The sequence below is a fragment of the Notolepis coatsorum genome (genome assembly GCF_963971535.1).
Source record: "Notolepis coatsorum genome assembly, chromosome: 18".
NCBI classification, from domain to species: Eukaryota; Metazoa; Chordata; class Actinopteri; order Aulopiformes; family Paralepididae; genus Notolepis; species Notolepis coatsorum.
In genome coordinates this window covers 94,104,065-94,248,243 of record NC_140182.1, presented here as the reverse complement: position 1 = coordinate 94,248,243, position 144,179 = coordinate 94,104,065, and the positions used below count along the sequence as shown (strand labels likewise).

At 42.0% G+C, this 144,179-nt stretch overlaps 2 protein-coding genes across 2 annotated transcripts; one reads left to right on the top strand and one right to left on the bottom strand.

The window, feature by feature from the left end:
• Positions 1-54,814: 54,814 nt before the first annotated feature.
• On the top strand, positions 54,815-110,392 carry slco1c1 (solute carrier organic anion transporter family, member 1C1; the record flags this gene model as incomplete). Its single annotated transcript, XM_084335611.1, has 13 exons — positions 54,815-54,956; positions 59,438-59,570; positions 61,400-61,521; positions 65,735-65,881; positions 66,002-66,100; positions 75,067-75,315; positions 76,351-76,515; positions 82,999-83,194; positions 83,457-83,622; positions 92,243-92,430; positions 92,979-93,043; positions 93,230-93,347; positions 110,167-110,392. 13 exons carry the CDS (start codon positions 54,815-54,817, stop codon positions 110,390-110,392), a joined length of 2,016 nt encoding a protein of 671 aa, XP_084191737.1.
• A 13,789-nt stretch (positions 110,393-124,181) lies between these two features.
• Positions 124,182-130,299, bottom strand: LOC311244915 (B-cell receptor-associated protein 29-like). Its single transcript, XM_084334610.1, has 7 exons — positions 130,199-130,299; positions 129,544-129,644; positions 128,913-129,060; positions 125,900-126,035; positions 125,299-125,395; positions 125,044-125,144; positions 124,182-124,837 (listed from the first exon to the last, which is right to left on the bottom strand). The coding sequence occupies exons 1-7, from the start codon at positions 130,288-130,290 to the stop codon at positions 124,799-124,801; spliced, it is 714 nt and encodes a 237-aa protein (XP_084190736.1). The 5' UTR covers positions 130,291-130,299; the 3' UTR covers positions 124,182-124,798.
• Positions 130,300-144,179: the final 13,880 nt, after the last annotated feature.

The following is a 144,179-nucleotide window of genomic DNA, read 5'->3' as shown; positions in this document are numbered from 1 at the left end:
ACTTTTTCTCCCATTTTCTATATTTTCTCCCATCCCAATTTCGTATCATCCAATTCAACCCTCCCCTGTCACGAACGCTGTTTTTTGCCTCCCACAAGCCGGCTGCAATGTGGACTAAGTCATACATAGCACAAGTCCCCTCCGGTACTTGAGGTAACAGCAGTCGCATCTTTTCACCTGCGCAGCTCGATCTCTCAGTGGCGAGGAGTAACGCGTGGGAGGCTCACGCTGCCCCCGACACTTCCTGATTCTACTGCGCAGGCGCACCAACCGACCTGTAGGAGTCGCTGTCCACAACGCCCGATCCCCACCCATCAGTTTCCCACCCCCTAATACGGCCAATGTGTATTAGTACGGACGACCAGCTAAACTGAAAGCAAATGTGGAGCGCTGGGCTCGAACAGGCAAGCCCAGCGTCTCCAGATTCCGTGGCGAGCGCCTTGCCCACTACGCCACGTAGCCGCCTATAATTGGATTATTTCTTTTGCATTACATCAGATACAAGGTAAGAACACTATATATAAATGTGAACGTTGATCTGATATTTATTTCTACCCCGATCGATGCTGTCTGTGTGTGTGTGTGTGTGTGTGTGTGTGTGTGTGTGGCTGTGTGCCGTTGGGTGGGAGGAGGCGGCGGTGGAGCCCCGCGGTCCAGCTCTCTTTTCATTCTTGCATGAGGAAGGATAATAATGATGATCTAGCGTTGATTTCAGGAAAATTCGATAATCAGGTGAAAAATGACAACGTGTTTAGTGTATTCCACTAAAACGCTATTATCGTGTCTTTCTCTGGAATTACTCAGAAGCACCCAAACTATACTCATATTCAAAATGGTATCAAACGGAAATGTACAGATGAAAAAACTATCCGTTTTGTAGTACATGTTGACAACTCACTGATAATCGACGGGTGTATTAGACCCATAGCTATAATTTAAGATATATTTTAAGCACTCGCAAATCTCGCAGTCCCCCCATTGATTAAAGCGGTGGCGTACTAGCAGAATGAGTTAAAGGTCCCATGCATTATAAATGGCTTTTTCCAGTGTTTAGCATTGTTTTATAGCAATAGGTCTGTGACTGTCTCTAATTACCATATTGGCGGATTCCTCTAATTCAGTTAAGACAATCTCCTCCCCAGTGAATTAGGTCATTCTGATTTGAATCGCAATGCGACGTAGCAGGGAGCTGATTGAGCTGATTGTTATCTGATTGGCTCTGTGGTTGTAGTCACCGCCCACAATCAACAATTCGCTCAGAGCGAGTGGAATTCGTTCTGAGCGGAACAGAGCGAGTGGAATTTCTTCCTCAAACAGCCGACAGATAGCAGAGAACGAGCGAGCGAGAGAGAGGGAGAGATAGAGAGAGAGAGAGAGAGAGAGAGAGAGAGAGGGACCAGGAGTGTGTGTAAATGTGTGTGTAAATATGTGTGCGCGCGGGGCTGGTGTGGTTCTTCTCCCCCGCAGTCGGGAGCACTTGCATAATCACTGTCAAAATATCTTTGCGCATGCTCCCATATTCCAAATAATCACAGGGGTATATTATGTCATTTGAAACAAGTTTGTCCCGTGGGATTATGCCCCCCCCGCGGCGAAATTAATTAGTATCCCCCCTCAATCTCTCTATCTCTCTCTGTCTGCCACTCGCAGACTGTGTGGGTGACTGTCACTCAAAGCGCTTATGGGCGGAGCCCATCCAATAACATCCTGAAATCCTGAGGTAGAAAAATTATGCTTTTGAGTACTTCATTAGAAATACAAAACAATGAATTTAAAAAAGAAAGACTTTACAGATGTGTTCCATAGACTCACAGGAATTGTGTAAATTTGCCCAAATAGTGCAAGGAATAGCAATGCATGGGACCTTTAATATTATTATTGTTATTATTACTGTGTGTAGATAATTTGGCTAAATGTGTTTCCTTGTTCATGAACCTGTGTGTTTAAATAATAATGTCCTGTGAAATTAATTCCCCCTATTTTATTTGTTACCAAATAATGTAAGTCCAGTAAAATTGCTTGTTTTGACACTGAAAACAGAAATCTCAGTCAAACAGAAGTCTCTCTGAAGTCCTGTGAGGCATGTGTGTGTGAGATGTGTGTGTGTGTGTGTGTGTGTGTGTGTGTGTGTGTGTGTGTGTGTGTGTGTGTGTGTGTGTGTGTGTGTGTGTGTGTGTGTGTGTGTGTGTGTGTGTGTGTGTGTGTGTGTGGAAAACAAAGGAAAACAAAAGAAAACAGCTACTTATCAGATAAAAAAAAATCAGTATTGATGTAAATTCAGAATGGCTTAGTTCAGTGGGGGAGGTTCCTGCCTCATCTATACTGAGGAAACGGGACTGGGTAGAGATTTCACATCCAGTCAGTGTTGGTACAACCCCACATTGCTAGAAAACAATGCAAACCACTGGAAAAGGCCATTTATAAGATAGGGGACCTTTAATTTGGTGCCATTTGGCCAGATGGTGGCACTATAACAACAAACTTTTTACGCATATCTCGAGAACCATTCATCCGATCGACACACTTTATTTACAATATTGACATTGACTTTCCTGATATTTAAGCAGTCAATTTGTGCACACATTTGTGACGTGGTGTTACGTTTTCAATGAGGACTTTGCCTGCCATTGATTTTCCCGGCTGATTTCCTTCTTCCTATACTCTAATCTCTTTGGTATCCTGTTTGTCAGACAAACTTCCTCTACAACATGTGTAGGGAAAACTGACTCTTCTCGTGTGTACCACCACCTAGAGGCTCCTGATTTATTCTGTAATGAGGTTATTGATTCCCATCACTCTTTCCACTAAGTGGCAGTGATATGGAAAGCTCAGTGTACTGAATCTTGAATGAATGAGGTTTGCTGTAATGATGTGGTAGTTGTGAAAACGCATTGGCTGTACTGTGTAGATTGGAACTACCTCCTCTAGCCTTTTATTCTCGTTGACCACCCTCTAAACCACCATGTTAATTTTTAACAAGTAATGACCTCTTTTTATTTAGCCTATTCAAATCAGTCTTCGAAAGGTGCTATATTGCATATTCAGCCACTAGATGTCACTAGAGCATCTCAGACCATAACAAACAGTCTATGCCCCCCCCCCTTTGTGTTCTCAGCAAAGTAATTATTTATTGAATAAAGTTTGGAAGTATTTATAAGAAACGATTTCTTGCCTAAAATGTTGTCAGAAATCAATTTTAGTGTACCATTTAGGTGGAAAAAGAGTGTTTACTTACGAGCGAGCCGCCATGTTTTCCTGCTTGAGTGCGGAGGCGTCTGGCTCACGAAATTCAGCTCAAACCGTCAAACTAGGCATTGCAGATAAAATATAATCAAGATCCAGCAATTGCGTCTCTTATTTCCTTCCTGTCCAAAACATATTTTAGGTAAAAAAAAATATATATATATATATCATTTAAGTTGGGGTTTGGATGAAATAATTTGGCTGTACTATTTACTGAAGTACTAACTCTCTTCATGCCTAAAGCAGAGACAAGAGTCCCTAATTTTCTTGGCAATCAAAAGCCATTTTTGGCAGTCTGACCCCCTATTCCCCGTACCTGGTTCAACTAAGTCGATCAAGAGTCCCATTATCCAGATTCAGTTAACCCGATGTTTGAAGCCAGGATTTTCCTGTTCCTCGAAGGTGGATTCAGTCTCGTTAACTCGAACCAGACTTGAGACCCAGGATAAGTGCGCGCGGCCGCTTCAGTTGAAAAGCCAGCACTTATCGATAGCAGAGATCCTGATTTTCTAACGGCATTGATTGATTAATTGATTTAAAACTTTATTAACAGATTGCAGTACGGCTCAATCGCCTCGCCGACAAGTTAAATGCGTTATCTATAGGCTAATTTTAAGTCCCTCATTACCTCAATCAATCAGATTATATTTCTTTAAACTTGCCTGCTGGCAGTAGGTTTATGGATTGAATAATCAAATGAGATCTTGCTAGCGAAAATAATTAGTTAAACTGTTATACAGAATAAGGATACGGCTCTCTTACCCATTGATTGATGTATGGTAGATGTTTTACTTATCTGCACTGTGGTGTAACGGTTTCTGCTTTTGACTTTCACGCAGACGGCCCGGGTTCGAATCCTAGTCTTTTCCTTCTTTTTGCAATGTAGGAATAATTCAATTTGGTGCACGTTGAGAGCTATATAAAGAATGACATCCTCAATGCATGTAGATTTATAATATTTTAACTTAAAACTAGGCTACTTTTGCGTATAATCATTAATATTATATTCCAAAAAATTATATTGGAAACGCGGGGTTTCGAACACCGGTCGCCCGGTTGCCAGGATTGAGCACTACCGCTGCGCCACTGTGCCAGACGGGATAGATTCATTGTTTATCCAAGACCATCAATGGACAAGAGACCCGTGTTTAGAATTTTTTTCTTTTGAATGAAGTTTTATCTCTTTATTCTCAAATGCATTAATGTGACGTCAACGGCTCATTCAATTTCTCAAATCCGTCAAACAGCGCATCTCATCAGACATTTTAATCCCAGTTACAATATCACACAAAATCCACAATCCACGCATAGACACTTCAATTTTATGCTTGAATGAAACACAATCCGGGCGCTCCGTTAAGCAAATCTACAGCGGAGAATATATGAAATTAATCAGAGCCAAACGGCCGATTAGTTAAAAATATCCCAGCGGGATTCACATTTGCAATGCGCCGTTATTAAAATAACCACATGCAGCGTGTATCGCGACTCCGAGCGCCGTATATGACGTGCATTATTTTATTTAGGACAAAGTAAATCTATAGGCTCAATATGATTTATTATCAGCATTTAGTTCTATTATTATACATTTCAAAAGCCCCCTCTAGGAAAACGAAGCACAGAAACATAATTCAGAATGGTATAATGGGATCTAGACTGTGAGAATCATTTCAGGAAGCGAGCTGTCATTTATTTGCGGGGGCGTGGCCATGGTTCATCCGGCTAACTGAAGTTAACCCTGCTCTCGACCAGGCTCAAACTTTTTGATCTGTTGTCATGGTGATTTGGACAATCGCGCGTCGGGGAATGGAAAGGTCCGGCTTAAGTCCGACTAGACTGGAAATTATCCGGCTAACTCAGTTATCCAGGTACGGGGAACGGGGCCCAGCTCAGCTTTGAATGGAATTCAGCTCAGCTTCCTTCCACAGTCTCTCTCCAAAAGTTGTTTAACATCATTTTGCACCTGAAACATCAGTGGTTCTTGCATTCAGATGGGTTTGTGGTGGTCTGTGCACAGAGGATACTATGGTATTCCCCAGGCGTTCAATATGGAGTGTTGAAAGCTTTATGGACACAGATGATGTCATAGTGCTCATTCTGGTTATATCCGACAATGCCACCAACTGGGTAATTTGTGTGGCATCATGTTGTGAGTTTTAACCCCCCAATCCAGAAGCTGGTGGTAATGCACTTAAAAGGTGTTTACCAACCGCCATTAACACATCCTGCGCCAAAAACGTTGTACAACGTGATTCAAGTTCATGCTAATTCTGCCATTCCACGGCGTACAACGTTATTGAGATCATATTTAATTTTTTTGCCATGGTATTCAGAATGCCCTCACGGAGCCTGGTCTGATACAGTGGGAGCCTGCACAACTCTGCAATGCTTCAATACTGCCGCCTGGTGGACCGGAAATGGATCTCTGGAGATCTCCGTGCATCTGGCAAATGCGTCCGCCACTCACATATTGTTGCGGGACTGTAGACACACGTCCGTGTGTAGCGATCAGGGGAGGAAACTAACTTTTTGGCTTACCAGCCAACTGGCGAGTATCTGATTTTTTTTACCAGCCAAACAGATTTTTTACCAGACAAAAAAAATCGCTAATTGTGATAATTACTTCTTTGTATGTCTTCGTCTAAATAGATTTTCAATCATAGTAAAATAATCACACCGTGTCTCTACTCTTTAAAATATGTATTAGCATAAAACATTAATCTCTACTCTTCACAATATTAGCATAAAACATATTAACATGAAAGAGGTATCTATTCTGGACTGGGTTGGGCTGAACTGGGCAGTGAAAGATGCTGGGTTGGACTGGGTTGGGCAGTGAAAGAAAAAAACCGAAGTATGTTGTGAAGTGTATAGATAGATGTGAAATATATAGATGTAGCAGTAGTCTATCTGTATGTCATATGTTATGATGAATTGAAAATGCCGTACTGTATTGTACCCATTCTGCAATCTGTTAATAAAGTTTTCAATCAATCAAGTTAACTTTGAACCTCGGTTGTCAAGCCTCGTCAATGTTGTGTATGCATCTGGGTAGGCACACTGTGCCTTTAAGACAGCACGGTGGTCTTACGACAGTACCGTCAAGTGTTGTGGTAACGTCAGTTGGGTTGGTGTGCTGTTGTACACAGTGCACTGGTTGAGCTTAGCTAGCCCCTTTCGTGACTGCGATGTGCAAGCCAGGGGCTTTTGAGCATGAAATAAAATGTCTAACCTTACGTCGTAGTCCGGTGCTTTTTTGGAAACATTATAGTCATAACAGATACACCTAGCTGGCTGCTTTGAGCACACGGGGCTAACGTTAGCTAGCAAGCAGCTATCGCTAAAACTAGAAGCTAACCACTGTATACATTTCCAGTAGACTAACATTACACCTCTGTGATTTAAATGTGTCCTTAGTAACTTATACTCGAGGGTTGTACTAGGGTTGGATGCAGTTCCCCGTTGGTCAGTCTGTCTGTTTTCCATCTTCTGCTGTGTTTAACGTTATCCGTTTGCGAGTGCTCCTGATGGCTAGCCTAGTAACGCAGGACTTTTATCATTATATGTCCGCGGGTTGGCCAGTACTGCGCAAACTTTTATTAAACATTATATGTCCGCGGGTGGTCTTGTGCAGTGCTCTCGTGGCACTGTCAACTAAAGCGAGCACTCAGAAGACGCGCACCGTTTGCCAGTGCAGTGATTGCAGAATGTTTTTTTTTTTTGTATACTCGCCAGACTGGCGAGTGGTCTTCATGAATCACTCGCCAAACGTAAAAAATACTCGCATTTGGCGAGTAAAGTGGCCTAATTTCCTCCCCTGGTAGCGATCGCTGCCATAACGCAATAATCAATATGATTTGGGTGTTTATTATGATTATACAAACCGGAAAAGGATCTAGGAGATCACCGTCAAATAAGTGGAATATTTTTCCTCCAGTCTCATCGGCGAACGGTAAGAGGACGCTGACGTCATTTTCAGCGTGAGTGTTTATTATTATTCAACTGCTCTGATCAATATATCACCCATACTATATAAAGCATTTACTGACGATCACGGAATTATAAACGACCCCCCCCCCCGTTCATCCTCGCATGATCAGTCATAACGTTTAGGATCATGTACAGTTGAACATTTTAATTTATTAGTTTAGTTTATGACTATAACTAGCGTTCTAGGAATTACTGCAGAAAACGATAAAGACATATTTATATTCTAGACGGTATTTTCATATGAATCTATGAATGAAAAAGTAAAACGTTCCTACATCCTGAACGATAGATAATCGATGTTGAATGGGCCATAGTAATGTCAATTTAGCAATACAATTTAAAAAGTTATAGCCCTGCAAAGAAGGTAAACATCTCCATAGGCTTAGACTGGTGGCAGTGATCATACATTGATGGATATAAGCGTGGCAGTTAATGTGTTAAACAACAAAAGAGAAGAAGGAATGAATGAATGAATTATTTTATTTCGAATGTTTACACATACAAATAAATAAACATAAACACATTTTTCTTCAATTTTTTTCTTCTTTTTTTTACTCCAACCCCGCGATGTTGGGGGCTGTGACGTGGGTTTTTTGCTTCACGTCCGTTCCCTGGTGGCGTGCGGGATGTGTGACCGAGTAGTCGCGGGCCCTTCTAAACAAAGGTGAGTCCCGCGGTCTGCTCACCCTGTGCGTTGAGGTACTGTTCCCTCTTCGCACAGTCGGGTCCGGTCTCCCTCCCATCCCTCACTAGGGGGGGCGGGGGGGCCCGGATCCTCCCCGGTATACTGATGGTTGTAGCCAGGGGACCTCAGCGGGTACATCTGTCGGGCTCTCCGCTCTGCTCCGCTCTTGTGTTCCAATAGAGCAGAGCGTAAAGCCATATGAAATATAACAAAGGTTATCTTATAACCCTAGTTATATGAATATGGCGAGCGCTCTGCTCTGACTCACTGAGGACCCCATGTGTCTTCCGTTTCGGCGGTGAAAGACTGGGGAAGGAGCTGGTAGTATGGCCATGACCCCATGTATGTGAGCGGATGTGGGCGTGGTCAGGCAGGTGTAGGTGAGTGCACGTGGTTGAAAGTTTTCATGATAGCATATGATTAAAGGGACAGTTCCAATAGAGCAGAGCGCTCGCCATATTCATATAACTAGGGTTATTGGATAACCTTCTTTCTTGGTATATGATTCTAGGGACATCTATGGATCTCAGGGAATGTATTCCCAGTGTCGGAAATACTGTGTCTGTTACTAGGCTTGAGTAAATTGTAATGAACCAAATGAGAATATCAATTCAATTTTTTTTTTTTTTATCTTTGACTGTGAATAACACCATGCTAAAATTGACCAGACCTGAAAAATCTAAACAAATGAATAAAGGTAAGATGATTAAACAGAAGGTTTTGTTATACAGTACTGAATTCTGCCATCCGGACACATGCAATTTGAAATATGATTATAGAATATAAAATATCAGGCCTATAATGGTTATGCGATTAAAATGCGATTAATTAGATTAATCAATTACAAATCCTGTAATTAATTAGATTGATTTTTTTATCGCCTGACAGCACTAGTCCTAATAATGTCAGGGGAGAAGGTTGGTATAAGCTATTATTGTCTGGCAAGTTGTCCGAAAATGGACTGAGGTTCAGTAGGATCCACTCCAAAAAGATCAGATCCATGTACAGTATCTGTGACGATGGGGCAAATCCTCCTCTGAGTGAATTGCTCTACTACGCCAAGTACGCCATACTGTAGGTACCGCTTAGTCTTAGTAAACAGTGTAGCATGCAACATAATAAACAAGGCTCTACTTCCCGTGGGTGTCTTCCATAACCTTGTACAGCTGTGGATAGCTCTGGAATGCTATATGAATGGTAAAGGAAAAAGGTTCCTCTTCTTGTGGGCGTCTTCCGCTCTTATTGCCAGCTTACGTGATTGGCCACGTTGGTTAGATCTGAATGAGCCTGTACACACTCACATCAACGTTGAAATGGCACAGCTAGTACGGCTTCATCTGGGTATTCATTGAATGCTATGGGTTCCGAAATAGCATCTGAAAATCTGCTTCCCACTCTGGTAATGGAGTAACCCGAAGTGAAAGCTCTGCCCTCCCCTCACCTGCACTTTTTCACCTCAGTGTAGTCCCTTGTAAAGCAGGAAGCTGGAGCATGCTCAGTAGTTTAGGGCTGTATCTCTGATGATTATGTACAGAGCTGGCTGTGGGCTCATTTGACTCTGTAGTAAAGCAGAAATTAGTAGGCCACTGTTGAATCGAAACATAGTGTAATGATCAGAGGAAGGATATATGAAGCATGTGTGAGATCAGTTCTCCTGTATGGTTCAGAAACGTGGGCGATGACAAAAAGGGTGATGGTGATGTTAACTCATTCACGGCCACTAGCTTTCGCCATCTGCACTGTTTGGCGCCAGGGTTATTGACCATTTTTGCAATGTTTGCGAACCCATCATGTGTTCTGTATTATAGCTATGGCTCATTTGACCAGGTCATTTCTACATACTTTAGTTTGTGTGCTATTACACGCTAAACATCGCCCCTTTCCAAAATAATCCAGTCTTTTGTCATAGATCGTGAGATATGACGCGTTATATGCATTATGCCCAAATCGTTCGGGTTGCAATGTGACAAATAAAAACAAACTTGAACTTGTTAAACTCAAACTTTGAGTGCAAAATACATGTTGCTAAAATAATTGTCAGTACTACCTTTAGTAGTTCGTTTTAGCTAGTTAGTTTAGTTAGTTTGGGCAAAATATATTTACCAAAATAGTTTTGTTGATAAAATGAAATGGATTGTTTTCTGTAAATGTCCCGTAGTTGATACTTGAGACATTTCTGTTTCTGTTGGTCTTCACTAACCTAATGGGACTAATATGTGACACTGTGTGATACTAAACTGTTATATAGTGTGTGTCGAACAATCACTAATTATTGCCAGGCTTTTAAAAGGCATCCTTAACACATCCTGCGCCAAAAACGAGTTTACTCGTTATTGCCCGCCAATCTAATAACGCCAACAACGAGTTTACTCGTTTTTATGATTGTTATTTCCTTTATTCGCTATTGGCATTCATAATTCATCCAGGAAGGCTCCAGGAGCCAGCTGGACTCTGTCTGATATTGCAATGCCTCAATACCGCCGCCTGGTGGATTTCGGGCGAGTTGCACTCCACTCTAAACCGGATGTGGCGCTCTGTGCATCGGGGAAAAAGCTCCGGCAGAGCTATCTTGTTACGTGGATCCAGACAAACACCTCGAGTGCATTGGATTCGCCGTTTATTGCATCGTACAAACGGAAAATGGATCTAGCAGATCGAAATCAAATAATTGGAATATCTTTTCTACAGACTCATCGGCCACAGGTAAGAGGAATCTAACGTTAATTCCAGCTCGATTGTCCATTTATTTCATTGCAATCCATCCGATCAACGTATGATGTCGTACTAAAGAAAGCCGTTACTGACAATCAAGGAATCATAAACGACCCCCCCCTTTCCTTCAGGCATGATGGCGCATAATGTATAGCGATCATATGCATTTGAATTTTTTTATATAGCGTGTATAGGAACGAAACGGCAATCGATTATGTATAATATGCGTCGGGGCCTATAACTCGCGTTCTAGGAATTACTGCTCTACACTCTAAAAACATGCTTATATTCACGACGGTACTAACACGACAATGTATGAATGGAAAAATATAACGTTCCCACATCCGGAACGATAGATACCCGATGTTGAATAGGCCATAGTAATGTCGATATAGCTATAATATTAAAAACGTTATAGCCCTGCAAAGAAGGTGAGCGACTCCATAGGGTTACAGCACTGGCAGAGAGTGGTATAAGATGGGCAAACTGCGTGGCAGACAATGTGTTAAAGAGCAATTATTCATTAAATTTTTTATTATTATTATACATGCAGTTATGAATGTATATGGTTTACGGAATGAGGATGAAAAAAGCCCAGTCGCTTTACATTTAAAAAAGGCACACCACAATGTCTCGTCATCACTAAGATACCTTGGAATAGAGAGAGTGCATCTTCCAAGACGAGGGGGAGATATAGATAATCTCCTACTGAGGAGAGAAGTATGGTGGATCCATTATCTTAAAACTATGGCACCAACAGGACTCAATGAGGACTTTGACATTAGACCTTATTTATCTATTTAACTTATAGAGGGAGACAGTCAATAGACTTAGTTTTTTGTTTTTGTTTTCAGTGGCTAGGACTTGTACACACTGTTTGCCTGTTGCCTATTAATTATGTCTTAATACTGTGTTTAGTATAGATATTTCTCATAAAAAATCTCCTAAAAAAATTTCTAATGAAAAGATAAATTGTTACTTAATCATGTATCAAATGTATCAATCATGCAAGTCTTGGGACCGCCCCTGATCACCAGGTGGGGCTGATTTTTCAATCTATTTCACTTCCTGTATAAAAATATGTCATTTTGTGTTGTATGTAGGGCTGCAACGATTAGTCGACATAATCGACGACGTCGATTATAAAAAATCGCCGACAAGGAATTGTTGCGTCAATTAGTCATTTTTTGCACTACCTATCTTTGTGAAAGTGGCTTCTCAGCTCTGGTCCAGCCAGCTGAAAACTTCTTAGCTTAACATAACAGGCCGACAGTAAGTTTGGGGAACTAATGGGATAACTGGGGATGTTGTTTGGTCCTGACAAGAGTCTCAAAGCAACTCTGAGGTCATGCTCAATGTCCAATCTGTTCCTCTGCTCTGTCTTCAGCTGGACCAGAGCTGAGAAGCCACTTTCACAAAGATAGGTAGTGCAAAAAAATAAAAAATAAAAAATTATATAATTGTTTTTCGATTAGTCGACTAATCGAAAAAATAATTGACAGATTAGTCGACTACCAAAATAGTCATTAGTTGCAGCCCTAGTTGTATGCATGCTTGAGGAAGACCGGTAAGGTCAAAACGTCGCATCAACTGCATTTTTTTGTCTATTAAATCACCTTGGAACTACAAGTGAGTTGCGAGCTTCGCTTTGTTCTTATGTATTACTGTTTTTACAGTTTGGCTCAGGATGTGCGTTATTTATTTTTTCTGAATGTATATGGTTTTGGGACATTGACAGACTCATATGCATACAATATGGCCAAGGAGGGCCTTGCAGCTGGTTCATCTGTTGAAGTGTTTTCCTTAGAAATGTTCATACTAAACAATATATTCCCATGTCTGAACCCTGACCTTTGATATAACTCCCCATGCAGCAGATGTAGCCGATTATAAAAGTTCCACATTTGACATGCTTACTGACATGGCTGGTTCTTTTGTTCTTTTTCTTCATTATATACTATGTTATTCTCCTCTCCTTTGCCGCCTTGTACTTTTTTTCTGATATCTATCCCTGTCTATCTTCCATTTTTTCATTATAGTGTTTGCCTTATGTCTCTGATCTTGTTTTGAGTTTCTTTATTTGACCATGTTTACATGTATTTCGTTCATATGATTATGGACATTGGGCTTCGTTCCCTCCTAGCACTGTTTTTAAATAATGTGCTAAATAAATAAACTAAACTAAAACTAAACTAAACTGCACTGCGGCTGGCTTTATGTTCTGACCTACTCTGAGAGGAAACCTTTGCTAAAAGTCCAGCAGTACTATTGTAGAATCTGCTCCGTCTTTGTGAGCTATCCACTAAGGACATTGCACGGATGAGATACCAGGCTAGCGCAGACACGCCAATTATGTGTGGCGTTGGCTCCTGATCTGCTCCAGTGCAGTTGGCTCGTGGAGCAGTCTGCACTCCTGCCATAATTTAAATAAACTGCAGGAGGACATTACGCAGGAAATGTTTAAACTTAAAATATGGGTTGATTTCAACAAAGCAAAAACAAAGCAAAGCAGGTCCTGTATCACAAATCACTTCACAGACTACCGCCCTGTAGCTCTCACCTCCATAGCCATGAAGTGCTTTGAGAAGCTAGTAAAGGGCTACATCTGCTCCTCCCTCCCCATCAACATGGACCCCCTGCAATTTGCATACCGCCCCAACAGGTCCACGGAGGACGCCATAGCCCATGTGCTGCACACAGCAGCATCACACCTGGACAAGAGGCAGGGGAACTATGTGAGAATGCTATTCATCGACTACAGCTCGGCATTCAATACCATAGTCCCCTCCATACTCATAGCCAAGCTCAGGGACCTGGGCTTGAACTATGACCTCTGCCAGTGGGTCTTGGACTTCCTGACTGGCAGACCCCAGGTGGTGAGAGCAGGCAACTGCACCTCCTCATCCATCACCCTCAACATAGGGGCCCCCCAGGGCTGTGTTCTGAGTCCCCTCCTCTACTCCCTGTACACACACGACTGTGTGGCTCAGCGGAGTAGCAATACAATCATCAAATTTGCTGACGACACAGTGGTGGTGGGCCTGATCTCTGCCAACGACGAGAGGGCCTACCTGGAAGAGGTCAAGGTCCTGGCGGGATGGTGCCAGGAAAACAGCCTCTCCCTGAACGTCAGCAAAACAAAGGAGATGATTGTGGACTTCAGGAGGTCGGGGGTCAAGGACTACAGCCCCCTCAGCATCGACGGGGCACCGGTTGAGAGAGTCAACAGCTTTAAGTACCTCAGAGCCTACATATCCGAGGACTTGACATGGACCACACACATTGACAGTGTTGTGAAGAAGGCACGACAACGCCTCTACTTCCTCAGGCGCCTAAGGAAGTTCCAAGTCAGTCAGAAGATCCTTAAGAACTTCTACTCATGTACAATAGAGAGCATCTTGACTGGCAACATCACCTCCTGGTTTGGGAATAGCACTGCACAAGACCGAAGCAGACTACAAAGAGTGACACGTTCAGCCGAACGCACAATTGGAGGGGGGCTCCCCACCCTCCAGAACATTTACAACAAGCGCTGCAAGGGCAAGGCTAAGAGAATCATTAAAGACTCCAGTCACCCGAACAACTGCCTCTTTGAACTGCTGCGGTCAGGCAAGCGATACCGGAGTCTCAAGGCGAGCACAGAAAGACTCAGAAGAAGCTTCTATCCCCAGGCCATCAGGCTGCTAAACGAACAATGAACACTACACAACAACAACCACCAAACGCACATAGCACACACATCCACACGCACACACTCACTTTAAACAAACACACTGTAGCACCCACTCCACACACTTTATAGCACACACCCACTTTAAACAAACACACTGTAGCACCCACTCCCCACACTTTATATTTATTGATGAAGGATTGCACTACAACTCGTACACCTTACTGTAAATTGTACCTAAATTGTACCTCATCCCATTTCTGCTTTGCACTATATAGTACTGTACATTAGTACACTGCATAGTATTGTATATTATATGGTAACTCAGAACATTGTACATATCGCTGCTGTCGGGACAAAACCTCATAACTCCATTTTTTGAATTTTTTTTTATTATATAAATCAACTCCGTAGATCATCCTCCATATGTGTGTGTGGGTTTTACAAAGTTTAAACAATGGAAAAGCATTAAACCGATCATCTGTCTAAACCTCCTAACTCTATTCACCCTCAAATCTGTGTTAGTTTTTTTCATCTGCTGAAAAGTTGGGTTTTTGGAGTTATGAGGTTTTGTCCCGACAGCAGCGATATGTCTATACCGAACACTGTGACCTCATTTTCTTCTTCTAAATTACATGCTATACTATGTTATTTGATACTATCTTGTCTAGCACAGTCTCTGGAGCGTAACAGTAAGAAGCATTTTGTATGAAAGTATTCTGTACTTCTGTATGACAACTATTAAAGAAACTTGAAACTTGAAACATTCTCTACTGTTCACTAGTTTCACCATATCTAACTTACTGCGTTGAAGTCTGGGGAAATCATTATAAATGCTCATTACACCCATTAACCATCATACAGAAAATATCTGTGCGCATCATTCACAAGTAGGGATGACCCGATCACGTTTTTTGCCACCGATACCGATCACCGATCGTCGTGAGCCATATCGGCCGATACCGATCCGATACCGATCGTTTTTGATTAACATTTTTTTTTAATTATTTTATATATATTTTTTTAATAAAATATATATATTATATAATTAGACTTGTACTTGTATTATCTGCGAGACATCGCCACCACGCAACAAGCTCCACTGTCTGTGTGTACTCGAGTAGCCTCCAGCTACGGCCAGGATTCTCCGGAGCTGCAGCTGGACCCTATACTCGAGTAGCCTCGAGCTACGGCCAGGATTCTCCTGCGCTGCAGCTGGACCCTATTGGTATAATGTTACTGTGCTTTTGTCATATCACATTCAACATGCCCTCAGCTCGAATACGCATCGAATCAGTGTTATAAGACATTGATATCAGGAGCTATCTGTAGCTACTGCTAGCCGGATATATAACGTTAATATTTAGTATATTTTAGTTCAATGGGACATTTCGTTTTGAACAGTGAACTAACTTGCGCTAACGTGAGCTAATAGAGGTATCATACACGTCTCTACTAGACTATTGCTGGAGCATTTGTTGATATCAGGAGCTATCAGTAGCTAGCCGGCTAGATACCGTTCGGTTAGACAATGCCTCATCATGTATTAAACTAAAAGTGAATAGTTGACTGGGTCATTTTGTAACGGTAGCTAACGTTAGCTCAGGGAGACGCCGTCCTCCCGTCCCACTAGACTAGACTAGACGTCTAGACCCGTGTTTACATGCGTGCGGGAGGGGCTGGAGGGAGGAGCAGACGCCGCACCACCCGGTGTCTGAGACAGAACTCAACGAGTGAGATCGGTTTTGACGATCGGCGAAAATAAAGCATTATCACCGCTCACCGATCGCATATTTATACTGATTATCGGCCGATAACGATCGGTGGCCGATCGATCGGGGCATCCCTATTCACAAGGTTGCATATCTGGAACATACTCATTCACTTTTCTTAAAGTCAAAATTATTCAAATGTACTGATATTGTAATGTATCAAACTGCACAAATAGTGTACAAAGCAAAAAAATTATAAACTCCCAGGAAATATTCAAAGACTGTTCAACGTGCAATGGTGGGGGTTACAATTTAAGGGGAACATTTAATTTCAAAAGATACAGTTTTCGAACGACCATGAAGAGTCTTTGTATTTTAATATGTGGAGTAAAATTATGGAACGGTCTGATTGTGGAGTTAAAGCAATGTCAAAACATAAAACAGTTTAAAATAAAATACAGTCAAATTGTTTTACAGAGGTACAGAGATGAAGAAGGGGTTTGATAACTGGCAGTATGTATGTGTATGTATATGTATATATAAATGTATATATGTGCATATGTAGGTATATTTGTATATATGTACTGTATAAGAAATGGCTAGAGGAACTTTACAGGGTAACATACAGTTTCAAATATTAATAAGGTATTATTAAAATGTTTTATTGTTAACTAAGTTCATTTTTCAAGGAGTTTGACTTTTTTGTTTATTCTTTGCTATTTTTATTAACGGCTTAAGGCTATATATGTACTTGATGTTTGTTTGTTATGTGTGAGGTTCGCTTCTTCCCTGGACCTTTAATTCCTGTTCCCTGGACCTTTTATTCCCTGTCTCCTCACCTCACCAGCCCCCACCCTCGCGTTGTCGTTGTTTATGTATTGCATTCCCTGCCTCGCTCCGTTCCTTTAAGGTACTGTGAGGATTCTGTGTTGATTGGTCCTTGCCGAACACACACTTCTAAGTCAAGTATCAATTACCATCTCGCACCTGATGTGTGTTCTAATTAGCGCCCCAGTGGGCTTTAAATACCTCGATCTCCCCCCCAGTCCTCGTCGGGTCGTTCTCTATCTGTAAGCTCCTACGGGAGATTCCCTATCTGTATCAGTTTCTGTATTCTGTATGCTGTTTCATCTCCGGCGTGAGACGAGGTGCCAGCCTTCGCCACCTGTCGCCGTTTGCCTGGAGTGGGACACAGCCTGCGCTCTCTAATTCTCTACGGGAGGTATTCCAGTGTTCCACTCCAGACCCCGCGCAGACGCGCTCCTACAGCAGACGCGCTCCTACAGCAGACGCGCTCCACTCCAGACCCCGCGCAGACGCGCTCCTACAGCAGACGCGCTCCTACAGCAGACGCGCTCCACTCCAGACCCCGCGCAGACGCGCTCCTACAGCAGACGCGCTCCTACAGCAGACGCGCACCACTCCAGACCCCGCGCAGACGCGCTCCTACCGCAGACGCGCTCCTACAGCAGACGCGCTCCTACAGCAGACGCGCTCCACTCCAGACCCCGCGCAGACGCGCTCCTACAGCAGACGCGCTCCTACAGCAGACGCGCACCACTCCAGACCCCGCGCCGGCGCGCTCCTACAGCAGACGCGCTCCTACAGCAGACGCGCACCACTCCAGACCCCGCGCAGACGCGCTCCTACCGCAGACGCGCTCCTACAGCAGACGCGCTCCTACAGCAGACGCGCTCCACTCCAGACCCCGCGCAGACGCGCTCCTACAGCAGACGCGCTCCTACAGCAGACGCGCACCACTCCAGACCCCGCGCCGGCGCGCTACTACTCCAGACGCGCATCGCTCTCTAATTCTCTACGGGAGGATGCGTCTCTCCGAGCCGGCGCGCTCTCCGAGCCGGCGCGCTCTTCAAGCCGACGCGCACCACTCCAGACTTCTAGCCGGCGCGCTACTACTCCAGACGCACATCGCTCTCTAATTCTCTACGGGAGGATGCGTCTCTCCGAGCCGGCGCGCTCTCCGAGCCGGCGCGCTCTCCGAGCCGGCGCGCTCTTCAAGCCGACGCGCTCCACTCCAGACGTCTAGCCTGTGCGCCCCTACTCCATCCCTGTAAGCAGCTCTGGCCCTCGCCCTGTCCAAGGCCTTAACCCTGTTTTCTCTGTCCCTGTCTCCAGCCCGCCTCCCCGGGCCTCTGTCCCTGTTCCCCTCTCCAGTGCCCCTGTTCCTGCCCTGTCCTTGCCCTGGCCCTGTCCTTTAGCCTTAGCCCCTTAAAGGCACAGTGCCAATTTACCCTAATTCTTGTTTCCAGTATTTTGTGTTCTCCCTTAGCCTTCCCCTTAGCCTGCTCGCCTCTTAAAGGCCCTTTGCCCTTTTTTCCTTGTTCCAGTATTTTTGTGTTCTCCCTTAAAGGGACAGTTCCGCTTTTTTGTTGTATTCAATAAATGCCCTGTTCTTGGCTTACTCTCATACCTGTCTTGTGTTGTGCGATTGGGGTCGGTTACAAACCATAACATTATGTTGCATATTTGAAATAAACTTCAATCAAATCAAAATCAAATATTATGGTATGGTATTTCATCTCTTTAACTCATTGGACACCAGTCACGATGATAGTCGGGTTAACTCGCCATCGCTTGAGCGCCAATCACGAGTATAGTCGGGTTTTAATCGTTATTTCTTTTATTTAGTAGTAGTTTCTTTTCTGGGACAATCCAAGCCGTGCGGGCGTGGTTTAAATACTCAGCCGAGGTAACCCGTTTCAACGATACATCTGCGATGCTGCCCCCCCCCCCCCTCAATATGCAATGCTGTTGAACGTGACACGGACCTCCGCGCCCAGTAGTTCAAATGGCGATCAGATAATTGGATTATTTCTTTTGTATTACATCAGATACAAGGTAAGAACACTATATAAATTTGATCGTTGATCTGATATTTATTTCTACCCCGATCGACGCTGTGTCTGTGTGTGTGTATGGCTGTGTGCCGTTGGGTGGGAGGAGGCGGCGGCGGAGCCCCGTGGTCCAGCTCTCTTTTCATTTTTGCATGACCAAGGATAATAATGATGATCTAGCGTTGATTTCAGGAAGATTCGATAATCAGGCGAAAAATTACATTGTGTTTAATGTATTACACTAAAACGCTATTATTAAGTTATACTCATATTCAAAAGGCTATAAAACGGAAATGTACCGATGAAAAAACTATCCGTTTCGTACATGTTGACTGGATGCAACTAACTGATAATCGACGGGTGTATTAGACCCATAGCTATAATTTAAGATATATTTTAAGGACTCGCAAATCTTGCAGTCCCCCCATTGACTTACAGCGGTGGCGTACTAGCGACATCTCGTGGATTAAGCGATGGCGCAGAATGAGTTAAGACTTGTGTTCAAGATAGAGGATAGTGAGTCATGTTAAAGGAACACTCCAATATTTTGGGAAATTAGCTTATTCTGCGCCACGCCTTCCTGGATGAATTATGAATGCCAATAGCGAATAAAGGAAATAACGATCATAAAAACGAGTAAACTCGTTGTTGGCGTTATTCGATTGGCGGGCAATAACGAGTAAACTCGTTTTTGGCGCAAGATGTGTTAACATCTTCCCTCTGTGCGCACATTAGGCATCGGGAACGCCTGCACCGTTAGCCTAGCTTAGCGTCATTCGTCAAGTAGGTTACACATTTGGCCTAGCTCCCAACAGTCACGAAATACACTCCAAATACAATCAAAATACAACTCCAAAACGTTCCTGTAAACATGTTGTGACCTGTGTATTTACCACATGGAGAAATAAAAAATTATTGAATTAGACATTTCCGTTTTTTCTAAGCAGATGTACTCTGAACTAGGGATGCCCCGATCGATCGGCCACCGATCGTTATCGGCCGATAATCAGTATAAATATGCGATTCAGGGAATTCCGATAATGAGTCATATTCGCCGATCGCGGAAACTGATCAAGTGGATATCTCACTCGCTTGTCTCAGACGCACAGGACCTGCAAACTGCTCCTCCTCCCTAGCCCCGCCCGCCCCCGTGTAGAGTTTGTAAACAAAGAGGTGCGGCTCCTCTGCTCGAGTCTGTAGTGCATTCGACCTGCGCTAACGTTAGCTACCTAGCTATCGTTACTGTTTAAACAAAATTACCCAGTCAACTATTCACGTTTAGTAGGCATTGTCTAACGGTATTTAGCCGGCTAGCTACCGATAGCTCCTGATATCAACAAATGATCCAGAAAATCTAGTAGTCCATGTTCATACCTCCGGTAGCTTGCGTTAGCTGACGTTAGTTTACTGTTCAAAACGAAATGTCCCATTGAACTAAAGTTCTGTCTTAACGTCATCTAGCCGGCTAGCAGTAGCTACAGATAGCTCTTGATATCAATGTCTTATAACATTGATTTAATGCGTATTCGAGCTGAGGGCTTGCTGAATGTGAAATGACCAAAGCATAACGTTACCAATAGGGTCCCGCTGCAGCGCCGGAGAATCCTTTTTTCGAGCTGGAGGCTACTAAAGTACACACAGACAGTGGAGCTGTTTGCAGATAGCGAGCATTTTGACTTGTTGCATGGTGGCGATGTCTCGCAGATAATACAAGTACAAGTCTAATTATATAATATATATATTTTATTAAAAAAAAAAACTTTTTATATAAAATAATTTTTAATTTCTTTTTAATCAAAAACGATCGGTATCGGATCGGTATCGGCCGATATGGCTCACGACGATCTGTGATCGGTATCGGTGGCAAAAAACGTGATCGGGGCATCCCTACTCTGAACAATTTTTTGCCGAACCACTGCTGTCTGGGCGCAGTGATTTTACGTCACCAGTGCTACTTTCTACTTTCTAGACTTCTTTTTTGTGTTGATTTTGATTGCGTTTTTTACTACCGGGCAGTCCGGTAGAGAGAGAGAGAGGAGGAAATGGGAGACAGAGCAGGGGAAGACATTCGGCAAAGAACGCCGGGTCCGGGAATCGAACTCTGGTCGGCCGTGCCGCGACGCAGCGCATTACTTGGTTCGCCACTTGGGCGCCCCACTTTCTAGACTTCTGGTGGATCCTGCTGGACTTCACCCTAATCGATAAATGACTGCCAGGACAACAGCCTGCTCCTGAACATTGGTAAAACCAAGGAGCTGATCGTGGATTATAGGAGAGGACAGCAGGAGACACACACACCACTGATGATTAACGGGGCTACCGTGGACAGGGTGAGCAGCTTTAAGTACCTGGGGGTCCACATCTCAGAGGATCTGACATGGTCAACACACATAGACACAGTCGTAAAGAAGGCGAAGCAGCGCCTCTACCACCTGAGACAGTCAAGGAAGTTCAGAGTATCGGGGAAGATACTCCAGTCCTTCTACTCAGGAGCTGTAGAGAGCATCTTGACCGGAAACATCACTGCCTGGTATGGAAACAGCACGGCACAGGACAAGAAGGCCCTACAGAGAGTGGTGCGCTCAGCCGAGCGTACCACGGGTATTGCACTACCTCCCCTGCAGGTTCTATACAACAAGAGGTGCAAATCCAGAGCCTGCAGAATAATGAAAGACCCCCACCACCCCAATAACAGCCTGTTCCAGCTGCTGAGGTCAGGCAGACACCTGCGAACCCCAGCTACTAGGACAGAGAGGCTTAGGCTCAGCTTCTTCCCCCAGGCCATCAGAGCCTTGAACAATGAACATTGAGTGCCACAGAACACTGAACTATCCACACACAAGCACACATGAGCACACACATGACACGCACGCTGAGCACGCTCACACACTAGCAGCCACTTTAACACTTTAACATGAGCGGGCACACACTCATGCCGCACACAACCACACTAATGGCCAAAAGGAAAGGCCACTTTAAATTAGTATAGCAACAGAAACAGTGTATTGCACTACCAAAGCTACCTAGCATGTCCTATATGCTCTGTAAATAACTATGTACAGATACCGAGATGTCACACCATGTTACCTGTTACCTGTTATTGCACAATGTTGTTTTTATTGGATTCTATTATATGTTGTACCACTGTATTGCACATCGTTGCGGGCAAGACCACCCGCATTTCATTGTATACTTGTATGCCGTGACAAATAAAACTCTTGAATCTTGAAAACTGTTAAATAAATATTTATAAATTAATAAATTACTGTTGTGACTGTTGGGAACTAGGCTAAATGTGTAATTTACTTCCAGTGAATGACGCTAAGCTAGGCTAACGGTGCAGGCATTCCCGATGCCTAATGCACGCACATAGACGACAAAGGTATGTATCTTCTTGTCTAACTCCAGGGAAGATGTTAAATAAACTAATTTCCCAAAATGTTGGAGTGTTCTTTTAAGAGAGTTGAAATGGCTGATTATGGTGTGGAGGGTGACTAGCATGTCTTGTTGTTCATGGCATGAATGCTGATTGCTGATGCTAGATTATTATACCCGCAACGGTTTCTTACTTTGTATTTATTATGCAGCATGCGTGAGTACCTACTGTACAGGCAAATGTTCAAATTGCGCAAAAACAAAACCGTAGTATTTTATCAAAGTTAGTTAAGCAAGTCCTCAAATTTGTAACTCAAGTCATGCGACTTGATTCCCTCACCTCTGCTATCACATGTACTCAAAATAATGTTATATATTTATAGGTCTTGCCTATGTAGAAAAGACTATAAGACCTCTTAAGTTAAGACCAGAATTGCGGAACATAGATGTAACATACGCGCTCAAGATCAATGTAGCCCAATGACCTTGCACTTCAGAGGCACAGCAGTGTCTCTTGGTATATAGAGCATGTCAAGACCCCAAGAAGAGGAGGCAACATTGATAATCTATTGCTCAGTAGAGAAAGTTATTACATGTTACAATACAAACCATGTCTCAAAGTTTTGAATGAAGGACATTTCTTATGAATGTTCACTCTAGGTAAGACACGCATATATATATATATATATATATGTAATGGTTGTGACAACGTCACCTCAAACTTATATATAAATTGACAAAAGTGAGTTTACCTACCCAGCAGAAATGGAGCAAGCTCTGCATCACTTTTCAAGCCCATACGTCACGCACCACATGGCTTTCTACAGACTCCTGGAGGCACCAACAGCTTTAACCTGAATTATTATTGTTCTTTAAATAATAGAAGATATTTCTTGGCCTGCTTTACTTCAAGGTGCTTTACCTTGGACTCAACACAGTCTGACTCTAGTCTTTACCCTAAAATAAATTCAGTACAGGGTCCAGGTATTGGACACATCTCCTATCTCTCATTATAAAATCTCTCCAGATGTAACATGTCTGCCATTTCTCTCAACCACAGATCATTCCTGGGTACACACTCTCAGGGCGGGATCCACGTCGCAGCAATGCCACACTTTAAAAGATAGGAGTGTGTCACCTTGTTTGTAGAGCTATAACTATATTCTATATTATAGCTATGTACTATCCAATGTCATTGTCGATTGACAGTATGAACCTTCCATTCAATATGCCATAAAGAATTTTTTTTTCATCAATACGGAATATGAGTGTTATATCGGAATGATCTGGGATAATTCCTGCAAAGCCATTTATAAGGCGCTAAGCTAATAACGTTAAATCCATTGGCGTTTCGGCCCTACACAAGCTAGAGTTAAAAATCCAAATGCATTTGATCGGTATTATGTTCCACCATGAATGCATGAAAGGAGGGGGGGGCGGGGGAAGTCGCTTCTGATTATTGCATTAGTATTGAATGCTAAGAACTAGGGGTGGACGTAGGGCTGGGCGATATAACGATAACGATAAACTTTTTTTTTTTGTGACCTGCAACAGGGCAGTTTTAAAACCAGAGACAGTGGACAGACTTGTCTTTCTTGCCTGCAACTTCAAGTAATGGCTTTGCTTGTCCAAATGACAATACTGACCAAATTGAGATTTCTTTTTTCTCTTGACCATTTATTTTGTTTGCTTTCTAATTTAAAATACAGTTTGAAACCGTCTGTACACACAGTAGGCTATGTGTGCTAGCAGAGCTAGACTCCAGTCACGAGTCACGGTGCACATGTGCGGTGGTTTGTCCACCAAAAAAGGGCCAAAAGATAGAAAAGAAACTAGCAGAGCCAGAACTGTTCAACTCCCCTGGAGCCACAGCCAGCAGAGAAGCCGGTTTACTTTAGCTTTTAAACCAGCTGCAGCCTGAGAACTGGAGTGTGAGGGGATGTAACACTAAAGATGGCGGCAACGACAAAGAATTGCTGCAAAATAAACATACATCTGTTGTTTATAAAAAAAAATAAAATAAAAAAAATTGTTAGGTTGGAGGGTGCTCAGTTTTTTTTGAGTACCTCATCTGTTGTTACCATTTCAAGTTTGAAGTCGTCTTTGCGGACCCATAGGTTTTTGTAGTATGCTACTATGTGTTCTACCCCAAAATGCCCTGAGTGGGAGGGTAGTTTATTAACCAGTGTTGTGGCTATGTTTGTAAAGAATATGTTTAGGTATTTGGCCACATGATGAGAGTGTTTTCTGCTTTATGTTTATGTTTGTAAATCTGGTTTTTGTTTTTTTGCTGCAGCCTAGTTGGTTGTTGAGTAATTACTAATTTCCAACGTTTGCAGGGTTTGTTTTTGTTTTCCTCAGTTTTGTCATTGATGATTTTTTTTGCTGTTTTGATGTCATTTCTTAGTCTGTTTCTTTGAATTTTTTGTTCAACCACATGGGCTTGGAGTTCACTGTTTGAGCTTTTGGTACGCTTTTTTGTCTCTGGTTTTCATAGCGGTCAGTATTTCAGTGTGCATCCATGGCTCAGTGCGATGTTTAACCCTGGTGGTTCTTAGGGGTGCCATGTTGTTAAAGGGGAATTATCTTATAAATGGCCTTTTTCAGTGTTTAGCATTGTTTCCTAGCTATGTGGACTTATATTAATAGGATCTAGGCCTAACACAATTAATAGTTGGTTTCAGGTTGCCGACCGACCCTGCCGATTTAGGTGCAACCCAATATATTTTATGAGTTTAAAAAAAAAATTATATATAAAAAAAAAAAAAAAAAAAAAAAACGATTTTTATTTTAATTTTTTTTAGAATACAGTTTCATAGAAATCTTAGTCAAACATTTAGTATTATGGATATTAAACATGCTGGCAGAGTACATGCATCCATGTTGTTGTGAACATTTTAATTAAATAAAGAAATTCCCTATCCATAGTCGCCATGGGAAAGAATAAAATAAAAAAATAAAATAAAATAAATTCCCTACCTACCCATGGCCAAACTGACAACCAACCTGAAACCAACTATTAATTTTGTTAGGCCCTATGTCTCTAATTCTCATATTGGCGCATTCTTCCAATTCTCCTCTCACAATATTCACCCTCACTGAACTGAGTCATCTGAAAATGTGCATATCTGTAATGTCAGAGGTTTCTCAGCTGCATAATAATGTGGCAGTTGATGTGGCAGTTGCCACCAGGCCACACAGCGGTTGGAGCCCAGCCTCAAAACGGCTTAAGATCTTGAGGTAGAAAAATTCTGTTTTTGAGTACTTGATTAGAAATACAAAACAATGAACTTTTTTTTAAAAACACCTTACAGAGGTGTTCCATAGACTCACAGGAATTGTGTAAAAGTGCCCAAATAGTGAAAGAAATGGTCAAATAGTTCCCCTTTAAGTATTGTTGTTGTTTTGAATCCAAGCCATGTTTCTTCAACTAGTGTACCACTGAGCTCATCTGACCAGTCCATGCTCTCCAGTTCTTGGTTAAAGGCCTCTCTAGAGTAGGTTTTGAGGTCTCTAGATGTGACTGTTTTGTGACAGCCAGCCTTTTGTTTTAGCTTTTTGCGGGTACAGAATATCATGTAATGATCACTTAACCCGCATGCTATCACCCCTTTGTTGGAGATCATGGACTTGTCAGAGGTCAGAATTAGATCAATGGTAGTTTGTGTTGAATCACATACTCTTGTGGGTTGGGTGATTAGCTGGCTGAAACCATGCAGATCACAAAACCTACCGAAGGCCTTGAAGACTGATTGATTGATTGATTGATTGATTGAAAAGTTTATTAACAGATTGCAGAATGGGTACAGTACAGTACAGCTCAATACATACAATTGTTAAGGGGATGCAGACCAGAGAAAGACTTTCGTCTTGTTTACATCAGGGTCCCCCATTTTCAATTCATCATAACATATATGACACACGACATACAGATAGACAGTACTGCTACATCTATACATTTATGACATACCAGATTTGCAAACAAAAAGTGTCCAGAAAAAGAGTGTATATACATTTGACGTAGAAACTGTACATTGGAGGAGGTTGGGTAGGTGGGGTGGGGTTGGGTGGGTGGGTGGGTGGGGGGGGGGGGGCTGTACATTGGAGGTGGGGGAGGGGTTGGGGGTGGGGGACACTGTACACTGTGCATTGGAATACTGACAAAGCCATACTTGGTCATTTACTGTACAACTGGGTTAGGACATTTGTAGGGGGCCAGTTTCGAATTGCAGTCTCCCAGTAGGTGTTCTTTGAGAGTGTTTTTTAAAAGTGGGTAGTGATTCACATTCCTTTACAGCTTTGGGTAGGGGCGTTCCACATTGATGTGGCATAATTGCGAAACGTGTTTAGTCCCTTGTTTTGAGCCGAATCTGGGTTTAACATGATTTGTGGAGCTCCCTCTGGTGTTGTGATCGTGGTATTCACTGACCTTTGGGAAGTATTTTGACATGTACATGGGTACCTTGGTCGTGTAGTGTATCTTGTAGACCAGGCCCATTGCAAGTTGCTGTACTCTGTTGTCTACTCTAAGCCATCCTAGGTTGTCAAAGTGGGCATGGGTGAGGTGGGTTCTAGGAGTCAGGTCAAGCAGTAGTCTGACTAGTTAGTTTTGAGATGTGTTGTAATTTGTTTTTTAGTGCCTTTGAGGTGCTTTGGTACCATGAGGTGCAAGCATAGTCGTAGTACCCTTGAATGATTGCTCCTGCCAGAGTCTTCACTCTTCAGGGTATTCTTGTTTACCAGAGAGGAGATCCGGTACAGGAATCGAGTTCGTTGGTTGACTTTTTTTTTATTACATTGGATGCCATTTTGTCACAGGAAAGATTAGCCTCTAGGATGGAACCCAAGGTAATTTCATCTTTCCTTGTGACAATATTGTCACCCACTGTAACTGAGAAGCCGTCGGTCTTGCTGAGTTTGTTATTTGAACCGAGAGACAAACTTGAAACTTCAAGAACTAGTTTCTCTCACTGAGTTCAAAGCCTTAGTTAGGGCCATGAAAGATGAATCCATTGAAAGATGGCTCACAAACAGTGGTATGCTCTGCTTCTCTCTTTCTCTCTCTCTCTTTCTCTCTCTCTCTCTCTCTCTCTCTCTCTCTCTCTCTCTCTCTCTCTCTCTCTCCTCTCTCTCTCTCTCTCTCTCTCTCTCGTCTCTCTTCTCTCTCTCTCTCTCTCTCTCTCTCTCTCTCTCTCTCTCTCTCTCTCTCTCTCTCTCTCTACTCTGACTCTAGTCGTGGAGCTGGAAGGCTAGACCAGACTGTTGAATGGCCTGTGTGTAGTATTTATTGTAGAAGAGACTATCCATGCGGCGCTGGGGTAAACAAGATAAAGGTTTTTGTATTTATTTTCCTCTGTCATGCTTTGTATTCTACGGTCTAATCTAGAGTTACAGTACAACCTATGCTTTATTGAATTTTCTTATCTGTTGCTGAAGGGATTCTATCTGCAATGTCTTGACATAAGGTTTATGCTTGATACTGAAAATAAGGTGATACCCACACTGAGTTTGTATGGTCTTCTCTTCTATAGGAATTGCCATAAATGCTCCTTCTCTGTTCCTCTGATATATTTACTTAAAGGGAGAAAGGTGCTTATCAGCAATATTTGGATAAACATGAACAACATGCCTGATGGTTTTTTGTGTTGTGTGTGTGTGTGTGTAGTGTGAGTGTGTGTGTGTGTGTGTGTGTGTGTGTGTGTGTGTGTGTGTGTGTGTGTGTGTGTGTGTCTGTGTGTGTGGTGGTGTGTGTATTTTTCAGGCTCATAAATGGCAGCTATGATCTTGCTGGTTGTTGGAAGCTCCACCCTTCTAGGTCATTCATACGGTAATCGGTAAGGTTTAAGGTTCTGCTCTTGTTTTGAAACTCATTACAATGTTCTGCTTATCTTTGTTCTTGCCTTACTGTCTGAAGTCAACAACCCCCATGTTTATCTAATGATTTCTTCTGCCTCTGGTAATACCCATTACAGTCTGCTTGGTTGCTCTGATAACATGGCCTCATTCTCTCTCTCTCTCTCTCTTCTCTCTCTCTCTCTCATCTCTCTCTCTCTCTCCTCTCATCTTCTCTCTCTCTCTCTCTCTCTCTCTCCCCCCCGCCTCTGCTGCATGTCATGCTGTCTTCCCTGGCTCTTCTTCACTGCTTTATAGAGCCACATATGCTTTATTGTTAATATGCTGTTTCTGCCCTAGCATCATTTCCCCCACATGTGCTTGCTTTGCCACTCCTTTGATTTCTTTCGGGTGTCCCTTTAATATGATCTAGCTGGTGTCCATGCTGTGCTCCATGTGCTGTTAGGCAGGGCAGAACTGTCCCTTTAATATGATCTAGCTGGTGTCCGTGCTGTGCTCCATGTGCTGTTAGGCAGGGCAGAACTGTCCCTTTAATATGATCTAGCTGGTGTCCGTGCTGTGCTCCATGTGCTGTTAGGCAGGGCAGAATGGGCCTGTGTATTCCTTGTAGTTAGTGCAGTGGCAGCCTGTTCGGAGGTCCATAGATTCTACTCATTCACATTAACCCTTTCACTGCCACACGACCGACGGTCGTGTTTGTACCTTCTGTGTATTGTCGCAGTGAAAGGGTTAACCGTTTTCGTAGTGCGGCAGTGAAAGGGTTAAACCGGCCCAAATGAAAATTGCACGTCACTCACATCACACATAATTACAAAGTGCAATCATTGTAATCATTACGTAACCTTTGTCAAATCGTGTTTATCCTCCATGCAGGATAATCCTTCCACTGTCTCCACAGCCCCCTCTCTGTCCTTGCAGCATTTAAGTAGTTCCTCTGCCCGGATTTACATTGCGTGCCATTTGCCCTCCTCTATTTATTATGGTAGCTGTACTTTGAGGGCAAGGCCATCTTTGTTTACTGTGATAAATGGCTTCACACATAACTGTCCTGGTGGACACGAAGGGAGACCATTCTGTGGTTTGTGACTGACATCACATCACAGCTGTAGGCTGGACAAACCTCTGCTGACGTCTAAATCACCTTCTGAATTTCCCCCCGACAGGTGTGGCTGAAGTCAAACCTACCAAGTCACCTCCAGATAAACAGTCCAAAGGAGGGAAACAGGATATCTTTGTGGGAATGATGGACACAACAACCAAGGGGAGGTGGACACCAGACAAAGGCCCGTCCCAGCCCCCCTCCTCTTCCTCCTTTTGCTGCCCTAGGCTGAAGGTACTGGTAGCCCCCTCTCTAACCAAAGCATTATGGAATCATGTGAGATAAGCAGAGAGTGATTACTAAGAGGTATCTCTCACAGCGCAGACACACATTGAGCAACGTGGTTGGTGGGTCGTTTTATTGTGATATGTTGTGACATGTTGTCACCGTTGACAGGCTTTGATTGTATATTTGTAGTTGTGTTGTGGATGTTTTTTTTCTTCTCCTGTAAGTTTCTTGTTACATGAAAACTGTAGAGCACAGGGAAACTCCGAAGCATCTGATAACTTTTCTATTTAGTCGAGAATGATATGACATACCGCCCAGGGCACGAAATTAACTTTTTGACTCACCGACCAGTGGCGGGTAGATGGGACAATTCTACCCGCCAAGCATATTTCTTACCGGCCAAAAAAAATACGCATTCTTTTGTCACATATATACATTTTTTTCAGTACATTTCAAGTAGATAAGCTATTACGTTGAAGAATAGACACTTAAAGAGGCCAGAGTTAAATTTGTACTCTCTCTCTCTCTCTGAAGTGACTTCTCACTATCTGCAAACAGCTCCACTGTCTGTGTGTATACTTAGTAGCCTCCAGATGCAGCCAGGATTCTCCGGCGCTGCAGCTGGACCCTATTGGTCAAATCACATTCAGCATGCCTTGCCCTCAGCTAGAATACGCATCGAATCTATGTTATAAGTAAGGCTGTCAAATATATCGCGTTAATATCGCGTTAACTCCCGATTCTATTAATGCCACTAATTTTTTTAACTCAAGATTAACTAAAAAAAAAAAAAAAAAAAAAATTTTTACTAGACTTCACTCAGGTGTATTATTGATGCTCTCATTGATACTATGTTTGTTTCTGAAGTGTGTGTGTGTGTGTGTGTGTGTGTGTGTGTGTGTGTGTGTGTGTGTGTGTGTGTGTGTGTGTGTGTGTGTGTGTGTGTGTGTGTGTGTGTGTGTGTGTGAGATATAGAGAGAGAGGGGGGTGAGAGAGATGAGGAAGGGGCAAAAGAGAAAAAGAGCTGGGAGAGTGTGTGTGTGAGGGAGAGAGGTGGGTGTGTGATTAATCAGCCCTTGTGTGTGTGAATGTAACAAGTTCCTAACGTTTTCTTTCCCCTATTATTTCATGCACACTTTATTCATTGTTTTAAATTATTATTTTCTTTTAAGTTATTTTGTGCATCACTCTGTTTTGAATTTGATGCAAATTTGCAATGCATGAGGGTCATCCTTTTGTGTTAAATGGCTGCACAAAGCAAGCATTTGTTGACTCGCATGTTGATAAGAGTATTAAAACTTGGAACTTGAAAAAGATCTGTTTAAGGTAAAAAAAAAAAAAAAAAAACGATTAATTTGCGATTAATCGCGAGTTAACTATGGATAATCATGCGATTAATCGAGTTAAATATTTTAATCGTTTGACAGCACTAGTTATAAGACATTGATATCAGGAGCTATCTGTAGCTACTGCTAGCCGGCTATATAACGTTAAGACAACGCCTCAGTGAACTATTTAGTTTACTGGGACATATAGAGCTAACGTTGCCAACGAGCGAACGGACTTCAACGGAGGTATTATGCACTCGACTATAATTGCTGGAGCATTTGTTGATATCAGCAGCTATCAGTAGCTAGCCAGCTAGATACCGTTAGACAATGCCTCATGTCAGGGGCGGACCTTCCTACAGGCGATATAGGCGGTCGCCTAGAGCGCCACCCAGAGGGGGGCAAAAAAAAAGAAAAAAAAAAAAAAATTATTTTTTTCTTTTTTGATTTCCTTTTTTTTTCTGTGCAGTTTTGGCGCCACCCTCTATATCTGAAACCATTATTTTTACATAAAAAAAATTCTAACATAAGGGAAAATGAGCCAAAAATCTAAAACGGTCGGTCGGTCTGAGCCTCAGCTTTAGGTGTTCACAGTCAGAACATGCTAGAGCGCTGTGCATTGATGGGTATCGGTCAAGTGTTTATAGAATTGAGCGTTGAGGAAAGAAATACTAACGTTAGAGAACTATGAAGAGGCAAAGGCCATAAAAGTGGCGCAGTGGTGAATCTCGCCTAGGGCGCCAAATGTGCTAGGTCCGCCCCTGCCTCATGTATTAAAAAACTAAAAGTGAATAGCTCACGGAGGTCCGCAATAGACTAGAGCAGACTGCCTCTGTGTTGATACGAGCAGAAGCTAGCAGAGCAGAGCAGAAACGAGTCATATCCGCCCCAGGATATGACTCGTTGCCATAGGTTTTTTTCAAAATAAGAGTATCATATGAACCGAACGTTGCTAACTGCCGGAGCCATCGATATTATGACTGGAGCTGCGCTTGGGGCGGAAATGAGACCCGCACAGGATTTTCAAAATAAGAGTATCGATATGAACTACACGCCAGGTGGCGGGCAGACCTCTCATTGTTAGTCGCCAAACCTAAAATATGTCCGCCATTGGCGGGTGGCGGGCTCTAATTTCGTGCCCTGCATACCGCTCTAGCCGTTTTGGTCACGGCAGGAAAAACGTTTATTTCCAGCAAAGCATAACTGTAGATTAATAATATTCCCATAGATTATATATGGTAAAAAAAAATGCCTGTCGCACAGAATGAGACCCACTAAATACAGTGCAAGGCAGGCGGCTACGTGGCGTAGTGGGCAAGGCGCTCACCACGAATGACGGAGACGCTGGGCTTGCCTGTTCGAGCCCAGCGCTCCACATTGCTTTCAGTTTAGCTGGTCGTTCATACTAATACACATTGGCCGTATTAGAGGGTGGGAAACTGATGGGTGGGGATCGGGCGTTGTGGACAGCGACTCCTACAGGTCGGTTGGTGCGCCTGCACAGTAGAATCAGGAAGTGTCGGGGGCAGCGTGAGTCTCCCACGCGTTACTCCTCGCCACTGAGAGATCGAGCTGCGCAGGTGAAAAGATGCGACTGCTGTTACCTCAAGTACCGGAGGGGACTTGTGCTATGTATGACTTAGTCCACGTTGCAGCCGGCTTGTGGGAGGCAAGAAACAGCGTTCGTGACAGGGGAGGGTTGAATTGGATGATATGAAATTGGGATGGGAGAAAATATAGAAAATGGGAGAAAAAGTGGATAAAAAAAAATACAGTGCAAGGCAACGTCAGGTAGCCTACCTGTGTAATTGTGCGTATCATGCCTTCAAAATCAAATATTGTATAAAAATATATATATTGTATGCAGCATAGATATATGTAATCGTTTCATAGTTACAAGGTTCAGTGTATGCAGATATCTAATGGAAATAGTGGGCAGCCTTTACGTATAAAATAAATACAAAATAATATTCGGGGCGACAGTGGCTCAGGAGGTAGTCGCCTGGTAATGGGAAGGTTCCCGGTTCGATTCCCTCTCCTCCCGGACAGCTTGTCAAAGTGTCCTTGAGCAAGATACTTAACCCCTAATTGCTCCCAATGAACAAGTTGGCACCTTGCATGGTTGCCTCTGCTGTCGGTGTGTGGATGTGTGAGTGAGTGAATGGGTGAATGTGAGGAACAAAATTGTATAGCGCCTTGGATAAACGCGCTATATAAATGCACCATTTACCATTTATATTCAAATTAGCCGTTATCCGGTTAATTGAAAATAAGTGGCTAGCCACCAAACCTGTTCTCTGTGCACACCCCTAATCCATGTGTGCATAAAGTGAGGTACAATAAATGTGTCATACTGTACCTGTATACTGTATGAGTGAAGTAAGACAAGACTTTACAGCCCCTCACACTCCAGTTCTCAGGCTGCAGCTGGTTTGAAAGCTAAAGTAAACAGGCTTCTCTGCTGGCTGTGGCTCCAGGGGAGTTGAATAGTTCTGGCTCTACTCGTTTCTTTTCTATCTTTTGGCGCTTTTTTGGTGGACAAAATGTGCACCATGACTCGCGACTGGAGACTAGCTCTGCTAGAACACATAGCCTACTGTGTACAGACTGTATTTTAAATTAGAAAGCAAACAAAATAAATGGACAAGAGAAAAAGAAATCTCAATTTGGCGAGTATTGTCATTTGGACAAGCAAAGCCATTACTTTAAGTTGCAGGCAAGAAAGACAAGTCTGTCCACTGTCTCTGGTTTTAAAACTGCCCTGTTGCAGGCCACAAAAATAAAAAAATAAATTATATTTTTTTTATTATCAATCGATATCGATTATTAACCCTTTCTCTGCCACGCTTATATCCATCAATGTTTGATCACTGCCAGCTCTATTTGTCTATGGAGATGTTCACCTACTTTGCAGGGCTATAACTTTTTAAATTGTATTGCTAAATTGACATTACTATGGCCCATTCAACATCGATTAGCTATTGTTCAGGGTGTAGGAACGTTTTACTTTTTCATTCACACATTCATATAAAAATACTGTCTAGAGTATAAATATGTTTTTATCGTTTTCTGCAGTAATTCCTAGAATGTGAGATATAGCCATTTATGCATATATTACATCATCAAATGCAGTTTACTAGCGATTGACGTCAGATAAAAAATTTCAATTGTACAAGGTCCTAAACGTCATGACTCATCATCTGATGTTGACCGGGGGGGGGGGGGGGGGGGGGGTCGTTTATAATGCAATGACCGACGTTAAATGAATCATGTAGTATGGGTGATATATTGATCATAGCAGTTTGTATGGATAATAATAATCAAAAACACTGAAACTCACCGCAGCTTCCTCGTAGCGATGGGGGATGATACTGGAGCAAAAAGTTCGCTATTATGGGATGTTGATCTAGATCAGTGGTCACCAACCCGTCGATCGCGATCGACTGGTCGATCTTTGAGACCTTCCCTGTAGATCTTTCCCTGAAATCTTTCTTTTTTTATCTTTCCCTGAGAGTCCACATTACAGTTCTACTTTTGTTTTGATGTGAAAAGTGATGCTGCATAAGATTACTGCACTTAGCACTGACTGAGAAAGTACATATTACAGTTCTACTTTATAAAATGCTAATTGTAAATATGTTTGGCAATGTTAACACTTTAGTTGCCAAAGGACGAGTTTAGGCGTCCTTCCCCGCCATGCTCAAGTTGCCGAAGACGCCGTAACTCGTCTTTGATATCAATATTTCAAAAATCTGTGATCGGAATCATATTTCCTTTCCGGGGCCCTGAGACACAAGTGTGATCTCCTCTCAATCCTCTAGCGGTTCAAGACCGCCATCTGGTGGCCGATCGGCAGATCGAAAAAACGGATGTTACCTTTAACCCGGCAGGACTCACTCCATATGTGGTCCGGGCACTCGCTAATGTTAGAGAGACTCAGTCTTCACACAGTGAACATCGATCGCTGCAAATAACTAGAAAAAACAACATGATTTGGACGTGACTGAGAAAGTACACATTACAGTTCTACTTTATAAAATGCTAATTGTAAATATGTTTGTCAATGTTAATAATATGAGAAAGTCCACATTACAGTTCTACTTTTGTTTTGATGTGAAAAGTGATGCTGCATAAGATGACTGCACTGACTGAGAAAGTACATATTACAGTTCTACTTTGACGTTTTAATGTTGGACCAAAGCATTGTATGTAATTAGAATACAGGCAAATAAAAGTCATTTAGTTTAAAGTACAATCTTGGCTGACTTTTTCTCTCAACGCTTCAATAGGTAGATCTTGCCTTCACCAAAAAAAATAAGTGACCTTGACCACTGATCTAGATGAACCATTTCCGGGTTGTATAATAATATATACGTCCAAATAACGTTGTTTATTGAGTTATGGCAACCGATCGATTATCCAGTGTGTCAAGATGGAGTCCCGGGAGCGATCGCGAGTGGCGGACAGAATAGGGGGGACACCAAGCACTTCCCCCCACTTAACCCACTTCCGGTTTGGCGATCGGCCACCAGGTGGCGATATTGAACCGTTGAAGAGTTGAGTGGAGATCCCCAGCACCCGTCAAGGATCCGTCGGTGAAATATGATTACCATGACAGATTTTTGAAATATTGATCTCAAAGACGCTGTAAAACGTCATTGGCAGATTACGCATGGCGAGGAATGACGTCTTAACACGTCATTGGCGATTAAAGGGTTAAAATATATTGCGATAATTATCGTTATCGTTTTATCGCCCAGCCCTAACTCAAATCATAAAATCAAGTGCAAAATTGAAATACATTTATACATATATACTATGTGATACAAATGTTGTATTATTTGACAAATGTTTACGTTTTATAAAAGATTTAATTTTGTTCCTGAAATCCACACTAAATCCACCCTTCTGCTGGGATCAGGATAATCCAGGTATAATTTTTTTGATCAAAGGTATCCCAATCCTACTAAAAAGTTTTGAACAACACATACTGAAGGCTTGATCCAGATCAAACCCAAGACTGGAATTAAAAACTTCAGAATCCTTTTCTTTTGAACAACCCATTTTCAAGATCTGATCCAATCCGATAGCCGAAATCCGATCAGATTACTTCTGAACAACTGAGCCGATGCCTCGAGGACTTCTAACTGAACTCTGGCACGCTACCAATTATGTTCACAGTACATTTTTTATTCACCTTTTTTTTTATTAAATTTTTTATGATACTCTGAATTGAATAGGAGGATCGTCGCTGTGCAAGGCTGCAGGTTCAGTATAGCGGAGATCAAGTGAGTGACTGTGTGCTTCTGTCCAGGGAAAGGTGGTGGGAATAATACATGAATGGCTTCAGCCTCTTAAGGACAGGAGGCTTACATGCTTTAAAGTCATATGACTGGCCTAGAGGGAAGGGGCTGAAGTATCTCTCTTACTACAACGATCGTGTGTTTGTGTGTGTGTGTGTGTGTGTGTGTGTGTGTGTGTGTGTGTGTGTGTGTGTGTGTGTGTGTGTGTGTGTATGTGTGTGTGTGTGTGAGTGAGTTGTTTGCAGACCCATGTGAAGGACACAGTGTAAACGCTATGCTTGAGGCATGTGTGCTGTAGCATGACTTCAGTAATTCTCTAGCTTGGTCACGGGTCATCAAAGAATTTCTTTTACGGATCACCAGTTGAAGTTCATGTTTTAAAGTAGGATGCTGCCTTACACGTTTTCTGTTATGTACACATTGATGTACTTTAAATGCACAAACCTACATGGCAGTCTAGATCAGGGGTTCCCAAAGTTTTCAGGCTGCGACCCCCGAAATAACGGTGGCAGAGAGCCGTGACCCCCACTATTATAGGAGGTAAAAAGAATTAAGAAAAAATAATTTATTAAATATTTTTTTATTTAATTTTTTTTTTATAAATGGAAATGTATGGTTGAAACATGCAAACGTTCAAACGCACACACACACTAATAAGCATTGGAGGCTTTTAACCAGGGCCAGACTGGGGAAATCATTCAGGCCAGGAAATATAGTGCAACGTATAGCACCAGTCAGGCCACTTTTTAAGCGGGGGGTCTGGGGGTCCCCCACCAGGATTTTTTTTGTTACAAAGACTTAATTTCCTGCATTCTGGTGTAGGATTTTTTTTTATTTGTACCCTTTAAATGCCAGTGTTTGTGATGGCATCACAAATTATTGTTAAAAAACAGGCTAGCATATGTATTAGCAACAACACTGATTTGGATGGATTTTCAGTTTTTTTTTAATGTCAGATTGAAAAAAATACTCACTCTCTCTTACCATAAGGGACTAAATTGTCCTCTTCAAAAACGCCATAAAAATATTACTATATGTTGAAATACCACTTTTTCTTTCATAAATCTTTTATTCAACTTCAGCCCTGATCATAACACCACATATTCATTTTATAATTCTAACCCTTTAAATGCCAGTGTGTGTGATGGCATATATTTGCAATATATCAAATGCAAAGTAGATTTTTCTGGGGGGGATTATTACAGGCTAGCATGTGTCAATGATTAGCAACAACACTGTTTTTTGTAAGGGTCCCGCCTCCACTAATCACATGCGGCTCCCTTTGTGTGTGTGTGTGTGTGAGCAAGAGAGAGAGAGATAGTTCTCCAACTTGTGTGAGTTGCAGTGATCTCCTGGTTGTTCCCCACCTAGGTTATCTAACTATTGCGCCGCTGCAACTAGAAACACTGGCCTGGCCTGCTTCTAAGTTCAGTGACCTGACTGCATAAAAAAAAAAAAAAAAAAAAAAATGCTAGGGGTCACGACCCCCACTTTGGGAATCACTGGTCTAGATCAGTGGTTCTCAAAGTGCGGCCCAGGGACCTCCCAGGGGGTCCGCACCAAAATGAGGAATAGTTAAATCATTATAATCACTATTATTTCATTCACTAGCAGTTAGCCCAGTGAGAGACATACTTATAAGAATGGTAATTATGATCATAGGTTTGACTTCTCTCCACGTAACCTCCCTACCTACAGTAGGTGTAGACAGCAATGGAATTCTGGACTAAATCGAATTCAACTACAAAAACTCTGGGGGTCCCGGGGAGGCTGGGACATACTCAGATGGGGGTCCCTGGGTTAATGTATATAATTTTGGAGGTCCTTGAGATGAAAACCTTCAAGAACTATTTGCCTAGGTATTAGAGAAGTGGGCTTGTGTGCAACTCCTCGGAGCAGAGTGTCACTCTCCCATTTCTAAACAGCTGTTGTGGTCTTATTATATTTCTCAGCTTTCATCTATACTCCACATAACACAAAACAGTAGGACTGGAACTCACGACCACCAGCACACTCCATCCCGGAACCTACGATCCTCTGATCTAGGTCTCCTCTCCATCCCTCGCACCAGGTTACGGACTTTCGGGGACAGAGCCTCCCCCACCGAAATCCGCAACGCCCCAACCCTGGACACCTTCAAAACTGCTCCTATTTATCGTTGAATGCCACCACCCACTTCAATGATAGCGCTCTAAACGCATAATCTATGTCTTAAATTATGGCTATGTGTCTAATCTGCCCGTCGCTTATCAATGACTTGTTTGCAGTCAACATTGTCGAAACGGATTGTTTTTTAATCGGTTCATTTCCGTTTTATAGCATTTTGAAAAGCCCTAGTTTTCTTGAAAGTTTCAGGAAAAGATATAGATTCTGTGATAAACGGCATTTACTGGAATACTATTCTGGAATACACAAAAAACGTTGTAATTTTTCGGCATATTTATGAATAGTTTTCAAATAAACGCTAGATTATCGATAGTATATGTGTACTTATGCACGCTAGAGAAGCGGGCTGAAAAATATATTCTCTCATTTCCTGATCAGCACACACACACACACACACACACATGGGGCAAACGCTGATATATAGGTGAAAACAGATCCGATTACCCCAAGACTGGTCAAATAAATTGCTTACCTCAGATCAGATGTTCTCCAAAAAGATTATTCCAATTGCTGATCGCCATTCCAAATATCGATCGCGTTTATTGATTCAGCGCTGGGTACTGTAAATATGTATTCCACGTTGTTTTGCAGCTCGGCAATCACTTCGATCCTTCAGTTGGCTTGACGGAAAAGTTAAATGAGGAAACTGGGGTGCAGTACCACAGGGAGAGACAATAGGGGGCAGTATTTTCCCAATGGAGCTCAGAGAGAGTCTGCAGCACTAGCGTGAGGCTCGATTGATGAAATATGAATTCAAATCGCTAATAAAAAAATACGACAAACAAACGCTATATAGCGTTGCTGGCATTCAACTGGCGGCATGAACTAGCGACAAAAAACGTCCGTGGCACTCAAAGTGTTAAAACACACCTCTTCACCAAGGCTTTTCCCCATCAGTTAGTTTAGATTAGATTAGATCATCCCCCCCCCCCTACTTCCCTAGCCCTATTTTTTGTCCTGATTGTGAAGTGACCTTGGGTTCTATGAAAGGCGCTATAGAAATTTGATCTATTATTATTATTATTATTATTATTATTATTATTATTATTATTATTATTATTATTATTATTATTATTATTATTATTATTATTATTATTATTATTATTATTATTATTATTATTATTATTATTATTTATTATTATTATTATTATTATTATTATTATTATTATTATTATTATTATTATTATTATTATTATTATTATTATTTATTATTAGGTGTTTCAATGCAGCTATTGGTGCCCTTCGGACCAAGCATTAAAAAGCTGCGACAAATTCCTCTGACAGCGTTTGCAGAGAGAAGGTTATTTTCCCCTTTATTGGATTAAGAACCACGTTGGACAATAAATAAAAAGCTGCTTAACGAAATACTCGAGCAACATTCAGCAACAATCATTTCTGTGAATTCCAGTCATGCAGCCTTTTGGTTCATGTGTGTGTGGGGGGGGGGGGGGGGGGGGGGTGGTAATCATACACTGAACACCCCTGTGTGGTACTTTTTATATAATGCTTACTCTTTTTTTTTTTTTATTATTATTATTATTATTATTGCAAAACAAAATTATTAAAAGTCAGTACTCAACACACAATGCATAATGAAACTAACAATTAAGATGGCTAAAATGACATGCAAGCACAGAAACAGAAAGCAAAAAAAGTATATAATAATACTTTACAGTATACAGTGTATATCCAACGAAATTACCAATTATACCAATGTCTTATACAGGATATACCCCTAATACCTGTTATCTAAAACCCTACACACATATGCTCCAGCTCGAACCCCCCCCTCCCGGACCCCTCTTTGGATAGTACCTCCATTATCCCTCGCTCCTAACCAGACACTACCATTATAAGCTAGCGTTTATTCTCTCCACCACTTCTAACCACATTGACATTTTGGATTCATTGAGACCCAGAATTCTTGCTGTAGATATTTCTTGATAAATCACATCGAGATATGTAAGAAACCAAACTTTCCGGCACATTTTTTCCGGTTGAAACCAGCGTGATGCAATCAGCTTTTTAGCTACTGTGATACCCGATAAAACCAATCTCTTTAGCTGTGGATTTACTGCAAACTCAAAAACATCATTCAATAGTAATACAGAGGGGTGTACAGGTATATTCCAAGATACAAGTTTTGATAATTGTTGGGTCACATCTTTCCAGAATGCCTTAACTGGTGGGCAGTCCCAATCAGTGTTGTGCTAGTTACTGAAAAATAGTAACTCAGTTACTTTACTAGTTACTTCATTTCAAAGTAACTTCGTTACTGTACTAGTTACTTACACCCAAAAGTAATGAGTTACTGTGAAAAGTAACTATTTAGTTATTTAAAAATAAAATAAAAAAAAAGATTGCTCCCGAGTCCCATGCCCATGAAGGAACAGCCTTGATGTCGCCGGAGCGTTTCATTATAACCATTATAATTCAAGGGTACTACGATTATGCGTGCACCTCATGGTACCAAAGCACCTCAAAGGCGCTTAAAACTAAATTACAAACATCACAAAACAAACTAGTCAGACTACTACTTGACCTGAACCCCAGAACCCACCTCACCCCTGCCCACTTTGACAACCTAGGATGGCTTAGAGTAGACGACAGAGTACAGCAACTTGCAATGGGCCTGGTCTACAAGATACACTATACGACCGGGGTACCCATGTACATGTCAAAATACTTCCCAAAGGTCAGTGAATACCACAACCACTACACCAGAGGAAGCTCAACAAATCATGTAAAACCCAGATTCGGCTCAAACAAGGGACTAAACACGTTTCGCAATTATGCCACAACAATGTGGAACGCCCTACCCAAAGCTAGGGGTAACAGTACTGTATATTTGAATACCGTTTGTCACAAATGTATCAGTACTAAATACCTATATGTCCCTATGCCATAAATGTCATGTATGTTGTGTATGTCATAAATGTCTATATGAATTGAAAATGGGGGACCCTGATGGAAACAAGACAAACGTCTTTCTCAGGTCTGCATCCCCTTAACAATTGTATGTATTGAGCCGTACTGTATTGTACCCATTCTGCAATCTGTTAAATAAAGTTTTCATTCATTCATTCATTCATTCATTCATTCATTCATTCATTCATTCATTCATTCACCATCTTGCAAGTTGCAACGTTGTTTAAGATATCAATCAAAGCATTGCAACGTTAGAATAGTTAGGATATCAATTGTGCATGAAAGGACTATATTTATATTGTTTGATTAGTATTATGAGATTCCCTGGCAGATTTCGTACAGTCAAAATCCGTTGATCAACTTGAGTTTCAGTAAACACATTGCACTCACCAAAGTCTGCGGTGGTCGAGATGTAGTAGCGTTAGTCCAGTTGACTCCAGCAGCGCCTCAAACATGTTCTTTATCTCGTTTCCATGTTGTATATTAATTATCTCTCCAAGTAGTTGCTAAATGGTTTGTTAGTTCGTTTCGTTTTGTTTTGTTTACAATAGAGAGGGTCTATTTCTTTCCGTAGCCGCATTTCTGGTTTGCGCATTTCTGATTGGCCAGTGGCCACTGACTGACGCTCTCTGGTCAGAGAACGTCAGAGAACGTCAGTCAGTGGCCAATCAGAAATGCGAAAACCAGAAATGCGGCTACGGAAAGAAATAGACGCTCTCTATTGTAAACAAAACAAACTCAGGCGAAATAAGGACGCTCGCTATGAATCTACATAAAAAGAACGCAGTAACGAACTAACAAACCATTTAGTAACGGTAACAGCGTTACTGAATTTAAAAAGTAATGCGTTAGAGTACTAGAACGGCAAAAAGTTACTTCGTTGTCCCAACACTGGTCCCAATACATGTGCATAAATGTCCCTTCGTCTCCATTTGTACATTGGGAGCATTTGGAGTCTTGTTTAAGACCCATTCTGTTCAGTCTTATAGGAGTCAAGTATGTCCTGTGAATATAGTTAAGATTGATTTGTTGATGGTCCGGGTTCCTTGATGTAAGTCGGACATTTGCCCATGCTCCTTGCCAATCAAAGTCACTTTCCAGGTCTGGTATATCCCTCCTCCAGACAGAGTCTAGTTGGAGGGTTTCATATGAGGACGTTAGTAATTGATGATAAAAACCTGAAACAAAACCTCTCGATGTTTCTCTTTCATAGAAGAATTTGTGGTATCTGTGGTGTTCAATTGGTATGTCTAATGGAACACCGTGAGACTTCAAACATAGCCGTAACTGTATGTAAAAAAGCCATGTGGACTTGGTGAGATAAAATTTTGTGCATATTTCTCCATAACTACAAAAACCCTGGTTGTTAAAAACATCCCCTAATGAGTGTATGCCTTGCTCTTCCCATATAGGGAATCTTATAGGTCGTTTTTCAATTAAGAGTGCATTGTTATTGAATACGGGAGTGTGATTGTGCCATTTTTGTGGGATAAGATATTTTTTTTCCCATATCCGGATCGCATGGGTAATTATGGGGCCAAATTTCCGTTCACAGTGCTTGATTGGTAGTTTAGTGTATGCTATGTCCTTCAGTCTATGTGGGGCTACTATGTTTTCTTCCAATTTTCTCCAGGATACTAATGCTTGGGGATCAAACAATGTTGTCAATGGTCTTAATGTGTACGCCTTAAAATAGTGGAAAAAATCTGGAAATGCCATGCCACCGTCTGCTTTATTTCTCTGTGCGGTGGATCTTTTTATACGTGGTGGTTTGTTATTCCAAATAAATTTGTATGTGGAGGAGTGTAATCTTTTCCAGTAACCCTCTGGAGGGGGTAACGGTAGCATTGAACTGAAGAAGTTGATTCTAGGTAGTACATCCATCTTAACTATTGATATCCTTGCCTGTACTGAGTTTTTAAGTTTTGCCCACCTATCAAGGTCGTATTTGATTTTGTTTTGGATTTTTGTGTAATTGTGCTTCACCGTTTGTCTTATGGTGGGGAATATTTCCACTCCCAAGCATCTAAAATGTTTTACCATAGGTATCTCACCTGGGAGGGTTATATCTTTTTTTGCAGGGGTGTTAAGTGGAAGGAAAGCCGACTTCGGCCAATTTATCTTAAATCCCGATAAATCACCAAAGTTCAACTTGAGTAGATGAGGCAATGTGGTGTTGGGGCTTTGCATGAACAATATTACGTCGTCCGCATATAAACACATTTTATGTTGTGTGCCCTTGATTACGATTGGTTCTATGGATTGGGATTGTCTTATATATTGTGCTAAAGGCTCTAATGATAGATCGAATAGTTCGGGACTAAGAGGGCAACCCTGTCTGGCTGAGCGTGATACCGGAAAGATTTTGGAGATGATTGTACCTGTTGTAATCATGGCCGATGGGTCTTTGTATAATACTTTAATCATATCAATGAATCCTTTTCCTAACCCCATCCTTTCTAATACTGCCCATAGATACGACCATTCCAGCCTGTCAAAGGCTTTCATAGCATCCAGGGACAGCATCGCCTTAGGTATGGTGTCGTCCTTGTCTGCATCTAGTACGTGCAGTATTCGTCTTGTTATCAGTGATCAGGCGACCTCTTATGAAGCCAGTTTGGTCCGGATGAACTAAAGACGTCATATGCTTTTATAATCTGATGGCTAATACCTTAGAGTACAGTTTGATATCGGTTCCGAGGAGGCTTAAGGGTCTGTAACTACCGCACTCGTGGGGTCTTTGTCTTTTTTGAGAAGGACTGTTATGAGTGCAATATTGTCGTTTTTATGGAAGTTCCCCTCCTTGACTGAGTATAAGATCATATTTAGTAATAAGGGTCCAATTATGTCCCAACAAGAAAGGTACATTTCTGGTGGGATACCGTCTCTTCCAGGAGCCTTACCACTTTGCATTTCGGATATGGCCTTCTTGAGTTCCTCTAGTGTGATCAGTGTTTCTAACTGTTTAGCGTCATCCTCTGAAAGTTTAGGGATAATGCTTTATAATGCTTACTCTTGTATGTATCTTTTGGTTTGTTTGTAGCATGCATGTGTTGCTGTTAGTGTGTACAGTGGCGCTTTGTGTGTTCGTGATTAGCCTTTCGATTATAGTGGGTGTACATAGTGTATGTTGTACTGATCCCAATCAAAACTTGATTATACATTATATCTCTGTTTAACAGCATTCAAGTCAAGTCAAGTCAAGAGTTTTATTTGTCACGGCATACAAGCATACAGTGAAATGCGGGGGGTCATGCCCGCAGCGATGTGCAACACAAGTAATAAGACAGGAATGAGAATAGGACATTTGTGCAATAATACAATGTGCAATAATACAATGCAATAATACAAGTAATAATAATAACAGGTATATATATGTACATAAAGTTTACAAGAGCATGGTAAGACATGCTAAGGTCCTGCGATAGTGCAATACACAGTTAGCTACGGATGAGGCATTGGGTCTTATGTACACTACTGTTAGGGATGGGTACCGAATTCTGTACTTTTAAAGGTACTTACCGAAACACGTCGGTACTACCGAGTATCGATTCACGTGAGATACCAAAAAAATAAACAACATTTTTTTGACATTTCTTTTAGAATTTTTTTTCCCATGTCAACGTTCACACGCACAATATACGATTACCTAGGATTTGACTTAATTCAACAAAAAAGAAGTCGGGGCAATGGCAAGCCGAAAACGGTCGAAAGTGTAGTTATTTGAAGTTTGGATATTTTTTTTACGACTGAGGTAGGTAGATTACATTTTTAGAGACTAAAGTACCGAAAAAAGGTACCGTTGGGTACCGGTATCGATTCACAGGTACCGGTACCGTATCGGTTCAGATGTGAACGCTACCCATCCCTAACTACTGTACAATGCTATACTATACAATCTACAGTTTGCATTTGCAACACGTTGGCGTTTGCTTTGAGTAAGCCTGCCCTGTACTGTATTAGCAGGTTCCGTTTCCCACCTACCGTAATCACATTTGCATTCGATTTTCAGAAACAGAAGCTGTTGTTGCTCCAAGCTATTTGTATGCAGTAGAGTAGAACATCGGGGCTAAATAGAAATTGAGTAATGACGTCAGACGGTCTCATACCTCAGGCTGTTGACACATTGCCCGCCGGGCATTGTACCCATCATTGTACCCAGTCTGCCAGCGCTATAAGTCTATGGAGTGGCTCACCTTCTTTGCAGGGCTATAACTTTTTAAATTGTATTGCTACTGTATATTATCTTTACTATGGCCCATTCAACATCGATTATCTATCATTCAGGATGTGGGAACGTTATACTTTTTCATTCATACATTCATACAAAAATACCTTCTAGAATATAAGTATGTTTTTATCGTTTTCTGCAGTAATTCCTAGAACGTGAGTTATAGGCCTAGACCAGGGGTCAGCAACCTTTTTGACATGGAGTGCCTGTTTGAAATATAGTTGTAACTAGTGTGCCTCAACAATATTCCATGCATCGTAATATTTTTTTCTCATAATCAGGTCTTTTTAACACTTTGAGTGCCGGGACACGTCTTTTCACGTCTTTGCTGGCCATGCTAAAGGTGCCGGGGGACGCTGTACAGCGTCCTTATATCAATATTTCAAAAATCTGCGATCGGATTCATAATGTCCCTCCGCTGGCCTGAGATCCACCAGCAGGACCCACTGAGCTCTCTGGCGGTTCAGGAGCGCCATCTGGTGGCCGATCGGCGCAATCGCCAAAACAGGATGTTGAATAGAGGTTGTCATGACGACTGTAGTACTTCCGGGCGCTCGCTATGGTTCATGGGACTCTGGCTCGTCACGCTACACGGTGATCGATTGCCAATAACTCGATAAACAACATGATTTGGACGTATATACCATTATACAAGCTGGAGATGGACCGGGTAAAAATATATCCCATAATGATAAAATGTCTACTCGACGATGATCGCCCAACGGCGCGCGGAGACTGGGGTGAGTTTCAGCGTGTACCGTTACCGTCTTCGATAATAACTGATATTATCAACATTTGACCCACATTAGATGATTGGTATAACGCTGCCCACGGAATTATAAACGCCCCCTCGCCCATCCGGTCAACATCAGATAACGTGTAGTAACTTCTAGAAGTACGTCTAGTTGGAATTTTTTATATCGCGCTGATTGCCATCAAACTGTATTTCATCATCAATATAATGCATTTGGGGCTATATATCACGTTCTGCAGAAAGCTGCAGAAAGAGATGAAAACATACTTATACATTAGACCATACTTTACTATGAATATGTGAATGAAAAAGTTTAACGTTGCTACACAATGAACAATACATATAGGACTTTGAATGGGCCCTAATAATGGCAATGTAGCAATAGAATTTAAAAAGTTATAGCCCTGCAAAGAAGGGGACTTTCTCCATAGACAAATAGCGCTGGCAATCTATGGTATATCATTAATTTAACCTTAGGCAACCAAAGTGTTAATGATAATTTTTACATTATTACATCATTATTGTTATTGTTATTATTAACAATATTATTATGATGGTTGTATCAACCCTAAATCTGAGTTGGGGGGGGGGGGGAATGCAATGCAGACAAACAGCTGCATACAGTGCGACCATTTCACTCACATTTGCCCATTCATTTTTGGACACATCACACACCATTGGTGTGTGTACTGTACGTGTGCTGTCATAGCTCCACCTACAGGCCTAATGGAGAAGACCAGGATGTGAATGGAGGGTGAATGTGAGGTATATCGTGTAAATAAGTTTTGATTGATCGCAAGACTACACTGTAAAAAAAAATATAATAATAAGTTACCAGAACTTAAAAATATTGAGTTCAGTTACTGTGCATTAAGGTTTTCAGTTTTCAATCCATAATAAGTTAACAGAAAAATAAGTACACAACCACATTATTTCAACCTAATAAAACTATGTTTATTGTCATTGTTTTAAGAACACAAGTTGACTTGTATTGGTAATACTCACATTTTGAGTAAAATAAATGGCTTTTAACATGTGCAATGTTCAATGAAATAGAAAAATAAATAATACAATTTGTTGATTAATCCCACTGGTCACAATGGTGACCGTAATAATGTTTTTGTTATAAGGCTCTGCAAATGTTACTGAATGATGTAGCAATGTATTTCCAGCTAAATTGAAATAATAAACAAATAAAGTGTCTCAATTAAATATGTGGTAGTAAAAAGAACTTGTGGGAGGATTTCAACAAGATGAATGCGACAACAGTGCAAAATATGTCACTATAATATTTCAAAGCAAAAAAAAAAAAAAAAATATATATATATATATATATATATATATTTTTTTTTAATGCTGCCCCCTGTGCCTATGCAAATGCCCCCGCGTGCCTATGCAGGCACGCGTGCCTAGGGTTGCCGACCCCTGGCCTAGACGATATAGATTATCGATTGCCGTTTCCCCCCTATACACGCTATATTAAAAAATGTAACTGTATATGATCGGTATACGTTATGCTTCATCATGCGTGGAGGAAAGGGGGGGGGGGGGGGTCATTTATAATTCCCCGATCATCAGTAACTGCTTTATGTAGTATGGGTGGATATATTGATCAGATGGTTTGCAAACAAGGAAACTCACAATTGGGTTGAAAATAACGTTAGTGTCCTCTTACCGTGGGTCAAAGAGACTGGCGGTGAAAGATCCCAAGTATACGACGTCGATCGCCTAGGTCCATTTCCGGTTTGTATGTTGCAATAAACGCCGAAATCGTATCGATTATTAAGTTTAGAAAGCGATCCATTATGTACATTGTGTCTGTCGGGAGTCATGCAACGATATCTGACGGCCGGATGAATTTAATCGCCGCACAGCAGCCATATTCTATAAGCGAGTGTAACTCGCCCGACCATCCACCAGGCGGCGGTATTGAGCTGTCGTTGCCGTCACCTATAGGGTCCAGCTGGAGCGTCGCGGGTGTATATATGAATTATGAATGCCATGGTCTGGCGGTCAACGCATGGCGGGCAATATCGCTGTACAGCGTTTTTGGCGGGGAAAGTGTTAAGAATCCTCGCTCACTGTGATGAATAGAATTTCTGAAGCTCTTACATTAGAATTTAGAACAGTATTTAATGTTTTCATGTTTATAATTATGGAATTCACATGAAGATAGTGCTACTAAGGCGAAGACTTGAGAGAGGATAAGGCCAGGGACACACCGGTAGCGTTTGTGTTAACCAATTAGAGCTTTCATACAGGACGCGCCGTGGCCGGCTCCCGATCTTCAGTGATAGTTTCGGCATCTGGTGTATTTTCTCTGTGAGCTCCTCTACATGTAATTGAAGCATAATCTTTTGTTGACCGGCGCGGCAGAATTAGCTTCTGGTGTGAACAGCCAGGCTTGTGCGAGCCGCAGCAGTTCAGCAAGGCAGCCGTTCCGTTGGCAGTGTGTCCCCGCTGTATGGGGCAAGTGCTTAGGCCGATTGGGAGGGTTATAATACAGACTTAGGATATTGAGAGTTGAAGGTAAAATGCCAGGTGAATCTCTTGTGTTTTTCACGGTCGGGGATGATGAAGACGCGCCACTCAAGCCTCTTTTTTCTCTCTGGGTTCCTTGCTATTTGATTATAATTGTACATTCCTGTGCTAATAACTACCAGTGACAGCATACAGTATAATCTTTCCATACAGGGCAGCTTATTTTAGCTGGACTGGCAAGGGATCAAATAAAATGTACTGACAGGAAGAAGATTGCTAGAATTCCAAGCCCTCTCTTCCATCTGCACCTGAATGCACTCCAGTACATCAGCCATGCTAAGAATAGAGCTGCTGTGTTCTGCAATGTTTTGTGGGGTTACAGTAATTCACTTACTGGTACAATGTGAATCGCAGTTGTGTGTGTGTGTGTGTGTGCGTGTGCGCGTGCGTGCGGTGCTTGTGCGTGCATGTGGTGGGAACAATCTACGGTAAACTTTGAAGAGGTGCATAAGAGGATGTGCCAGACAAAGAAAACGATTCATACTATTCTCATGATGTGTTTTGCTAACCAACATGGCACTGTGCCACAGCTCATTGGCCACGGTTGTCATTTAATAATAATCACCTGCTAGTTGACCTCAATCTCTTGTTGTTAGTCGACCAAGATGTCTGCAGTGGAATACTATGAATAGATAGGTTTCCTGTTTATCAACATCGCTAGATACACAAGCGTCCAGGTGGCAATAAATAGTGTTTGAAAGTCACAGTCATGTAGAAATATGATCAGTGTGAGCAATATTTGGTTTGTAAATCGTGTTAATACTAGTGCTGTCAATCGATTAAAATATTTAATCTAATTAATCTGCAATCTTTTTTTTATTGCATTTTTTTTTTTTTTTTTTTGTATCTACCTTAACCGTTTCTGCACCAAAAACGAGTTAACTCGTTATAGCCAGCCAATCGAATTATGCCAACAACGAGTAGGCCTATACTCGTTATTATGATCGTTATTTCTTTTATTCGCTATTTCCATTCATAATTCATCCTGCTGTGCTGTGGGAATGTTTGGCACTCTGTCTGAGATCGCAACCGCCCGATACCACCGCCTGGTGGTATGCGGCCGATGTTGCACTTACTTTCTGGAGGAAGCTTGACTCTGTGTGTCAGTGAATGTCTTCCGGGCGGAGTTATCTTGTAACGTGGATCAAGATACACACTTGATTGCATTGAATCGCCTTCGGGACACCAGAATCATTATGCTTTTGGAGCTTATGGCGTGGGCCAAATGGACATACGATCTAGCAGATGGCAATCAAATAATTGGAATATTCTTTTTTCAGTCTCATTGGCCAGAGGTAAGAGCAATCTAACGTTAATTTCAGCTTGATTGTCCATTGCCATCATTGCCATCACTCTGATCAACGTATGCTGTTGTACTAACGAATGCCGTTATTGACAATCAATTAATCATAAACGACCCCCCCCCCCCCCTTTCCTGCATGCATGATGGAACATAATATATACCGATCATATGCATTTGAATTTTTTATTGTAGCGTGTATAGGGACGTTATTGTGTTAAACGGATCTTTTTCAAGTTCCAAGTTTTAATACTCTTATCAACATGAGAGTCAACAAATGCTTGCTTTATGCCATTTGACAAAAGAATGACCCTCATGCATTGCAAATTTGCATCAAATTCAAAACAGAGTGATGCACAAAATTACTTAAAAGAAAATAATAATTTAAAACAATGAATAAAATGTGCATGAAATAATAGGGGAAAGAAAACTTTAGGAACTTGTTACATTCACCCACACAAGGGCTGAGGACTCACACCCCCGCCCCCCCCCCCCTCTCTCTCTCACACACACACTTTGAGTCAGAAACAAACATAGTATCAATGAGAGTATCAATAATACACCCGAGTGAAGTCTAGTAAAAAAAAAACAATTAAAAATAAAAGTAAAAATAAATATATACAGTATATAATATTTTTTCTAAAAAGTTAATCAGGAGTTAAAAAAAATAGTGGTGTTAATAGAATCGTGCGGTAACGCGTTAATACCGCGTTAACTTTGACAGCCTTAGTTAATACACAAGTTAAAGGAAGACTCCAACATTTTGGGAAATTAGCTTATTTGCCATCTACCCTGGAGTTAGACAAGAAGATACATACCTTTTTTCTTCTCTGTGCATGCAGTAGGAGTAGGAAGACGCGCACCGTTAGCCTAGCTTAGCGTCAGTCACTGGAAGTAGGTTCCTCCATTAGCCTAGTTCCCAACGTACATTTTTCTTCTCTGTGCATGCAGTAGGACAGGGGTCTTCAATTAAGTTTGGCCGAGGGCCAAATTTTTTCCAAGCCATTGTATGGGGGGCTGGAAACAAAAACAATGGTTAATTTAATATATTGATACTGTAGTGAAAAGATTTTAACTCTGTGACTAACCACCTTATAACTAAGACATACATTTGTGGCAGAGGCAGAGAATGAACAAAATAAACTAGCTGCATAGGTGGCATAATAAACTGTAAACGACATACACATTTTCACTGAACATTATACCTTTGTCTTTTTGCCATTTTATTATAAAACCAGAGACAAGCGCTTCTCTCTTATCGGTCTATCTTACATTACGCACAACCAGCCCGTCTATCTGACAGCCCTTTCTGTGGAGCGCACTGGACTATTGAGAAATAATAGGAATCTTCCATTGGTTCTCCCAGTCCACGTGACCATTTCTAGCATTTCCATTGGCTATAGTGACAGACATAGATATATGATAAATGGATAGATACAGCGGATTAGATGCAGTCCAGAGAAAACAACCAATCTAGATATTTCAAGATTCTATGCTTTACATCTGCGCATTCTCTGAGAGATGCACACAATTTTTAGATGACAATCGATACAATAAAGCAAGTCTTTATCACAAACAAATCCAAAAATATTTAATGTTTTACAAAACATGTCTAGTGTTGCGCCCGGCTTTAGAGGGCCTAATTGTATTTTTTATTTAGTTAATAAATGTTCAGCTTTTTTTGCTCTGATTTGACTTCAGTTTAATTGCATTGTTACTGTTCACATGTGTGGTGCCATCAGTCATATAAGTAAAGATAAAGTTTGAATGACTTACTGAACTGGTGTTTTAATTTCACACCACACTGCTTGTTTGTTATTTCAGCACCAGGCGCTGTCCACCGACTTTTTTCATGTTGAGCAAGCGCTACATTGCACCTCGCTGCCTACCTGTTATTCACTCTCAACATGGATAAAACAAAGTATAATAAGCATTATTTAGGTGGTGGTAGTTTCTCTATTTGGACGTTATAGCTAACATATAGCCTAGCCTAGTTGGTCAAAATTATTATTATTATTATTATTATTATTATTTTTTTTTTTTTTTGAAAATAATCTGAGGGGCCAGATATTATTGCTGGCGAGCCAATTTCGGCCCCTGCAGTAGGAGTAGGAAGACGTGCACCGTTAGCCTAGCTTAGCGTCAGTCACTGGAAGTAGGTTCCTCCATTAGCCTAGTTCCCAACATCTTCCTACTGCATGCACAGAGAAGAAAAATGTATGTATCTTCTTGTCTAACTCCAGGGTAGATGGCAAATAAGCTAATTTCCCCAAATGTTGCAGTGTCCCTTTAAGTTAAGTTGAACCTTTATTAATGCCCATGGGGAAATCTGTCCCATGCATTTGACTACCTACAGTAGTGTGGGGACCAACTCCAGCTGTAATGCGAGTGCTTGGGTCAATGGGCAAGGGCAATGGCAGGAAACCTAGCGTGCGCGTCTTTTGGTGTGGGAGGAAACCGGAGTACCCAACTTTCTGCCCCCTGGTTACACACTGTACACATATCTGCTAAGACATCGCAGAGATCCCACCTTTGGGACGACGCCATGAGCTCCATGATCCAGGTTAAGCAGCAAGTTTGACATAAGTAAAGGTTTATTTTGTTTTCACTCAGACAGAAAATTACCCGTTTGAGAAGAAAGGATAATTATTTATATAACTTAGTCTCCCATAGCCAGAGCTTCCTGTCCACACACACATTAGCACCGTGCCAGTGCAGGAGGAACATAACACATTATTTATCATTCATAATTAGCGTCGCACATAAGGGGAAAAACATTTCTGGGATGTTTGTATTTCTCAAACTAATCCTAATTGTCTGAGAACAAAATCCAACATGCTAAATAGTGATGGGGAGAAATGTTCCTTCGTCAGCGTTTCCCATCCCATCGTGTATCTAGCTAGCTCACAGACGACCATTACATATTTGTAATGGTAAAACAAATGATAGGAAAAGGAAGTAGTCCTGTAGAACTGTCCATCTGGTGACAGTTTCCATCCGATTGGCAGGCAGAGGGGAGAGCTTGTCCAGCTTGTCCAGGATTCACCTTAATTAGCCTATTTTGCCTAGAAGTATTCTACTGAAGGAAACATCTATGCCTATTGCCTACATTCATCATATTTTCTCATCTGCCAAGTAGCTTATTATCACCATGTTAGGTGATACCCATTCAAACTATGAATATACAAGTATGTGATGTGCTGGGACAAAGTTCTGATATCAGGCTCATCTTTTGTCCTCTTCTCTCAGACAGAAATAGATAAATGGCCTGATGTGACCAGGCTCTCAATCCATGCCTCTCCCCTCTCCTCCTTCAGATCAAGGACTGATACTGTGTGTGTGTGTGTTGTGTGTTGTGTGTTGTGTGTGTGAGAGAGAGAGAGAGAGAGAGAGAGAGAGAGAGAGAGAGAGAGAGAGAGAGAGAGAGAGAGAGAGAGAGAGAGAGAGAGAGAGAGAGAGATAATGTAAGCATGTGAGCTTGCGTGTACTGTATATTAGTGAATGGCCTGATGTGACCAGACTCTCCTTCCATGTGTTTATACCCTCCGTCCCCGTTCAGACCAAGGACAGAGAGAGATCATGGTGAGAGAGAGAGATTGCATGTACCATAATGTATATTAGTGGGTTGAGATGGCCATGTAAATATTGTCATAATGACACTGAACTCACCAGGTCAGGTTATTTTTCATTCGCTAAGATTGTTTATTTCCAATGACCCTGTATGTCTGTCTTTTGGCCTGTCTATCTGTCTGTCTGGCTGTCTGTCTGAGTGTCAGAGTTCACAGGTGGTCAAGCAAAAAGTAGAAGGGAGCTCAATGCTGCAAGGGGCACACACACACACACAAACACACACACACACACACACACACACACACACACACATACACACACACACACACATCATAAATGCTTACACTTTTCAGGAATTAAGAAAAACAACCAAATGTTCAGATTGACATGGATGGAATTTTTATTGTACATTGAGTTTGAATTGGTTTTATGACAATTCGGGTGATGACACTTGCTAGTTCTTCTTCCAACATGGCTGCCTGTAACCATGGTTACCACTTTTGAAATAAAATGCATAATTTCTGTGCAGTGGTAGAGTAGGTAAAACACTGGGGAATCAGGATATTACTATTCTACTGTTACAAATTCCAGTTGTAAGACAACATATTCTCATAGCAATCATTGTTTCTTCCAATATTATGGAGGAAAGATTTGCATTCTAATCATTCTGTGAAAAGCCTCTGTAGAGTAAGGGGGGAGCACACCACTGTGAAGGAAGGGTGCACTGCATTTACAACACACAACAAAATCAGAGCAACACGGCATGCGGCACAATAATAGTTTTCATGATTGTGGGAAGCCCAAATCGTCATTGAAATTGAAACTCGCCCAGCCCTAACACACACACACACACACACACACACACACACACACACACACACACACACACACACACACACACACACACACACACACACACACACACACACACACACACACACACACACACACACACACACACACACACACACACACACACACACACACACACATACAGACACACTGTGTCTGTCTCTCTCTTTCCCATTATTTAGTTTGTCGCTAACAATCTCTTGCTCTGGTTTTGGTTCTCCTGCCAGTGTGTTTTTTGCCTATCTGCCTGCCTTGGCACATTGCCACTCTGCTTGCTCTTGAAGTTCAAGTCGTTTTTGAAAGAAAAAAAGAAAAAGAAAAATAAGGTTCTGAACATAATTCCAATTTGTATTTGCAGAGAGAACTGTTGTCGGTTGCCCCCTTTCCTCACACCCGTCTCATCTCATGTCTTCCTCTAGATGTTCGTAGCAGCCTTGTCCTTTGCCTACTTCGCCAAGGCCCTCTCCGGCAGCTACATGAAGAGCACCATCACACAGCTAGAGAGGCGATTTGATATCCCCAGTTACCTGATAGGCATTATAGATGGAAGCTTTGAAATAGGTGAGTGTCTCTGTATCTTAACATGTGTGCATCCTCCCTCTCTCCACAGGGGCCATTCATGTGTATGTTGCGAGGTATTTAGATGCTAATGCCCACCCTTGGCCGTGTAACCCATGGTAACAGTGCTCTATACATTATACCGGATCTCTGTTTGAGCCTCCAGTAGTCGCCGCGACATGCTGGTTGCACGGCAAATTGACTCTTTAATGAGCAGATAATCCTTTGAAGCTATGTGGGCTAGGGAAAGGGGGATTTTATGATGTTTTGTGTGGTTGCACGGCAGATGGGAATGAAATTGAATGAGCATAAGATGTATGTAATACCATGGGTAGCCCTACATACTCAAAGGCCCCCCCCCCCCCCCCCCCCCCCCAAGATGTGCACAGTTCTCTGCCGGTCAAGTCCCTGAGGACACGGCTCCTCTAATGTTGTACCTGCTATGGTCTAGTTGGGGGACATTGGTTATGACTTAGCCAAGGATACACAGAAGGTGCAGTGAGTGGAAGGCAAGGTGTCCGATTCCAGTCATACCAAAATAATCTGTGAAATATATCAATGTAATTTCCTAAATAAAATAAATTGCAATCTGAATATCAGAATATAAGGGAAAACATTGCTTATGTTTTTTGCTATTGATCTAAATCCTGATCAAACGAGCGGGTGGCTGATCACACCAAGTAACAGTGCACACATTGCACAGGCTCAGTTTCTGTCAGGGGGAGAGAAGTTGGCTTTCTTCCCTCAAACACTATGGTGTTCCTGAATAGAATATCCTTAGTGTCAGGGGGGGGGGGGGGGGGTGTGTAGGACACAAAAGGCAGACACACACAAAAAGTGGAATCTTAAAGTTACCCCAGAGGGGTAAGCTAAAGCTAGCAATCGCTGAGCAATGAGGGTGAGGGAAAACACAAGAATAAAATAAATAAAAATTAAAACAGTAGGAAACACAAAACACCAGTATAAAATAACTGGGTAAAAATCCCAAATAGCCACCACTGCCTAGCAGTTGAAAACAACAAGAAAAACAATAGCACTAGAGACAGAGAAAACCCTAGAAGCATGTAATGAGCTTGGGACACTCCTCTACTATTGGGGGAAAAACATGAAATGGACAAGAATCCAAACACAGTTAACCAAACCTACTTAAAGGCACTGCACACCTGACACCAATCAGGTGGCAATCAAGCCCCACACACCTGCCATGCCGCATGGCAATTAACTGCAGAGGCCAGTGATTGACAGCTGTCCCTCACAGAAAGACGAAATAGACAGCTGTCCCTCACAGAGTTAGAATAAACTAAAATAAAACCCACATAAACCGCGATCCATCACATACAGAGTATCCTTCTGGGTACAAAATATGTCCTCCTGAAATATATAGGGATGCAAAAACAATATTTCTTAGAATGTGTCTCTGACGTGAGACCCTGAAGGCACAAGGCCGTGCGTGATGAGGCCTAACAAAAATAATGGTTGGTTTCAGGTTGCCGACCGACCCTGCCGATTTAGGTGCGACCCAATATATTTTATGAGTTTAAAAAAAAAATTATATATTAAAAAAAAAAAAATCATTTTTTTTTTTTTATTTTTTTTTTTTAGAATAAAGTTTCATAGAAATCTTAGTCAAACATTTAGTATTATGGATATTAAACATGCTGGCAGAGTACATGCATCCATGTTGTTGTGAACATTTTAACCCTTTCACTGCCACACGACAGCCGGTTAACCCTTTCACTGTGACAATACAGAAGGTTAGCCCTTTACTATCACACAACCGACGGCGATGCTCCATCATTAGCATCATTAGCTCCGCATCCGCGGAGCTAATGATGCTAATGATGGAGCATCGCCGTCGGTTGTGTGATAGTAAAGGGCTAACCTTCTGTCGTGTGGCAGTGAAAGGGTTAATTAAATAAAGAAATTCCCTATCCATAGTCGCCGTGGGAAAGAATAAAAAAATAAAAAATAAAAATTCCCTACCTACCCATGGCCAAACTGACAACCAACCTGAAACCAACTATTATTTTTGTTAGGCCCCACTACTTCTGATAGCTCTCATCCTCTCCAATAGGTAAGAGGCACAGAATGTTTGTATAGCAACCTTTTTCTTTGTACATGGCAATGGAAGAGACAACGGTTGCTACTGTATGTGTTGATATATGATAAATATATGTTAGGGTGGCGTCTAGGTTTGAACCCAAGAGCAGAACACAAGGTACAGGAGAATGAGGCGGTTTAGGGTATTTAATGGGTACCAGGCTTGACAAGGTTGAATTACTGACATGTACAACAAGGGTGAGGAAGGTCACTCCATGTGACCCCAGGCAGTGTCCAGGCTGGAGACGTCCACGGGTGGGGAGTAGTCCGGGGGGGGTGATCTTACACACTCTTAGGCCTTTCACACCATTCCTGAACGTAATCTTGAACCGGCCGGCGCGTTATCACCGGGAATAATTGGTTCGGAACATGAAAAATCGGTGCTCAGTGTTTTCTTAGAGGGCCGAACTAAAGCCTCCGTCATGGTCCGAACCAATTATTCTGTGTGAACTAGGGCTGAATGATTAATCGATTTTAAATCGAAATCGCGATTTGGAATGATGCAATTAGCAAATTGAAAAGAAAAAAAATTCGCAATTTTTTATTTATTTTTTTAACCAGGAAGTCCCATTGAGATACAAGATCGGTTTGGGAGAGGGAGGTAAGGGCTTTTACATTGTGTGTTGTGAAGTTTAGACTTCAGAGAGGGAGAGTGAAGTACAGAAAAAAGGTACCGTTGGGTACCGGTATCGATTCCCAGGTAAAAAGAAACACTTTTAGGTTCGGTGTCCCGAAAAGACCCACCGCATAGGCCAGATGCAAGCCACATTTTACAATAAACCTCTGTGGGGCTGCTTAAAAGAAAATATATATAATCGCAAATTTTATCGCAATCGCAATATCTGTCAGAAAAATCGCAATTACATTATTTCCCAAAATCGTGCAGCCCTAGTGTGAACGTGCACGGAGCCCGGACGGTGCGAAAGGCCTAAGAGCAAAGTTAGAACAGGCAGGTTCAAAGACAGAGGAAGCATATAGGTTAGAGTCCTCGTACCACGGTAGTTGAAGCAACACTCGGACGGGGAGTGGCAGGGGCGCAGGCCTCATATCCAGGCTCGGTGATGACCTGATGATGAGTCTCAGGTGTGTAGGTTGACCCAGGTAGACAGCGTGGGGATGAAGAGACAGGAAGCGGCCCATATAAGGGCATGGAGACCTGCTGCAATATATGAACAAAAACTGAATAATTTGGTAATAATTTGGTATTATTCATTAGTAATTATTAATTATTACTGGATATTGTAAACAGAATATTAATATCATGCTTTCCCTGTGTTTTATCTACTCTACCACTGCACATACATTAGGCATTTTCTTTTGAAAGTGGTTACCTATGGTTACAGCCATACTGGAAACATGTTGTGCAAGCCCTCTTATAAAAAAAAGTATTTAACCAGGAAAAAGTCTCATTGAGATTAAAAGAGCGTCCTGGCCAAGATAGGCAACAGCACAGTTACAATTTCAGATGTACAGACAAAAACTATTTAAAAAACAAACATATAGCAATTAAAACAAAAACAAGGACAATTTACAGAACCATTTATAGTCAGTCAAAACATCTGCAGCCAGATGTGCTGGATTCCATATTGCTTAGAAGGGTTTTTAAAAGCAACCAGTGAGACCAGCTCATGCAAATTCAGGTGGTTTTGTAGCTGAGTCCAGGTGGAGGGAGCTGCATATCTGAACGCCCTTTTTCCCAGTTCAGTACGGACCTGAGGGACAGGTAGTAAACATAAGCCCTGGGAACGAAGACCATAACTGCCCATACTTTTTTGGAAAATGTACATCTGTAGGTAAGTTGGCAGCAGTCCAAGGATAGCCTTATAAATAAGGATATGCCAATGGTTACAGGTATCCTTGGAACATTCCTTGGAAACAAGGTGAATGTGTGGTCTGTGCTTCAACCAGCATCATAAAATGGTCCAAATTTACATTTAGTTATTTAGGTTTTGTGCAAAGCTCCTTACAAATTGTGTACAACAAGTCAGCAGGAGGGGTACACCTCTGGCTAATGAGTAAATGTAATGAGTATTGTCCACTATGTGAACTCTTTATGGCAGCAGTCACACTTGCCTCTAAGCCCGGTCAATACAATAGGCTTACCACACAAGTGGCTGTGACGTACCTAGGCGTAGAGACAGGTCTGCTGTGTAGGAGTGTGTAGGCTTACACAAAAACCCATGTTTCTATGGCAACGTTCCATAGGCAACAGCAGATCAGAAGCAGGGATTCTAAGGGATCATACCATATGTTGTCTTATACACTGTATTGTTGCTCACTGTTGTGTACAATGTTGTTGTTACAGTTCTTCCTCAAAGGAGGTCTCACGGTGTGCCCTCTCTGTGCCCTCTCTATCTCCTCTTCTCATCATTCCAACCATGTAGGGAACTTGTTGGTGATCGCCTTTGTGAGTTATTTCGGTGCCAAGCTCCACCGGCCCAAGATCATAGCGATCGGTTGCATCTTGATGTCTTTTGGGACATTTTTGATCGCCATGCCTCACTTTATTATTGGCCGGTAAGCAAAAAGTAGAGCAAAAGTATAGATTCAAACCAGAAGAAATTGTATCTCATCCCCTTGGTCGTTTTGGGATCTTGTTTCGGCGGGCAGTAGTAGTAGCAGTAGTAGTAGTAGTAGTAGTAGTAGTAGTAGTAGTAGTAGTAGTAGTATAGTAGTAGTTGTAGTAGTAGTAGTAGTAGTAGTAGTAGTAGTAGTAGTAGTAGTATAGTAGTAGTTGTAGTAGTAGTAGTAGTAGTAGTAGTAGTAGTAGTAGTAGTAGTAGTATAGTATAGTAGTAGTAGTAGTAGTAGTAGTAGTAGTAGTAGTAGTAGTAGTAGTATAGTAGTAGTAGTAGTAGTAGTAGTAGTAGTAGTAGTAGTATAGTTAGTAGTAGTAGTAGTAGTAGTAGTAGTAGTAGTAGTAGTAGTAGTAGTAGCTAGTAGTAGTAGTAGTAGTAGCAGTAGTAGTAGTAGTAGTAGTAGTAGCAGTAGTAGTAGTAGTAGTAGTAGTAGTAGTATAGTAGTAGTAGCAGTATTAGTAGTAGTAGTAGTAGTAGTAGTAGTAGTATAGTAGTAGTAGCAGTAGTAGTACAGTAGTAGTAGTATAGTTAGTTTATAGTAGTAGTAGTAGTAGTTGAGTAGTAGTAGTAGTAGTATAGTAGTAGTAGTAGTAGTAGTAGTAGTAGTATAGTAGTAGTAGTAGTAGGTAGTAGTTAGTAGTAGTAGTAGTAGTAGTAGTAGTAGTAGTAGTAGTAGTAGTAGTAGTAGTAGTAGTAGTAGTAGTAGTAGTAGTAGTAGTAGTAGTAGTAGTAGTAGTAGTAGTAGTAGTAGTAGTAGTAGTAGAGTAGTAGGTAGTAGTAGTAGTAGTAGTAGTAGTAGTAGTAGTAGTAGTAGTAGTAGTAGTAGTAGTAGTAGTAGTAGTAGTAGTAGTAGTAGTAGTAGTAGTAGTAGTAGTAGTAGTAGTAGTAGTAGTAGTAGTAGTAGTAGTAGTAGTAGTAGTAGTAGTAGTAGTAGTAGTAGTAGTAGTAGTAGTAGTAGTAGTAGTAGTAGTAGTAGTAGTAGTAGTAGTAGTAGTAGTAGTATAGTAGTAGTAGTAGTATAGTAGTAGTAGTAGTAGTAGTAGTAGTAGTAGTAGTAGTAGTAGTAGTAGTATAGTAGTAGTAGTAGTATAGTAGTAGTAGTAGTAGTAGTAGTAGTAGTAGTAGTAGTAGTAGTAGTAGTAGTAGTAGTAGTAGTAGTAGTAGTTTTATTCAATCATCATCTCACACAATACAATATGCACAATCATTTAACAATATTTGATTTGACAGTGACTGAAAAGGTACAGACTGAAGCATAATGCTTATACAAGCCTGTCCTATATTCTTAACAAAATTAAGACTCCAAAACAGTATTCTAAAAGAAATTAACAAAACAAAACAAAAAGTATTATTCACCTTTTTGTAGTTTTAAAAAATAGCTTTACAGCCGACTTTTCACTACTGTTTGTTATTTCAGTCTGGATGACAATGTCTGTTTTGTGCATGGCCAGTATTTCTAACAATTCAATAAAAAAACTTTAATTGTAACAGGGAGGCACCAGTGCTGATACTGATTAGCAATCCAATGCATTACTTTTATGATTGAGATATGATGATTTCTGACATGTTACACAAGGCTCTTGGTATTTTGGTATAACATCTTGGTATTTCTACTATAAATCCCCTGCTCTAGCCTGGTATTATCCATATAGTAGGTGTATCTTGTTCTATGTGTTGTGAATGTATGGATCACACTGTATGTATCTAATGACACTTGATGCTTTCTCCTCTCCCTTGTTTAACAGTCACATTGGTATTTTGTACGCAGCTATAAGTTCGAAACATCAGTTAGATCTTCAGTGAATTCAACCAATAACCTCTCTCCATGTCCAGCAAGCTCACCTGAGTCCATCAGTGCAGGTGACAGGCCCTTTATACTGCCCTCTGGAGGTAAGACCTGGACTAGCTTCAAATCTTGAACTCTGTTTAATCTGATAGCCAATTGTAAATGGTCTCCTTTGCATTTTCACAGCGGTGACCGCACCATGCATTGCATTTTCACTATGAAAGTTTGAATTTAGTTGACCTACCGGCATGCTACTGCAAAATGTAGTTAAACTGTTTAATTACATGTAGTGAAACTACTCCCCAACACTGAGGGTGGGCCGTCAAAGCAAAACACATTTGCTGGTCCAATCAGAGATCTCTGAAAGCTAGCAAGCTCATATAATGCCTGCAAGCTGATATGAGAAGGCCCAAGTCAGGAATCATATAATTATTATTTATATATATATAATTATATATATAAACACAGGAAACATAGTTAAATAACGATCAGACTGAGAAAGATATTGCAACAGAATGCTTATTGTGAAGGACTATCTAACAGTTTTCAAGTGGAAGTTGTTTTTCAATATTGAATTGCTTCTTCTGAAGGTAGGAAACAAACTACGCTGACTGTACAGACACATCATGAATAATGTGAAGGAGAGGAGAGGGTTAACTACAGACACCACCATGAATAATGTGAAGGAGAGGGTTAACTACAGACACCATGAATAATGTAAAGGAGAGGGTTAACTACAGACACCATGAATAATGTAAAGGAGAGGGTTAACTACAGACACCATGAATAATGTAAAGGAGAGGGTTAACTACAGACACCACCATGAATAATGTGAAGGAGAGGGTTAACTACAGACACCACCATGAATAATGTGAAGGAGAGGGTTAACTACTGACACCATGAATAATGTAAAGGAGAGGGTTAACTACAGACACCACCATGAATAATGTAAAGGAGAGGGTTAACTACAGACACCATGAATAATGTGAAGGAGAGGGTTAACTACAGACACCACCATGGATAATGTAAAGGAGAGGGTTAACTACAGACACCACCATGGATAATGTAAAGGAGAGGGTTAACTACAGACACCATGAATAATGTGAAGGAGAGGGTTAACTACAGACACCATGAATAATGTGAAGGAGAGGGTTAACTACAGACACCATGAATAATGTAAAGGAGAGGGTTAACTACAGACACCACCATGGATAATGTAAAGGAGAGGGTTAACTACAGACACCACCATGAATAATGTAAAGGAGAGGGTTAACTACAGACACCATGAATAATGTAAAGGAGAGGGTTAACTACTGACACCATGAATAATGTAAAGGAGAGGGTTAACTACAGACACCACCATGAATAATGTGAAGGAGAGGGTTAACTACAGACACCACCATGAATAATGTGAAGGAGAGGGTTAACTACAGACACCAACATGAATAATGTAAAGGAGAGGGTTAACTACAGACACCACCATGAATAATGTGAAGGAGAGGGTTAACTACAGACACCATGAATAATGTAAAGGAGAGGGTTAACTACAGACACCACCATGAATAATGTGAAGGAGAGGGTTAACTACAGACACCATGAATAATGTAAATGAGAGGGTTAACTACAGACACCACCATGAATAATGTAAAGGAGAGGGTTAACTACAGACACCATGGATAATGTAAAGGAGAGGGTTAACTACAGACACCACCATGAATAATGTGAAGGAGAGGGTTAACTACAGACACCATGGATAATGTGAAGGAGAGGGTTAACTACAGACACCATGGATAATGTAAAGGAGAGGGTTAACTACAGACACCATGAATAATGTGAAGGAGAGGGTTAACTACAGACACCATGGATAATGTAAAGGAGAGGGTTAACTACAGACACCATGGATAATGTAAAGGAGAGGGTTAACTACAGACACCACCATGAATAATGTGAAGGAGAGGGTTAACTACAGACACCATGGATAATGTAAAGGAGAGGGTTAACTACAGACACCATGAATAATGTGAAGGAGAGGGTTAACTACAGACACCATGAATAATGTAAAGGAGAGGGTTAACTACAGACACCATGAATAATGTGAAGGAGAGGGTTAACTACAGACACCATGGATAATGTGAAGGAGAGGGTTAACTACAGACACCATGGATAATGTAAAGGAGAGGGTTAACTACAGACACCATGAATAATGTGAAGGAGAGGGTTAACTACAGACACCACCATGAATAATGTGAAGGAGAGGGTTAACTACAGACACCACCATGAATAATGTGAAGGAGAGGGTTAACTACAGACACCACCATGAATAATGTAAAGGAGAGGGTTAACTACAGACACCACCATGAATAATGTGAAGGAGAGGGTTAACTACAGACACCATGGATAATGTAAAGGAGAGGGTTAACTACAGACACCACCATGAATAATGTAAAGGAGAGGGTTAACTACAGACACCACCATGAATAATGTAAAGGAGAGGGTTAACTACAGACACCACCATGAATAATGTAAATGAGAGGGTTAACTACAGACACCACCATGAATAATGTGAAGGAGAGGGTTAACTACAGACACCATGAATAATGTGAAGGAGAGGGTTAACTACAGACACCACCATGAATAATGTAAAGGAGAGGGTTAACTACAGACACCATGAATAATGTAAAGGAGAGGGTTAACTACAGACACCACCATGAATAATGTGAAGGAGAGGGTTAACTACAGACACCACCATGAATAATGTAAAGGAGAGGGTTAACTACAGACACCACCATGAATAATGTGAAGGAGAGGGTTAACTACAGACACCACCATGAATAATGTGAAGGAGAGGGTTAACTACAGACACCACCATGAATAATGTAAAGGAGAGGGTTAACTGCAGACACCATGAATAATGTGAAGGAGAGGGTTAACTACAGACACCACCATGAATAATGTAAAGGAGGGGGTTAACTACAGACACCACCATGAATAATGTGAAGGAGAGGGTTAACTACAGACACCACCATGAATAATGTAAAGGAGAGGGTTAACTACAGACACCACCATGAATAATGTGAAGGAGAGGGTTAACTACAGACACCATGAATAATGTAAAGGAGAGGGTTAACTACTGACACCATGAATAATGTGAAGGAGAGGGTTAACTACAGACACCACCATGAATAATGTGAAGGAGAGGGTTAACTACTGACACCATGAATAATGTGAAGGAGAGGGTTAACTACAGACACCACCATGAATAATGTAAAGGAGAGGGTTAACTACAGACACCATGAATAATGTGAAGGAGAGGGTTAACTACAGACACCACCATGAATAATGTGAAGGAGAGGGTTAACTACAGACACCACCATGAATAATGTGAAGGAGAGGGTTAACTACAGACACCACCATGAATAATGTGAAGGAGAGGGTTAACTACAGACACCACCATGAATAATGTGAAGGAGAGGGTTAACTACAGACACCACCATGAATAATGTGAAGGAGAGGGTTAACTACAGACACCACCATGAATAATGTAAAGGAGAGGGTTAACTACAGACACCACCATGAATAATGTGAAGGAGAGGGTTAACTACAGACACCACCATGAATAATGTGAAGGAGAGGGTTAACTACAGACACCATGAATAATGTGAAGGAGAGGGTTAACTACAGACACCACCATGAATAATGTGAAGGAGAGGGTTAACTGCTGCATTTACAGTAGATTCACTTTTTACAATAATCTTAAATTGTATTTAACACTGTAAAGTATTTTTTTTTCTGTGCTTGCATGTAATTTTAGCCATCTTAATTGTTAGTTTCATTATGCATTCTGTGTTGAGTACTGCATTTTAATTATTTTGTTGTGCAATAATAATAGTTTTTGTATGTTTTTTTTGTGTCTGCCGTCTGCTCATACCGTTGCTGTAGCACTAGGCCAGCCATACAGTACATCTCACCATGACTGAGTGAAGTGATACATCTAGATTTAGATTAATAGAAAAACAGAGAAAAACACAGACCCCATTCTCACTCGTATGCAGTAGTAGTAGTTTAGTTTCTGAATAGTACCATAACTTGTATTTTACTGTAAATTATTATTACCTTCCAATGATGGAAATGAGGGAACAGGAAATTCTATTTTTTTATAAAAATTTTCCCATTCAACCTTTATTTAAACTCGAGTAATCACAGCATGTTTTGCAGTTGTGTTGTCTACACATAAAAACAATCTGTGCACAATAGGCAAAACAGAAGTATATATACTTTTGAGTGTTGATGCTAGCATTTTACTTTCATGATCTCTAGGCTGTGAACGAGAATCCAGTGTCTCCATGTGGATGTACGTGTTCCTGGGGAACGTCTTGCGCGGTATCGGAGAGACACCCGTCCAGCCTTTGGGGATCTCCTACATAGACGACTATGCACAGTCTGAGAATGCCGCCCTCTATATCGGTAATGCAATGTCATTTTGTAATGTTTATCTGTCATTGTTTGCATGCCACCTTTTGAACTATAGATAGTGTATTTGTCTAAATAAAGACTATGCTTTCTTCTCTCGTCGCCGTGTTTCAGGTTGTGTCCAGACTATCTCTATCATAGGACCAGTGTTTGGGTATTTACTGGGATCGCTGTGTGCCAAGATCTACGTTGACATAGGATATGTGGATATGGGTGAGTGGGTTCAGACATATATGTGTGCGTGAGTTCAGACATATGAGTGGGTTCAGACATATATGTGTGCGTGAGTTCAGACATATGAGTTGGTTCAGACATATATGTGTGCGTGAGTTCAGACATATGAGTGGGTTCAGACATATATGTGTGCGTGAGTTCAGACATATGAGTTGGTTCAGACATATATGTGTGAGTGAGTTCAGACATATGAGTTGGTTCAGACATATATGTGTGAGTGAGTTCAGACATATGAGTTGGTTCAGACATATATGTGTGCGTGAGTTCAGACATATGAGTTGGTTCAGACATATATGTGTGCGTGAGTTCAGACATATGAGTTGGTTCAGACATATATGTGTGCGTGAGTTCAGACATATGAGTTGGTTCAGACATATATGAGTGAGTGAGTTCAGACATATAATGTGTGAGTTGGTTCAGAGATATATGAGTGAGTGGGTTCAGATATGAGTGAGTGAGTGAGTTCAGACATATGTGTGAGTGGGTTCCGACATGTGTGAGTGGGTTCAGAGATACTGTATATGGGTGAGTGGGTTCAGACATGTGTGAGTGGGTTCAGAGATACTGTATATGGGTGAGTGGGTTGAGACATGTGTGAGTGGGTTCAGAGATACTGTATATGGGTGAGTGGGTTCAGACATGTGTGAGTGGGTTCAGAGATACTGTATATGGGTGAGTGGGTTCAGACATGTGTGAGTGAGTTCAGAGATACTGTATATGGGTGAGTGGGTTCAGACATGTGTGAGTGGGTTCAGAGATACTGTATATGGGTGAGTGGGTTGAGACATGTGTGAGTGGGTTCAGAGATACTGTATATGGGTGAGTGGGTTCAGACATGTGTGAGTGGGTTCAGAGATACTGTATATGGGTGAGTGGGTTCAGACATGTGTGAGTGGGTTCAGAGATACTGTATGGGTGAGTGGTTTCAGACATATTATATGTGAGTGGGTTCAGAGATACTGTACCAACACTCTCGTTCACTAGAGGAGACCACTGCCCAACTCCGCGCTCTCACGCTCAGCTCTGCCGAGCGTGCGAGACAAACAATGTAACCGTTTTGATGCATACATCTCTGCCCAGCCTACCCCACCTGTTGCGCCCCCGCACAGAGAGCCCCATGTCCCTGCACTATGCTGAATGCTACGACGGGGACGTCTCTAAATGTCGTGCCTTTATTTTTCAATGTTCACTAGTATTCGGACAACAGCCGCACACTTCCAAAGTGATACATCTAAAATCGCTTACCTTACCTGTCGGTCTGCTCAAGACTCCTGCGTTAGAATGGGCGACAGGCAGCTCTCCACTTCAGTCAGTCCTCCCTCTGCAATTCGTTCCCCGCATACAACATCGCAGACATGCAAAAGGTCTTCGACCACCCTCCCGGGGGCTCGGATAGTTCTGCTGGCTTGTTCGCCATCCACCAGGGAAACCGCAGATATATTCCTTTACTGCGAATTGTCTGAGCGTCCCAAAAACTATTCCAGGCCGCTATTTTTTTACCAACGGATTTCCAGTTCCGCGTTGACGCTTACAGGCTGCGTCTATTCGAATCCCAACTGGTTCATGCGTCGGCTACACGCTGCTTTAATAACACTGCATTATCGAGACAGCGCCCCTATGAGGATCTGGCAATGAATTCCAAGAGTAGGGTAAATCTGCAGTGCCGCTCCGCTCTGTGACATTGAGTAGCCTCGGTATTACAATGGAATAAAAGCCAAAACAACCTTGCAGGTGCAGTTACACTCCCCGCCAGCAGGGGGTGCTGGCGCACCCGCCGCACCCCCACTTCCCGCGTCCCTGGTGTGAGTGGGTTCAGAGATACTGTATATGTGAGTGGGTTCAGAGATACTGTATATGTGAGTGGGTTCAGAGATACTGTATATGTGTGAGTGGGTTCAGAGATACTGTATATGTGAGTGGGTTCAGAGATACTGTATATGTGTGAGTGGGTTCAGAGATACTGTATATGTGAGTGGGTTCAGAGATACTGTATATGTGAGTGGGTTCAGAGATACTGTATATGTGAGTGGGTTCAGAGATACTGTATATGTGTGAGTGGGTTCAGAGATACTGTATATGTGTGAGTGGGTTCAGATATACTGTATATATGTGAGTGGGTTCAGATATACTGTATATGTGAGTGGGTTCAGAGATACTGTATATGGGTGAGTGGGTTCAGAGATACTGTATATGTGAGTGGGTTCAGAGATACTGTATATGGGTGAGTGGTTTCAGACATATGTGTGAGTGGGTTCATAAATGCAGTCCATATGGGTGAGTGGGTTCAGACATATGGTAACTGTCATGTGGCTGATGAAGTGTGTACAGCTGGGAGAGGCGTTAACTTTATCATGTCATCTCGTGTTATTTTCTCCCACACCAAGGGCGCCGCTCCATACCGTCTGCTCACCTCGCCATACCAAAGTGTCACAGCTTGTAGTTGAATAATTTGAGTAGTAAATAGAAATAATAGAATTTGAAATTAATATATATATATATATATATATATATATATATATATATATATATATATATATATATATATATATATATATATATATATATATATATATATACTAATGGAGTGTCATGCTTTTCCTACCAATGTGCCGCAATGACATGGACTCAGCTCATTGTCCACGGTTGTCATATAATGATGATCGCATGTTATTGATTTACAATCACTTGTCTACCAAGATGTCTGTGGTGGTGGTGATGAGGATGTAATTGACTACTATGAATGGACAATCTAAAATAATTGTACTGTGTTGACATGGTACCTTGGGCTGGGCGTTAATTCAATATGATAATTCATCATATCTTTCAATGGGATCATATTGTGATGAAATCATGATATTGACATAATGATAAACAATTCCCCTCTCTCTCTCTACCCCCACCACCATTCTACCTACTCCAGAACTCTGTTAAACTCTGAACTCTGTTTCCTATTCTCAAGGCTCTGTTGCTATACTCAACCTATACCGTATGAACTCTGAACCCTGTACTCAACCTATACCGTATGAACTCTGAACCCTGTACTCAACCTATACCGTATGAACTCTGAACCCTGTACTCAACCTCCCGGGTCTGATGTGCAATACCTGAATGACTTATGTGTGTTAATTGACAGAGTTACAGATGTGAATGGTGATATTTCTTTACTTGGGGATATGAACATAGACTGGTTTGCGAATCAATGTCCAATGAAACAAAAGATTGTATCATTAGTCGATGCTTGTAATCTGTCTCAGATGATCTCTCAACCAACCAGAGTCTTCACTAACAGTGCTGGCCATACTTCTGCCACTTGCATAGACCATATTTACACAAATATTCCTGAATGCTGCATTAAACCAGTGTCTCGATCTGTGGGCTTTAGTGACCATAATATTATAGCAATTACCAGGAAAACTAAAATTCCTAAATGCAAGGTCAATATAATACATAGAAGGATGTTCAAGAAATTCATTCCTGACAGTTTTTTGGCAGATGTTGGTGATATTGACTGGGCTGATGTGTATACTGCTGAGGAGCCTGAGGCCTCCTTAAATATCTTTATGGAACGCTTCATGAAGATTGTTGATAAGCATGCCCCTATGAGAAAGTGTATTGTAAAGGTTAGACCAGCTCCATGGCTGAATGAGACTCTAAAGAGCCTCATGAAGGAAAGAGATGAAGCCAAATCTACATGAGTAATGTCTGGATTAGTGGAGGACAGATTAATGTACTGTCAACTGAGAAACCAGGTTACAAAACTGAATAGATCAATGAAAAAATAATATTACATGCAAAGAATAAATGCTGTAAAGCAAGATAGTAAAGAGCTCTGGAAAACCCTTAATGAAATAATGGGGAGAAGGACAACTGGTGGCGTTTCCTTTGTGGAATCCGAAGGCATGTTTCTGACAAAACCATCTGATATAGCAAATTATTTTAATGATTTCTTCATAAATAAGGTCTATGCACTAAGGCAGGATATGGACAATATTGATTATGATTATCTAAAGCTCATAAAAAATAATGTGATGTTAGACAAGAGTTGCACTTTTCAGTTTAATTGTGTAGATGAGCGGGAAGTAAGGAAGCTGTTTAAGTCCCTTCCTGAACATAGCTCAGTAGGTACTGATATGCTAGACAGTAAGGTACTTGGTCTGGCAGCTGACTTTATGGTCCGATATGTCATATTAAATGCATGCTTAACCCTTTCACTGCCGCACTACGACCGTCGGTTGTGTGATAGTAAAGGGTTAACCTTCTATCATGTGGCAGTGAAAGGGTTAATGAAAGGTGTTTATCCCACTGTCTGGAAAGATGGTAAAATTATTCCCTTACATAAAGATGGCAGACTAGCACTCACTGGGAAGAACAGTAGACCTATCGCTATTCTCCCAGTTCTCAGTAAACTGATGGAGAATAGTCCAGTCACAAATACAGGATTACTTTGACTGTAACGGCTTGAACACAAGTTTTCAACATGCTTACAAACCTAACCATTCAACTTGTTCCGCCCTTACAGTAATGACAGATGACTGGCTCAAAGAAATTGATAACTCAATTTCTTAATTTTTTAAATAGTTGTTTCCTATTGTTCACTGCTGTTTTAATTTGTTTATGTATTTCACTTATGCAGGATAACACTCTTTGTAGGCCTACTCATGCTATACTCATGTTATTATATTCATCCTGTATATACCTGTGATATATTTACATTTAACATGTTAATTAACACATTGGTCGCCAAGAACGACTTACGGCGTAAATAGTTTTTGGGATCAATATTATTTTTTTTTCACCATGGCATTCATAATTCATCCAGTCTCTCTACCGGACTGCAGCGGCAACCCTGTATGAGATTGCAACGTCTCAATACCGCCGCCTGGTGGATGGTCGGGCGAGTTACACTCTCGCCAAAACCGGAAGTGGCGCTGGTGCATCGAGGAAATCCCTCCGGCAGTAATATCTTGTTACGTGGATCCAGACAAACACTATAGTGCATTTGGATCGCTTTCTAAACTCAATAATCGATATGATTTCGGCGTTTATTGCGCCATACAAACCGGAAATGGATCTTGAAGATCGGCGTCAAATAATTGGGATCTTTTTCCTCCAGTCTTATCGGCGAACGGTAAGAGGACACTAACGTTATTTTCAGCCCGATTGTTTATTAATTTCACTGCAAACCATCTGATCAATGTATCAACCCATAGTAAATAAAGCCGTTACTGACGATCAAGGAATTATAAACGCCCCCCCCCCCCCCCTTTCCTTCACGCATGATGAAGCATAATGTATACCAATCATATACATTTGAATTTTTTAATATAGCGTGTATATGTATAGGAAAGAAACGCCAATCGATAATCTATCATATGCGTCAGGGCCTATAACTCGTTTTTGGAATTACAGCAGAAAACCTTAAAAACATACTTATATTCTAGACGGAATTAACACAACAATGTATGAATGAAAAAATATAACGTTCCCACATCCTGAACGATAGATAATCGATGTTGAATGGGCCATAGTAATGTCAATATAGCAATACAATTTAAAAAGTTATAGCCCTGCAAAGAAGGTAAACATCTCCATAGGCTTTCAACTGTGGCAGACTGGGTACAATGATGGGCACTACCCCCGGCGCCCAATGTGTTAAAGGAAAAAAAATCAAATGTATATATGATTAAAAAAAGTATTAAGTATTATCATTTTAATAATTGTAAAATGTTGTCAAATTATCATTGAATGAAACATTTAAACTTTAGTATGTTCTGGACAGGTTTAGAATCAAGGAAGCCAGTGTAGACAATGTATGCACTTCAGTATCACATTACAAGAGAGATCACAGGTTACATGTAGGCTACCTCTTAACTATAGCCATAGGACTCGGGAACCTCTTAAAGGAAAACTCCAACATTTTGGGAAATTTGCTTATTTAACATCTTCCCTGGAGTTAGACAAGAAGATACATACCTTTTTTGTCTCTGTGCATGCATTAGGCTTAGGGAACAGCCGCTCCGTTAGCGTAGCTTAGCTTCATCACTGGAAGTGGGTCAGATTTGTACCCTGACGTTCCCTACAGTGCCCTACAGTCACGAAATACACTCCAAATACAACTCCAAAACGTTCCTGTAAACATGTTGTGGCCTGTGTATTTATCACGTGGAGAAATACAAAATAATTGAATTCGACAATTACGTTTTCTACGCAAATATACTCTGATTTTTTTTTTGTTTGAAGTTTATGGATACCATGACTTAAAATCCTCTTACCTTGACGATTAAAAGCCTCCCCAATTTAGAAAACAGTATTCCAATGGCTGGTCTTGATAGGCTGCTAGCTAACGGAGCTAACCAACAAACACAGAACCGGGCGGACACTAAAGCAAATAATGAGAGCAATGACTTCCTTTCTGGGGGGTTTCAAAATAAAAGAGCGACGTCTATAGCAGCGGAATACGTTTATTTTGTACATTATCTAACGTTAACACGAACCTAAACTAACTTTATGTTAGTTGTAACGTTAGTTTAGGTTCGTGTTAACGTTAGATAATGTACAAAATAAACGTATTCCGCTGCTATAGACGTCGCTCTTTTATTTTGAAACCCCCCAGAAAGGAAGTCATTGCTCTCGTTATTTGCTTTAGTGTCCGCTCGGTTCTGTGTTTGTTGGTTAGCTCCGTTAGCTAGCAGCCTATCAAGACCAGCCATTGGAATACTGTTTTCTAAATTGGGGAGGCTTTTAATTGTCAAGGTAAGAGGATTTTAAGTCATAGTATCCATAAACTTCAATCGGTTCGGATCCTTTGAATGAATGAGAATGTCAACAAACACTGACTGCGCCCAGAGAGGAGTGGTTAGGCAAAAAAAAAATCCGAGTATATTTGCTTAGAAAACGTAATTGTCGAATTCAATTATTTTTTATTTCTCCACGTGGTAAATACACAGGTCACAACATGTTTACAGGAACGTTTTGGAATTGTATTTGGAGTGTATTTCGTGACTGTAGGGCACTGTAGGGAACGTCAGGGTACAAATCTGACCCACTTCCAGTGATGAAGCTAAGCTACGCTAACGGAGCGGCTGTTCGCTAAGCCTAATGCATGCACAGAGACAAAAAAGGTATGTATCTTCTTGTCTAACTCCAGGGAAGATGTTAAATAAGCTAATTTCCCAAAATGTTGGAGTTTTCCCTTAACAGCATGTTGGATTGCATGGTATGGTCTTCTATATAATTATGAGTATAATAAGCAATTAAGACGCAACAATATTGTGTAGGGATGTCCGATATTATCGGCCTACCGATATTGGCATTACAATGTGATATCCGAAAATATCTGTATCGGTTTTCTATAATCTTTATTTACCCAGGCAAGCAAGTAAGAACAAATTCTGATTTTATTTATTGTCAAAAGTATGCATAATGTTATGTTAATTCAATAACAAGACATATGTAATGTTAATTACCTGAAATTATTACGTTTTTTGGGGGGGGGGGGACCCTGCATATATCGGTATCGGTAATTAAGAGTTGGACAATATCGGTATATCGGTATCGGTAAAAAAGCCAATATCGAGCATCCCTAATATTGTGTTTTTAATACATTAACACATTGGGCGCCATGCATTGTGCCCATCATTGTGCCTTCTCTGCCACCGCTGTAAGCCTATAGAGATGTTTACCTTCTTTGCAGGGCTATAACTTTTTAAATATTATAGCTATATCTGCATTACTATGGCCCATTCAACATCGGGTATCTATCGTTCCAGATGTGGGAACGTTATATTTTTTCATTCATACATTGTTGTGTTAATACCGTCGAGAATATAAGTATGTTTTTAAGCTTTTCTGCTGTAATTCCAAAAAACGCTAGTTATAGGCCCTGAAGCATATGATAGATTATCGATTGGTGTTTCTTTCCTATACACGCTATATAAAAAAATTCAAATGTATATGATCGGTATACATTATGCTTCATTATGCGTGAAGGAAAGGGGGGGGGGGGTCATTTATAATTCCTTTATCGTCAGTAATGGCTTTATTTAGTATGGGTTGCTATATTGATCAGACTGATTGCAAACAAAGAAATGGACAATCAAGCTGAAAGTAACGTTAGTTTCCTCTTACCGTTCGCCGATGAGACTGGAGGAAAAATATCCCAATTATTTGACGTCGATCTGCTAGATCCATTTCCGGTTTGTATGACGCAATAAACGCCGAAATCATATCAATTATTGCGTTTAGAAAGTGATCCAAATGCATTCGAGTGTGTATATTGATCCATGCCACAATATATCTCCCTGGCGGAGGAATTTCCTCGATGCACCGATTGCCACTTCCGGTTTGGCGTGAGTGTAACTCGCCCGACCATCCACCAGGTGGCGGTATTGAGGCGTTGCAATATCAGAACAGGGTCCGGCTGCGATCCGGATCTGGATGAATTATGAATGCCATGGCGAAAAAATTAAATATTAATCCCAAACACGTGATACGCCGTTGTTGGCGTTCAACGCATGGCGGGCAATAATGATTTACGCCGTTCTTGGCGCACAATGTGTTAAATGCTTATATTTTGATAAAAATTATGAATACATTATGTAAACATGATTCTTGCATATGTATTCATTACTGTCCCGCAATTTCAACAAATGTCCCGCAAAATCGACATGCTGTCCTGCATTTAGATCATACGGATTTGGTCACCCTAATACCTACTCATATTAGTTAAACCACTGAGTAGACTGGTTTATTACCATAGTGTATTCATACATGTACCACTGTATATAAAAATACTGTACATACATTTGATCTGAAATATTTGAGGGAATTCTAAAATAGTTTTGGTTACCTCGCGGTTCAATGAGATTAATCGTAATGATAATCGTGATGTTGATTTTTTCCACATCGCCCAGCCCTAATGCTAATGGTACACCATTTCTCCCCAGAGAGTGTGACCATCACCCCGGGCGATGCCCGCTGGGTTGGGGCCTGGTGGCTGGGCTACCTCATCGCTGGTGCCATCACCCTCATGTCTGCTGTCCCCTTCTGGTTCCTGCCCAAATCCCTCCCCATGCCCGTGGACAAGCATGATGCCACCTGCACCCCAGAGCAGACCAGGTTCATCAAGGACTCCCCGGCTATGGAGCATAAGTTCAGACCTGAGGAACCTGCCAACTTCCATGAGATGGCTAAAGGTAGGATATGGACTGTTCTCTCAGCCACTGCCAGCTACTGTATGATGTTGGGGGAATTCACAGTTACCTTAATTCATATTGAATGTTAATGTTTTGGCATACTGTATTCACTGAAGTTGAATTTTCATGAATGGTAAAGTTTCCATCTAACGTAATTTTTCACCTGGAACTCTACTGCTATTTTCCTAATGTTAGGGACCAGGGATAAATAGAACAACAACCAGATGTGACGTTGTCGTATAGTCCATTGCGTGAGTACTCTCACTAGTGCCACCAAGTCAAATATGAACACCCATTTCCAAAAGTATTTAGCTGTTGAAAAAGGCAATTGAAGACGAGGCAATTATCTGCACGAAAAGCAGAACTTTTATCGCGCACATTGAATAATACAGTAACAATAATAATACAACAATATATAAATAGATTTGTTTTAAAACAAGAGTGATAATGGTGTACAGTAGGCAGCCGGTAATCAGCAGTGACACCCACTGACAACCACAAATCCAGTGAGTTTTGTGTCTTAATCTATTTTATAAAAATATTTACTTGTTGTGTAAGGAACAATAGGTAGGCTATTGCGAGGTGAAAATGGAGATTCAGGTTATAAAAGTATATAGTGTATGAACTGATTATTTTTTTTAGCTTGTTCCACTTAAAGGGAAGGTTAAGGATTATTAGAATATCTCGTAAGTCTACGGGCAGCTGGCTCTTCTCCAGGGTTATGTGCAGGCTACTGTTGTCTGTGGTGTGAAAGGCAGGAATTATGGAGTGAATCCCACATCAGCCCCCTACCGTGTCCTGACCTCAAGACAAGTCCTTTGTCAATTATACATTTTTCTTTGTCTCTTGTCTATGATTCTGGTAGCAGGTAAATAGCTCTGATTAATGCACTGTACCTGTCAATCCTAGCATAAAGAGAAATGAGAGATGGATATGGGCCTTTAACAAGTATGTGTCATTTTCAGTACATCTGTACTGGGGGCTTGGAATGAATATTGAGGACACTGAAGGATCATGTCAACATTTCCTCCACAGAATTCGTGCCAACACTGAAAAGTCTCCTTGGAAATCCTGTGTACATCATCTATTTATGTGTGACGATCATTCAGTTCAACTCTCTCATCGGTATGGTCACCTACAAGCCCAAATACATTGAGCAGCACTATGGGCAGTCAGCATCAAAAGCCAACTTTCTTATGGGTAAGCAGATTTTCCTTTTTGATAAATTATTTAATATTAATGTTTCTTTTTTGTCTGGTCATATTATCTTTACAGACTTAATATCTGTGAATATTTTAAACAATTTCAGGGCTGATTCTATAATTGTGGGATATTTTGCATTTAGAAATTATATTTTACTCTTCAGTCAATTGAAGAGGAATGCCACCCATTTTAAGAATTCATGTGTGTTCTTCCTGTGCCCCAGGACAGTTCAGTCGGTGTGTTCTTCCTGTGCCCCAGGACAGTTCAGTCGGTGTGTTCTTCCTGTGCCCCAGGACAGTTCAGTCGGTATTTGTGATCATGCTCAACTCTCTCCTAAAGCTAGGAGTCAGAAAAATAACCCTCCAATCGGTGATGTAACTGAGATAGAGAATAAATTAGACTTTGACTTTATGAGGCCATAAAATGGTTGTGTGAACTTTTACACACAAATGGTAAATAGACTGTATTAGATATATCGCTTTTATCCAAAGCGCTTTACAACTTGTGCCCCACATTCACCCATTCACTCACACATTCACACACCAACGGCAGAGGCGACCAGAGGCGACCATGCAAGGTGGGGGGGGGGGGGGGGGACTTCAACATGCTGCAGGGAGGAGTTGGAATCGAACTGGGAACCTTCTGATTACAAGACAACTGCTCTACCTCCTGAGCCTTCAGACCTTCACAAGCAACCAGTTATCTTTAATTAATCAATTAGCTGCGCTTTGGAACACTGCCTCTAAAACTTCCCAGTTTGTAAAAGTGTTTTACTCTTGACTACTCTTGGTAGTCAGGCAGAGTAGGAAATAATTAATACAAATGTTGGTGTGGTGCTACACCCACCATAAACAGCGTGTTCTATACAAGGGAAGACATTAGATACAGGATGTGTCTCTGCAGCAGACAGCGCTCACACCCACGCCCACTGCCTGTTCCTAGATTTAAGTTCTACTTTTAAGTTCAACTTGTTAAGTTGGCGGACGGCACTATACCCTGATCGGCCTCATCTCAGACAGCCATGGGTCCAGATACCAGGAGGAGGTGGGTCAGCTGTTGTCATGGTGAGTCCAGACAGGAGGAGGTGGGTCAGCTGTTGTCATGGTGAGTCCAGACAGGAGGCGGTGGGTCAGCTGTTGTCATGGTGAGTCCAGACAGGAGGAGGTGGGTCAGCTGTTGTCATGGTGAGTCCAGACAGGAGGAGGTGGGTCAGCTGTTGTCATGGTGAGTCCAGACAGGAGGAGGTGGGTCAGCTGTTGTCATGGTGAGTCCAGACAGGAGGAGGTGGGTCAGCTGTTGTCATGGTGAGTCCAGACAGGAGGAGGTGGGTCAGCTGTTGTCATGGTGAGTCCAGACAGGCTGTTGTCATGGTGAGTCCAGACAGGAGGAGGTGGGTCAGCTGTTGTCATGGTGAGTCCAGACAGGCTGTTGTCATGGTGAGTCCAGACAGGAGGAGGTGGGTCAGCTGTTGTCATGGTGAGTCCAGACAGGCTGTTGTCATGGTGAGTCCAGACAGGAGGAGGTGGGTCAGCTGTTGTCATGGTGAGTCCAGACAGGAGGAGGTGGGTCAGCTGTTGTCATGGTGAGTCCAGACAGGAGGAGGTGGGTCAGCTGTTGTCATGGTGAGTCCAGACAGGAGGAGGTGGGTCAGCTGTTGTCATGGTGAGTCCAGACAGGAGGAGGTAGGTCAGCTGTTGTCATGGTGAGTCCAGACAGGAGGAGGTGGGTCAGCTGTTGTCATGGTGAGTCCAGACAGGAGGAGGTGGGTCAGCTGTTGTCATGGTGAGTCCAGACAGGAGGAGGTGGGTCAGCTGTTGTCATGGTGAGTCCAGACAGGAGGAGGTGGGTCAGCTGTTGTCATGGTGAGTCCAGACAGGAGGAGGTGGGTCAGCTGTTGTCATGGTGTGGAGCCAACAACCTGGAGCTGAACACACAAAAGACTGTGGAGATGGTCATTGACTTCAGGAGGAAGCCCACCCCACTTCCTTGGGAATATGCAGCACCATGGTCATACAAATTCCATAGGTACCATCATCCAATAGGACCTCAAATGGAACAGGGATATCACTACGGTAACCAAGATGACCCAGCAGCACCCAGCATGTATTTCCTGCAACAGCTTAAGAAATTCAGGCTGTCTCAAGCTCTGCTGGACCAATTCTACACAGAGTCAGTCATCACATCCTCCATCTCTGTGTGGTTTCGCCCTGCATCATCCCACTCTAAGTGGAAACGACAGTGCATAGTGCTGTGTGCAGAGGAAATCATCCTTCACAGATCTTTACTCCACCAGGATGAGGACGAGAGCAGGGAAGGTCGTGGCTGACCCCTCACATCCCGGCCACTCACTTCCAGTGCTTCCCCTCTCAGCGGAGAGCGAGAGAGCCAAGAACGCAAATAACGGACTGTTCTTGCTACTCATTCATGGAAGGTCGCAGAATCACACAATTGTGCAATACCCCCAGCACAGAGGCCATCTGCAGTTCTTCAAAATAACAGCCAGGCTTCATCACCCAAAGCCTCCCCTAAGCTCAGCTGATTACTCCACAAGTGTACATTAACAATGTAATGGCTATTTATAATAATAAAGCAATGACAGTCCCCTTTCATACTGCTTCTGTTGTTTATAAAAGAAAATCCCCAAAGTGCTTCACAAGCCAAGAATTTTCTGTACATCACGAGTCAACAGTGGGGGAAAGGCCCTGGTAAAAGATATTGTTTGTGGTTCACGTTTGATTTAAGGAAGAATGAAGGTAAAATTTGATATTGATATTAAGATCAAAGATGGACTGGACAATGTTAGCAGCTACTGTTGTGTAACTTTACTTTACGGAGAAGCAGAAGAGGAGGCTGCTGAGCTTAGGAGGCGACTGCAAGTGAGAAGAGCCAGGATGAGGAGGAGGATGCAACAGCATTGTGCTATCTTAGCGTTCGTCTCTTATGTTATCTTATAAAGTTGACCTAAAGCAGCGCTTAACTTGAATAATAATAGAAAATAAACAATAAATAGTGATACAGTAGATCGAAATGTTAGCGATTTAAATATAATTTAGAAATATTTTATACTACTGTCTATACTAGTGTTGATATGTTCATACTATACAATACTGTATATACACTTAGCTTCTTCTTATCTTCCATATTATATATATACTCACTATTTAAACTACTGGCGTAACAAGGAGTAACGCGTGGGAGGCTCACGCTGCCCCCGCTATTTCCTGCTTCCGCCGCACCGGCGTCACCAAACCGACCTGTAGGAGTCGCTGTCCAAAACGTCAAATCCCCACCCGCCGGCTTTCCCACCCTCTAACACTTGCCAATTGTGTTAGTATACTATGAACGACCGGCCAGCCGGTAGCAACGCCGAGAGCTGGGCTCAAACCCAGCATCTCCTGCGTTAGTGGCGAGCGCCTTGCCCACTGCGCCATCAGCCGCCCAAAAAAAACATCATAGTCTTAATGAGAATACATGCAGGATAAAATATACAGTTCCTAACACATCTTTTAGTGGAGAAACATGAATGATGCCACCGGTGATTTGCAATTGAAACTGTCCTATCGTAATTAGCATACGTATCGCTGGTTGAGGACTGAGGTAAGTTCAAGTTTCTTTAATAGTTGTCATACAGAAGTACAGAATACTTTTATACAAAATGCTTCTTTCTGTTACGCTCCAGAGACTGTGCTAGACAAAAGATAAGTATGAAATAAAATACTATAGCATGTAAAAATAGAAGTCACGTACGTAGACACAGTGTTCAGTATATACATATGTACAATGTTCGATGCAGAATAGAAGTAACTGAGTTACCATACAATATACAATATACTATGCAATATACTAATATACAATATACTATATAGTGCAAAGCAGAAATGGGATGAGGTACAATTTAGGTACAATTTACAGTAAAGTGTACTGAGCTATGGGTTGTAGTGCAAATCCTTTACCAATAAATATAAAGTGTGTTTAGGTGTTCTAAAGTGTGGAGAGTGGGTGCTGCAGTGTGTTGTTTGTTTAAAGTGAGTGTGTGTGGATGTGTGTGTTGTGAGTGCATTTGATGGTTGTTGCATAGTGTTATTGTTCGTTGAGCAACCTGATGGCCTGGGGATAGAAGCTTCTTCTGAGTCTTTCTGTGCTTGCCATGAGACTCCGGTATCGCTTGCCTGACCGCAGCAGTTCAAAGAGGCAGTTGTTTGGGTGGCTGGAGTCCTTGATAATTCTCTTAGCCTTACCCCTGCACCGCTTGTTGTAAATGTTCTGGAGAGTGGGAAGCCCCCCTCCAATCGTGCGTTCGGCTGAACGTGCCACTCTCTGTAGTCTGCTACGGTCTTGTGCGGTGCTATTCCCAAACCAGGAGGTGATATTGCCAGTCAGGATGCTCTCTATTGTACATGAGTAGACATTCTTAAGGATCTTCTGACTGACTTGGAACTTCCTTAGGCGCCTGAGGACGTAGAGGCGTTGTTGTGCCTTCTTCACAACACTGTCAATGTGTGTGGTCCATGTCAAGTCCTCGGATATGTGGGCTCCGAGGTACTTAAAACTGTTCACTCTCTCAACCGGTGCCCCGTCGATGCTGAGGGGGCTGTAGTCCCTGACCCCCGACCTCCTAAAGTCCACAATCATCTCCTTTGTTTTGCTGACGTTCAGGGAGAGGCTGTTCTCCTGGCACCATCCCGCCAGGACCTTGACCTCTTCCAGGTAGGCCCTCTTGTCGTTTGCAGAGATCAGGCCCACCACTACTGTGTCGTCAGCTAATTTGATGATCGTGTTGTTGTTCCGCTGAGCCACACAGTCATGTGTGTACAGGGAGTAGAGGAGGGGACTCAGAACACAGCCCTGGGGGGCCCCTATGTTGAGGGTGATGGATGAGGAGGTGCAGTTGCCTGCTCTCACCACCTGGGCTCTGCCCCGTCAGGAAGTCCAAGACCCACTGGCAGAGGTCATAGTTCAAGCCCAGGTCCCTGAGCTTGGCTATGAGTTTGGAGGGGATTATGGTATTGAATGCTGAGCTGTAGTCGATGAATAGCATTCTCACATAGTTCCCCTGCCTCTTGTCCAGGTGTGATGCTGCTGTGTGCAGCACATTGGCTATGGCGTCCTCCGTGGACCTGTTGGGGCGGTATGCAAATTGCAGGGGGTCCAGGTTAATGGGGAGGGAGGAGCAGATGTAGCCCTTTACTAGCTTCTCAAAGCACTTCATGGCTATGGAGGTGAGAGCTACAGGGCGGTAGTCGTTGAGGCAAGCAGGCTTGGATTTTTTAGGTACAGGGATGATAGTGGACTTCTTCAGGCAGGTGGGGATGACAGCCTGTTCTAAGGACAGGTTAAATATGTCAGTGAATACCGGGGCCAGTTGGTCGGCACAGACTTTTAGGACACGGCCGGGGATGCCGTCCGGTCCTGCTGCCTTCCTGATATTCACTTTTTTAAAGGTCCTCCTCACCTCATGCTCTGTTACCCTGAACACTGAGTCTCCATCAGCAGACCCCCCCCCCATTGCCGTGGCTTGTAGGCTGGTGTTGTTATTCCCAGCCTCAAACCTCGCATAGAAACTTTTCTCAGATTTGCGCTATTGAAATCGCCCACAACTACAATGGCATCGTCGATATTCGCTGTTTGGATTCTATTAACCTCGTCGTGTAGCCTGGAGAGCGCGTCGCCTGTGTTAGCGTGTGGTGGAATATACACTCCGATCAAGATTATCGACGTTAACTCTCTCGGGAGAAGGAAGGGCAGACACTTGATGGATATATACTCCAAGTTGGGTGAGCAGTGGTTCGAAAGCTCTTTCACGTTGGCTGGATCGCTCCAATTGTTGTTCACCATTATCTCTGTTTTGCTGTACTGAAAGGAAGGTATTGAAGGATGGTAAATGTGCATATATAGTGCTTTTATCCAAAGCGCTTTACAATTTGCTCCTCACTTTTTTACCCATTCACTCACACACATTCACACACCGACGGCGGAGGCAACCATGCAAGGTGCCAACCTGCTCATCAAGAGCAATTAGGGGTTAGGTGTCTTGCTCAAGGACATTTAGCCCGGGAGGAGCAGGAATCGAACCGGGAACCTCTGGATTAAAGTGAAGTGGTGTGAGCTAGTTGGGTCATCATGAGTGTGAAAATCAATTAACAAGACTTTATTAATGGTCCAGCCTCATAACCTTTCAAGATGATGTTCCCATGTTCTCTTCCAAATAAGGTGATTGAGTAAGATTCTCTCAATAATCAAACAGCATTTTCATCTCTCATGACATGACGTAACTTCACTTTACATGAAATATGGATGAGGTTACTTTGATATGAATGAGTGGTTCGACTTTGATCCCTTTTTTTGGGAGCAATCCTGCTGCTGCTATACAATACATGTGCCTGTGTTCAAGCTAGTCCCTGTTCCCCCTAATCTTATTGTACTGTATCTCTCCCAAGAAACTATTGTGTTGTGTTGTGTTCTGTGGTCTCTTGGCTATAGGCATGATCAACATCCCAGCTGTGGCTCTGGGGATGTTCTCCGGAGGTGTGGTCATGAAGAAGTTCAAACTGGGCATCATGGGAGCGGCCAAATTCGCCTTCGGGACCTCGCTGTTGGGCTACTTCCTCTCGCTCTTCTTCTTGGCCATGGGCTGTGAGAATGCCAAAGTGGCAGGCGTCACGGTGTCATATAGTGGGTACGTGTGCTGAGTAGATGCTGGCATATCTACTGCATTCCACTCATGTGGGAGTAGGCTGTGGTTACATCGTGGAGCTAGGATTATGGTTCTATAACTCTCACAGCAGCTAAGATGGCTCCCAGTGTAAACTATCTTGTCTCTGAGTATCTCTCGTGTATTCTCATATTTCATGCACATGAATTTGGATTGTGGTTTTGTATTTGATCAATTATTTAGACAAGTAGTAATCCATGCATATTCTACATATGTACACATGCAGGGTGGAGGGGCCGTCGTACCAGGAGCGCTCTCTCTTCTCCGATTGCAACTCGGACTGCCTGTGCTCGGGGAGAGACTGGGACCCTGTGTGTGGAGAGAACGGGATCACCTATGTGTCCCCCTGCCTGGCCGGCTGCACCTCCTCCTCTGGCTCCGGCAGAAACACGGTCAGACACCACCCCTTGACACCCACGACGACATTGTTTTGAATTATGCAATAATAACACAATATGATTACAGTGATGGTGGTTTGAATGGAAATGATGTCCCATTGCTCAACTGAACCCTTGCACTGAAGAACCATAGGACTTGTGAAATCAATCCAAATCACTTGGGAGTGTGAATGTGATATATCACCAAGATAAGTACTCAACTTCTACTGTCCTTAACTATGAATGAACACAATTCTAACACTCTAACTTACCATCTTTAAATTGAACCAGAATGGTTTTATATTTCCATTTTAGTCATTTAGCTGACACTTTTATCCAAGCAACTTACAAATTGTGTCAGCAGGAGGGGTACACCTCTGGCGGCTAAGGGTGAGTGAGTGGTATTGTTCATCGAGTAGTGTGGAACATACTGTAGTAGTAGACATAATTTAGCAGAGTAGGTAGTAGTATAGGTATAGTAGATAGTAATATAGACATAGTAGTATAGTATATAATAGTAAGAAATGGTAAGACGGTAAGAAATAGCAGAGAATAGCCTGGTTCGTTTCGATGACCCCCCAGGAGCCGGAATAGGAATGGGTCTCAGGCGGCCAGAAGATGCAGAGCATCGGGATCTGAGGAGGAGAGAGCCGTTCCCCTTGCTGCACGGAATGACAGGTCAAGAACCTTGAAGTGGATTTGTATGGCAATGGGAAGCCAGTGCAGGTGACTTTGATACGTTAGAGATCAGGCGGGCCGCTGCGTTCTGTATGAGTTGAAGCGCCTTAGTGGCACAAGCCGGTAAGCCAGCTAGCAGAGCATTACAATAGTTGAGGCAAGACATGACTGAGGAGTTATTTTCTTTTTTGTTTATTTACACATATAAAAACAATTACGTATGGGGGAGCTCCAGTAGCTCACCACGTACCGCGAGTGCTATTTCAGCGCCGTGGACAACCGCGCTCGCGCAGATCTGGGGCTGAGTGCGTTCGAATCCCGGACGGCAACCGTGCCTTTCCCAGAGTGTCTTCCCCCCCATCTGAACCCTTTCAGCCTGCTTCTGTCGGTCGAACTTGACCAAGTATGAATGCGAAGAAAAGCGATAAACGCTAAAAGAACCAGGTGACTGGTCAAAGTTTAAAAAAAAAAAAAACAATTACGTATAATGCAATATAATCCACAAAGAGATGTGAAGGAGAATTGCCTAAAAACCCTCTAGAGTCTAGGGGCTTGTATGTGGCATTCTCCAAGAAGCAGAATTATAGTCAAATGATAGCCATGACTGGAGGAGTTGGGTGGCTTCTCTATATAGACTCAACAACCAGGTTTTGATTGATTGGTTGATTGAAAATTGTATTAACAGATTGCAGAATGGGTACAATACAGTACGGCTCAATACACACGTTAAGGGGATGCAGACCAGAGAAAGACTTTCGTTGTTTACATCAGGGTCCCCCATTTTTTATTCATTATGACATACACAACATACAGATATACAGATATGTATCATGACATTTATGACATACATGACATACAAATATACAGTACTGTTTTACAGAGATCCTAACAGAAAATATATACATTCAAGGGGGAGGAAACTGTACATTAGGAGGGGGTTGGGTGGGTGGGTGGTTGGGTTGGGACATTTACGGGGGCCAGTTTCGAATTGCAGTCTCCCGTAGGTGTTCCTTGAGAGTGGTTTTGAAGGTGGGTAGGGCGTTCCACATTGTTGTGGCATAATTGCGAAACGTGTTTAGTCCCTTATTTGAGCAGAATCTGCAGGTTCTGGTTGTTGAGTCGATGTGAGCAGAGATGTCCAGCCGGTCATCAAGGACTACATCTAGGTTCTTGGCGGTCGGGGATGGAGCCACAGCTACGTTCTCCACTGATTTAAAGATCGTTCAGTGGGGAGGATTTAGCCGGCGAGTGAAGTAGCTCCATTTTGAGTGTCATCAGCATAGCAGTGGTATGAGAGGTATGGTATGATAATTGATAATGTTAACCAGAGATTTGGTGTAGCGAGAGAAGAGGAGGGGTCCAAGTACTGAGCCCTGGGGAACACCCGTCTGTAGGGGGCGTGGGACAATATGGTGCCTCCATCATATTTGGTAGGAGTGGTCATCGAAGTAGGATGACAGCCATGCCAGCGCAGAACCTACAGCTCCCATTTCAGCAAGAAATGTGAGGAGGATCTGATGGTTGATTGCGTTGAAGGCTGCTGACAGGTCCAGGAGAATCAGGAGGACAGAGGAGAGGCTTTTCGCTCTCTTAGTGAAGAGCCTCTGTGACTGCTATGAGGGCCATCTCTGTGGAGTGACCAGTCTTGAAGCCTGACTGATTTGGGTTTAGGAGGTCTAGAGAGACAGTGTGATAGTTATCTATGATGGTGGGATTCAGGGTTGTTTTTTTGATGAGCGGTGTGAATCTTGCACTTGTTTTAGAGAGGTGGGAACCACCCCAGAGTTGAGAGAGGAGTCGATGGATGTCTGGTGCGATGGTCTGGAATAGTGGGGAGGGTATTGGGTCCAGCTGGCAGCTGGCATGGGGGGGCGGTTTGATATTACCAGTGTCAGATCATCAGCATCTGTAAGGGAAGAGAAGGATGTGCGAGTGAAAGATGAGGTTCCTGTTTCAGCACTTCGGAGTGTGTTGAGGCTTGAGGGGAGAGGTTGGTAGAAGCAGCTGCGGATGTTTTCTATCTTTTTCGCAAAGAAGGTGGCAAAGTCCTCTGCAGAGAGAGTGGAGGGAGTAGGGGGAGGGAGGATACAGTGGTGTGCAGTTTGGAGGTTCTTAGCCGAGGTCTCAATCTTATGGTTAAAGAAAGAGACTTTGGCAGTAGCAATGTTTTTGGAGAACGCTGACAAGAGGTTATGACAAGTAGTGATGTTACCAGTGAGGTGGGTCTTTTTGCACTTCCTCTCTGCAGCTCTCAGGCTCTGTCTTTCTTCTCTAACTGCATGCGTCAGCCATGGTCTGGGTCAGGAACGGCTGGCGGGCTTCTTGGCGAGGGATCATCCCTATGTTCCCCGGGTCCTATGTTCCCCGGGTTCTATGTTCCCCGCTTTGATTGATTAATAGATTGAACATTTTATAAATTTTTATTATTTTATTAATTATTAATGTCCGCCTTGTTTCGAACGGTTAAGCTTAGGCCCTCGTTCGAACTGGTTAAGGTTAGAGTTTGGAATCAGGGCTGGTGGTCTAAAATTTTCTATCTATCAATCAATCAAAGCGGGGAACATAGAACCCGGGGAACATAGGACCCGGGGAACATAGACATGCTCCCCTTGGCGAGGCGACAGAGCTTGTCGAAGGAGGTTGAGAGGGCTGAGAGGAGGATGGAGTTTGCCTGAAGGTAGAGCAGAGGAAGTCTCACTCAAGGGTAGAGCTGACAGGATGTCAGAGGAGAGGGTAGAGGGGGACAGGGAGTGTAGGTTGCGAATGAGACAGTGGGTGGTTGGGGGTTTAGCATTCAAGTTAGTGAAAAGGACACAAAGAAGTTGTCTGATAAATGAAGAAAATAATAAGTAATTAAGGATCTACTTTGCCGTCTGTAAGGTAATTTCTCTGGTCAGGCTGGCCTTCCTCTGAGAACTCCTGCAGGAAAACTCCCTTGTCTTTGTTCAGATTTAATTACTAATGTCAGACACCTGTGGTCAACTGCTGGAATTTGGGGGAGGGAATGAAAGGCAGCAATTGAGGCCATAGTCAAATACTAGTATACTGTTCACTGCTCAAGCTATAGTATCAATTTTCAAATACTAGATGGACTCTAGTGAAATATTACTCTACTCTGCCGGTAGAATGTCACCTTTGTGGCTAGTTGGTACACAATGATTATTTACAACACAGGCCAGGTTAACAGCTGTGGCCTGTGTGAAAATGGTAGATATAGCCATTGTCAGCATTGTAGATACCTTTAGTTTAGACTCTAGAGCAAAGTATGCATATACTGCATTATAGCAGATATCAAATGCAATGCCAAGCTACTGGCCAATCAACAATAATACCAATTTGGTTACAGATGCCCCTTGTTCCAATAGAGGCTTTGTATAGAATGTCAGTAGGTGTCTTTCTTCTAACGTGGCTCCCTGTAACCATTGATGACCACTTTCAATGGCTTCGTGTTGTGGTATAGTTGGTAAAACACTGGAAAAGCATGATTATATTGTTCCACTGTGATAGAATAGCCCTGTTTTTCAATGTGTACATAATGTAAATATTTGTAGATGACAGCATTTACTCTGACACTCAGGCTTTATGCTAGGGAGCAGACTGGGGATTTGTTAATTGTTAATTTAGTTTGTATTTACTTTTCTAGTTTAAGTTGATTCAATTAAAGAAATTGTATCAATACATTTAAAACATTGTTTGTTTTTCAACCATATCTGTTGACAATATAGGCAACATCCTGCTACCTTTTTCAGCTTCTCTATTTCAAGGCAAAAAAAAAAAAAAAAAAATGTGCCAAAAAAACTGTGCATGCGCGCGTGGAGCGTTTGACCTACTGTCAATTTACCACTGCACCACTGCTGGGGAAGCCACAGACAGGCAGAGCAGATGAGGATTTGGGCTGTGCGCCAAGGTCGTCAGCCAAGTTCTTAACATCAACAAAGATAACAGGCCGCAGAGAGAGAGCCTAATTGAATCATAGCAGCATTAATGTTGCCGTTGCCATGGCATCGTGTCACTTAGTAACGAGAGAAGGGGCGTGCTTATGGGGAGGGCCCCCGGTTGCTAGGGGAAAGATGTTAATAGCTGTGAGTGCTTCTGGTTTGAGCCAGACTAAGGAACGAAGTGTGGACACGTATACAGAGACCTCAGGAGCTAGAGGGTGGGGGAGGGAAGCTGACGCATGGCCCCACCGCGTGAACACTTAAGGTAACTAACTTGCGTTCAGCGTTTATCAGATTTTTCTCTGATTGGCCACGACGCCCACGTGACCGCGCGCTAGCACGCCCCCTTATCCACGCCTGCCGCTCTCGCTCTGTGTGTTGTGTTGCAGCGCGCGGCAGAGCGGCAGAGGTCCCTGCCTTCCTCAATTTATACGCATGGAAGTATTGACTACGCCGTAACGAATCATTAAAAAAATATACCGTTAACTGGAATATGTTGTGCCTTTACACATATGTTGGATTATGTAATTGGTTTGTCATGACAAACCAATAAAATATCGCATCGCCGGCTGTCTCTGGCTTGCTCCAGCGGACACCAGAGCTCAGCGATGCCGCTCGCGGCAGCATATTCTCCCCGCTGGCTGAACAAACCAATTACATAATCCAACATATGTGTAAAGGCACAACATATTCCAGTTAACGGTATCTTTTTTTAATGATTCGTTACGGCGCAATCAATACTTCCAAGCATTCGGGACCTCCATGTTTTGGGGGTATTCATCAGACAAATCGGATCCGGGATTCGGCTCCCATCAGTCGGGCAAGAACTGCGGGTTTTCAGCCTCTCTCCTCTCTCCTGGAGCTTAAGGGGGAGCTTAGTATTCCTGCTTCTGAGGAGGTGGCTACAACTGTGTGTTGTTGTAGCCACCGGGTAAATCGCGATTTTTTTATTTGTTTGTCATGACAAACCAATTACATAATCCAACATATGTGTAAAGGCACAACATATTCCAGTTAACGGTATATTTTTGTAATGATTCGTTACGGCGTAGTCAATACTTCCATGCGTATAAATTAGGGATGCACCGAATGGGAAATTCTTGGCCGAAACCGATACCGAAAATAGGAAACAGTTGGCCGAAAACCGAAAGCCGAAAGGCCGAAAATGATTCATAGAATAGAATTTTTTTTTACCAATGTTGTTCAGCTACCTGATTATGGAAAAATATATGATTATGGCTAAACTTAACTTAAATAATAAATAATCACTATTATGGGTATTTTTGTATCACAAACAGTACTGTATTTGCAAATCTGGTATGTCATAAATGTATAGATGTAGCAGTACTGAAACCCTTCAACTAGACACTGTCTGGAGGAGGGATATACCAGACCTGGAAAATGACTTTGATTGGCAAGGAGCCTGGGCAAATGTCCGACTCACATCAAGGAACCCGGATCATCAACAAATCAATCTGAACTACATTCACAGGACATACTTGACTCCTATAAGACTGTGCAGAATGGGGCTTAAACAAGACTCCAAATGCTCCCAATGTACAAATGGGGACGAAGGAACATTTATGCACATGTATTGGGACTGCCCACCAGTTAAGGCATTCTGGAAAGATGTGTCCCAACAGTTATCAAAACTCGTATCTTGGAATATACCTGTACACCCCTCGGTATTACTATTGAATGATGTTTTTGAGTTTGCAGTGAATCCACAGCTAAAGAGATTGGTTTTATCGGGTATCACAGTAGCTAAAAAGCTGATCGCATCACGCTGGTTTCAACCGGAAAAAATTTGCCGGAAAGTTTGGTTTCTTACATATCTCGATGTGATATATCAAGAAATATCTACAGCAAGAATTCTGGGTCTCAATGAATCCAAAATGTCAATGTGGGTAGAAGTGATGGAGAGAATAAAAGCTAGCTTATAATGGTAGTGTCTGGTTAGGAGTGAGGGATAATGGAGGTACTATCCAAGGGGGGGTCCGGGAGGGGGGGGTTCGAGCTGGAGCATATGTGTGTAGGGTTTTAGAAAATAGGTATTAGGGGTATATTCTATACTAACATTTATATAATTGTAATTTCGCTGGATATACACTGTATACGGTCAAAATGTTATTATGGACTATTTTTGTTTTATCTTGTTTCTGTACTTGCATGTAATTTTAACCACCTTGACTGAAAGTTTCATTATGCATTATGTGTTGAGTACTGACTTTTAATAATTTTTGTTCTGCAATAATAATAAAAAATATAAAAAAAAAAAAAAAAGATGTAGCAGTACTGTCTATCTGTATGTCATGTATGTCATATATGTCCTGATGAATTGAAAATGGGGGACCCTGATGTAAACAAGACGAAAGTCTTTCTCTGGTCTGCATCCCCTTAACAATTGTGTGTATTGAGCTGTACTGTATTGTACCCATTCTGCAATCTGTTAATAAAGTTTTCAATCAATCAATCAATCAGAGAGAGAGAGAAAGAGAGAGAGAGAGAGGCGGACATCTGTGCTCTACTGAGCACACCTTTCTAGTCCCCAGATGACTTTGGCACAGTAGACAGCGTCAATGTGAGAGAAACAATCCCTCCCCCTCTCGCTCTGAATAATATGCATATTAGATCACTCAGTGATATATATAGTAAATAAGGATAAAGTATGTTAAAGACGCATTTATTGGACTCGTTGCGCGCAGAGTTTACATACTGTAGAAACAGCGCGACTCCCGAGGAGATGCATTGCTCCCGAGTCCCAAGAGGAGTATCACGCAGGACAGACAGCGTCAATGTGAGAGAAACAATCCCTCCCCCTCTCGCTCTGAATAATATGCATATTAGATCACTCAGTGATATATATAGTAAATAAGGATAAAGTATGTTAAAGACGCATTTATTGGACTCGTTGCGCGCGGAGTTTACATAGAAACAGCGCGACTCCCGAGGAGATGCATTGCTCCTGAGTCCCAAGAGGAGTATCACGCAGGACTGAAGAGCTCACAGCGCGCATGTAATGAATCCGCGTTTTGATGACATCATCACAACAACACGCGTTAGGTTGCTTCATTTTCGGTGAAAAAACTCTTTCGGCCGAAAACTTTCGGTGGCCGAATTTTCGGTGCACCCCTAGTATAAATTGAGGAAGGCAGGGACCTCTGCCGCTCTGCCACGCGCTGCAACGCAACACACAGAGCGGCAGGCATGGAAAAGGGGGCGTGAGAGAAACACTGAACGCAAGTTAGTTACCTTAAGTGTTCACGCGGCCCCACCCTCCGGTTGCCACGAGCTAGCTTCGGCTAGCAGGGAAGGCTTTTTGGATAACAGGCCGCGACAACCACCATCGGACTAATAGCAGAAGAGACGGTAGAATAATGAATTAAGACTTTTTCAAGGACCTTTCAGAACAGTTTTTCCATCTTGTACAGAGTATGTTTATGAGAATAAACATAACAATCAGGAGAGGTATCCTGTTTCCAGTGTCTCGTTAATTATTTTTGAGACGAATGTATCAACGGGGCAGGAGGGAGAGTATCAGTCAGTACGATAAGAAAGAGATAAACACAATGCAGAAACTACACGGAACCACAGGTGACAGGTGATTACTGGCTGATATCGAGAAATCCAACAACTGTGACTTGTTTACAAGATCCAATAATAAAACGTACAATTATAAAAATGCTGTTGATACATTTGTCACATATCAACACATAGAAACTTGTTTTGTACATAGCAGCTGTTGTCTCTTCCATCATGGAGGAAGATACTATTGTTATGACTTTTTTTTGTCTACCTAGAGTTGGAAAAAGCGAAAGTATTTCACTTCACGATGTTGGTGCTGCCATGTTAAGCCACTCGTGTCCATAGAGACGATGATGAATGCAGAGCTCATTCAGGTTGTGTGATGTGCACATGTAACCATCAAGCTCTGTGGTGATGCCTCCTCTACTGTACAGTATGTTCCTCTGTACAACACTGTCCCTCTGATCTCCTCATGTCCCTTTTCTCCCTGTCAGGTGTTTGATCAATGCAGGTGTGCGGCGTTGGCCGCCGGTCTCCAGCCGGGCAATCTGACAGCTTCTCTGGGCCAGTGTCCACGCGGAGACAGCTGTGGCAGAGTCTTCCCCTACTTCCTGGCTCTGTCTGTCGTCAGCTCCTTCATCATCTCCCTGGGAGGAACACCAGGCTTCGTTTTGCTCATCAGGTCAGTCTTTGTCGCCTTCTGTGGGACCTACTAGAATCACTTGGATCATTTCATCATGTAATCCTTTTTACATATTTGTAGATACTATATCTATATCGGTACATATTCCTTACCTACCCCATAGACCTACTCTTACTAGTAACGCTGCTGGCCAGTACGACTTACTACCATAGTGTCTTTATACCTGTATCACTGTACATATTGATACTACAACTCTGTACATACATTAGCACTATTACCCAGTAGTACTAATTTGTATATTTTATATCCAGTTTAGTCACCTGTGCATTGTATATTATTATTGAACTTTACTGTTACATGTGTACTCTGGTTGGGTGGCAAACTTATTTCCACTGTACTGTACTTGTGCTGTATAGTGACAATACATTAGAATCTAATCTAATCTACAGTAATCTAATCTAATACCATGACAATGTTGTGCTCATTTGTAGCCTGTGGCAAAAAATGTCAATGCAAAAACATATTTTTACAACATATGCAATGAACTGACCTACCTCTTCCCAATGTCCTCCATCTTCCTTCTATAGGTGCACTAAGCCAGAGCTGAAAGCCCTTGCTCTTGGAATCCACACGTTAGCCACTCGAACGCTTGGTGAGAAATTTCATTTGTATTCTGTGCATCGTCTCATCTCTGTGGTCCTTCGCTCCAGATTAGCCTGAATGTCAGCCCCGTAGACGCCTCCCTTAGGGATGACATTCAGGCTATGCTGAGCCGCTGAGCTCTGTCCTCGTCAGTGACTACCCATAACATGAACTGTTTTACCCTGACTCCTCCCAGCCGGAATACCTGCCCCCATCTACTTTGGAGCCATCATCGACACCACCTGTCTCAAATGGGGATACAAGAAGTGTGGAGGCAGAGGAGCCTGCAGAATCTATAACACATCAGCCTACAGGTAGCTACTTGTATCCATGATGTGACACCTTCTATAACTTTTATTACATGCTCTATAATTTATATAATACATACTGTCATTTCTATACTATACGTTCTATACTTTTTACGACATGTTCTGTCATTTATATGACACATTCTATAATTTGTACGACACATTCCAGAATTTTCCGTCAGTCGGTTAGATGGCTCATCATGTGCTTATTTATTTACATTCAAATGGATTTCAGATTCTGGCCCCTCCTTCAAAGTTGCAACTCTGGAATAAGTAAAGTATTGTGTGTGTGTGTGTGTGTGTGTGTGTGTGTGTGTGTGTGTGTGTGTGTGTGTGTGTGTGTGTGTGTGTGTGTGTGTGTGTGTGTGTGTGTGTGTGTGTGTGTGTGTGTGTGTGTGTGTGTGTGTGTGTGTGTGTGTGTGTGTGTGTGTGTGTGTGTGTGTGTGTGTGTGTGTGTGTGTGTGTACACTTTAAATAGTTAGTATGACTGTAACACTTTATAATAGCCTTATTCCACACTTGATATTCAACAGAACATACAGTAGCTTGCTTCATATTAGATGTGGAGTCATAATTCAAAAGTGAGAGGGAGAGATGCTATTCTCCTCTTTCCAGCAGTATATAATATAAATCTATGTGTTTATGTCTGAGGGCCAATGTATCTAAAGATGATGCCTATAACAGTGACATGTGGATTACAAAGCCAACCAGTCACTTTCACTCTTTTTACCAGTCAAATTGAATTATCCAAACTATTGCCAAAGTACAATATAACTTTCCTGGCAGGCTTAACTAATACAAGTCACAGCACTTGGCTTCTGTATGTTCTACTGAACCACTGATTCTTCCAGCTCCACAATGTCAATGACCTCCCTCTCTCTCTCTACGAAGTAGCTTCTAATCGTGTTGACCATACACTGCTGCCATTTTGCTCTCATGTCATGTTCAGGTTCAGATTCCTTTCCGAATCAGCATTGTACTGCTATTCTAGGAAGTGGGGGAACGCACCTACTGACTGTGATTATATAGTGCAGACAGAGTACATACGGTCTGATAAGATTAGATAAGATATTCCTTTATTGATCTTGTGAGGGAAATGAACCCGGTCAATGATTGTAGATAGTCAAAGATAGACTTGATAAACACAGGTTTATTTGTCAGAGTATATAGCTGAATGACCCAACCTGGGTTCCATCCTAGAGGGAAATCTTTCCTGTGACAAAATGGCAACCAATGGGCGGTCAGGTGGCGTAGCAGAGATTGCGTTCGTCACCAACGCCGGAGAAGCTGGATTCGCCTGTTCGAATCCAGCTCCCGGCGTTGCTATCAGCTTGGCTGGCCGCTCACACTAATACAATTGGCAGTATTAGAGGGTGGGAAAGCTGAAGGGTGGGTCCTGGGCGTTGTGGACAGCGACCCCTACAGTTCGGTTGGGGCGCCTGCTCAGCAAGGGTAGGATCTAGGGAGAGATAGTGCGGCCTCCCACACGCTACACTCTCCCCGGTGAGAATCTGCGCGGCCAGGCTGGCCTGCCGGCAGGCTGCACATGCGTCGGAGGAAAGCATGTGACAGTCTCCGGTCTCCCGGACCAACAGTAGGGGAAAAGTGCAACCAGGAAGGGTGGGATGGGAGAAAAATCAGGAAAAAGAGGGGAAGAAAGATAATAAAAAAATAAAAATAGAAATGGCAACCAATGTAATCAAAAAAGTCAACCAACGAACAAGATTCTTATACCGGATCTCCTCTCTGGTAAACAAGAATACCCTGAAGACTCTAACAGGAGCACTCATTCAAGGGTACTACGACTATGCGTGCACCTCATGGTACCAAAGCACCTCAAAGACACTAAAACATTACAAACATCACAAAACAAACTGGTCAGACTACTGCTTGAACTTACTCCTAAAACCCACCTCACCCCTGCCCACTTTGACAACCTAGGATGGCTTAGAGTAGACGACAGAGTACAGCAACTTGCAATGGGCCTGGTCTACAAGATACACTACACCACTAAGGTACCCATGTACATGTCAAAATACTTCCCAAGGGTCAGTGAATACCACGACCACAACACCAGAGGGAGTTCCACAAATCATGTTCAAACCAGATTCGGCTCAAACACGGGAGGCTGCAATTCGAAACTGGCCCCTGTAAATGTCCAAACCCCCCTCCCACCCACCCACCCCCTCCTAATGTAGTTTCCTCCCCCTCGTATGTATATATTTTCTGTTAGGATCTCTGTTTAACAGTACTGTATATTTGCTTATCTTGTATATCACAAATGTAACAGTACTGTATACCTGTATGTCATGTATTGTCATACATGTCATGATATATATCTGTATATCTGTATGGCCCCCGTAAATGTCCAAACCCCCCCTCCCGCACCCACCCACCCCCTCCCATTGTACAGTTTCCTCCCCCTCGTATGTATATATTTTCTGTTAGGATCTCTGTTTAACAGTACTGTATATTTGCTTATCTTGTATATCACAAATGTAACAGTACTGTATACCTGTTGTATAGTCATGTATGTCAGAAATGTCATGATATATATCTGTATGTTGCGTATGTCATTAATGTCATTATGAATTGAAAATGGGGGACCCTGATGTAAACAAGATGAAAGTATTTCTCTGGTCTGCATCCCCTTAACAATTGTGTGTATTGAGCCGTACTGTATTGTACCCATTCTGCAATCTGTTAATAAGGTTTTCAATCAATCAATCAATCAATCAATTGAAAATGGGGGACCCTGATGTAAACAAGACGAAAGTCTTTCTCTGGTCTGCATCCCCTTAACAATTGTGTGTATTGAGCCGTACTGTATTGTACCCATTCTGCAATCTGTTAATAAGGTTTTCAATCAATCAATCAATCAATCAATCAATTGAAAATGGGGGACCCTGATGTAAACAAGACGAAAGTCTTTCTCTGGTCTGCATCCCCTTAACAATTGTGTGTATTGAGCCGTACTGTATTGTACTAATTCTGAAATCTTTCAATACAGTTTTCAATCAATCAATCAATCCCCAGGTGAGCTCCAGAGTCCACGGCTCTTTATAGGGGAGAGAGAGGGGAATTCTGGGTAGAGTGGCCCAGAAGGTTGTGAGTTGGGGGAAGGAGGAGGAGGGGGTAGAGACGTGGGCACATGGTTTGGGGCCTGGAGGGGGGTTGAAGGTGGGAGACAAAAGGTGAATGGTAATGGGGATGGGGTTGAAGATCTGTATGCCCTATATCAGGGGTGGCCAACCTTTTTTGAACCAAGATCTACTTTTTTATTTACCACCTAGCCCGGGAGCTACCAGCCAAAATTGTATATTGTAAGCCGTCATTTGAGGCTTTATAAAAGCAGCATAATGAACACAAATCTGTCAGTGCCGAGTCCGACCTCATCTTAAATAACAAACAGCATTGCTTGTTGTAGTTCACAAGGAGAGGAAGAGTTGATTTAGCAAAAAAAAAAAAAAAAAAAATCAAATTTTATTAATCAAGATCTACTTGAAATCAGCCCGCGATCTACCTGTCGATCGCGATCGACTGGTTGGGCACCACTGCCCTATATTATATGTTACTCTCAATAAATACAGTGACATGCCATGATCAAATTAAATAGTACATTATGAGGTTTATGCATTATATTCTACCTCCCCCAGAATCACAATAGGAAGCCAACGAAAATGTAATATTTTAGGCAAATTTGCTCATCAGCCAAACTTGCCACAATTAGACCATGGATATTTCCATGACTTGGTTTATGACAAGGTTTCTTCTATAAGGTGATATAAGGTGAAAGATTTAAGTCAGTGAACATCTTTCTGTGTTGGTGTTCAAGCATTTATATCGTGCATCATTTATCCACATTGGCACAGTGTGCACATTTGCTTTGTCAATCCAGGGTGCGTTTGCTTCGTCAATCCGGGGCCCTGCTAGCGGGCGGGCCCGTTTCGATTGAAACGGGTGAAACATAGCTAAGGCCGCCTATGGTGGGAGGGGTTCTCCAGGATAGCAGCCAGGTTCCTTTTGAACCTCCTCTCTGCCACCATGACTAGGAGTGTAGACAGAGAACCTACTGTCTGACTGTGATTATATGGTGTAGACAGAGCACCTACTGTCTGACTGTGATTATATAGTGTAGCCAGAGCACCTACTGTCTGACTGTGATTATATAGTGTAGAGACAGAGCACCTACTGTCTGACTGTGATTATATAGTGTAGAGACAGAGCACCTACTGTCTGACTGTGATTATAGAGTGTAGACAGCACCTACTGTCTGACTGTGATTATATAGTGTAGACAGAGCACCTACTGTCTGACTGTGATTATATAGTGTAGACAGAGCACATACTGTCTGACTGTGATTATATAGTGTAGACAGAGCACCTACTGTCTGACTGTGATTATATAGTGTAGACAGCACCTACTGTCTGACTGTGATTATATAGTGTAGCCAGAGCACCTACTGTCTGACTGTGATTATATAGTGTAGACAGAGCACCTACTGTCTGACTGTGATTATATAGTGTAGCCAGAGCACCTACTGTCTGATTGTGATTATATAGTGTAGCCAGAGCACCTACTGTCTGACTGTGATTATAGAGTGTAGACAGCACCTACTGTCTGACTGTGATTATAGAGTGTAGACAGCACCTACTGTCTGACTGTGATTATATAGTGTAGACAGCACCTACTGTCTGACTGTGATTATAGAGTGTAGCCAGAGCACCTACTGTCTGACTGTGATTATATAGTGTAGAGACAGAGCACCTACTGTCTGACTGTGATTATATAGTGTAGACAGAGCACCTACTGTCTGACTGTGATTATAGAGTGTAGACAGCACCTACTGTCTGACTGTGATTATATAGTGTAGACAGCACCTACTGTCTGACTGTGATTATATAGTGTAGACAGAGCACCTACTGTCTGACTGTGATTATATAGTGTAGCCAGAGCACCTACTGTCTGACTGTGATTATATAGTGTAGACAGAGCACCTACTGTCTGACTGTGATTATAGAGTGTAGACAGAGCACCTACTGTCTGACTGTGATTATATAGTGTAGACAGAGCACCTACTGTCTGACTGTGATTATATAGTGTAGACAGAGCACCTACTGTCTGACTGTGATTATAGAGTGTAGACAGAGCACCTACTGTCTGACTGTGATTATATAGTGTAGAGACAGAGCACCTACTGTCTGACTGTGATTATATAGTGTAGACAGCACCTACTGTCTGACTGTGATTATATAGTGTAGACAGAGCACCTACTGTCTGACTGTGATTATAGAGTGTAGACAGAGCACCTACTGTCTGACTGTGATTATATAGTGTAGACAGAGCACCTACTGTCTGACTGTGATTATATAGTGTAGCCAGAGCACCTACTGTCTGACTGTGATTATATAGTGTAGACAGAGCACCTACTGTCTGACTGTGATTATATAGTGTAGACAGAGCACCTACTGTCTGACTGTGATTATAGAGTGTAGCCAGAGCACCTACTGTCTGACTGTGATTATATAGTGTAGCCAGAGCACCTACTGTCTGACTGTGATTATAGAGTGTAGACAGAGCACCTACTGTCTGACTGTGATTATAGAGTGTAGACAGCACCTACTGTCTGACTGTGATTATAGAGTGTAGACAGCACCTACTGTCTGACTGTGATTATAGAGTGTAGACAGCACCTACTGTCTGACTGTGATTATATAGTGTAGACAGCACCTACTGTCTGACTGTGATTATAGAGTGTAGCCAGAGCACCTACTGTCTGACTGTGATTATAGAGTGTAGCCAGAGCACCTACTGTCTGACTGTGATTATATAGTGTAGCCAGAGCACCTACTGTCTGACTGTGATTATAGAGTGTAGCCAGAGCACCTACTGTCTGACTGTGATTATATAGTGTAGACAGAGCACCTACTGTCTGACTGTGATTATATAGTGTAGACAGAGCACCTACTGTCTGACTGTGATTATAGAGTGTAGCCAGAGCACCTACTGTCTGACTGTGATTATAGAGTGTAGACAGAGCACATACTGTCTGACTGTGATTATATAGTGTAGCCAGAGCACCTACTGTCTGACTGTGATTATATAGTGTAGCCAGAGCACCTACTGTCTGACTGTGATTATATAGTGTAGCCAGAGCACCTACTGTCTGACTGTGATTATAGAGTGTAGACAGCACATACTGTCTGACTGTGATTATATAGTGTAGACAGCACCTACTGTCTGACTGTGATTATATAGTGTAGCCAGAGCACCTACTGTCTGACTGTGATTATATAGTGTAGACAGAGCACCTACTGTCTGACTGTGATTATATAGTGTAGACAGAGCACCTACTGTCTGACTGTGATTATAGAGTGTAGCCAGAGCACCTACTGTCTGACTGTGATTATATAGTGTAGACAGCACCTACTGTCTGACTGTGATTATATAGTGTAGACAGAGCACATACTGTCTGACTGTGATTATATAGTGTAGACAGAGCACCTACTGTCTGACTGTGATTATATAGTGTAGCCAGAGCACCTACTGTCTGACTGTGATTATATAGTGTAGACAGAGCACATACTGTCTGACTGTGATTATATAGTGTAGACAGAGCACCTACTGTCTGACTGTGATTATATAGTGTAGCCAGAGCACCTACTGTCTGACTGTGATTATATAGTGTAGACAGAGCACCTACTGTCTGACTGTGATTATATAGTGTAGCCAGAGCACATACTGTCTGACTGTGATTATATAGTGTAGACAGAGCACCTACTGTCTGACTGTGATTATATAGTGTAGCCAGAGCACATACTGTCTGACTGTGATTATATAGTGTAGACAGAGCACCTACTGTCTGACTGTGATTATATAGTGTAGACAGAGCACCTACTGTCTGACTGTGATTATATAGTGTAGCCAGAGCACCTACTGTCTGACTGTGATTATATAGTGTAGCCAGAGCACCTACTGTCTGACTGTGATTATATAGTGTAGAGACAGAGCACCTACTGTCTGACTGTGATTATAGAGTGTAGAGACAGAGCACCTACTGTCTGACTGTGATTATATAGTGTAGACAGAGCACCTACTGTCTGACTGTGATTATATAGTGTAGCCAGAGCACCTACTGTCTGACTGTGATTATAGAGTGTAGACAGCACCTACTGTCTGACTGTGATTATATAGTGTAGCCAGAGCACCTACTGTCTGACTGTGATTATAGAGTGTAGACAGAGCACCTACTGTCTGACTGTGATTATATAGTGTAGAGACAGAGCACCTACTGTCTGACTGTGATTATATAGTGTAGCCAGAGCACATACTGTCTGACTGTGATTATATAGTGTAGACAGAGCACCTACTGTCTGACTGTGATTATATAGTGTAGACAGAGCACCTACTGTCTGACTGTGATTATATAGTGTAGCCAGAGCACCTACTGTCTGACTGTGATTATATAGTGTAGCCAGAGCACCTACTGTCTGACTGTGATTATATAGTGTAGAGACAGAGCACCTACTGTCTGACTGTGATTATAGAGTGTAGAGACAGAGCACCTACTGTCTGACTGTGATTATATAGTGTAGACAGAGCACCTACTGTCTGACTGTGATTATATAGTGTAGCCAGAGCACCTACTGTCTGACTGTGATTATAGAGTGTAGACAGCACCTACTGTCTGACTGTGATTATATAGTGTAGCCAGAGCACCTACTGTCTGACTGTGATTATAGAGTGTAGACAGAGCACCTACTGTCTGACTGTGATTATATAGTGTAGAGACAGAGCACCTACTGTCTGACTGTGATTATAGAGTGTAGACAGAGCACCTACTGTCTGACTGTGATTATATAGTGTAGCCAGAGCACCTACTGTCTGACTGTGATTATATAGTGTAGACAGAGCACCTACTGTCTGACTGTGATTATATAGTGTAGACAGAGCACCTACTGTCTGACTGTGATTATATAGTGTAGACAGAGCACCTACTGTCTGACTGTGATTATATAGTGTAGACAGAGCACCTACTGTCTGACTGTGATTATATAGTGTAGACAGCACCTACTGTCTGACTGTGATTATAGAGTGTAGACAGAGCACCTACTGTCTGACTGTGATTATATAGTGTAGCCAGAGCACCTACTGTCTGACTGTGATTATATAGTGTAGCCAGAGCACCTACTGTCTGACTGTGATTATATAGTGTAGACAGAGCACCTACTGTCTGACTGTGATTATAGAGTGTAGACAGCACCTACTGTCTGTGATTATATAGTGTAGCCAGAGCACCTACTGTCTGACTGTGATTATATAGTGTAGACAGAGCACCTACTGTCTGACTGTGATTATATAGTGTAGACAGAGCACCTACTGTCTGACTGTGATTATAGAGTGTAGACAGCACCTACTGTCTGACTGTGATTATATAGTGTAGCCAGAGCACCTACTGTCTGACTGTGATTATAGAGTGTAGACAGAGCACCTACTGTCTGACTGTGATTATATAGTGTAGACAGAGCACCTACTGTCTGACTGTGATTATATAGTGTAGACAGCACCTACTGTCTGACTGTGATTATATAGTGTAGACAGAGCACCTACTGTCTGACTGTGATTATAGAGTGTAGACAGAGCACCTACTGTCTGACTGTGATTATATAGTGTAGACAGAGCACCTACTGTCTGACTGTGATTATATAGTGTAGCCAGAGCACCTACTGTCTGACTGTGATTATATAGTGTAGACAGAGCACCTACTGTCTGACTGTGATTATATAGTGTAGACAGAGCACCTACTGTCTGACTGTGATTATATAGTGTAGAGACAGAGCACCTACTGTCTGACTGTGATTATATAGTGTAGCCAGAGCACCTACTGTCTGACTGTGATTATATAGTGTAGCCAGAGCACCTACTGTCTGACTGTGATTATATAGTGTAGACAGAGCACCTACTGTCTGACTGTGATTATATAGTGTAGACAGAGCACCTACTGTCTGACTGTGATTATATAGTGTAGAGACAGAGCACCTACTGTCTGACTGTGATTATAGAGTGTAGACAGAGCACCTACTGTCTGACTGTGATTATATAGTGTAGCCAGAGCACCTACTGTCTGACTGTGATTATATAGTGTAGCCAGAGCACCTACTGTCTGACTGTGATTATATAGTGTAGCCAGAGCACCTACTGTCTGACTGTGATTATATAGTGTAGCCAGAGCACCTACTGTCTGACTGTGATTATATAGTGTAGACAGAGCACCTACTGTCTGACTGTGATTATATAGTGTAGACAGAGCACCTACTGTCTGACTGTGATTATATAGTGTAGACAGAGCACCTACTGTCTGACTGTGATTATATAGTGTAGACAGAGCACCTACTGTCTGACTGTGATTATATAGTGTAGACAGAGCACCTACTGTCTGACTGTGATTATATAGTGTAGACAGAGCACCTACTGTCTGACTGTGATTATATAGTGTAGACAGCACCTACTGTCTGACTGTGATTATATAGTGTAGACAGAGCACCTACTGTCTGACTGTGATTATATAGTGTAGACAGAGCACCTACTGTCTGACTGTGATTATATAGTGTAGACAGAGCACCTACTGTCTGACTGTGATTATATAGTGTAGACAGAGCACCTACTGTCTGACTGTGATTATATAGTGTAGACAGAGCACCTACTGTCTGACTGTGATTATATAGTGTAGCCAGAGCACCTACTGTCTGACTGTGATTATATAGTGTAGACAGAGCACCTACTGTCTGACTGTGATTATATAGTGTAGACAGCACCTACTGTCTGACTGTGATTATATAGTGTAGACAGAGCACCTACTGTCTGACTGTGATTATATAGTGTAGACAGAGCACCTACTGTCTGACTGTGATTATATAGTGTAGACAGAGCACCTACTGTCTGACTGTGATTATATAGTGTAGACAGAGCACCTACTGTCTGACTGTGATTATAGAGTGTAGACAGAGCACCTACTGTCTGACTGTGATTATATAGTGTAGACAGAGCACCTACTGTCTGACTGTGATTATATAGTGTAGCCAGAGCACCTACTGTCTGACTGTGATTATATAGTGTAGCCAGAGCACCTACTGTCTGACTGTGATTATAGAGTGTAGCCAGAGCACCTACTGTCTGACTGTGATTATATAGTGTAGCCAGAGCACCTACTGTCTGACTGTGATTATATAGTGTAGCCAGAGCACCTACTGTCTGACTGTGATTATATAGTGTAGACAGAGCACCTACTGTCTGACTGTGATTATATAGTGTAGACAGAGCACCTACTGTCTGACTGTGATTATATAGTGTAGACAGAGCACCTACTGTCTGACTGTGATTATATAGTGTAGCCAGAGCACCTACTGTCTGACTGTGATTATAAGTGTAGACAGAGCACCTACTGTCTGACTGTGATTATATAGTGTAGAGACAGAGCACCTACTGTCTGAACTGCTGACTGTGATTATAGAGTGTAGCCAGAGCACCTACTGTCTGACTGTGATTATATAGTGTAGAGAGAGCACCTACTGTCTGACTGTGATTATATAGTGTAGACAGAGCACCTACTGTCTGACTGTGATTATATAGTGTAGACAGAGCACCTACTGTCTGACTGTGATTATATAGTGTAGAGACAGAGCACCTACTGTCTGACTGTGATTATATAGTGTAGACAGAGCACCTACTGTCTGACTGTGATTATATAGTGTAGCCAGCACCTACTGTCTGACTGTGATTATATAGTGTAGCCAGAGCACCTACTGTCTGACTGTGATTATATAGTGTAGCCAGAGCACCTACTGTCTGACTGTGATTATATAGTGTAGCCAGCACCTACTGTCTGACTGTGATTATATAGTGTAGCCAGAGCACCTACTGTCTGACTGTGATTATATAGTGTAGCCAGAGCACCTACTGTCTGACTGTGATTATATAGTGTAGACAGAGCACCTACTGTCTGACTGTGATTATATAGTGTAGACAGCACCTACTGTCTGACTGTGATTATAGAGTGTAGACAGAGCACCTACTGTCTGACTGTGATTATATAGTGTAGAGACAGAGCACCTACTGTCTGACTGTGATTATATAGTGTAGCCAGAGCACCTACTGTCTGACTGTGATTATAGAGTGTAGACAGAGCACCTACTGTCTGACTGTGATTATATAGTGTAGAGACAGAGCACCTACTGTCTGACTGTGATTATATAGTGTAGCCAGAGCACCTACTGTCTGACTGTGATTATATAGTGTAGACAGAGCACCTACTGTCTGACTGTGATTATATAGTGTAGACAGCACCTACTGTCTGACTGTGATTATAGAGTGTAGAGACAGAGCACCTACTGTCTGACTGTGATTATATAGTGTAGCCAGCACCTACTGTCTGACTGTGATTATATAGTGTAGAGACAGAGCACCTACTGTCTGACTGTGATTATATAGTGTAGACAGAGCACCTACTGTCTGACTGTGATTATATAGTGTAGCCAGCACCTACTGTCTGACTGTGATTATATAGTGTAGACAGCACCTACTGTCTGACTGTGATTATAGAGTGTAGCCAGCACCTACTGTCTGACTGTGATTATATAGTGTAGACAGAGCACCTACTGTCTGACTGTGATTATATAGTGTAGACAGAGCACCTACTGTCTGACTGTGATTATATAGTGTAGACAGAGCACCTACTGTCTGACTGTGATTATAGAGTGTAGACAGAGCACCTACTGTCTGACTGTGATTATATAGTGTAGAGACAGAGCACCTACTGTCTGACTGTGATTATATAGTGTAGAGACAGAGCACCTACTGTCTGACTGTGATTATAGAGTGTAGACAGCACCTACTGTCTGACTGTGATTATATAGTGTAGACAGCACCTACTGTCTGACTGTGATTATATAGTGTAGCCAGAGCACCTACTGTCTGACTGTGATTATAGAGTGTAGACAGCACCTACTGTCTGACTGTGATTATATAGTGTAGACAGCACCTACTGTCTGACTGTGATTATATAGTGTAGCCAGAGCACATACTGTCTGACTGTGATTATATAGTGTAGCCAGAGCACCTACTGTCTGACTGTGATTATAGAGTGTAGACAGAGCACCTACTGTCTGACTGTGATTATAGAGTGTAGACAGAGCACCTACTGTCTGACTGTGATTATATAGTGTAGACAGAGCACCTACTGTCTGACTGTGATTATATAGTGTAGCCAGAGCACCTACTGTCTGACTGTGATTATATAGTGTAGCCAGAGCACCTACTGTCTGACTGTGATTATATAGTGTAGCCAGAGCACATACTGTCTGACTGTGATTATATAGTGTAGACAGAGCACCTACTGTCTGACTGTGATTATATAGTGTAGCCAGAGAACCTACTGTCTGACTGTGATTATAGAGTGTAGCCAGAGAACCTACTGTCTGACTGTGATTATATAGTGTAGACAGAGAACCTACTGTCTGACTGTGATTATAGAGTGTAGCCAGAGCACCTACTGTCTGACTGTGATTATATAGTGTAGCCAGAGCACCTACTGTCTGACTGTGATTATATAGTGTAGCCAGAGCACCTACTGTCTGACTGTGATTATATAGTGTAGACAGAGCACCTACTGTCTGACTGTGATTATAGAGTGTAGACAGAGAACCTACTGTCTGACTGTGATTATAGAGTGTAGACAGCACCTACTGTCTGACTGTGATTATATAGTGTAGAGACAGAGCACCTACTGTCTGACTGTGATTATATAGTGTAGACAGAGCACCTACTGTCTGACTGTGATTATATAGTGTAGCCAGAGCACCTACTGTCTGACTGTGATTATATAGTGTAGAGACAGAGCACCTACTGTCTGACTGTGATTATATAGTGTAGACAGAGCACCTACTGTCTGACTGTGATTATATAGTGTAGACAGAGCACCTACTGTCTGACTGTGATTATATAGTGTAGCCAGAGCACCTACTGTCTGACTGTGATTATAGAGTGTAGAGACAGAGCACCTACTGTCTGACTGTGATTATATAGTGTAGCCAGAGCACCTACTGTCTGACTGTGATTATATAGTGTAGACAGAGAACCTACTGTCTGACTGTGATTATAGAGTGTAGCCAGAGCACCTACTGTCTGACTGTGATTATATAGTGTAGACAGAGCACCTACTGTCTGACTGTGATTATATAGTGTAGACAGAGCACCTACTGTCTGACTGTGATTATATAGTGTAGACAGAGCACCTACTGTCTGACTGTGATTATATAGTGTAGAGACAGAGCACCTACTGTCTGACTGTGATTATATAGTGTAGCCAGAGCACCTACTGTCTGACTGTGATTATAGAGTGTAGACAGCACCTACTGTCTGACTGTGATTATATAGTGTAGACAGCACCTACTGTCTGACTGTGATTATATAGTGTAGACAGAGAACCTACTGTCTGACTGTGATTATATAGTGTAGACAGAGCACCTACTGTCTGACTGTGATTATATAGTGTAGACAGAGCACCTACTGTCTGACTGTGATTATATAGTGTAGACAGAGCACCTACTGTCTGACTGTGATTATATAGTGTAGCCAGAGAACCTACTGTCTGACTGTGATTATATAGTGTAGCCAGAGCACATACTGTCTGACTGTGATTATATAGTGTAGACAGAGCACCTACTGTCTGACTGTGATTATAGAGTGTAGACAGAGCACCTACTGTCTGACTGTGATTATATAGTGTAGACAGAGCACCTACTGTCTGACTGTGATTATATAGTGTAGACAGAGCACCTACTGTCTGACTGTGATTATATAGTGTAGACAGAGCACCTACTGTCTGACTGTGATTATAGAGTGTAGACAGCACCTACTGTCTGACTGTGATTATATAGTGTAGACAGAGCACCTACTGTCTGACTGTGATTATATAGTGTAGACAGAGCACCTACTGTCTGACTGTGATTATAGAGTGTAGACAGCACCTACTGTCTGACTGTGATTATATAGTGTAGCCAGAGCACCTACTGTCTGACTGTGATTATAGAGTGTAGACAGAGCACCTACTGTCTGACTGTGATTATATAGTGTAGACAGAGCACCTACTGTCTGACTGTGATTATATAGTGTAGAGACAGAGCACCTACTGTCTGACTGTGATTATATAGTGTAGCCAGAGCACCTACTGTCTGACTGTGATTATAGAGTGTAGCCAGAGCACCTACTGTCTGACTGTGATTATATAGTGTAGAGACAGAGCACCTACTGTCTGACTGTGATTATATAGTGTAGACAGAGAACCTACTGTCTGACTGTGATTATAGAGTGTAGAGACAGAGCACCTACTGTCTGACTGTGATTATATAGTGTAGACAGCACCTACTGTCTGACTGTGATTATATAGTGTAGCCAGAGCACCTACTGTCTGACTGTGATTATATAGTGTAGACAGAGCACCTACTGTCTGACTGTGATTATAGAGTGTAGACAGAGCACCTACTGTCTGACTGTGATTATATAGTGTAGCCAGAGCACCTACTGTCTGACTGTGATTATATAGTGTAGACAGAGCACCTACTGTCTGACTGTGATTATATAGTGTAGCCAGAGCACCTACTGTCTGACTGTGATTATATAGTGTAGACAGAGCACCTACTGTCTGACTGTGATTATAGAGTGTAGACAGAGCACCTACTGTCTGACTGTGATTATATAGTGTAGCCAGAGCACCTACTGTCTGACTGTGATTATATAGTGTAGACAGAGCACCTACTGTCTGACTGTGATTATATAGTGTAGCCAGAGCACCTACTGTCTGACTGTGATTATATAGTGTAGCCAGAGCACCTACTGTCTGACTGTGATTATAGAGTGTAGCCAGAGCACCTACTGTCTGACTGTGATTATATAGTGTAGCCAGAGCACCTACTGTCTGACTGTGATTATATAGTGTAGCCAGAGCACCTACTGTCTGACTGTGATTATATAGTGTAGAGACAGAGCACCTACTGTCTGACTGTGATTATATAGTGTAGCCAGAGCACCTACTGTCTGACTGTGATTATATAGTGTAGACAGAGCACATACTGTCTGACTGTGATTATATAGTGTAGCCAGAGCACCTACTGTCTGACTGTGATTATATAGTGTAGACAGAGCACATACTGTCTGACTGTGATTATATAGTGTAGACAGAGCACCTACTGTCTGACTGTGATTATATAGTGTAGCCAGAGCACCTACTGTCTGACTGTGATTATATAGTGTAGACAGAGCACCTACTGTCTGACTGTGATTATAGAGTGTAGAGAGAGCACCTACTGTCTGACTGTGATTATATAGTGTAGACAGAGCACCTACTGTCTGACTGTGATTATATAGTGTAGCCAGAGCACCTACTGTCTGACTGTGATTATATAGTGTAGCCAGCACCTACTGTCTGACTGTGATTATATAGTGTAGACAGCACCTACTGTCTGACTGTGATTATATAGTGTAGACAGAGCACCTACTGTCTGACTGTGATTATATAGTGTAGCCAGAGCACCTACTGTCTGACTGTGATTATATAGTGTAGACAGAGCACCTACTGTCTGACTGTGATTATATAGTGTAGACAGCACCTACTGTCTGACTGTGATTATAGAGTGTAGACAGCACCTACTGTCTGACTGTGATTATAGAGTGTAGACAGCACCTACTGTCTGACTGTGATTATATAGTGTAGACAGAGCACCTACTGTCTGACTGTGATTATATAGTGTAGCCAGAGCACCTACTGTCTGACTGTGATTATATAGTGTAGCCAGAGCACCTACTGTCTGACTGTGATTATATAGTGTAGAGACAGAGCACCTACTGTCTGACTGTGATTATATAGTGTAGCCAGAGCACCTACTGTCTGACTGTGATTATATAGTGTAGACAGAGCACCTACTGTCTGACTGTGATTATAGAGTGTAGCCAGAGCACCTACTGTCTGACTGTGATTATATAGTGTAGACAGAGCACCTACTGTCTGACTGTGATTATATAGTGTAGACAGAGCACCTACTGTCTGACTGTGATTATAGAGTGTAGCCAGAGCACATACTGTCTGACTGTGATTATATAGTGTAGACAGCACCTACTGTCTGACTGTGATTATATAGTGTAGACAGCACCTACTGTCTGACTGTGATTATATAGTGTAGAGACAGAGCACCTACTGTCTGACTGTGATTATATAGTGTAGCCAGAGCACCTACTGTCTGACTGTGATTATAGAGTGTAGACAGAGCACCTACTGTCTGACTGTGATTATAGAGTGTAGACAGCACCTACTGTCTGACTGTGATTATATAGTGTAGACAGAGCACCTACTGTCTGACTGTGATTATATAGTGTAGACAGCACCTACTGTCTGACTGTGATTATATAGTGTAGACAGAGCACCTACTGTCTGACTGTGATTATAGAGTGTAGACAGAGCACCTACTGTCTGACTGTGATTATATAGTGTAGCCAGAGCACATACTGTCTGACTGTGATTATATAGTGTAGACAGCACCTACTGTCTGACTGTGATTATATAGTGTAGAGACAGAGCACCTACTGTCTGACTGTGATTATATAGTGTAGCCAGAGCACCTACTGTCTGACTGTGATTATAGAGTGTAGACAGAGCACCTACTGTCTGACTGTGATTATAGAGTGTAGACAGCACCTACTGTCTGTGATTATAATGTAGACAGTGCCTACATTTGACAATGATGGTAACACTGTTCTGTGTGTTCTTTGGTTGCAGGATAGTATACCTGGGCCTGACACTGAGCCTGAGGACAGTCTCCTTCTTCCTGTGTCTTCTCGGCTTTGCTCTGCTCAAGAAACACATCAAGCAAGAGGACAAAAATGCCCTGACAAATGGGAACGCAGAGATGGAATCTCTGAGGAAAGAAGACAACAACTCAATACATTGTGAGCAGTTCGTACGAACCCTGGACTGTAACCCAGACAGAGAGACTCGCCTGTGAGCCTTAATTGGTACAACCTCTCCTCTTCCCCTCGGAGCTCTGGATTCAGATTCAGGGAAGAAGAAAACCACTTGTGGACATTTTCATAGCACACAAAGTGTATATACATAGTGTGCGTATGTATGTACGGGACTTGAGAGATACAGTATGTGAAATATGAGTCATTTTTAATAAACAAGATCCTATTTCTTGAATATGTACAAAATCTTACGTTTGTGTTTTACATGAATGGAACAGTCTTTGTAGAAAGAAAAAAACTAATGTAATTGTGCTGTATGTTTTATGTTGGCCTTTTTGTTTTTATGATTCATCCTATTGAAGTCTATTTTCGATGGTTCATGTACATAGCAGGACTCCCTGGAAGAAGAGATATTGTATCTCAATGGGACCTTCTTGGCTAAATAAAGGATAACTAACCTTCTGCTTTTGGCTAAAGAGATAAAAACAGGTCAATATATTGTTTCCATTCCAACCCTATAGTACAGTATAGGACAGTGAATGAGTCTGCTACTGTAACAGCAACAGAGAAGCAATACTGTAGGTCTCTGAAATCAAGAGGACCAACTGTCACATCCTCCTGTCTACCAGGATCCTTCAGCCCAGCACATGCTTGTACATTGTTGTACTGTCAATCAAAATGCATTCATTCCTGTTTATGAATTTGATATAAATCCAACTGTATAGTCTACTGTACATACATAGTCACAATTGACTTTTATACACATGAATACATATGAAATATGAAGTGTACTCTTTAGTAAAATGTTCATCTTATCTCTGCTCATTTCTTTTGGTTAGATGATTATGAGAGACTCAAGCTGTGTTTCAGGAAAGGTACTTTCTTTGTGAAGCATGGGAGAAAAGACGAGAACCCAATGAATGTGTGAAATGTTTATGTACTGGTTTATATTTTTATGTTGTACACCATTGCATTGTATGTACTGTATATGTAGTGTCTTGTAGGTCCATGTGTGCTAGGCACCTTGGGTGCATGGCAGTGGCACTAATAATATAATATAACACTAATCAATCAATCATATATACCAGACATTTGGTAAATGACTGTCAGTGAAGCTGCCCAGTATACATGTGTTGGGCAGAATGATCGCAAGAGAAAGTTACAGGGTGTTGTGAATAATATAGATTACTGTATGTTTTAGCTTTTGACACTAAGGCCAGTTACAAAGCCCCAACACATTTACCTGATTGTACCTTGTACAATATATGAACCGGTAGGTAGTCAGGGTGCATCTCATCCTTATAACTTTAAGAGTTTGTTTATATGTACAGGTAGTCACGGTGCACCTCTTTTATGTACCAGTCTGTAGTCATGGTGCGCCTCGTCCTTATAACTTTAATAGTTTGTTTATATGTACCAGGTGGTAGTCATGGTGTGTCTCATTCTTATAACTTTAATACAGTTTGTTTATATGTACCAGTCTGTAGTCATGGTGTGTCTCATTCTTATAACTTTAATACAGTTTGTTTATATGTACCAGTCTGTAGTCATGGTGTGTCTCGTTCTTATAACTTTAATACAGTTAGTTTATATGTACCAGTCTGTAGTCATGGTGCGCCTCGTTCTTATAACTTTAATAGTTTGTTTATATGTACCAGTCTGTAGTCATGGTGTGTCTCATTCTTATAACTTTAATAGTTTGTTTATATGTACCAGTCTGTAGTCATGGTGCGCCTCGTTCTTATAACTTTAATAGTTTGTTTATATGTACCAGTCTGTAGTCATGGTGTGTCTCATTCTTATAACTTTAATACAGTTTGTTTATATGTACCAGTCTGTAGTCATGGTGTGTCTCATTCTTATAACTTTAATGCAGTTTGTTTATATGTACCAGTCTGTAGTCATGGTGTGTCTCATTCTTATAACTTTAATACAGTTTGTTTATATGTACCAGTCTGTAGTCATGGTGTGTCTCATTCTTATAACTTTAATAGTTTGTTTATATGTACCAGTCTGTAGTCATGGTGTGTCTCATTCTTATAACTTTAATACAGTTTGTTTATATGTACCAGTCTGTAGTCATGGTGTGTCTCATTCTTATAACTTTAATACAGTTTGTTTATATGTACCAGTCTGTAGTCATGGTGTGTCTCATTCTTATAACTTTAATACAGTTTGTTTATATGTACCAGTCTGTAGTCATGGTGTGTCTCATTCTTATAACTTTAATAGTTTGTTTATATGTACCAGTCTGTAGTCATGGTGTGTCTCATTCTTATAACTTTAATACAGTTTGTTTATATGTACCAGTCTGTAGTCATGGTGTGTCTCATTCTTATAACTTTAATACAGTTTGTTTATATGTACCAGTCTGTAGTCATGGTGTGTCTCATTCTTATAACTTTAATAGTTTGTTTATATGTACCAGTCTGTAGTCATGGTGTGTCTCATTCTTTTTTTTTTTTTTTATTATTGCAAAACAAAAATTATTAAAAGTCAGTACTCAACACATAATGCATAATGAAACTAACAGTCAAGGTGGTTAAAATTACATGCAAGTACAGAAACAGACAAAAAAAAGTCTATAATAACATTTTAACCGTATACAGTGTATATCCAGCGAAATTAACAATTATATAAATGTTTATATAGGACATACCCCTAATACCTATTTTCTAAAACCCTACACACATATGCTCCAGCTCGAACCCCCCCCTCCCGGACCCCTCCTTGGATAGTACCTCCATTATCCCTCACTCCTAACCAGACACTACCATTATAAGCTAGCTTTTATTCTCTCCACCACTTCTACCCACATTGACATTTTGGATTCGTTGAGACCCAGAATTCTTGCTGTAGATATTTCTTGATATATCACATCGAGATATGTAAGAGACCAAACTTTCCGGCAAATTTTTTCCGGTTGAAACCAGCGTGATGCGATCAGTTTTTTAGCTACTGTGATACCCGATAAGACCAATCTCTTTAGCTGTGGATTTACTGCAAACTCAAAAACATCATTTAAAAGCAATACAGAGGGGTGTACTGGTATATTCCAAGATACGAGTTTTGATAATTGATGGGTCACATCTTTCCAGAATGCCTTAACTGGTGGGCAGTCCCAATACATGTGCATAAATGTCCCTTCGTCTCCATTTGTACATTGGGAGCATTTTGAGTCCTGTTTCAGGCCCATTCTGTTCAGTCTTATAGGAGTCAAGTATGTCCTGTGAATATAGTTAAGATTGATTTGTTGATGGTCCGGGTTCCTTGATGTAAGACGGACATTTGCCCATGCTTCTTGCCAATCAAAGTCACTTTCCAGGTCTGGAATATCCCTCCTCCAGACAGTGTCTAGTTGAAGGGTTTCATACGAGGACGTTAGTAATTGATAATAAAAACCTGATACAAAACCTCCCAATGTTTCTCTTTCATAGAAAAATTTGTGGTATCTGTGGTGTTCAATTGGTATGTGTAATGGAACACCGTGAGACTTCAAACATAGGCGTAACTGTATGTAAAAAAGCCATGTGGACTCTGTGAGGTTAAACTTTGTGCATATTTCTCCATAACTACAGAAGCCCTGGTTATTAAAAATATCCCCTAATGAGTGTATGCCTTGCTCTTCCCATATAGGGAATCTTATAGGACGTTTTCCCATTAAGAGTGCATTGTTATTGAATATGGGAGTGTGATTATGCCATTTTTGAGGGTTAGGATATTTTTTTTGTGTTTCCCGCCATGTTCTGATTGCATGGGTAATTATGGGGCCAAATTTCCGCTCGCAGTGCTTGATTGAAAGTTTAGTGTGTGCTATGTCCTTCAGTCTCTGTGGGGCTACTATGTTTTCTTCCAATTCTCTCCAAGATACCAAAGTCTGGGGATCAAACCATATTGTCAATGGTCTTAATGTGAAAGCCTTAAAATATTGTAAAAAAATCTGGAACTGCCATGCCACCGTCTGCTTTATTTCTCTGTGCGGTGGATCTTTTTATGCGAGGTGGTTTGTTATTCCAAATAAATTTGTATGTGGAGGAGTGTAATCTTTTCCAGTAGCCCTCTGGAGGGGGTAACGGTAGCATTGAGCTGATGAAGTTGATTCTTGGTAATACATCCATCTTAACTATTGATACCCTTGCCTGTACTGAGTTTTTAAGTTTTGCCCACCTGTCCAGGTCGTCTTTGATTTTGTTCTGTATTTTTGTGTAATTGTGCTTCACCGTTTGTCTTATGGTGGGAAATATTTCCACACCCAAGCATCTAAAATGTTTTACCATGGGTATCGCACCTGGGAGGGTTGTGTCTTTTTTTGCATGGATGTTAAGTGGAAGGAAAGCCGACTTCGGCCAATTTATTTTAAATCCCGATAAATCACCAAAGTTCTCTATCGACTTGAGTAGATGCGGCAATGTGGTGTTGGGGTTTTGCATGAACAATATTACGTCGTCCGCATATAAACTAATTTTATGTTGTGTGCCCTTGATTACGATTGGTTCTATGTATTGGGATTGTCTTATATATTGTGCTAAAGGCTCTAATGATAGATCGAATAGTCCGGGACTAAGAGGGCAACCCTGTCTGGCTGAGCGTGATACCGGAAAGATTTCGGAGATGAATGTGCCTGTTGTAATCATGGCCGATGGGTCCTCGTATAATACTTTAATCATATCAATGAATCCTTTTCCTAACCCCATCCTTTCTAATACTGCCCATAGAAACGACCATTCCAGCCTGTCAAATGCTTTCATAGCATCAAGGGATAGCATCACCTTAGGTGTGGTGTCCTCCTTGTCTGCATCTAGTACGTGCAGTATTCGTCTTATGTTATCATTGATCAGGCGACCTCTTATGAAGCCAGTTTGGTCCGGATGAACTAAAGACGTCATATGCTTTTGCAATCTGATGGCTAATACCTTAGAGTACAGTTTGACATCGGTTCCGAGGAGGCTTAAAGGTCTGTAACTACCGCACTCGGTGGGGTCTTTGTCTTTTTTGAGAAGGACTGAAATGAGTGCGATATTGTGGTGTTTATGGAAGCTCCCCTCCTTGACTGAGTATAAGATCATATTTAGTAATAAGGGTCCAAATATGTCCCAACAAGAAAGGTACATTTCTGATGGGATACCGTCTCTTCCCGGAGCCTTACCATTTTTCATTCCGGATATGGCCTTCTTGAGTTCTTCTAATGTGATCGGTGCTTCTAACTGTTTAGCGTCGTCCTCCGAAAGTTTAGGGAGAATAATTTGATTAAGATATGTGTCCAATTTGTTTTGATCAAAGGTCGTTTCTGAATTATACAAGTCGGAGTAGAATTCTTTGAATGTATCGTTTATTATTTTGGGGTCTGTTACAAGTACTTGTTGTTTTCTAATGGCAGTTATATCTGCAAATTTTGCATTAATTCTTAATCGTATGGCTAATAGGTGACTAGGTTTAGAACCTTGGAAATACTGCTGTTGTCTTGTGCTGCGTATTTGCATTTCCGATTTTTGTCTGTATATTGCATTGATCTCTGTTTTTAGAATGTTAACTTGATTTTCTAGTCTAGTTGAGTTGTTGTATTTTAAAGAATTAAATAACGTTGAGTAAAGCGTTTCCATTTCAGACAGTTTTGTGCATTGATTTTTGCGCAATATGGAGGAAAATCTATCCGTGAAATCCTTGATCATACCCTTTACCGACATCCATATTATTCTGGGGTCTTGCACCGCGTTTGCATTATCCCGTAGGAATACTGTGAGAGCTTCTTTGAGTTGTGTAATGAATTCCTTGTTGTTAAGCAGCATAGTATTAAAACGCCATCTTGGGGCCCGGGAAGATAGTATACCAAATGTTGCTTTTAGGATTAAATAACAGTGATCTGAAAGCGCATTGGGTATCATTTCCACTTCATATTTATCAAATAGTCTCGGGGATGCAAAGACGTAATCAATTCTGGATAATGTGTTGTGTCTCGCCGATCGACAGGAGTACTTTCGGGTCGTGGGATTAAGTGAACGCCATAAATCAATTACCCCTGTAGTCTTTGACCAATCTTTTAATGCTTTAGATGAATTTTTTTGTTCGCTGGAAAAGGCAAGGTAAGATTTGTCCATCCTTGGATTCCAAATGGCATTAAAATCCGCACCTATTATAAATGAGTACTCGGGATGGTTTAACATTTCATCGGTTAGTGAAGTGAAGAAACCCACTTCGTACAAATTTGGGGCATATACCGCTGCCAACGCTATTTTCCTGTTATTATGTACAATCCTAGCTATAGTTATACGCCCCTCAGCATCCGACCATACCCCTTTTAATTCGATATTTAATTTACGTCTGACGACTATGGCTACACCTCGAATTCTCGTACCAAAAGAAGAGTGACTAATATTATGGTATATGTTACGCTAACGTATCTATGTCTTCCTCTAAAATGTGCGTTTCGCTTAGTAGTGCCACGTCCACATGTTCTTTTTTCATCAGTGTGAGCACGCTTTTGCGTTTGTGTTGTTTGTTTATCCCACCGGTGTTCCATATCATTATATTCAAACTAGCCATAATCTATGCATGTTTTTGTGTAGTTTTTGGTAATGCTTCTGGAGTGCGAAGCTACAATAGATGTACATCCAATTAATGAGGTCCCGTTGAGAGCCGAGCTTAAAAACATATATATATACAAATAAAAATCCCCTATTTTCCCCTCGCCCAGAGAGTCGTACAGGCCTGTGTTCCAAAAACACATCCTCCGCGTATGACTTTCTCCCTTAGTCCACCGGATTGCCCAAACTGAGCATTGTAATCCTAATCTTCCTATGCTAATTGCCATAGGATCTAACATTTTCATTCTAATACAATAGAATGTCGCTTTTGGTCTTGCACCTTCCCTTACTGTAATGAAATATTGTAAAAAATGAAGAAAAAAAAAGAGAATAAACTTTCATCGACATATTCATTTGAACCCTCTACTAACATATAGGAAAGTCAGGAAAAAGGAAAAGATTGTAGAGAAATATTGACACCTTAATGTGAAGAACAATGGAAAAGAACAATGTAAGTTAAAAGAAAGAGAGAAAAAAAAGAATAATAAAAAAAAAAGATAAAGATAAGGAGTGAGAGATATAATAATACTCAACGTGGAGAAGCCACTAGAACCGAATTAAGTGATTAGATAAAATAGAAAAACAGAGCCTTTTAGAGCTTCAATGTGCCAGTCTCTTCATCAGTGGAGTGATTACTTAAATTGTTAGAATAACCTTGTTGTGTTCATACGTTTAGGTGTGGTTGATTTTTAAAGTATTATTAAGGACTGATTGAACTTCAGTCAATTGATTATATGCTATGTTATATACACACCGGATGTTTAATGTTAGAGTTGCAGGCCTTCGTTGTCATGGTGCATTATATTCTAGAAGGTTGTAGAATACACTAGTACTAATAGACTGTTGTTGTGTTCCAGAATGATCTAAGAGACCCAGGGCAGTCGAGCGATAAACCCAGAATATTCCAGATTGATCTTATTGCCAATGATATGTTCTTGTCTCCCCGGAGACCAGAGGTCTGAAATTATAATGTATTACGAATCGTATTATACACAATACGCATTGGTATAGACGGCCTGCATATCATCTGCTACTTTGATGAACACAATAAAAGTCATTCTAATACTGATATACACAGAGAAAGAGGGAGATGAATCGGCTTATCTGTTTTCAGACAATGTCGTTCTGACTTGGGGTATCTGCTCCATATCGATTCCAATAATCCTCAGCCTCTTTAGGTGTGTGTAATCCAATCCTGCGGCCGTCCCTGCCCACGATCGATAACAGCGCCGGGTATGTTAGAATGTGTCTCATTCTTATAACTTTAATACGGTTTGTTTATATGTACCAGTCTGTAGTCATGGTGTGTCTCATTCTTATAACTTTAATACAGTTTGTTTATATGTACCAATCTGTAGTCATGGTGCGCCTCGTTCTTATAACTTTAATAGTTTGTTTATATGTACCAGTCTGTAGTCATGGTGCGCCTCGTTCTTATAACTTTAATACAGTTTGTTTATATGTACCAGTCTGTAGTCATGGTGGGCCTCGTTCTTATAACTTTAATAGTTTGTTTATACGTACCAGTCTGTAGTCATGGTGTGTCTCGTTCTTATAACTTTAATACAGTTTGTTTATATGTACCAGTCTGTAGTCATGGTGCATCTCATTCTTATAACTTTAATAGTTTGTTTATATGTACCAGTCTGTAGTCATGGTGTGTCTCGTTCTTATAACTTTAATACAGTTTGTTTATATGTACCAGTCTGTAGTCATGGTGTGTCTCATTCTTATAACTTTAATAGTTTGTTTATATGTACCAGTCGGTAGTCATGGTGTGTCTCGTTCTTATAACTTTAATACAGTTTGTTTATATGTACCAGTCTGTAGTCATGGTGTGTCTCATTCTTATAACTTTAATAGTTTGTTTATATGTACCAGTCGGTAGTCATGGTGTGCTATGTCCTCTCATAACTTTAATACAGTTTGTTTATACAGTATGTACCGGTAGTCATGGTGTGCTATGTCCTCTCATAACTTTAATACAGTTTGTTTATACAGTATGTACCGGTAGTCATGGTGTGCTATGTCCTCTCATAACTTTAATACAGTTTGTTTATACAGTATGTACCGGTAGTCATAGTGTACCTCGTCCTCATAACTTTAATAGTTTGTTTTGAACTTGTAGCCTATGTCTTGGTCTCTCAGTTTATTGTTGATTATTTGTTTTAAGTATGCTGATAATAATCCCACTATGGCATGTCTATTTTTTTTTTTTTTTTTTTATCCACTTTTTCTCCCATTTTTCTATATTTTCTCCCATCCCAATTTCGTATCATCCAATTCAACCCTCCCCTGTCACGAACGCTGTTTCTTGCCTCCCACAAGCCGGCTGCAATGTGGACTAAGTCATACATAGCACAAGTCCCCTCCGGTACTTGAGGTAACAGCAGTCGCATCTTTTCACCTGCGCAGCTCGATCTCTCAGTGTCGAGGAGTAACGCGTGGGAGGCTCACGCTGCCCCCGACACTTCCTGATTCTACTGCGCAGGCGCACCAACCGACTTGTAGGAGTCGCTTGTTCACAACGTTCGATCCCCACCCTTCAGTTTTCCCTCCCCGTAATACGGCCAATGTGTATTACTGCGGACGACCAGCTAAACTGAAAACAATGTGGAGAGCTGGATTCGAACACGCGAATCCTAGCGTCTCCACACTGGTGGCGAGTGCCTTGCCCACTACACCACCTAGCCGCCCGGCATGTCTATTTATTTTATGGGGGGGGTTTGAGAGTGTGTGGGTCCCTGATAATATATCAATCATAAAATTGTACCCCCCCCCCCCTAATCAGATATTGGTTAATTGCCTCAGGGCAACAGTGTGCTATGAGGGTACTAAGAACTGTTTTAGTATAAAAATAAAAACATTTAAACAGTCAGATATGTTTCTTCACATATTCATGCACAATCACATATTTCAGCTACCAAGTGATATTTATCTTACCCTTTGTTGGCACTCAACTTCCTGAACGGACTGCTCCACCCCCAGACAAAAGCCCATACCCATTTCAACCCCTGATTGTATTGGACATAGACATGTGTGGTAATATAAAAAGAGATATATATTTTTTTACTTTGAACAGTGCCTATATGTTCACCTCATAGGGACTATACTGTACATTGTGCCATTTCAAAGGGGATGGGGTTTGTTTACTTTGGCAGAGCCTGCAATTAGTGTACAAGACATATTTACTATACATGCATATATACATTTTGGAATTCTTCAATCTTGTGTCATCATAAATCAAAACCAAATCACTTTGAGGCACTGTGAACCAAACGTAAGATCAGAATGTTTGTAAACACAATCGCGGGCCTTGCCATTGTAAACACCAGTGAAACCTTCTATAGCTTCAGACAGTGTTCCGCGGGACACAGCTCTCCTCTGAAGACAGTTTGTGTATTTAGTTATGAATGAGATGGTCAATGGGAGCTAGTGGGTGATTCTACAGTAGGCCTATATTATGGAGTTTTCCGTTAAAGCTGCAGTAGGCAACTTTGGAGAACGTTTTTTGAGTTTACCTGCCCAGCGGAAATAGAGCAAGCTCTATTACACAGGTTTTACAGACTCAGCAGCTTTAAGCTGAATAATAATAATAAATAATATTTCCCAGCCTCTGATCAACAAGTGTTTTTGCACATTGTGTGTACCTTTTGACGAGGAATGTGATGGTGGTCTTAGTTATCTGGGAGTCTGTGGAAAGCCTTTGTTGCACGTGTATGGGCACAAAGCTCTTCTTTCTCTGAAGTTGCCTACTGCAATCACAAGCTCTATTGAAGGGGCAGAATTCCCCCAAAACAAGGAGGTGGCATTCCTTTTTACATCTTTGATAGATACAATTGTGAGCTATAAGACAACCTCTGAAAATTCAACCCTACCTCTCACAGACAGTGTACAACAAACGCAATTGTTATATCTTCCATAGCCTATCGTCTGATAATTTGGTCCCTCACTACAAAAGATGCTCTTGACATACAGCAAGACTTAATACAAAAATGAAAATAAAAGATATATATATATATATATATATATATATATATATATAGAATATAAATATTCTCCTCTTGGACCCACCACGGCCTAGCATTTCGAAACACACTCTCTTAATTTTGACAATTAGGCTACCGTACTGTTAGCCATGAAATGATCTAGTCAAATTCAAGATTGCTTACTGCCAACAACAATCTGTAGTCTACTGCCCACATATTCTTATAAGAGAAAATGGAGAACAACTAGACCCATAATTACACATCAGCACAATCAGGTTTCAAGTTTCATCGTTTTTTCATCACTTTACACTCATCTGGAACAATATGCCCCAGGCCCTTAGAACACTATACCAACATGACATACATTTAAACACCAACTAACACACACACACCTATTACCTAATCAGTCATGTAGTCATTAATATGAATCCATTTTGTTTCTCTTATTTCTCTTCTCTGCTGTTTTCTTCTTCCTCTGCTCACCACTTATTTTTACAAATCGTCTTATTTTCTCTGTAGGACAGGAGCCCATTGGAAATCTGAATTGGGCCGTTTTTTAAATGAAATGTACTGAAAATATTAGCCTATATTAGATACTGATTAAAGGTCGACATTAAAAAAAAAGAATTTAAACATGAGACAATAATGTTCAAAAGTTTATTTTCCCTAAGGACTACGTTATTCATTGTTGGCGGTTATACAGAGGCATTTGAACCAAAGTCAGTCTAAATCTCATAAATTCACTCTTTTGGACATCTGTGGAAAAACTTCTTCAACAAAGAATTCTTTCTGTCCCTGCCTCAAGGTTTGGAGAAAACAAAAAGATGCACACCCTCCCTTAAACCAATCAGGTGGAGGCCTCGTTTTGATTTTGAAATAAATAGGAGGTTCAAATTAAAGGGACAAGGGGAGGTCGAGTGGCGTAGCGGAGATTGCGCTCGTCACCAATGCAAGAGACTGCGGTCTCCACTCCCGGAGTCAGCATTGCCTGCGGCTTGGGCCGATCGTCATACTAACTCGTTTGGCTGAGTTAGTGGAAGGGAAGTCATGGGTGGTAATCTGGCGTTGTGGACAGCGACACCTACAGGTCAGGTCTGGGCGCCTGCTCAGCGAAAGGCAGGAAGTGGTGAAGGCAGCGTGACCTCCCACGCGTTACACTTCACCAATGAGAGTCCTCGCTGCCAGGTGAAAAGAGAGCCGCTGGCTGTCTCTGCATGTGTCGGAGGAAGGATGTGGTAGACTTCAGGGTTCCCTTGTACCGACCAGTAGGGGGAACATGTGCACAACGACCAGGTAGGGGAGGGGGGGAATTGGCATAACGACTAAATTGGGATGGGAGGAAAAGCATAGAAAATCAGGCGGAGGGAAAAGAGGATAACAAAAAAATATAATTAAAGGGGAACTATTTTACTATTTCTTTCACTATTTGGGCACTTTTACACAATTCCTGTGAGTTTATGGAACACCTCTGTAATTATATATATTTTTTAATTCATTGTTTTGTATTTCTAATCAAGTCCTCAAAAACAGCATTTTTCTACCTCAAGATCTCGAGCTGTTTTGAGCCTGGGCTCCTAAACCACTGCGCCGCGGCGCCGGCGCCTGTACATTATCGTGCAGCGGTGTCTTTCTGACATCACAAATCATCACATTTTCAGATGACTCAGTTCAGTAAGGGTGAATATTGTGAGAGGAGAATTGGAAGAATGCGCCAATATGAGAATTAGAGACATAGATCATATTAATATAAGTCCACATAGCTAGGAAACAATGCTAAACACTGAAAAAGGCCATTTATAAGATAGTTCCCCTTTAAAGGGACAAGCTACACCTTTCCAACTATACCTACTGTAACATTCGCCGATTGGAGCCACAGTGACTGAATACAAGCAATTTGCATGACAACAACGCCCCTCCCAAGCGTCTACGCCGATTTAGCGCTAGGAAGGTACTCATGACAAACGAAAATGAATGCGAGCTGCCTGCGAAGCCGACACGCACTCATGTTGGTCAAAGCAAGGAGTTAAGGTTCCGCCGTGTCTCCAAAAAGCAGAGACAGCTTAACAGCAACATAATACAGATGGCAGATGTATGTATGTCATTATCTATGCTTATACAGACATGCAATACGGTTGGATTAGGTCCAGGTTTTATACTTTTGCTGCCCCAAATAGTCGAATAAAGGAGGGAATTATCTCTTCACAATACAACAACGCAGCCCTGCAGTATAATCACACTTGTTTCCAAACAGCATGGACATGGTTCACATGACATTTGATGCTGCAGTAAGGCTTGAGTGATTCTACTGGTATTAAAAAATGGGAACTATGCCCATTTTCAGACTACATAGTATGTGTTGTTCCTACGGTTTAAGACAGTCCAAAATGGCTGTGAACATAAACAACTTTCCAATGCAAATCCCAGAAGATCAGTAGAAATAAAACTCTTGACTTGACTTGAGATTTGTGATGTCATCAGGTATTAAATCTGAAGATGCTCCATTGACAACGACTTGGTGGTAAAGGTAAGACTGAGCACACTCTGGGAAATGTTCTGAGTATATGGGTACATTTTTCTGTTTCAGAACTGAGAACATAAAACATAGAATAAAGTTCATTAATTTATAAAATATACAAAAAAGTCTACCGTTCATTGTCAACGGAGCAGCTCTAGACTTTATACTTGATGACAAGTTTGAGTCTTACTTCTCTGGTTTCTGCTTTGGGAGAGTAGCTCATTGATTGAACTCTCCTAGACCATGGAAGTAACATTGAAATTCTTAGTTTTTGTGTGTCGTTCCTCATCTCATGTAATTCACTGCATTGGCAATGGCAACACACAAATCCCTGAGGAAAGAATTAAGACATTCAGTTATTGACTAACAGTGGATCTTATAAAAGTACATTTAGCTGATTGTAATGTATATTTTCTGGAGTAGCATGCAGAAACAGCAGTCCATATTCTAACCGTGCACTCTTATTGCTCTGCATCGCAGGGTTCTCAGTGTTTGAGGGCAGCGGAACGGATCAGCTGCCATACCAGTAGGGGTTAATCCCATCTATAAACACGTATTCTCTGGCTGACCTGCCAATGATGTCAGTAATGCACAGGGTTGCAGGCTGTATTTACTATATCATAATACAGATAGAAACATAAACCTTTTACCATCATAAGCACTAAGCAGACATAATTGCAAACCTTTCTAACAGACATTTTAAAGAAAATAACTTTACTTTTGAGTTTAAAGGGACAAACAAAAACAAGGCTAATTTATTTAGTACATAATCTCACACATTATACCAGAACTGTAAACAGTTTCACGTTCATTTAATCTGATGGTTATTGAGAGTTAATGAGTTTGAATGTCATCAGAGGTGCCCTGACTGATTAACTGTCAAACTAAATTAATGTGTGCAAAATGGTTGAGTTTTGCAATATGTATGACATTATGTGCAAAATAAATCTGCACTGAAATCATTCTGAATAGTTATATGTAGCTAGTTATAAATGACATTGTACATGTATGACTGATAGATTATATGAATGATATGGAGATGTTCTATTTTTGTCCATCTATTTCCCTGTGGTCTACACCCAACTACTCTCCATGACTTCACACTGTCAAAGTGGAAACAGGTAAATAAAGATGATGCCAACTTTTGTTTTGCCAAAGAAGAGAGAAAAAAAAAGAACATTTCCAGAAATGTACCGCCCCTTTGCAACCCTAGTAATGCGTAACACAAATATGGACCATGCAAGCTATTACTGTATAACACATAATTTACTCTTATTATAATTATTATTAATGAGAAGTTGCTGTGCAGAGGTTATCCATTTATGACCAGATCTGAAATCGACTGTCAATGCAACCCAGTGGTTACTGGCCCTTTGTGTCTCCAGCAGCATTCTGTAGACTCTGTGGAAAGAGTGAAGGATCTTACTGAGCAAAACCAAAACAGGAGTAGAATTAAACACATAATGATGTGTTAGAGGTGTAAGTGTGTGTGTGTGTGTGTGTGTGTGTGTGTGTGTGTGTGTGTGTGCGTGCGTGTTTGTACGTATGTGTGTGTGTGTGCGTGTTTGTACGTGTGCGTGTTTGTACATGTGTGTGTGCGTGTGTACCTGGAGTTGCTGGTGTTCCTTCATCAGTCTATCATACTCCAGCGTCAGACCCTTGGCCTGCTTCTTCATGGCCTCCACCTCAACCTGAGACCTGCGTACAGCTGCAGAGAGAGAGAGAGAGAGGAACGCAATCTCACATCTAAGTTCTACTCTGGTGGCATTGACCATCCTGTACGTATCATACAATAGCCAAATCGAATGATCCAGAATCTTGCATGCTTTTGAAAAGGCTTTGGTGATGATTATTACACCCACCATCTTGAGCAGTCTTCATTTCCCCAGCCTGCTTCTCAGCCTCTTTCTTACACTGCTGGTTTGTTACTGATGCAGCTTTTTCCTCATCCAGTAGAGCCTGAGATCACACAGAATTATCTTTAATTGCCAAGATCAATTATGTGAAGTGGTACAGTTTGGTGGAAAGACTATTCACAAACCCAAGTTACACAACCGACATCAGTAGCAACAAATCTGCCAAACAAAAACGGGAAAACATGCAACGTGTAATAATATCCACAGAGAATGTTTGTAAGCCTTAACCCAGAATTAAATCACTTACAGTATATGCCTAATTGCCTATAAAAAAATTGAAATGAAATGTGATGTTGCTTTTCAGTGAAATGTCTTGTGACAGGACTGGTTACATCATTCCCCTTAACGGAGCTCCTACTGTATGTTCAGTGATGCGCTCTTTAAGGGAAACTGGCCAGAAGGTAGACACGTGAAAGAATGCATACACGTTTTGGTAAGTGAAGTTTTCTCGTTCAGATCATGTGTAATGTGTATCAATGTGGGGGCTAGTCCTTAGTCAGACTGCAGTGGCTGATCCAGGAACATCTGTGACATCTGTGTGTCTCACTTGTCTGAGCAGCAGGTTGTCCTCCTGGTACTTCTTGGCTGCCTGGTTGTACCCGTCTGCCTGAGTCTGCAGACCGGTACCGGCGTCTATGCTGACGGCCAACAGGTTTAGCAGCGTGACCACACGACGCATGATACTGTAGATGAGACCAATAACAGGAGGAGACAGAACAAAAGACATCAGAGGACGAATGACAGGAATGAACAATATGTGCAAAATATCATATTGCGATTATTTAGGCAGATATTTCAATGGTGTGATATACATAACTTGCAATATCATTTTGGATCAGCTAGCCTAGCCGTTGGCCAAAAACACCTCTCCTGGAGTTTTAAGCTAGGCTAGCTGATCCGTATCCATTTCCATTAATTTGTGATAAGCTAGGCTAACTTGCAGCCGGATAGCTTTCTACTGAACGCACAGAGAGGAAATTGGTATCTATCTTCTTGTCTGAGTGGAGAGGACGTAGTAGTAGTAGTAGTAGTAGTAGTAGTAGTAGTAGTAGTAGTAGTAGTAGTAGTAGTAGTAGTAGTAGTAGTAGTAGTAGTAGTAGTAGTAGTTTTATTCAGTCATCACACACAATATTATGCACTCATTCAACAATATTTGATTTGGCAGTGACTGAAAAGGTACAGGCTGAAGCATAATGCTTATACAAGCCTGTCCTATATTCTTAACAAATTAAGAAAAAAGAAAAAAAATAATTATTCGCATTTGTAATCTTCAAAAGAAAATTGGAAAACCAAAAGTGAATTACTCACTTTTTTTTTTATCCACTTTTTCTCCCATTTTCTATTTTTCTCCCATCCCAATTTCGTATCATCCAATTCAACCCTCCCCTGTCTCGAACGCTGTTTCTTGCCTCCCACAAGCCGGCTGCAATGTGGACTAAGTCATACATAGCACGAGTCCCCTCCGATACTCGAGGTAACAGCAGTCGCATCTTTTCACCTGCGCGGCGCGATCTTTCAGCGTCAGGGGTCTGCGCTTTGGAGGGGCGCCGCCCCCATCGCTTCCTGATTCTACTGCGCAGGCGCACCAACCGACCTGTAGGAGTCGCTGTCCACAACTCCCGATCCCCACCCATCAGTTTCCCACCCCTTAATACTGCCAATGTGTATTAGTACGGACGACCAGCTAAACTGAAAGCAATGTGGAGCGCTGGGCTCGAACAGGCGAACCCAGCGTCTCCAGTATTCATGGTGAGCGCCTTGCCCACTGCACCACATAGCCGCCCTGAATTACTCATTCTTAAATGTATATCAGCATTGTTCCACAAGTTAACCCCAACAATATCCTTTTAATCCCTTTCTTAGCTTTTTGAACAGTAAATTTACAAACGTCTCTCAAATCACATATTCTTTCATGTATTGAAAAAAACCTTTGCACACCGTCCAGGAGTAACTTTGCTTTAGCTCTGTACATTATTTGCATAATTTTATAATAAACCAAATCATCAAATTTCATGATCCCCCTTTGAACGGCCCTTCTAAGGTTTCTCTCCTCCACGTTGCCTGTGGTGTTTTTTTCCTATTGCTAGGAGTTTTTCCTTACCATCGCTGGGGTATGTCTGGGAGTGTTGCATATTTGGATTTTATGGTGGATTTGGTTCTTGATTTATTGTGATGTTTCTTCTTGACTTGTTTAAAGAAGTCTTGTCCAGCCCATGGGGGCATTACCTTGTGATTTCGGGCTTTACAAATACATTTGATTTGAGATCAAATTTCATAACATGAGACTTTATAAACAGTGGATTTGTGTGGTCATAGTAACCAGCCTTATAACGACTCCGAATGGCCCACTTTTGCAGTAAGACTATTTGATTTACAGTCTTTTTAAATATCAACCCCCATACTTCCACACAGTAAGATATGTAAGGAAGTATAAGTGAGCAGTAAATTATGTACAAGGCCTTATAGTTTAATTATAATTACATTTATACAAGATTGCTACCTCCTTGAATATAGTTAATATGTTGTTTCCATGTTAATTTCTTATCAATAACTATCCCTATAAATGTTATCTCAGAAACTCTTTAAATTTTTACATCACAGATTATTTACTTGATATCCCCTCTATTTATTTTTGATTACCAAAAACCATACATTTTGTTTTCTTAATATTGAGAGACAATTTATTAACATCAAACCAAGTTTTTAGAATTTCCACACATTGCCGTCTGTTTTCCGAGTATCTCTTCAGCCAAGAGTTAGCTATACCTCATATCACATACAATTTTCTCACTAATATGCTGTGATCTATTGTATCAAATGTCTTCTGCAGGTCAATATAAATACCAACAGAACACGCGTCATTTTCAACTGCCTTTGTTATTTCTTCTACCATCTCCATCACTGCATATGTAGTAGTTCTATTTTCCCTAAACCCATACTTGTGTTCACTCAATATTTTATATTTGTCAATGAAAAGATACTAATATTTTTTCTAATATTTTTGAAAATGTAGGAAGTAGAGACACCGGTCTATAATTGTCCATTTGATGCTTATCTCAATTTTTTTTTAATATTGGAATTACCTTTGTTGATTTCATATTATTATGAAAAACACCTCTTTAAAAAGACAGATTGCATATATATATATATATATATATATATATATATATATATATATATATATATATATATAGGTCAAAGGTTTTTACAATATAATCAATTACTTCTTTAATAATTACCAGTAAGCGCATCCGAATCTACATTTATTTGTCATGTAGTTTAAAACTCTTTCAGTAACATATTGTGGGACTATATTATGTATGAGGAACAGCATGGATTGTGCTGAGAAAGTATTCTAGCAATCAACAACATCATTGGTGAGTAAGAAATAGGGCTAGAGTTCCAAATACCAGAACTATCCCTTTAACCAATAAGTGAACGATAATTTAATATTAACATAGAGTTCCTCATTAGTTCCCAGGTACCTCATCATTATTTGTGCCCCCTAAGGTTAAGGGTCACCAGGTGAGTTAAGTTAGTGCAGAGAGCTCCATACTGACACCCAGAGGAAGAGGGAGAAGCCAGAGATGTAGAGGTTCCTCTGGGACCTGAACAGCTTCATGTGCAGGTGGTCGAACAGGTTGGGGTTCACCTTAGCGTCACGCATCGCGTCGGTCGCCGAGTACTTGAGCACCTCACGGAGAGCGTCTGAGAGACAGGAGAAACATGGCTGAATGCAGACAAACCACTCTAGAGGATGCTCTCCCTGCTGACACACTCCCTGAAGCAGTGGTTCTCCACCAGGGGTCCTTGATCCATAGGGTCCCCAGACTAATCATGGGTTAACTCCCATGTATAAACAGTTGTGGAATTCTGAACTAAGCCACACAGTATCTACCGGTAACAACAAATATCTTCTCAGATGGGGACCCTGAGACTAAATGTAATAAAATGGGGGTCCTAATGTGTATCAATGTGGGGGTCCTTGACATGAAATGGGTTGAGACTTGAGAACCACTGCAAAGCATTCCGATCATAAGATAAGATAAGATAATAACTGTATTGTCACCAAGGGAAATGTGTCGTTGTCCACAGCATAACACAGCAATGAATAGGTCAGAAATATAGGAAAAGATTTAGGCTGTACATGATGATTATGTAATGTCCCTTTACTCACAGCAGCTTGCTTACCAAGGAAAAGAACGATGAGGATGAAGATCATAGTAAAGAAGAATTTGTTCCAGTATGGAGATATCCAATTCCATATACTGAAGTTGAACACAGATCGCCATCTACAAAATAGACAAGACAGGCACCATAGAGCTAGGGCAGGACAGAGGTAAGACACACACCATACTGCATGCCTCTGTCTCACAGTGAGTATGATCTGGGAAGAATGTCGTCGCCCTCTGCTGGTGATTTCCATGAACTCATTAGTCATTAGTCACCCTCTTGTCAAAGTAGCTTGACGTTCAAACTATAGCATTTGAGAATGGACTGCAGGGACAGAGACCTTGCACTGATGTTTGTGCAGTTCTCTGTCTTCCAATATGGCTGCCTCTAACATAGCAACCATTGTTTTGTACATAGCAATGGAAGAATGAGTTAACACAATAATTAGGTGTCTTAATACTGAATATTGTAAACAATAAAAGAAATTGATAAAAAAAAAAAAAAAAAAATTCACAGTAGAACAGTAATGTCATTATGTTCCACCCTACCACTGCACAGACATGAGGCATTTTGTTTTGAAAGTGGTTACCAATGGTTACAGGCAGCCATACTGGAAGAAACTGCACAAACATTCCATGCAAGGCCTCTATAGATTGCTGTTGTTTGGGCCTACCTCTGAGCTGATATGAAGGGTATACACAGGAGGAGGATGGCAGCTAACTCCACATAGAGGAAGATAGCCACAACAGTCCACTGTAGGGTCATTCTGACTGGCAGCCCTTTGGGGGAATTCCACGTATTTCATTAGCTTTGTGTGTCAAGAAGACAACGTTTTGACAATCTAAGCAGAATAAAGTTATTTACTTTGGTTCATTCAAGGAACTGGCTAACTAATGAGTAGTAGGTTATTATAGTCAAGAGCATGCAATTATGACTTAGCCCCGTATTAGTCTAATTAATAATAATAATAATAATAATAATATAATAATAATAATAATAATAATAATAATAATAATAATAATAATAATATAATAATAATAATAATAATAATAATAATAATAATAATAATAATAATAATAATAATAATAATAATAATAATAATAATGACTTGGATTTATATAGCGCTCTTCACTGACCCAGAGCGCTTCACAGAACCATTATTCATTCATACACAGTCATACCGGTGGTGGTAAGCTACAATTGCAGCCAGAGCTGCCCTGAGGCAGACCAATGATCTAATTCTGATTATATTCAAGTGGAAGGTCCATCGTTTAGACTATGTTAGTCCACTATAGGCTATTGAGTCACATTCAAACATGTAAATGAATTGTGATTAGCCTAATCTAACTGTATTCATAGAAAACATTTAAACGTTAGCAGCACGTTCGTTTCATACGAGTATGTCCGGTGACTGGTGGGCATTACGTTTATATATAACTTCTAAAACTGCTCTAAACACTTCACACACAGTCATTATGTTATTGTCGCCCGTCATTATCACATTGGTTTTAAGCGTGGGGGGGCGTCGCGACCACACGCCTAAACAAGCAAATAGAGTTATTATAAGCTTACCCGTCAAAGTTGTACGATAGGGAAAGTGGGGTTGATCGAACACACCCCCCGAGCGACCCCCGCAACAGCTGCTGGGGGGCGACCTCTGACGTCAGAGTGCACGTTCAACGGGACATGTCGCGGCGGCCATAAATAAAGCTATGATGACGCGTTGGTTTTGATTGATTGATTGATTGATTGAAAACTTTATTAACAGATTGCAGAATGGGTACAATACAGTACAGCTCAATACACACAATTGTTAAGGGGATGCAGACCAGAGAAAGACTTTCGTCTTGTTTACATCAGGGTCGAGGCCGGTCCCCCATTTTCAATTCATCAGGACATATATAACATACAGATAGACAGTACTGCTACATCTATACATTTATGACATACCAGATTTGCCAATACAGTACTGTTTGTGATACAAAAAGAGTCCAGAAAAGGGAGTATATACATTTGATGTAAAAACTGTACATTGGAGGAGGTTGGGTGGGGTTGTGTGTGTGTGTGTGTGGGGGGGGGGGGGGGGTACATTGGGATATTGACAACCATACTGGGTAATTTCCATTGGAGGGGGTTGGGGGGGGGAGAGACACTGTACAAACAAGCAAAACTGTACATTGGGGGGGGGGGGGGCACTGTACAAACAAGCAATACTGTACATTGGAACTGTTTCATTTATTTATTTATTGCAGGGTAAGTGAAAATGTGTAACTGTATACAAAAATATATTTCCAAAACAGTTTCTTCATTTTGCGGTTTTGTCCAAACATGTTGTGTGTCTCTGCAAACGTACACAAAGAGTTGCACTACATCCATACCTCATTTAGCATTATTTTAAGTTTGCATTTTGTACTTCATTGTTTGCATTTTGTACTTAATTTTGTACTTTAGGTTGTACTTTAGTTTGTATATTGTATACTATTGCATATTGTATAGTGTTTGAACTTTATTCTTTTAACTGTTTTACTGTATGAAGCACATTCTCTGGGCATACAGAACCAAGCATTTCACTGTAATGTACATGTACTTTACTGTATGTTATGTGACAAATAAAACAAAACTTAACTTGAACTGCTCCACGGGCAAAATGTCGGCCCCCCTCTCCCATTACACAGTTTAGTCCACACGGAGCCTCGGTCTAAAAATAGGGATGAACCACCTGAACAAGACCCGTGTTATGTAAGCCATGTCATTATTTTTGTAACGTTTTTATTCAAAGTTAACATGCTTTCCCCTCGAGATGCATTAAATATACATTAAAATCAAACTTTGAATGTGTAGCGTTGATTTCCTTGGTTGTATTGAATATATCAAATTTTATGAATTCACTATCACAAGACAAACGTCTTTCTCTGGTCTGCATCCCCTTAACAATTGTGTGTATTGAGCCGTACTGTATTGTACCCATTCTGCAATCTGTTAAATAAAGTTTTCATTCATTCATTCATTCATTCATTCATTCATTCATTCATTCATTCATACATCCATTCATCCATTCATCCATTCATCCATCCATCCATCCATCCATCCATTCATTCATTCATTCATTCATTCATTCATTCATTCATTCATTCATTCATTCATTCATTCATTCATTCCATTCTCAATTCCTTGGGTCAAAATCTTTGGTTTTTACGTCGACGGTTCACCGCAGCTCCACTGGGGGGTGCTCTTACATAAAATGATTGAAAGAGTTTCAGCAGTTGTGTCAAATCCTTCTCTGCACTCCCGCCGTTCTAAATTGCACACACATTTCCGATGGGCCTATAAATGGCAGATATGATACGTTTATAGAAAGTGTGTGGATCTGTTTCATGCCTAGTGCTACCCAGGAGACATGCGGAAGAACACTGCAGGACACGTAATTATGTAGCAGCCCTGACACAATGACAAAAAAACCATTTTACATAATGAAAGATAATAGTCACTGAGAGACAGAGGAAAAGCACACTCACTTGTATAATACATTTTTTAAAGTGTTTAAACAAATGAGTTAAAGAGATAGTTCGGATTTAGTTGTATGAAATACTTGCCAGTATAGTGTAGTGCAGTGGTTCTCAAACTGTGGTACGCGTACCACTAGTGGTACTTGGTGGTACTGCTGGTGGTACTTGAAAACATTTACAAAAAAGCTATTTTTTTTTTTACATTTTTTTTTTCTTTTTTTTTTTTTTTTTTAACATAACATCAAATTAGACACACAAGCATTAACAGTAAACATCCAGTAAAAAATTTGTTTGCAGTCAGGCCACTGAAATTAGAAGCAGGCCAGGCCAGTGTTTCTGGTTGCGGTGGCGCGATAGTTAGATAACCTAAGTGGGGAACAACCAGGAGATCACTGTGACAGAGAGTAATGCAGTCTAAACAGTCATAAATCTTTAATTCAACTTCAGCCCTGATCATAACCATTTATTTTTAGATTTTTTGTAATGTCAGATAAAAAATCTGACATTACAAAAAATCCATCAAAATCTGTGTTGCTGCTAATCATTGACACATGCCTAGCCTGTAACAATCCCCCCCAGAAAAATGTACTTTGCATTTGATATATTGAAAATATTTTACTTTGTGTGTTTTTTTTAACAATAATTTGTGATGCCATCACACAAATTGGCATTTAAAGGGTAAACATAAAATTTTTTTATTGAATATGTGTTTTCTTTTCTTTTTTACAATAATTTGTGATGCCCATCACAAACACTGGCATTTAAAGGGTAAACATTTTAAAATGCCTGCACCAGAATGCAGGAAATTAAGTTTTTGTAACAAGATAATTGTGTGTGTGTGTGTGTGTGTGTGTGTGTGTGTGTGTGTGTGTGTGTGTGTGTGTGTGTGTGTGTGTGTGTGTGTGTGTGTGTGTGTGTGTGTGTGTGTGTGTGTGTGTGTGTGTGTGTGTGTGTGTGTGTGTGTGAGAGAATGATGGACAATCGCTTGCTGTGTGAGAGAGAGAGAGAGAGAGAGAGAGACAGACAGACAGACAGACAGACAGACAGACAGACAGACAGACAGACAGACAGACAGACAGACAGACAGACAGACAGACAGACAGACAGACAGACAGACAGACAGAGAGAGAGAGATAGAGAGAATTAAGTACATTTGCTGAAATACAGTTGTTCTTAATTTTCTCACTTGCTATGTGAGAATGTTAGTTATTATGTTCTCAATGCCCCTTGCATTGTATGAGTTGTGTGGAGGCGTTTGCTAGTTCTAGTGCTATCCCTTTGTACATTGTGGCTGTGTCTGACAAAAGTTAACAATACATAATGGTATTAGGAATACATTTGCCTCCTGCGTGAACTGCGCATAGCTGAATAGACTGTATTTTAACGCCGGTCATATGGTGGTACTTGGAGAGCCAGCTACGTTCTCAGGTGGTACTTGGTGTAAAAAGTTTGAGAACCACTGGTGTAGTGGGTGCGAACTTACTTACTCTTATTCCTGGTTGGGAAATGAGATTTGACGATTCTACGCCATTCAGCCCTTTAGCTACTCTGTACCTTGCTGTCCCATGTAAGGGAGTGTTCACACCAGCCTTGTTTAGTCCAGTTGAATTGAACCCTGGAGCGTTTATCCCCGTGGTGCGGTTGTTTGGGCTGGTGTGAATCAGTAATCAAACTCAGGTCTGCACCAAACAACCACACTGGTCTGCCTGTTGGAGGTGGTGTCGGTCTGTCTCCAAGTGAACCCTGACGCTGTTTGTTTGAGGTGTGAATGCAATGGGTGTTGACATTTCCAGTATATTTTCAAATATGTGATTTTTCATTGATTGATTGATTGATTGATTGATTGATTGATTGATTGATTGATTGAAAATGTTATTAACAGATTGCAGAATGGGTACAATACAGTACAGCTCAATACACACAATTGTTAAGGGGATGCAGACCAGAGAAATACTTTCATCTTGTTTACATCAGGGTCCCCCATTTTCAATTCATATATGACATACATGACATACAGATAGACAGTACTGCTACATCAATACATTTATGACATACCAGCTTTACAAATACAGTACTGTTTTTGATACAAGAAGAGTCTAAAAAAGAGAGTATATACATTTGACAAAGAAACTGTACATTGGAGGAGGTTGGTAGAAGGTTGGTGGGGTGGAGGGGGGGGGGGGGTTGGGTAGGTGGGGTGGGTTGGGGGGGAAACTGTACATTGTAGGTGGTGGGGTGGGGGGTAACTGTACATTGGATTATCGACTAAACCTTACTTGGTCCCAAGAAGAGGGTCTCGTGTATTATTGGGTTTAATAGGACATTTATTGTACATTGGAGGGGGTTACGTTAGGACATTTACAGGGGCCAGTTTCGAATTGCAGTCTCTCGTAGGTGCTCTTTGAGAGTGGTTTTGAAAGTGGGCAGTGATTCACATTCTTTTACAGCTGTGGGTAGGGCGTTCCACATTGATGTGGAACGTGTTTAGTCCCTTGTTTGAGCCAAATCTGGGTTTAACATGATTTGTGGAGCTCCCTCTGGTGTTGTGATCGTGGTATTCACTGACCTCTGGGAAGTATTTTGACATGTACAAGGGTACCTTAGTCGTGTAGTGTATCTTGTAGACCAGGCCCATTGCAAGTTGCTGTACTCTGTCGTCTACTCTAAGCCATCCTAAGTTGTCAAAGTGGGCAGGGGTGAGGTGGGTTCTAGGAGTAAGGTCAAGCAGTAGTCTGACCAGTTTGTTTTGAGATGTTTGTGATTTTGTTTTTAGCGCCTTTGAGGTGCTTTGGTACCATGAGGTGCAAGCATAGTCGTAGTACCCTTGAATGAGTGCTCCTGCCAGAGTCTTCAGGGTATTCTTGTTTACCAGAGAGGAGATCCGGTACAAGAATCAAGTTCGTTGGTTGACTTTTTTTATTACATTGGATGCCATTTTGTCACAGGAAAGATTTTCCTCTATATGTAATTTCATCTTTCCTCGTGACATCATAATCATAACGTTATTATTTTCGCAGCTTGTATTGTTCAAAATAGCCAAATAATGCTGTGATACGAAACAAATACCTTGCATGTGTAGCAGCCTGAAAATATTGTATATTATTCAGAACTGCTGACTTGTGTTTTATATCCCCTTTGTACACAAAGACATCATTGATATTCCCACAAGCAATGATATGAGTTTCTCTTCCTTCTATCGACTGAAGTATGGACCATACACAGTATCGCTGGACCATAATCAACATCCTTCCCTGTGTGACTAGTAGGCGGACCAGCAGGGGCGGTGTCTGACAGAGAGTGTTGGAGAGAGATGGAATGTGATATATGGGAGCGGAAGACGGAAAGAGAACCTCTTCGGCAGTGAACTTGAACACGAACAGTCGCAACGGACGGGGGCTCCGGAGAGCCCTGTTGCAGAAGTTATGTCAGAGGGCCCCGTGGGATAGCAACGGGTGATAGGAAGTACTTGCTAGTGGACACGATATCCTAGCAGTACCAGCGATAGTGTATGAACAATTAGTGCAGAGCCAGGCACTAACAATCGGGTTATAATAGTTACTGTGTGCGGTATAAGTAACGTGCGGCTAACAACGTATCAAAGTCCTTAACAATCGAGTTATAGTAGCTACTGTGTGCGGTATAGAGTGCGAGCCCCGAGACGAGCGTGGGCCAACAACCGGTCTGCTCCGGCTGCCTTCAATCAGATCTGCACCCGGCTGCCTGCAATCAGTCTGCTCCGGCTGCCTTCAATCAGATCTGCACCCGGCTGCCTGCAGCCTACGGGAGTTCGTCCCGTCCAGCAGGGGACTTCGAGAGCCATTGCCAGAAGTTGGACCTGGTGTTTGGACGACTGCGGGAACATGGGCTCAAACTCAAGCCCCGAAAGTGCTTCCTTCTGAAGACCGAGGTCAAATTCCTGGGACACGTTGTCTCCGCAGCCGGCATACAGGTTGACACCGACAAGGTGAAGGCGTTGGAGGACTGGCCGGCGCCACGCTCAGCGAAGGAGGTGAGACAGGTTATCGGGTTCCTGTCCTATTATCGGCGGTTCGTGCCCCGCTTCGCCCAAGTGGCCCAGCCCCTGCATGCCCTGATGGGAAAAGAAAAGAAGGGGTTCGCTAAAGGCCGGCACGAGGCCTTCAGGTGGACTCCGCAGTGTCAGACGGCCTTCGATCATCTGCGGGAGTGCCTCTTGACGCCTCCGGTGCTGGCCTACCCCGACCTCCAACTCCCCTTCATAGTGACCACGGACGGGAGCTATTTGGGACTGGGAGCGGTACTAAGCCAGAAGCAAGAGGGCATGGAGCGAGTCATCGCCTTTGCGAGCCGAGGTCTGCGTGGGTGTTATGTACCATGAGCCTGATCATTCCTGTGTCACTGGGCATGCAGGTGAGGGCTACTAATTAGCTAATTAGTGCTGATTGGTTACCTGCTGGCATGGTTAAAACCAGGCCTTCAGACACACATGCAGGTCTGTCTGTGGTTAGAGGGAGAGTTGTCACATTCTTCCTATCCTTGTACCTTAGTTTATACCAGTAATTCCTTGTTAGAGTAGCATTTTGAGTTTGAGCACGGGTTTTGGTGTTGGTTTGCACATAGGTTGCGTGCCTTTGAGCCAGGGTCGTAACAGTTGGGCGCTCGTCCAGGATATTTACCCCTAGAAATTGTTTGGTGTTTTTTTTTTTGTGTGTGTTGCATGGTGTGTCATGGTGCTATGGTTTGGGTGGTGTTCGTAACATATTGTGTAACGTGGGGGCTTGAGCCGTTTCATCAAACAGGTGAGTATGCCTTATTTGTTTGTAATTTGATGTGACTACTTATGCTGTTAAAATATATAGTTTAGTGGGCACCACATGTAGATAGGGACATTATTTTCTGGTTGTTGGTTAGCTTCCTGTGCACCACATACTCCTGGGGCAGTCAGGGAAGTGATTAGCACCATCTACTTGTCTGGTACCATACCATGTACTGGACGGGTGGATGGTCAAATATGATCTTTGGCTGGTAGCAGGTGTGGTTTAAGATGGTTAGGTCTACAGGGCATTAGCTTAAGGGTAGGTAGATTAGGGGGCCAGAAAACACAGGTAGTGTGGTAGGGCCTGATTTAGTGTTTCTTAGGGTAGACATGTGGTGGGCCGGTTTTGACTGCAGTTTAGTTGTAGAAGCGTAAGTAGTCATATCAGGTTAGAAGGCGCACCTGTTTGGATTTGTTTGTTGTATTTATTTTGTTTGTTTTGGGTGTTTGGTTAGCATACCTGTTAGCACCTGACCTCCTGCGTGTATGACACGTCTATTTATTTCAGGGTGGTTGTTTTCTATTTTATTTTTTGCAAATTAGAAAGGTGCGCTCAGTAGAGCACACATTTCCACCGCGTCCCTTTATGGTTATTAGTATTGGCATTAGCATTCTTTATGGTTCTTCAGTGGTTCTTCAGTGGTTCTGTAGTGTGTCTTCAGTGGTTCTTTAGTGGTTCTTCAGTGGTGCTTCGTGGTTCTTCGTGGTTCTTCAGTGTTTCTTTAGTGGCTCTTTGGTGGTTCTTTAGGTAGATTGTGTGTGTGCTAGGGTGCTTTTGGCCGTTTTTTTGGTGACTCTAAGGTGGGCAGGGTGTGGCGCTGGTGCAGTAAAGATGGCTTCCATCAAGGACTTTGTTGATCACCCGTCTCATGACATGTTGGAGAGGTTTTCCAAGGAACAACTTCTAGAACTTGCTGTACACTACAGGGTAGAGCTTACTGCAAGTGAGAAGCGTTTGAAGCCAACTGCCTTGAGTGCTTTGAGGGTGTTACTCATTAGAGAGCAGGTGCTTGTGGCGAGGGTGGAGGAGCCTCCTTTGTCTGACGTGTCTCCGCTATTATCTGGTGCAGAGGGTGAGTGGAGGATTAGAGAGTTGGAGTTTAAGGAAAGACAGCTACTACAGGAGCGTGAGGAGAGGAGAGAGGAGCGTGAGCATGAGCGTGAGCTTAAGGAGAGAGAGAGGAGAGAGGAGCGTGAGCGTGAGCTTAAGGAGCGTGAGCTTAAGGAGAGGAGAGAGGAGCGTGAGCATGAGTGTGAGCTTAAGGAGAGAGAGAGGAGAGAGGAGCGTGAGCTTAAAGAGAGGCAAGAGGAGCGGGAGCTTAAGGAGAAACAAATGTTGCTGGAGCACGAGCGTGCGCAGTAGGAGCTTGAGTATAAGCATGCTGCCTTGCAGGCGGGTGCTCTGCATTCAGAGTCGCGTTCCGGTTTTGATGTAGGCAGAAATATTAGGATGGTGCCTCCTTTTGTTGAGAAAGAGGTGGAAAGATATTTTCCCCTTTTTGAACGGGTGGCAACCACATTGAAGTGGCCTGATACAGCCTGGACACTGCTGCTGCAATGTGTTCTTGTTGGTAGGGCACAAGAGGCCTATACTGCTCTGTCCCTTGAACAAAGCGCTGACTATGAGCTTGTTAAAGCTTCCATATTTAGGGCTTATGAGTTGGTCCCTGAGGCCTATTGTCAGCGTTTTAGAGCCTATCGCAGGTCGGAAGGACAGTCTTATGTTGAATTTGGAAGAGAGAAGGAGAACCTGTTTGACAGGTGGTGCACTTCTCAGAAAGCAGGGTCAAGAGAACAGCTTAGACAGTTGATTCTCCTAGAGGAATTTAAAAGATGTGTTCCTGATACCGTTTCCACTCATCTAAACGAGCGTAGGGTATCGAAGATAGGCGACGCCGCTGTCTTCGCTGATGAGTTTGTGTTGACACACAAGTCCGTTTTTTTGGAGGACTACCATGTTGAGTCCAGGGATAGGCGTCCTGTTCAGGGGGGCCGTTTCCCAAAACCTGTGTCTGCTGGTCAGGTAACTTCACCTCCTAGGCGGGGTGGTTCTGCTGGTGCATTCCCTGAAGGGATTATCTGTTTCTACTGTAAGGAACCTGGTCATATCGTTGCTGGGTGCCCGGTGCTTGAACTGAAAAATGTCAGAACGGTGGCTCTGGTAGAAACCATATGCAGAACACCTATGCCAACGTTAGATGGTGATGGGGGAAGTATCGAACGTGTGGACAAAGAGCTTGAGGGTTCCTCAAGATTTATGATGGATGGATTTGTTTCCCTGACTAATGCACTAGAGTCCAAACAGGCTGTAACAATTTGGAGAGATACCGGTGCTTTTCAGTCCCTCATTCTGGAGGGGATTTTGCCGTTTTCAGAAAACTCTTCTTTGCATTCCGGTGTCGTTGTTCGGGGCTTTGGGGGTGGATTTGTGGATGCACCTTTGCATGAGGTCACGCTCAATTCTCCCTTAGTATCGGGCAATGTTGTTGTGGGGGTATGTTCTCACATTCCCATAAGGGGGGTGTCCTTCATTCTAAGGAATGATTTGGCTGGTGACAAAGTGTTGGCTACTCCAGTTGTAACTCCCATTCCTGTGGTTTCTGAGGTCCCTAATGAGCTGGCACAGAAACATCCAGGAGTGTTCCCTGTGTGTGCTGTGACACGGGCAATGTCAAAGGACAAAAGTGATGTTGTTGATACTTCGACTTGGGACATTACACTTAGTGACACATTCTTTGTTGAATTGAAAAGTGTACCTGTTGAGAATTTTGGAAAGCACACTGTGGATGTACCTTTGTATTATATATGTGACCCGGTACAATGGTAGCATATTAATCACACTGGATACGCTGTTTACAGGGACTACAGACTATGGCTGTAGCTGTCTTTATTGCCATAACAACGAACCCGGAAGCGGGCTGAGCTGTCACCTTAAGAAGTGCTCGCCCTCCCCCTAGAGGGCAGGAATAGGAATGGTGAGGTCGTAACACACCAACAGCCACATACATCACACTCCTCCCCACTTAATCGTATCGCTGTCCCCACTTCCAAACCCAGTACCTAATATAGTGACAAAGTGCCCCTGAATGACCCCTCCTAATATAACACCAAAAAACAATAGTGCAATAACCCCCATAGTCCAACTGAGACTGTCAGAACGTCCCGCTCAATATGTGAGACGATCAGGAGGCCTAGTTACCCTCACCGGGTACCTCCTACTAGTCTCTGTAGATGTTCTGGTTGGCTCTAAGTCAGCTGCCTCAGTGTGAGTGACTGAGGGACCGGTTAGGGAGGACTCCTGTCCGCCCGCTGGGGAAACGGTCACTGGATCTGGCATAAGGACTGTCGTAGTTTGTGCCAATGGGGCTGGTGGTATAGGCTCCCCTGCAGTGAGTAGCATCGGGTCACAGGCCCGCATCTGTTCTGTGTGGCGTTTCCAATGCCCCGAGCCTACCCCGACTGTGTAGGACACTGGCCCCTCCTGGGAGACCACCACCCCTGGCATCCACTTATCCTCCCCCCGTCTATAATCACGGACCAGCACCGGGTCTCCCGATGCAAAGTCCTTGTCTCTGGCGAACTGGGCTCTGCGATCCTGCTGGACTGTCTGAGCTTGATCCACCACCGCTGCCACACTGGGTTTGAGAAGGTCAAGGCGGGAGCGGAGTCGGCGGCGAAGGAAAAGCACCGCCGGAGACTCATTAGTCGTGGCGTGGGGAGCATTTCTGTAGCTGAGCAGAAACGAATCCAGTCTGTGCTGCACTGTCGTCGCTCCTCGGGACGCTTTCAATGAGCGTTTTAGTGTCTGTACAAAGCGCTCCGCTTGACCGTTCGTGGCCGGGTGAAAAGGAGCAGAGCGCATGTGCTTCACTCCATTTCCCTTGAGGAAAGACGCAAACTCATATGAAGTAAACTGCGGCCCATTGTCGCTCACCAGAACTTCTGGCAATCCATGGCGACTAAACAACCCCCGCAGTACTTGAATAGTCTTAGCGGTTGTGGTGGAGCCCATCAGCTTCACTTCTGGCCACTTGGAGTGAGCATCCACCACCACCATAAACATATGACCCTCAAAGGGCCCTGCAAAGTCCACATGTATCCTCTGCCACGGAGTGCCTGGCCACGGCCAGGAGTGAAGTGGGGAGAGACCGGGAGATTTCTGGTTGCGCTGACACGACTGACACACTCTGGCCTGTTGTTCTATTTGAGCGTCAATCCCCGGCCACCAGATGTAACTACGAGCCACACCTTTCATTTTAACTACTCCCGGGTGGCCTGCATGCAGCTCCTGTAGTAATTGGGGTCTCAATTTTGGAGGCACAATCACCCGATTTCCCCACAACAAACACCCCTGTACCACTGAGAGTTCATCTTTTCTTGTGTAATAGGGAGTCAGTGCACTGTCCTGCCCTTGCGCCACAGGGAAGTGTCCTGACAAACACATGTCCATCACCTGAGCGAGCACTGGATCATACCTCGTTTCCTTACGAATGTCAGTGCTGCATATTGGCAGCGATTCAAGGTGATGTATCAGTACCGTATCCACTGAACCTGGTTTGTCCTTATGCTGAACCGGCAGTGGCAGGCGTGAGAGGCCGTCCGCATTGCCATGGTCCGCCGCCCCCCTGTACTGAATCGTGTAGTTGTGAGCAGCTAATATTAGGGCCCATCGCTGCAGTCTAGCAGCCGCCATCGATGGGATAGCTTTACTGGGGCTCAATATTGTAGTCAGGGGCCTGTGGTCTGTGAGTAGGGTAAAATGGCGCCCGTACAGATAGGCGTGGAACTTGCGCACGCCAAATATGATCCCCAGGGCCTCCCTCTCAATCTGAGCATAATTTTGCTCCGCTTTACTCAATGTCCTGGAGGCAAACGCTATGGGCCTCTCTTGACCTCCCGGCATCACATGCGAAATCACCGCGCCCACGCCATAGGGCGAGGCGTCACACGCCAGTATGATTGGCAGTTGGGGATTGTAATGTGTCAACACCCTCTCCGAGAGCAGTTGATCCTTAGCTGAGCAGAAAGCCTTCCCACACTCCTGTGACCATTTCCATGGTGTCCCCTTATGTAGTAACGCGTGAAGGGGGCTGAGTGTCGTTGCCATGTCCTGAACAAACCGACCATAATAATGAATTAATCCCAGGAAGGAGCGCAGCTGGCCCACATTTGTCGGGGCTGGGGCCTCAGCAATCACCCTGAGCTTTTCTGGGGATTTATGAAGGCCCGTGGCGTCAATATAATGTCCCAGGTATTCCAGTGAGTCCTTGAAAAACTCACATTTCCCTCGCTGCGCCCTGAGACCAAACTTCTCCAATCGACCCAGCACCCCCTCCAGATTCTTCAGGTGCTCTGCATCATTACACCCAGTTACCAATATGTCATCCAAAAAGCAGTGCACATTGGGAAGCCCCTGGAGGACTTGATCCATAATACGCTGAAAGATAGAGGGCGCTGACGTTATGCCGAAAGGCAGTCGGTTATAGCAGAACATCCCCTTGTGCGTTGTGATGGTGAGATATTTGCGTGAACTCTCCTGCACCGGCACCTGCAAGTATGCGTGAGCCAGATCCAGCTTGCTGAACCGCTGCCCCCCCGCTAGCGAAGCAAACATATCCTCTATCCGGGGTATTGGATAATGTTCAGCACAGAGGGCCGGGTTCACCGTCACTTTAAAATCCCTGCAGATGCGCACACTGTCATTCTTCTTAATGATAGGCACAATGGGGGTTGCCCATTCACTGAACTGCACAGGCGAAATTACATTTAGCAGTTGCAGGCGCTCTAGCTCAGCGTCCACCTTTGGCCTAAGTGCATAGGGAACCACCCGGGCCTGACAGAACTTCGGCTGATGTTCGGGCTTGAGTGTCAGAGCTACCTCAAAGCCCTTCAATGTCCCCAGTTCATCCTTAAATACATTGGCATGCCCCTTTAACACTGCTTCCAGCATGTTCCCCTGCATGCGTTGTCCAGATCTAACTGTTTTTATGGCTCTCCAGTCCAGTCTCACTCTTCTCAGCCACTCACGGCCGAACAAGGGGGGTGCATCGCCTTTCACCACATATAGTGGGAGCCGTGCTTGGTCTCTGTTCATTTGAACCTTCACCTTTACCACCCCCACTGGTGCAATCACTTCACCTGTATATGTTTTCAGCAGGATGTGGGTGTGGCGCAGGCGAATATGACTGAACTTTTCACTATACATTTTCTCTGATATAAGTGAAACGGCTGCCCCCGTGTCAAGCTCCATGTCAATCATTTGCCCCTCCACTTTTGGCCTAACCCAAATCACTGATGAGGCTGAACCGCCCTGCTGAGACACATCACCTGCTGCATCCACCCTGTGCAGGGCT

Excerpts from the sequence above, each read along its gene's own strand:
- LOC311244915 (XM_084334610.1), bottom strand. The coding sequence starts at position 130,290 with ATGACCCTACAGTGGACTGTTGTGGCTATCTTCCTCTATGTGGAGTTA. Across the intron at positions 129,061-129,543 it reads CCTCATCGTTCTTTTCCTTG|ACGCTCTCCGTGAGGTGCTC; the intron begins GTAAGCAAGCTG and ends CCTGTCTCTCAG. Across the intron at positions 126,036-128,912 it reads TTCTCCCTCTTCCTCTGGGT|TATCATGCGTCGTGTGGTCA; the intron begins GTCAGTATGGAG and ends TCTCATCTACAG.